This window comes from Capra hircus, chromosome 18, assembly GCF_001704415.2.
Source record: "Capra hircus breed San Clemente chromosome 18, ASM170441v1, whole genome shotgun sequence".
Classification (NCBI taxonomy): Eukaryota; Metazoa; Chordata; class Mammalia; order Artiodactyla; family Bovidae; genus Capra; species Capra hircus.
Genome location: NC_030825.1, coordinates 50,449,431 through 50,582,926, shown reverse-complemented (window position 1 = coordinate 50,582,926; position 133,496 = coordinate 50,449,431). Strand labels below are relative to the sequence as shown.

Sequence of the window (133,496 nt, the reverse complement as noted above, 5' to 3'; positions counted from 1 at the left end):
TCCTTGTCATTACAAGGAGTGCTGCTGTGGGGAAAGGTGGGTTTGGTTCAGGGGTGAATTGGAAGAACTCCAATGACACCACTTCAGTGCAAACACTGATGTTGGGTCAACAGCACATCCCAGTAAGGTTCTCCCGCAAAGTCTTGGCACTCTTCAGATGATTTACTTATACATGTATCACCCCATTCCAGAAAGGAATTAAGAGCAGTTAGGCTCGTCTAATTGGAGGCCACTGGAGGAAGGGGATCGGGATGTGAAGAGGTGATGCGGACCACCACCTAGGTGCCAGGAAGGACAAAGTATGTGCTTTGCTAAGTTAGTTAGGCTTAAGAGGTCTTTGCACATGTGGAGGCTGCCTGTTTATGCTGCTTCTGGGAACCCTGTAGCCATCCCTGTGGAGATGAGCCTGGGCTAGGCAGCTTCATAATGAGAGACGCGTGGCGTGGCCAAAAAACAAAGTAATTTTAGTATAGAACCCCAATATTTAAAACATGTTTAAAACAGAAAAGCAGTCATTTATTAGCATACATTTATCAGATTATTTTGCATTAATTCATGCAAACAACATAAAATTCAAAGGTACAAAAGGATGTATACAATAAGACTCTTGTGCCCAGTGGGCTGGCAAAAAGATTAAAGTCTCAAGTGTTGGGGAAGATGTGGGATAGTAGTAGTGCGTAGACTGCTGTTGGAATGTAAGTTGGCATCAGCATTTTGGAAAACAGTTTGATATGTTGTAGCGTAATTGAAGATGACATATTCGCCAATCTACCAGTTACCATTCTGGAGAAATTCACACATGCATCCAGGGCAAGTATCAGAATGTTCCTAAGATCACTGTTGTAGTAGCATAAACTTAGAAACCACCCAGATATGCATCAGCTGGAGAATGGGCAGATTGTAGCATATTCTAGTTACCTAATGCATAGTGGATCACCTCAAAACTTAGTGGCTTAAATCAGTAATCATTTCCTGTGGTTCTGGGGGGTTGACTGTGCTCAATTAGACTGTTGTTACTTGGGGCTCTCATGTGCTTGGTGTAAGATCTTGGCTGGGGCCAGTGTCCTCTTGAAATTCCTCAGTTGTCTGGTGGTTAGCCATTACTGGTACTGAGGGAAAATCTCAGCGTGGGCTGTCAGCCAGGATGCCTGCATGTGGCTCCTACATGTGACCTGGGCTTTGTTACAACATGGCAGCTGGATTCAAAGTGCACTCTTCTCAAGAGTCAGGGAAAAGTGTATTGCCTTTTCTAACCTAGCATTGGAAGTCACCTTGCTTCACTTCTGCCACAGTCACTAGCCTGCCCAGATTCAAGAGGGACCACAGGCTGTGGCTGTCAAGACAGGAAAGGCAGTGTCTCGTTGTAAGAAGAGGGATGAGCGATCATCTTGAAAAATTACACGTCAATCCTGGATGTACTATGTATTGAGTGTGGATATTATACTTCTATGAAAACTAAAGTTGTGCATATCAATATGAATAAAGCAAAACATTGAGTGGCGAAAGCAAACTACAGAAGAATATGTGTAGTTTAAAGATATGCGAAATAGGGAGTTCACTGGTGGCCTAGTGTAGGATTCTAGGCTCTCACTGCTGTGGCCTGGGTTCAGTCCCTGGTCAAGGAACTGAGATCCCACAAGCTGCACAGCCAACACCAACCAAAAAAGCAAAATAATGTGTATTGGTTACAGATACTTAAGAGTGTAGTAAATGTGGCCAATGCATGGGGATGATAAATTCCAAGTGAAGGACAGTAGACCCGTTCTGGGGTGGGATGGATTGTGATTGGAGGGGTGTGCGTAGGGTCCAGCAGTGTGGTAGTGGTTTTAAAGCTGTGGGCACCCAGGTGCCCATTGTGTTAATACCCTCTGGGTACCTGAGAGCAATTAAAAAATAACAATTCTCTCTCTTACTCTAGATCCCTTAGCCATCCAGTTTTCCTCTCCAGAAGCCATCAGTATTACTGGGGTCTTATGTGTCCTTCCAGAAACATTTCATTTACAAACATAACTATATTTTTTTCCCACTCAGATGGTAGCATATATGATAGTTTTATACTTTGCTTTTTTTTATTATTAATACTTTATATCCTGGAGACCATTGCAATCAGTACATAAAGAACTTAAAAAAACATTTTATTGAGATATAATTTACATATGAGACAATTCACCCATTTAAAGCGCATATTTCAGTGACTCTTGTTCATAGAACTGTGTGTCCATCACCATAATTTTGGGTTTCTCAGGTGACTCAGTGGTAAAGAATTCGCCTGCCAGTGCAGGAGATGTAGGAGGTGTGGGTTCCACCCCTGGGTCGGGAAGATCCCCTGGAGAAGGGAACAGCAACCCACTCTAGTATTCTTGCCTGGAGAATCCCATGGACAGAGAAGCCTGGGGGACTACAGTCATAGCGTCCCAAAGAATCAGATGCGACTGAGCACGCGCACACACACCATAATTTTAGAGTGTTTTCATTATCCTGAAAAGAAACACCCACACTCCTTAAGCATCAGTCCCCAAGTCCTACCATGCTTTGCCCCCTCCGCCGCCACTCCAAGCCCTTGGCAACTGCTAATTGGCTGCCCACAGAGACTTGCCGCTTGGGGGTACTTTATAGAAATGGGTTCATGCAATATGTGGCTTTTTGTGTCTGATTTCTCTCCCTTAGCATGTTTTCAGGGTTTATCCACGTTGCAGTACTTCGTTTCTTTTTACTGATGAAGATTATCACGTTGTATGGATGTAGCACATTTTGTTTGTCCGTTGATGGTTGTTTCTGCCTTTTGGCTATTACGAATGATGCTGCTGTGAGCATTTATGTACAAATTTTGTGTAGACGTATGTTTTCAATTCTTTTCGGTATATACCTAGGAGTAGAATTGTTGGATCATAAGTTAATTCTATTTTTAACCATTTTAGGAATTGCTGGACTGTTTAAAGTGGCTGTACCATTTTACTTTCCTACTAGTAGTGTATGAGAGTTCTAATTTCTCTGTATTCTTGCCAACACTTTATTATCTGTGTTCTCGATTATTGCCGTCCTGTGTGTGTGCGTGCTAAGTCGCCTCAGTCATGTCTGATTCTTTGCAACCCCATGGACTGTAGCCTGCCAGGCTCTTCTGTCCTTGGGATTCTCCAGGCAAGAATACTGGAGTGGGTTGCCATGCCCACCTCCAGGGGATCTTCTGACTCAGGGATCGAACTCATGTCTCCTGTGGCTCCTCATTGCCATCCTAGTGGGTATCAAATGATATCTTATTACTGTGGCTTTTGATTTGCACTTCCCTGATGGCTAATGATTTAAACATGTTTTAATGTCCTTACTGGAAAGAGGCTTCCTTTTAAACTAACTGCATAGCATCCCCTTGTGTGGATGAACCTTTGAAACCAATCCCTTATCATGAACGTTTGGGTGGTTTCCGAGTCTTTTTCTATGACAAACAGCACCTCTTATGCACACCACGGTTTGCTCATACGTGAACATATCCAGAACATAAATATCTAGGTGCTAAATTGCAAGGGCAAAGGGAATGCACCTATGTTTTATAAGTTTGAATTTATGCCATTTGTGTATTTAAAAGTAAATATTAAATATAATCAGACTTGTTTGAGGAACACTCTTAATTTCTCCTCCCGTGTTACCAGCTAACAGATTTAGGCACATCAGAAAAGCAGCCATTTTATTTCCCTATTTTACTTCAGCTAAACCTTGCATAATTCAAGGCTGACTTTTACATAGATTTGAATGTCAGGTTGAGGCAGAGGTCCATGACCACATAAACCTACGTTCGTTGTCCCAAGGTTTTCCCCTAGAGCTGCCTTTCCTGCTCCCTCATGTTTAATTCAGTGCTTGTTCCTGAATCCCCAGCATAGCATATCCTGGCAGTCGTTGGGCGGCCTTCTTGTTTGTTTTTTCACTTTTCAGCTACACTGAGGGGCATGTGGGATTTTAGTTCATCGAACAGCGGTTGAACCAGCACCCCCTGCATTGGAGGCCCAAAATCTTAACCACTGGACCACCAGGGAGGTCCCCTTGTTTGGCCTTCTTTATGGTCTGTTATGATTAGAGCTTGAGCTGTTTTGATTAACAGCAACTGTATGATCTTGGGCAAGTTACTCAACCTCTCTGAGCTCCAGTTTCCTCTTCACTAAGGTGAGAGTAATGGCAGCATCTAATTGTGAGGACCAAATGAGTCAGTTCTTGTGAAGGGCCCAGACAGTGCCTGGCACGGCGTGGTTTTCTCATCTGTCTCTGAAACTGATGATTTTCTGCATCAGCCTTAGCACCACCACCGAAAGAACCCCTTAATGACATTCTCATTGACCACAAAAAAGAGCTTTAGGAGTTACTCTTATTTTAATTATAAATTTATAACTAAGTAGCAGGAATAGAACAAGTACTTCCTATATTCTCTTCAGCCAGATTTGCCAACTGTTTGCTCCATTCTCTCTTCTCCCCGACACCACACACACACACACACACACACACACACACAGTGTGGTTTTGAACAATTTGAGAGTTCACTTGAACATCATGTCCCTTTACCTCACAATACTTCAGTGTGTATTTCCTAAGAACAAGAACATTTTCTTTCATAAGCACGGTACAACTATCGAAACCAGGAAATTTAACAAGGATACAGTGCTCTTCTTATCTGAACCCTAGTTCATATTCTAGTTTCATCAACCGTCCCTGTAATGTTCGTTATTGCCATGTTTTTTCCTTGGCTCAGAATCCAGTTCCAATCACGTGTTGCGTTTAGGTGTCATGTCAGAGTTTCCTTTCAAACAGTGAATGTTTCCATAACAGCCCGAAGGTCCAACTTTCTCCAGGAAGGCTTGAAGCCTGCCAGACAGCTGGGTTCCAGCGGGGATGGCCATCTCACGTGGTGCCATCTGGTGGCAGCAGCGTGAATAGCATTTCATAAATCATCCTGTTAGGCTGCTGTGAAATGAGTCCCTTCCTGACGACCTAAAAAGAAATCCAGTGATATTCACATCATCTTAATTTTTCTCAATAATATGGGAAACTATGTTTTAAATATTTATGTAACTCAAACCCACATACTTTAATTAGCATTGAAAATGAGGTTTCGCCATGTCTCAAATCTGGATCCGTGCATGTGAAATCCAATGCTACGGGTAAAAGCGTGGTCTTGGCCTGACATCTTTGGGAATGGATCTGGGCGCCACAGCATTCTGGTATGCGGTATTTTTCCCGAGGCTTTCCCTCTCTGGGCCTATGTTTACTTCTGCAAAATAGGCCTTACAGAGACTTCTACCCACAGGAACATATTCAGGTCATGGATATAGTTTCCAGCATGTGCCTGATATATGAGAATTCTTCCATAAAGGTTAATGGATTATTATCATCTGTTCAACTTTTTTTGTGTGTGTGAGCAGACAAGCTCAGACATGAAGTAAAATTCACCCCAGTACAGAGCTTTAACCTTCCTAATCAAAACCACATTCAGTCAACAAATATTTATTGATTCCCCAGGTCTCAACCGGTGTGTAGGCAATGTTCTAGACACTGGGAATACAGCCCAAGACAAAGGCTTTGCCCTCATGGGCAAGTTTATGTTCCAGTGTTGGGGGAAGAAAGTTACAAAATAAAAAAAATTTTCTTCTTTAGTGTTAAGCGCTAGGTAGAGAATTCAAATATGCTGAAAAGGAGGGACAGCATAGCTCTTTTGGATTCAGAGTGACCAGGGAAAGCCTCTCTAAAGAGGTGAGATTTGAACTGAGTTCTGAAAGACAGAAGTCAGTCCTGCAAAGATCAGGATCCGGGAGGGTGACCAGTCCAGGTAAAAGGAACAGCGAGTGCAAAGGCCCTGAGGTGGGAACATGCTTGTCTTTTTGGTGGGGCAGAGAAAAGGTTAGTGTGTCTAGGATGTGGTGGTAAAGGGCGAGAGAAGCTTGAGATCAAGTTAGGCAGACAGCCAGGGGTGCTCACACAGGTCTCTGAAGACAATGGTGAGGTCTTCAGCTTTTATTTCACAATATGAAAAGCCATGTGTGTGTCAGAGCAGACCAATAAGGTGTTCAGCCTTACTGAGAGTAGAGACAGTTTCATCCCAAGGTCTGCAGAAAAGCCCATTTAGCCTCACCTCAGACGTTTGGGAAATCTCTGATGTGTTAAAAAGTTGAGTGTCGGGACTTCCCTGGAGGTCCAGTGATTAAGACTCTGCACTTCCACTGCCGGGGACTGGGGTTTGATCCCTACTCGGGGAACTAAGATCCTACATACTGTGTGGTGCGGTCAAAACAACACAAAAGTTGAATGTGCATGGTTCATAGTATCTTTCATTAGAATTTTTGAAGATAAAACATTTTATAAAAAAGAAATTGGAACCAACATTTACAGAAGCCCTGAGGCTTATCTGTACTACTGCCAAAACACTTAAAATGACTCTAAAAAGATCTTTCCGACACAGTAGTGCCTAGGGTGGGGCTTAGTAACTTCTGGTTGGGGAGTCAAAGATATTATTTCAACATTTCTGTATAACATGGGAAAGTCTTTTAAATAAAAAACTTTTTTTTTTTTTAACAGTGCCAGACTTCTTTGAGAATCTGATCAATACTATGGACTTTCTCCTCTGAAAATGCTCTGCTTAGGATGAAGAAAGGGGGATATCTTAAGTCTTGCTGCTTGTATCCCCTGATTACTCATGTAGCAAGGAGGGTACATTTGCCAATGGCCATCTCCACCACTGCCAAGCATAGACCCCACCCCCCAGCTCTTATGGGGTGGAGTGGAAGTCACCCCATTTGGGGCTACCAGGAGGATCTTTTTTAAAAAGTATTTATTTGTTGGGCCGTGCACTGTATCATGCAGGGTCTGTGTTCCAATGCATGGTCTCTCTGGTTGTGCTGTGCAGGCTCAGTTGTTGCAGCATGCGGTGGGCTTCTTTACCCCATGGCATGTGGGATCTTAGTTCCTGGACCAGGGATCGAACCCACGCCCCCTACATCGGAAGGCAGATTCTTAACCACTGGCCACCAGGGAAGTCCCTACTAGGAGGTTTTTTATGGCTGGCCCAGGCAACCTGCCCTGTCACCATCAGAAGCCCAGTCTCTGAGAAGGGTTGAAATGGACTTGAGGGACTGAGTTCTGCTGTCTGGGGACAGGAGGGGATTTTGAGGAGATGCCTTCTTCATCCCTCAGGGCAAGATTCTTCATCATTTTTTCTGAATCAGTAGGCCTTTGAGCAGGCTTCAGATGAGACTCTCCAGGCCCTTCTCCCTAGAAGAGTTGCCTGTGCAGCCCATATTTATAGTCATAGGCAGGAAGTTTACAGAATAGATTAGAGGGTAGAGAACAATTTGGGGTTTTAGGAAATTTTCTCCTCAGTCACCCTTGATGTGGAAATTGAGGGACTGAGGCCCTCAAACAGTAATTAAGTGGTTTGTTAAAGCTACACAAGGGACAGAAGTAGGCCATTACTTTCCATTTTTCATGAGTTCAAAGCACAGACTGCCTGGGTTCAAATCCCACCTTCACCCCTAACTTGTGCTGGGACCCTGAGCAAGCCCATGGTACTTAACCTCCAAGACTGTGTTGACAGCAACAGGATAGCATTGGGGAGGACTGTGTCAAGAACATAACCTGGGGGATGTCCCTGGTGGTCCAGTGGCTAAGACTCTATGCTCCCAATGCAGGGAGCCCAGGTTCCATCCCTGGTCAGGGAACTAGATCCCCCATGCCACAACTAAGAGTTTGCATGCCCCAAGGAAGATGGAAGATCTGAGTGCTGCAGCAGACCCAGCACAGCTGAATGAATAAATTTAAAAAGACAACCCCTACCCCCAGCCCCCAGAGTCTAGCCTGTAACAACTGCCAAGTAAGTTCTATTGCTACTGTTTTGCATTGAGGAAAGGCAGTCTCAGAGAAGTGAAGGGATTCTGTCAAGGACGCAAGAGAGGCATGATTGGAACTAGGGCCTGTCTATATTTCCAAAGCCAGTGCGTATTGTTCACCCCCAGACTAGTTTGCTTCAAACTGCAAGGCACAAGCCAATAGTGGGCCAGAAAGTCAGTTCAGCAGGGTCTCAAATGGCACTGAAAACAAAAATTAAATACCAGAGTGCATCATAAGTGCATGCTTGCTCAGTCGTGTCCCACTCTTTGTGACCTCATGGACTGTGGCCCACCAGGGATTTTCCAAACAAGAATACTGAAGTGCGTTGCCATTTCCTCCTCCAGGGGATCTTCCCCCCCCCAGGGATTGAACCCGTGTTCCCTGTGTCTCCTGCACTGCAGGCAGATTGTTTGCTGCTTGAGCCACTGGGGAAGCCCTAGAGTGGATCATACATAAGGGTAAATAGGATTTGGTGACACTTTTGTTTCATGAGATTATAAGTATACACCTTTGTGTAAGAGGGTTTCTTTGGCTGTACCATGACTTGCAGGATCTTAGTTCCCCAAAAAGGGATTAAACTTGCACTTCAGTAGTCAAAGCACTGAATCCTAACCACTGGACCCCCAGGGAATTCCTACCAGCTATTAAAATAGTTGGGAAGGCATTACCCTTGACTACTGGGCATCCCAAGGGGCACTAGTGGTAAAGAACCAGCCTACCAGTGCAAGAGACGCAAGAGACTTGGGTTTGACCCCTGGGTTGGGAAGATCCCCTGGAGGAGGGCATGGCCATCTACTCTAGTATTCTTGCCTGAAGAATCTCAAGGAGAGAGAAGCCTGGCAGGGTATAGCCCATGGGGTCCCAAAGAGTTGGATGCCGCTGACCAGACACACACACACCCTTGACTACTAGTGCCCCAACAAGTTCAGACACAAGCAAATGGGAGCTTGCAGGGAGGTCTCTGTGCATTGTGATCCACCCTGTGTCCCAGGAGGGACGGGATTCAGGTTAATCCAGGAAGACATAGAGGTAGGGGAATGGGCTATGTGCTGTTCATCATGGAGAGGAGTAAAGAGGGTAGGCCACAGCAGCCTTGAGCCTAGAGTAGAGCAGAGAGCTACTTAAAAAAAAATTTTTTTTAAATGTATTAGCTTTTTCTTTTAAAAAGTATTTATGTGTTTATTTAGCCCTGTTGGGTCTTCCTTGTGGCATGTGGGATCTTGGACCTTCCCTTCCGACACTCAGGCTCTTCATTTTGGCCTGTGGGCTTCACTCTAGTTGTGGCACACGAGCTTAGTTGTTTCATGGCAGGTGGAATCTTAGTTCCCAGACCAGAGACTGAACCTGAGTCCCCTGCATTGGAAAGCAGATTCTTAACCACTTCCTGTCCAGGGAAATCCCAGGACTACTTCTTGAAACAAATACTCCTCAAGAGCCCATTCTGTGCCAGGCCCTTTGCTGGGCAGTGTTAGGTACACAGTGATGACTAAGTTAGTCCTAGACTTCTCCCTCCTGGGGCCTTCTGGGCAGTGGAGGAGACAGATCTGTTACCACACAGTGAGAGACTAAAATGGTCAGGGCTGTGGTGGGGGACACATTGGTCAGGGTGTGATGGGGAAGGCCAGGGATGAGGGGGAGCACAGAGCAGCAAGTTCAAAGCTGGAGACCCATTAGCAAGGGCTGGTTCCAGCATTCGGTTTACCTCTGGGGAAGTTGGGGCTTCCCAGAAGGTGTGGAGACGAAGAATCCACCTGCCAATGCAGGAGGCCCAGAAGACACAGGTTCCATTCCTGGAGAAGGGAAGGGCAATCCACTCCAGTATTCTTGCCTAGGAAATCCCATGGACAGAGGAGCCTGGTGAGCTACAGTCCATGGGGTCACAAAGAGTCAGACACAACTGAACACACACACAGGGTCACAAAGAGACATGACTGAATACACACACACACACACACACACACACACACACACACTCTTGAGCAGACTTAGGTAGAATCCCTGAAACACTCTTGCAGACTTAGGTAGACCCAGGATTTTTCAACTCCCAGCCAGACTTGTAGAAGTATGCACTAATTAATGCATACTTGTGAAGCTATGTGGCATTCAGTTCAGTTCAGTTCAGTCGCTCAGTCATGTCCAACTCTTTGCGACCCCATGAATCACAGCACGCCAGGCCTCCCTGTCCATCACCAACTCCCAGAGTTCACTCAGACTCACATCCATCGAGTCGGTGATACCATCCAGCCATCTCATCCTCTGTCATCCCCTTTTCCTCCTGCCCCCAATCCCTCCCAGCATCAGAGTCTTTTCCAATGAGTCAGCTCTTCGTATGAAGTGGCCAAAGTACTGGAGCTTCAGCTTTAGCATCATTCCCTCCAAAGAACACCCAGGGCTGATTTCCTTCAGAATGGACTGGTTGGATCTCCTTGCAGACCAAGGGACTCTCAGGAGTCTTCTCCAACACCACAGCTCAAAAGCATCAATTCTTCGTCGCTCAGCTTTCTTCATAGTCCAACCCTCACATCCATACATGACCACTGGCATTCAGTTCAGTTCAGTTCAGTCGCTCAGTCGTGTCCGACTCTTTGCGACCCCATGAATCACAGCACGCCAGGCCTCCCTGTCCATCACCAACTCCTGGAGTTCACTCAGACTCACGTCCATCGAGTCAGTGATAGCATCCAGCCATCTCATCCTCTGTCGTCCCCTTCTCCTGCCCCCAATCCCTCCCAGCATGAGTCTTTTCCAATGAGTCAACTCTTCGCACGAGGTGGCCAAAGTACTGGAATTTCAGCTTTAGCATTATTCCTTCCAAAGAAATCCCAGGTTTGATCTCCTTCAGAATGGATTGGTTGGATCTCCTTGCAGTCCAAGGGACTCTCAAGAGTCTTTTCCAACACCACAGTTCAAAAGCATCAATTCTTCGGCGCTCTGCCTTCTTCACAGTCCAACTGACATCCATACATGACCAGAGGAAAAACCATAGCCTAAGGACCAGACGGACCTTAGTCGGCGAAGTAATGTCTCTGCTTTTGAATATACTATCTAGTTTGGTCATAACTTTTCTGGAACCCAAATTCAGAAGGTAGGAAGCCCCACCCAGCCTATGAGAGAGCAGGGACCGGGGTGCCAGATGTGTCACGGCTGTCTACTACTCTAGTTAATAAAAGGGCCAGGATCTGTGCAGTTTTATTTTTACAGGGCGATTTCCTTTGGAGGCCCAAGTTACCCCGTAAAAAAGTTACATTCCCATATTTCATTGGATGTATATGATGGGCAGACAGGAATAATATTTTGGAGTCATAGCATGTATTAACTTATATAAACCATTCTGTTTACGTAAAACAGTCCAGTAGCCCAGTGACGCAACTATGATTGTTTCCATTTTGCATCTGTGGCTACTGAGGCACAGAGAACGGTCAAGCCTTCTGCCCACAGCCACCAGCAAGGAAATGCAAAGCTGGGCTTGTGCCGCTTCAGAGCCTGTGCTCAACCATGAGGAGAGGTACTGAACAGGAAACCCTGCCTAACGTCCGCTCCCGGGCTCTTTAAGAGCTTAGGAACCTGGACTACAGACGAGGAAGGAGTAAAGCCAGATCAAAGCGTATGTAAATAAGGACCAGGGGATGCCGGGCAATATCACAGCCGCCTGCCAGCCTCTAGGGACAGCAGTCGTCAGAGGCCTACTGAGCCTGCGCAATTCTTTTTTTAATTTTTCCCCTCTGGCGCCTGCGCGAGGCACATCTCAGGCCCACGCCGACTCAAGCTTGCCGACTGTACGCAGGCGCCTTTCTCTTGAGCCGCCACCTCCGCCACCTTGCGCTTGCGCCCTAGCGCTCCTTGGGGGTCCCTCGCTCCCTGCCTTACGTCAGTTCCTGTTTGTGGCGGGAGAAGGCGGTATTTCCGTCCAGAGGGTGGGAGGGGGCGGTAAGCGGGGGCTGGGGGGAGGGGGCGGGGGGGCCGCGCCGCGCGAGCCGTTGGGCCTGGCTCCGCGAAGGCGTTGCCACCGCTGCTGCCGCCGCCGCCGCCGCCGCCTCCAGGAAACGTAAGGAGGGGGATCAAGCGCAGCGTGGCGATGGGCAGGAGGAGAACCCCGCCTGCGAGGCTGGGCGGCCGGCGGTGACAGGTGAGTGCGCCAGCGCGTGTCCCCGAGCGCGCCCCCCCTCCGCGATGGTCGCGTCCGGACCCCCCACCACCCCCCGCAAAGCCGCCCTGGGCCGTACCACCGGCGTCCGCCGGGCGGGGACCGTGGTCCTTGAGCCCCCCCTTTGCGGGACGGAGTGGGGGTGGCCGCGCGGGGGCGGTGGGACTGGCCCTGCGGGGGCGGGGGCGGCGGGTTGTACCACTGAGGCGGCAGGGGGCGCACATCAAAGACCGGGGACCGACCGTCTGGAGGGCTGGGGGCCGCAGACCCCCGGCGTGTGCGGGCTGGGCGTTGAGCTAGTGGGCCGGGAGGGACGGCGCGCTGGGCGAGCGGGTGCGGAGCCTTGGAGGGGGCGCGCCTCACCCGGTAGAGGGGGCTGTACCTATTCGGGGCTGTGGGAAGGGTTCCTAGAGCGTGTTTGGAGAGGTGGGGGCTTTGGGGAGGGGGGCTGTACCAAGTGTGGCTGGGGTAGCGCCCCGTGGGTTGTACCACTGAGGTCCTGGAGCGGGGTGGGGGGGGCATCCTTAGAAGTAGAGCCGCGCCGTATCAGAGGAGGAGAGCTGGGATGTTTGTGATCTTAAGGGACCGCGCGGGGCGGGGAGCCGGGCCCGAGGGGTGTTTTAGGGGAGCGCTGTGGGAGCCCGGTAATGCCGAGCGATGAGGAAGGGGTTCTGCCTTCTGTGTTTGGTGGGTGGAGCTTGGGGTTTACACTGAGTTGGAGGGGGCATCACTTTAATTGAACTTCTTGTTGACTTTCGGGGGAACTGGATGGTCAGTGGGGCTGCTCTCTACCCTAGAACCTTTGCATATTATTAAACTATATTTTAAGGTTTGCGGGACACCTGTGGCAGATTCTTGCCGTGGTTTTAGCTGGGGTGTGGGGTGGTGGGGGGGGAGACGTCTTAGACGGCACTTGTTTTCTGAGCTTTCGGCTCCATATTAGGGAGGGGAGGGGTTATGAAGTTTGGATTTGAGGACCTGTGCTCCCGGACCTGCTTAAGACTTGGAAGGAAGGAGTGTTTTGAGGGCCACCTCTCCCCGAAGGCAGGGTGGCTGGGGACGTCTTTATCCTTGGGATTCGGAGCACCTTTTTCCTTGCATTTGGAAGCCACTTGGGCTCAGCAAGCGTCCTAGGCGTCATTAGGCCCTCCATGTCTGCCTTTGAACCTTGTTTACTCTCCTCAGAGAAAACATCCATCAGGACCTCTGGGTTGATAGTGGTTGGTGGTGGGTGCTGGTGTCCAGCCCCCTCCATCCTGGCCAGAAGGCCAGACACATGGTTGTGTCTTCTTGGTTAGCAGTCCTGCCGCCCATCATGTTTACGCTCTCCACCAGGCGATTAACAGTTGGCTTCACCATTAGCGGCAGCGAGGCTGAGCGCTGTTTTCCCAGCTGTTCCTCTCTCCATAGGCCAAGGGGACTCGGGTGGGGATGCCCCAGCCCACACTGACCCAGGGAGGAAGGCTGCTCTGAAGGACTGGGGGCAGCTACCCCACGAATCTGGTTTCTCACTGTGATTGCTGGGTGGGAGCTTGGAGCAGCTCGCCCCAGTCATGAGGCCACAGCCCCTGCTCCTCAGGCCAGCCTGTGACCTTGGCTTGCTCCGTAACCTTTGCCCTAGGTCTGGAGTTCCCAGAGGGCTGGCCATAATCCCTCATTGACCCAGCTAATGTGAGCTGGTGATGTGGTGGAAGCGGGCAGACAGTTGCTCTTGTCCACACCGTCAGCCTCCAAGCTGACTGGCTTCCATGGGTTGTGGTTGCTGGAGAGAATGGTCCCTGAGCTTCTGTGAGGCCATGGTGACTGCTATGTAGAATTTCTCTGCACTGGGGGTTTCTTCCTTTGATCTGCTAATGTTTAGAGGGTTTGCCTGATAGGATTAACATCAGTAGTCAAAACAATAATTGTGAGGTCAGTGCCTGTTGAGTGCATTCTGTGTGCCACACGCTGTTTAGAATGTGTCTCAAGGGTTAACTTGCAGGATACTCACATCCTAGAACTTTGTGTTCTGTTGTCATGATCTCCATTTTAGAAGGGGAAACTGAGGCACAGAGTAGCAAATCAGTTCCAGAGCTCATGAATTTTATTGAACTCTCAACCTGTCAGGCACATGACAGGCTGTTTACACACATGAACTCATTCAAACCTCCAAACACACCCATGGGGTAGATACAGTTCTTCCCGTTTTATACACTCCTATGAGCTAGGCAGCAGCGTGATACCCATTTTACAGGTGAGGAAACTGAGACCCTTGCTACAAAGTAAAATGATTTGCTTGACATCTCAAAGGTGGAAGTGGTAGAGCTGGGAAGTGCACCCTGGGCCTGGTTTGGCCTCAGAGTGAACCTCTTGCCTGTGTGTAACTGGAACAGTGGTTTTGTTGAACCCAGGGGTGGATGTGGTGTTTCTGTCCATTTTTCAGAGTCAGAAAATTGGGGCTCGGAGGAGGAATTGCTTTCTCTCAGGTCTGTCAGACGCTTGGGGGCCAGACTGGGGTTTGAACGAATTCTTCGGTCACTAGGTCCCCAAGCTTGTGGCGGGGTGGGGTGGTGGGTGGGGAGGGGGGTGGGGCTCAGTCACCTCAGGCTTCCAGCCAGCTGCACCCTTGGGTGTTTTCTTCCCTTCAGCCTTGGGGCCTAGGGCTGCCTCGAGCACCTCTGCCAGCAGCCAGCCCAGCAATTTTGGGGCTTGCAGATAAAACTTGGTTCCTCCTCTGAGTTGAGCCAGGGCATCTTCTAACTGGGGGCAGACTGTCTGCTGGGAGCCGGGAGGGAACAAGCAGGAGAGACACAAGACAGTTACCAGGGCACCCGTGTGTGAGGTCCCTGCACAAGGATGGCGTGGTGGGCTCACGTGCACGTTCTAATGCTTTCACGTTCTGGTTGTGTGACCTTGGGCCACAGTGTTCACCTCCATGCAATGGGCTTAGAGCAGCATCCGCCTCAGGCTTTTGTGAGGACCACATCAATTAATCCAAGAGAAGCTTCTTGAACCGTGCCTGGCACTGCATAAATGCTCTGGTGGCAGTCTGAGGGCATCTGTCCTTCCCCACCTCGCCACCCTCAACCCTTTCAGGCATTGTCCTGGAATTCAGTCCCCCGGCCTGGCCTAGCCAGAATCCGGGAGTCTGGTGTCCTGGTTTGTAATCTCTGTGAAGAGCTGCATTGAAGTGCTTCAGAGCACCGGGTTCAAGTCCAGCCCTACCCCTTGGTGCCTGTATGACTGGGAGCAAGTCCTCCATCTTCCTGAGCTCATTTCATCACTTGTGTCATGGGATGAGTCCCTCCTCATAGGTTGCTGTGAAGGTTAAACAGGTTAATTTGTGGAAGGCACTTGTAACCGTGCAGGCATAGCAGTGAGCGTGCAGCAAACGTTTCCTGTTACCAGTACTTAAGAATAGTGCTGGACACACAGTGAACCCTCAGGACATCTCAACAGTTGTAATTCATATTTTTTCTGCTGGGATTTTGCAGGTCCTTCGCAGGTTACAGGGCCCTATCAGGTAACCCCAGGAGGAGGGCAGGGCTGAAATTAGCATCTCCATTTTCCAGATGAGGAGACTGAGGTTCTGGAGGATTAAGGGGTAGGGGACATACTGTGAGACTGGCACATGCATCCCCCGGGCCCCTCTTCTCTTCCACCGTTGCTGCCCAGAGCTCCACCGAGGCCGAAATTCTAGCTCCTCTCCAGATGTCAGGTTCTGCGGAAACCCTTTTGCTGTATGCGCTTTCATTGACTCTCCACCAGCATAGCTCCCAGGAGTGCTGGTAACTACCTCAACCCAGGTGAGAACAGCCCCTTTGAAGGCCGAGAGGCACAAAGGCAGTCTCCAACCCAGAGGGCAGCAGAAGTGCCTGTGGGAGTCAGGGGCCAGGCTGCCTTGTGGGCCGGGGCGGGAAGCGTGGCAGTGATCCTGAAGGCATTGCTGAGTGAAACGAGAGGTTTTTGTTGATCCACCAGCATTTATCGAACACCTGTTCTGTGCCCGGCATTTCTTCAGGTACCAGGGATACAGAGGGGCACTTGATGAAGGCTCTGCCTCTGTAGAGTTAAGGGAGGTAAACCCTGAGCTTGATGCATGAACAAGGGGCAGATTGAGGGGAGGGGCTCAGCAATTAAAATCAGGTGTGACAGGCTGCCAGGAAGGCCTCTGAGCGGATCCCAGATGGGCAAGGTGACCTGAGGAGAAGGAACATCCTGGGGGTGTGAGGAACCACAGCGCAGAAGTCGCAGGAAGGACAGGGCTTGGTGAGGCACAGGTAAGCTGCACAGAGGCCTGGGCGGAGTGCAGGGGGGTGGCTAGGCCAGGGGCTGAGGGCAGGCAGGGTCACTTGGAGCCTCATGAGACCGTCTTGAAGAGTGGCTTGGGCAGACTTAGGGTGTTAGAAGATGCCTTTTGCCATCTGAGAGGTTCTCAGGCTTCTCCCTGGGGCGGGGATAGACTTTGGAGCACTGCTTCCCACTTCCCTCTTGAGTAGAATCTCTGATAGAGAAAGAGCAAAGACCTTGATGGTCGCCGCCTCCTTTGTGGTTTTCACACCGTGTTCCCCAGGGCCCATGGCTGTTCCCTTTAAGGGACACATGGGGGAGGCTCAATGGGCTGATCTTCTGCTCACCCCTCCCCAACCCAGCAGCTGGGCTAATCTCAAACAACAGCACAGAACAACAGTAATGCCTGATAAAAACTATACCTGCGGGTTCTGCCTTCCACTCCCCGCTTATGTGCCTGAGGGCCTGCGGCATTGCTGGCGCTGCTCTAGAACTTGGATGGCGGGGCCTGCCTTCCAGTGGAGGCAGGTTCCCAGCAAGCAAGCCAGTGATAGGAATCAGATTGTGATTAATGTTTCAAATTGATCAGCTTCCCCAGAGCTCTCAGTGGAATGAATGGAGCTCAGGGGAAAGAGGGCATGGGGACCTAATGTTTTAGCTGGAATGACCTGAGAAGGCCTCCCAGGGGAGGTGCCGCAGTGAAGAGCCCATGGGAGGATGTGCATGAGTGAAGGTCCCTCAGACCGAGGAGGGGTTGGCTCTGGTCCCCACCTCCCTTGGACTTCCTTGGTGGCTCAGATGGCAAAGTGTCTGCCTACAATGCAGGAGACCCAGGTTCAGTCCCTGGGTCTGAAGATCTCCTGGAGAAGGAAATGGCAACCCACTCCAGTATTCTTGCCTGAAAAATCCCATGGACGGAGGAGCTGGTAGGCTATAGTCCGTGGGGTCGCAAAGAGTCAGACACGACTGAGTGACTTTACTTTCCCACCTCCCAGGAGTGAGAACTGAGGCCTGGAGAGCCCCAGTAACCCATGCTGGTTCCCCCAACACTGACCGGCTTTGTATTTGGGCAGAGTGGCTCCCAAGGCCCTCCTCCCCCCCAGCCCAGGAGGGTGCTTGATAACCAGGGGTGAGGGCGATCTCTAACCCCACACCTGAGCCTGGAATTCAAGGGTTAGTGTGGTAAGCAGGAGCCTGGCTCTTGATTTTCGCAGGCTCTGTCTGGAGTCTTCCTGAAAGGAGCAGAGCCCCTCAGAGCAGACATCCTTGGGCCTCCGGTTCCTTGGGAAGGGGGATTGGAAGGGAGCGTCTTTGGCAGTTGATCTCCAAGTCTCCAGGGATTCCAGGGACACCCACCCCTCCCTAGGCCTCTCTTCAACTTCCTAAGAGCTTTCAGTGGAAGACTGTCAGCCACCAGGCCTCTGGGCTGCACAGTGGGGTGGTTCCGTGGCAGGCTCCTCTGGACAACCAGCCAAGCAGCAAGAGGCCCAGCTTGGGGAGATGGCCCTGGGAGCAGGACCAGGAGGGAGGGAGTGAGGGAGCTGGGGTGGGAGCTCAGCCTGGCCCCGAGCTCGGCACCCCTCGGCGCCTGCCCACATCGAGGCCTGGCTGCCCTGGGTGCGGGAATGGGGGACAGTGAGCCAGGCTGGCCAAGGGGAGCCTGCATGTCACAGGTTCCCGCAGGAAGTTCCTCAGGCCCAGCTGTCCTGCCCAGGAAGCGCCTCTGCAGATGTTGTTTCTAAGGGTGAGGCCAGAAATCCGAGGCTGCCTTGCTTTGCCACCTTGTGGGCCCTTTTCCGAACAGGCTGGGGTGCCTGCCACTCCCTTGCCTCCCTTCCACCCCCACCCCCACCCCCGGCCTTTCTAGCCCAGTCTCAGGGTGTTCATCATCTGTGGGTTATTGTGTAGGAGTTCGGACTGGGGGCAGCCAACCTGGGTGTGAACCCTGCTCCTGGCTCCTCTCTCGGTTGCCTTGTAGCCCTGGGGCCTCATTTCATCTCTCTGAAAGGGGGCTGTTCCTGCCGAGAGGCCCTGGAGGGGCCCATGGAGCTAGCGTGTCCAGAGAACGTGCTCGGCAGATCTGAGCTGCTATTGCTGGAGATTGTCAGGCTGAGTACCTGTGAGTGGAGAAGGGGCTCTGGATGCTGCCAGCCTGGGCCTCGGGGTTGGCAGGGAAGGGGTGGCAGGCCAGTCACCGGACAGGAATATTCACCACACCCGTCACCCAGCAGAGGCTCTGAGCACTCTGCATGTGCTCCCTCAGACACAGCAGCCTGTGAGGCAGGCAGCAGTCCCCCCATTTTGTGGGTGGGAAATTGAAGTGCACAGTGCTGCATAGGAGGCCGTGTGGTTGTTGAGAACTGGCAGAGCGGGCTCTCTCTGCCAGGCACTGCTCCCCAGCAGATCCTGGGAGCTTGAGGTGGCTCTTCTCCCCAGACGAAGGCTTGGAAGGGCTTACCCAAAGTTAAAAGTTTTAGTAGGTGACAGATGTGAAATCTGAACCCAGCTCTATCTGGGATCAAGTCCGCCTTTTTGAGACTGGCTCTTCTGCTTGTGACCAACGCCATGGCCACTGTTTCTGGGATTGTTCCTGTTGGTCTAAAGATCTTTTCTTTGCTTTATCTCCTTCTAGACAGCTGACACAAAGCAAGCCTCAGTTGTCCTGGAAATGACTGAGTTAGATCCATGCGATGTCTGCTTGGGAGACGGCATGCGGCTTCCTGTCTCTATCCGCTAAGGCCCATGGAGCCTTGACCTTGGCCAGCCCCATCCTCCCCTTGACAGAGGCCAGGGGGAAGGGGTGAGGGGTCCCCTATCCCTGCCTTGGAGTGTGATTGCTGAGTGGCTGTGGAGCCAGCCCGTGGCTGTGTCTGGTTGGTTGTGTGCCCCTTCTCTCGCTGGGTGTCTCGCTTTGTGGCCTGTGCAGCTCTGGCCACCAGGGAGCAGCGCCTGGTCTAGAGGCGGACACAGAGAGGGAGTGCGCCCTGTGAGCGCCCCGGGGGAGGGGGCAGAGACCCGGCTGGAAGGGCTGGGAAGGGCCTGGCGGGAAGGGCCTTGGGGCGACCTCCTGAGGCGAGGCATCCAGGCCGGCAGGGTAGAGTGTGGGAAAGGCCCTGAGGTGGGAGAGCCGTGATGCGGTGACCCTGAGAGGAGGCCGCGGTGCTGGAGCTGCGGGAGGAGGAGAGGAGGGTGGCAGACCCGGGTCATTTGGGCAGGCCTGGGGTTCCCTAGGGTCGTGCTTCTCAAACTGGCGTCCAAAGACCTAGTGGGGGGGTGTGCCGGTGAGGGGTGCTGAGCTCGGGTTTTGGGGTGGTGTCTGCAGGTTGTCTGCTGTTTTCAGCTGTGTGTTTTCATGTAGCTGGTACTTTTGAAAAGTTAATATGGGCATGTCATGAATCATCTGGGTGAGTCCTTTTAACCTGCTAGTAATAGTATTAACATAGCTGCCACTTCCACCATAGCTCTGGCTAACTGAGGCTCAGGCTGGCCTTGGCTTAGAAGAGTTCGCTGTGGTGTGACTGCTGCTTGTCTTCCAGAGCACTGGCCTCACTGTCAACTGTGCTTGCAGCAAGTCTTGTGGGGTCCCCACGACAACCCTGGGTTGTCAAAAATGGCATCTTTTGAAATAACAAAATAAATGCTAGGTCAGGTTGGTGTCAGGATCCAGTTTTGTAGACAAGAATGCTGACGTTCAGAGAAGCGTCCCTTGCAGCCTGGAAGTGGTGGTCGGGATTTGAATCAAACAGGAGCAGGTGTGGGTGTGGGTCTCACCCTGGGGTGAGTGGGTCAGGGTCAGGGCCGGGGAGGGACGGTGTAGCGTGGAGTGGCTCCTCGGCAGGCTGGGATGATCGAGCCCCGGGCTGCTGAGCACCCATGGTGCTCACCCCGACCCGCACCCCTGCCTTCAGGCTCCTGGTGCTGCACCTCCACTGTGCTGGCCACTGGCCACGAGGGGCTATTTAAATTTTAAGTAATTACAATTAAAGGGAGAATTTAGTTCTTCAGTTGGGCTAGCCCTAGTAGCCACGCTTGCATCATTACAGAAAATTCTCTTGTCTGCATCTGCCTGCCGTTACAGTCTTGGGCACACAGTTTATTCTCGCTGGATCTGTTTCTTCTTCAGAAGAACGGGTAGTCAGAGCATCTACCTCGCCGGGTCACAGGCAGGATTGTCACACGCATCCAGGCCTGGCCTGCTGTGAGCACTCAGCACCTGTGCCCGCTGGCCCTGCTCAGGACCATGTGTCTTTGCTCCAAGGTGCCCTTAGGGATAGGGTGGGGACTTACACCACCAGCAGCCCCCTCAGCTCGTGGCTGGGGCGGCAGGTGGAAGATGGCGATGTGGAGCAGTGTCTGTGAAGGAGGAGCCCCTCAGCCAGACTCTCGGGGCTGTGTGTGCGCGCGCACAGATGTGCTTGTGTGTGTCAGGGGCGGCCCAGTTCCGCAGGGCATCCAGGGCGGTAAGGGAGGGCTGGCTGGGGTCGGTGGGGCTTGGTTTCCTGGGAGCGAGGGAAGAGGGAGGTGCAGAGGCTCGGGCTGGGGTGCTGTGAGCCCACCCGTCAGCTGTGGCCTCCTGTGCAGCCTCCTGTCCTCAGTTCCCCATCTGTGAGGTGTGGGTCCTTTGGTCCCCAAGGGAAGCAGGCGGCAGGAGAGTCAGGCCAGCGTGCAGTGCTTCTCCTGGGGACGGCTCCGGCCTCGCTGGGGCCGGGGCTCCATACACTGCTCCCTCTTCATGCTGGCAGTTCCCGTCCCTCCCCAGGAAATAGCCACAGCCCACTGTGGGGTCTTTTTTTGTTTCTTTTTTTGGCCATGCCTCGTGGTACCTGAGATCTTAGTTCTCCGACCAGGGATTGAACCCGGGCCCCTGCAGTGAGAGCACCGAGTCCTAACCACAGTCCTGCTGGAGAATTCCTAGCCACAGCCCGTGTAGTGGCCTGCCAGGCCCTGCCCAGCCAGGTCCCCGGCTTTCTCTGTAGCCATGTGGTGCCTTGCTCCCCCCTGACCGCTTCCTGGCTGTGTCTCATACAGTCCACACCTTCGTGCTGTTCTTCCCTCGGCCTGGACCGCCCTCCGCTGGGTCTCCATGAAGCTGCCGCCTCTCTTTCAGATTTCTGCTCAGATTGCACCGCGTCAGTGAGCCCTGCTCACCACCGTTTACAAAATCGGAAACTTGCCCTGTTCCCACACACCTAGTCCTCTGTATGCCTTTCTCCACAGTGTTTGTCAAATCCTGCTGTACTGTGTAGCTCACCTGTTTGTTTAACTTGTTTGTGTTTTAATGCCCGTCCGCTCTCCTCCCCCGTCCCCCCTCCCTCCTGTAAATTCCCCTGGGGCAGGGAGTGCTGTTTTGGTCTCTGCCGCCTCCCGGGGACCAGAACAGTGCTGACCCAGCACGGACGCCATATTTGTGGAATGAGTGGAGGCAGGATTTTTTGTTTCACCTTTACTTGGCAGAACTCGGAGCTCCAAGGCTGTGGTTCTGTTTGCCACGCCATCCTGAATTAATGAAAGCTCTGGGCCTGGCCCTGGCTAGGTGGGGCTGGGGATACGGTGTGGATCAGGGCCAACCCTGTCCCTGTCTTACAAGGCCCCTAGTCTTGGGGGAGGCACTGTTCATGGAGACTTATAGGAGTGCCTGAGCACAGTAGAGGTGAGCGCTGTGAGCAGACAGGACAGCTGCGCTCAGGAGGCCTGTGGCTCGTGGGCCGGGGGCAGTCAGGACAGACTTCCCTGAGAATACAAGGGTTTAGCACGTGAAGATGGGCCAGCACTGTGTTCAGCCAGAGAACTAGCATGTGCAAAGGCCCTGGGATGGATGTGGGGAGAGAGCAAGGAGTAAAGGGGGAAGTTGGTGGGGGGAGTATACTGACCAGTGAGGCTGGAGAGCAGGCAGGGACTTCCTCAGGTGGGCCCTTGTGGCCTTCATAAGGGTCTGTGATGTGATCCCAGAGCTGTGCTGAGTTTCAGGGTTCCTCTGGCTGCAGATAGTGACTGCAGCCGTGAAATTAAAAGACGCTCACTCCTTGGAAGAAAAACTATGACCAACCTAGACAGCATATTAAAAAGCAGAGATATTATTTTGCCAACAAAGGTCTGTCTAGTCAAAGCTATGGTTTTTCCAGTAGTCATGTATGGATGTGAGGGTTGGACTATAAAGAAAGCTGAGCGCCGAAGAATTGTTGGTTTTGAACTGTGTTGGAGAAGACTCTTGAGAGTCCCTTGGACTGCAAGGAGACCCAACCAGTCCATCCTAAAGGAAATCAGTCCTGAATATTCATTGGAAGGACTGATGTTGAAGCTGAAACTCCATTACTTTGGCCATCTGATGTGAAGAGCTGACTCATCTGAAAAGACCCTGATGCTAAGCAAGATTGAAGGCGGGAGGAGAAGGGGACGACAGAGGATGAGATGGTTGGGTGGCATCACCGACTCACTGGACGTGAGTTTGAGTGAACTCCGGGAGTCTGGGGGGTCGCAAAGAGTCGGACACGCCTGAGTGACTGAGCTGAACTGGCTGCAGCGTGGTGCTCTCAGCGTGTTTCGGGTCTGTGGCCAGGCAGACTCAAACATTTGGCATGGTTTCTGTGGGTGCTCTAAGGCCCAGGTTGGCAGGGGACAGAAGGAAGCCTGCTCTGGTGCCTATTCTTGTCCCAGTGTTACGTGCAGCCCACCCATATCTTCAGCCTGTCTTCAGTCCTGCCTGCTCCAAGTAGACAGATGGGGCGGCTATGGGGAGCATGTGGAGATCAAGAGAGAAAGGTGCCTTCAGCGTCGCCTGCTTACCACGAGGCGGTGTAGGTAGAGGTTCACGGCGCAGAAGCGTGTCGTGTGCCCGCGTCTCCGCTTTCAGGGGAAGGGATGACAGGAGACAGGTGCTGTGCGGTCGCTGTCCCGGGCACTGGTTGAAGGACCTCACGGGGATGAACTCATTCAATCCTCACAGCAACCCTGGGGCTTTGTTGTCTAACCTCAAATGACGAAACTGGTGGAGCTAGGGGAGCACCTGCCCAAGGTCACGTGGCAGGTGGAGGAGCCGAGGTTGAGGTGCATTTGGTTCCCAAGGCCACCGTCACTCCTGCTCCCATTGTTCTGCCCCTGTTGGCTCTTTGGCACAGTTCCTTCTCTGAACGTGACGTTTACCGTGGACCTCCTACCCTCCTGTGAAAGACTATTCCCCGTAAGATCTGTTGTTGATCGTATAACTGCTTTTCTGCCAAGAATGCTGCAAATGAAGTTATGCGTGGATCGTGTGATGCCCATCGATCTCAGTAACGTCAGCTCGTGAAAAGAGAAGCAGGTCCGAGTTGAGGTGATGTGGTGGGGGCACGTTTGTGCTGCAGAAAGGGATCAGGTGCAGGAGCGCGCTGAATGCTGGCAGGCAGTGTCCGCCCCTCACGTCGAGGTTGGGTCTCGCATGTGGGACACCTGGTTGTGTTCTGTTGGGGCGGACCCTCGTGGAGGATGGGGTGCTGTGCTGGGCCCTTCCCACACAGGAGCCTGTAATGGAGGCACTGCTGTCCTCACTGCACAGAGAATGGAGCTGAGACTTGGGGAGGCTAGAAGCTGAGGTGCAGGGACCTGAATCCAGGCCTCCCAACGCCACCAGCCTGAACATTGATTGAAAGGGCTGAAGCTGAAGCTCCAGTGCTTTGATCACCTGATGTGAAGAGCGGACTGTTTGGAAAAGACTGATGCTGGAAAAGCTTGAGGGCAAGCGAAGAAGAGGGCGACAGGTTGAGATGGTTGGATGGCATCACTGACTCAGTGGACCCGAGTTTGAGCAAGCTCCGGGAGATGGTGAAGGACCGGGAAGCCTGGCGTGCTGTAGTGCATGGGGTCGCAAAGAGTCGGAAGCAACTGAGCGACTGAACAGCAATGACTCCACCAGCCACGTGGTGCTGTGTGGGCCCAGCCCAGCTCCATACTTCCTGATCAGGTGCTGGGGCAAGTCATTTCACTCTGAGTGGAGAGGATAAGTGGGCTGTGGGTATTCCCTGGAGGTCTAGTGGTTAGTACGTTGCTCTTTCACTGCAGAGCCGGGGTTCAGTTCCTGGTTGGGAAACTAAGATCCTGTAAGCCATGCGGGGTGGCCAAAAAACAAAACAATTTCAATGTAATTATACAAGAAAATAAAAAAAAAGCCCTCAGCTAAAGAGTACCTGCCACATAGGGTTTCTGTGAGAGTTGAATTGGCATGTACAAAACACTTAGGTGTGCCTGACGTGTGCCAAGTGCTGTGTAGGCGTTGACGCTTCTTAGTACTGGCATAATGTCAGCCGTTGGGATGATACCAGACCCTTGTTGTGGGCATTTAGACTGCTCCCTGGGTTTCACTATTCCAGCAACAATATCCTCAGAACAGCATTCTCACCTTTTGGCTTGGCCCCCAAGGGACACTGGGTCATATCTGAAGACGTATTTGATGGTCAGAACTCTTGGGGAGGTCATGCTGCTGGTTTTTTAGCAAGCAGAGACCAGGATGCTGCAAACCCCCTCCAGTTCTCAGGACAGCCCCAAGACAAGAATTATCTAAATGTCCCTGGTGCTGAGGTTGAGAAGCTCCACCTGAGAACCTCTGTGCACCCACATAAGCGATCTGTGTGAGAGGAATTGCTCTGAGGACATGTGCGTTTTCTGCTTTATCACAGAACATGGCGCCGGTTCCCGGAGCTGCAGGTGGTGAGTGAGGGAGTTGTTTTGCCTTCCCAGATTCCCACCGGCAGAAGCTGCCTGTCGAACGATGGGTGCCTATTGAATTTCCCTCCCGAGCAACTCCTCCTGGGAGTAGGTAAGGCGCAGGTTGCAGGGTGGGTGACAGGCTCCCGGGGGATCAGGGTGTCAGGAAGGCGCCCCCTCCTCACTGTCTGCAGCTCCAGGGGATGCAGCGCCTCTGCCTCCCTCTCGTCCCATCTGTGCTGTCTGGTGTAGAAAGCAGGTCAGGGAGAGGAGATGAGAGAAAAAGACGAGTGGCAGGGAAAGGAATTTAACTGATTCTGAGCATGTTCTGGGCACAGGGCTCCCCTCTTCCACACATTCATTCCACAGATAGTTACTGAGTGCCCACTGTGGACCCAGCGCTGTGGGAGATGCTGAGGACCCAGCAGTGCCCGAGCAGGCTGGAGCCCTGTCCTCGCCGTGCTGACGTCACAGTGGAGTGAGGTCGACAGTAAACTTGTGAACAGGTGAACGTGTGCAGTAGTGTCAGTGGCGATAAGTGCTTCACTTCTGTGAAGGTAGCAGGTACACTCTTGACCGTGGGGGACAGAGTGACTTCGCACAGGAGGAGACACGTGAGCAGAGGCTGAAGAAGCCAGGCGGGGCCCCCAGGGACTTGGAGACCGTGCTCACTGAAGGGGTAGCGTGTGCAAGGGTCCTGAGGTCGGGGCCGGGAGCGCAGGTTGGGGGAGCCTCTGGTGTGTCGGAGGCACCAGTGCTGTGGCGTGTTCAGAAGAGTGAAGAGGAGGTGATGCAGAATAGGGTTCTGGGGCTCCTGGAAGGACTTTGGCTTCTTTCAGTCTAGGTGAGGTGGGGACATGGCAGGGTTTGGGGGAGAGCAGTTTCCTCTGACCCAGTGGTCAAGCATCCTGGAGTGTAAGAGAGGGAGGACAGAAGCACTGAGCTCACCTAGGCCACACAGTCCCCCTAGTGGCAGGAACCACAGCGACGCTGATTTTACATTTGAGGAAGGAGGTCTGGAAGGAACCTTTCCAGGGCCCAACCCTTTCTGATGGCTGCCAGGTAGGACGCGACAGCCTCTCTCCCCCGCCTTGTTATCCGCCACCCTGCGTCATCCTGTAAATCGCCTCTAACGGACATGACACCAGCAGGGTGAGCTGAAACTCGGAGGCAGTTTGGAAACCATTGAGAAATAAGACCTACGAGGCAGACAGGCAGAAATAAGGCCTGAAATTAAAAAAAGAATGGAGGAGAGCGTTTGAGACATACTGTGGAATGCGTCAGTGATATTTACCAGGTATTTAGCAGGTATTTGACTTAAAAATCAAGCCCTGCTAGTGCAGTCAGAGTCCCTTCAGGGACCTGTCTCCAGTCACCTCTCTCTTTCCTGCTGAGAGCTGACCGCAGCAGGGGGTGATTTTCATTCCCGTTCAGCTTTCTTCTGTGTTAAAAAGACTCACCCAAACTCGAGCCCTACCCTTCAGGGTGCAGGTCCTTCCTCTGGCTGGATCATTGTGCAGGTGGGAGCACTAAGGCTCAGAAGGGCCAAGGAGCAGCAGAGCCTGGGGTTGAAATCCAGACCCTAGAGTCCTCTTCCTTATTCATCAGCGACTGGCCTTGCGGTGAAACTCCAGGCGAGCTAGCCTGGGGTGAGAGGGGGCCCCGGAGGCTAGGAGGCCTGAGTTTAACTTCCTGTTACCGTCCAGGCTCCCAAACCCAGGTTCTTTTTTTGTTGTTGTTATTTCGTCATAAAATACAGAAAGATATCTTCAACATGTTTTAAACCATACAGTATGACAAATAACTGTAAAAGTAATGCTCTCTAATCACAACAACATTGTCAGCTCCCAGAAACCCCCCTCCTCTGTCACTCCCGAAGGTAACAGCGCTCCTGACCTGTGGATATTTGCTTCCTGGATCTTCTGCACAGTTTCACTGGTGAGAAACAAGTCGTGTCCTGTTGCCTGTTTCGAGCTTGCAGTCTGTGGGCTCGTCCTCGGTGGGTCGTTCCGCATCTGGCTTCTTTCACTCCAGGTGAAGTTCTCACGCTTCATCCTGTTGTAGGCTTCAGGAGTCGGGTCCTCTTTCTTGCTGAGTGGCCTTGAGCTCTATGAATTTACCTTAGTTTGTTTATCCATTCTCCTGTGGGTGGACACCTGGTCTGTTTCCAGTCTTGAGGTTACTGAGAATGTTGCTGCTGTGGACAATCTAGTACACGTCGTTTAGTAAACAAATACACCCATTTCTGTTGGAGGGCCGTGGAATTGCTGGGTCATGGGGTAGGGATATGTTGAGCTTTAATTCTTACTGCCAAACAGTTTTCCATAGTGGTGGAACTGTTTTATACTCCCACCAGTAGCAATTCCTTTACATTCTGTTAACAGTTTTTACTTATTGATTAAAAAAAAAATCTGTTTATTTGGCTGTGTCGGGTCTTAGTTGCATCATGCGTGATCTTTCATTTTGGTGCACAGGCTCAATTGCCCCTTGGCACGTGGGATCTTAGTTCCTTGACCGGGGGTTGAACTCACATCCCCCATATTGGAAGGCTGATCCTTAAGCACTGGACCACCAAGGAAGTCCCCCTTGAAGACATTCTTTTATTTTTTTTTAATTGTATTAACTTATTCATTTATTTATCTTTGGCAGTGTTGAGTCTTCATTGCTGTACAGGCTTTCCTCTGTTGCGGCGAGCAGGGGCTAATCGTCACTGAGGTGCACGGGCTTCTTGTTCCAGTGGCTTCTCTTGTCGTGGAGCACGGGCTCTAGGGCGCTCAGTAGTTGTGGTGCACAGGCTTAGTTGCTCCGCAGCATGTGGGGTCTTTCAGTACCAGGAATTGAACCCATGTCTCCTGCGTTGGCAGGTGGATTCTTTACCTCTGAGCCACCAGGGAACCCCCTAGCCCCCAAGCCCTCTTACATTCTTGACCACATTCTTGGTGGTGTCAGTTTTTGAATTTTTAGCCATCCAGGTGGATGGTTTCGATGTGCATTTCCCTGGAACTAAGGATATTGCACACAGTCCTCCGTTGTGTGTGTGTTCCCTCCTGTGAGGTGCCCGTGCTCTTTTCACCTTGCGTCCCAGGTGGCTTGCCTCTAATCCACAGCTCCAGCTCCTACCCAGACCCTCAGCCGAGTGAAGCCCAGACACCCCAGGCGGCAGTGAGTGGAGTTGGGGGCCCGCAGGCCACGGCCCAGCAGGCCCTTGCGTGCTGGGTGTCAGCTCCCCAGGGAGCAGGCCATCTTCTTGGCTGCGGTGCTGGTGTTTCATCACCACGGGACTGCGTCAGACACCTCAGCAGAGGCGCCACCCTCCGTGGGAGGACGGGCAGGATCCAGGCAGGATGCAGGGGCTCTCCAGGTCCTCCCCCTGCCCTGGCTGCTGCTGGCTGCTTAGTTGCTGAAGTGAGAACGTAACAAGTGGCTCTAGTGTGCCGAGCAGCAGCCAGCTGGGAGACCCAAGGTAAAGCCTCCCTTGTGTCAGCGTCTGCTGTCCCTGGGCACGGGCATGGCCCTCTGGGGTTATGGGGGGCGGGAGCGATCAGGGGAGACTGGAGGCGCGCCCTCGGGCTCAAGGCCACCCGGCTGGCACGAGCTCTTGGATTCTGCAATTTCGGCCACACCTGGCCGCCTTCATGTCTGTCTGTCTGTCTGATTGAGGCAGCCACGTGTTTGCGTTTTCACTGGGGTCCAGGCAGTGGGCCGAGCCTCTGTGCACAGGGGTGCTGCTCACAGCGGCTCTGAGAGGGGAAGTTGCTGGTCTAGGGAGGGTGTGGGGAGGGGAGATGCGGGGAGGGCTGCGAGTGGACGTGGGGTTTCTGTCTTTGCTTGTACATCCGCTCTTCCTTTGGCCCCTGGGTTCTCCATCCCAGCCCAGATTGGGAACCCAGCCCTATTCTGAACAGAGGTCACACCTGGAGAAAGTATGGTGTTGGCCCCTGTGTTGGAGGAGGAATTCCGAACTCCCCGGCACACCTGCCTCCAGGCCCTGAGTGTTCTCCTTGTCTCAGCTCCTCACTGGGCCAGCCTCTGGGCGCTTCCCCGCGCTCCCGGAGCTCCTTCCCAGTCCTCAGGGCTTTGCACTTGCTGTTCCCCTGCCTGGAATCGGTTCCTTAATGTGTCACCCCCGCCCCGGTTAACTCAGGGGTTGGCTCGCGTGTCTCCCATACCGTGTGGCTAGCGCAGCCCCCGTCCCTGTCCTCCTTTCTCCTGTTCGTGTTTCTTTGCCACCATCAGACCTTGTGTCTTGTGTATCGTCTGCCTCCCACTGGAATGCGATCTTCCTGAAGGCAGGAGCTGTGTCTTAGTGATGCACCAGGATAGAGTCTGAAGCTTAGAACATACTCAGAGGAAGACTGGTGGTGTGAACAGACTCTGGAATTGTTTCTGTGGCTGTGTTTGGTCCTGGGCTGGGGATCTCTTGGGGAGATTGTTTCTCTTTGTTCGCTTGACAGGCAGACCTTTACTTTCTCCCAGGTCTCAGGGCTGAGAAGCCCACGCTCGGGGCATCCACAGGACTGGTCCCTGGTGGGTGCTGACTTCCTGGCCACCGATGGCTGCCATCTTGGCGTGTCCTCATGTGGCAGAGGAAAAGAGCGAACTCTTGTGGTGTCTCTTATTTACTTATTTATTTTGAATCGGAGGATGATTACTTTATAATGTTGTGTTGATTTCTGCCATAATTAGCATGAATCCGCCATAGGTATACACATGTCCCCTCCCGAGACTTGGGTTTATTCATTGTGCCTTCAGTGGACAGCCAGATGCTGGGCTGGTGTGCTGAATTAGCGCCTGTAGGTGTGGGGAGAGTTGATGACGGGGCACGCAGCACCCAGTGCAGCCTCTGGGGTCAGGAAGGCTTCCTGGAGGAGGCGTTGGTTCAGCTGAGACCTTAGAGAACAGGGAGAACCCCAGTACAAAAAAGGTATTGAGGGTGGAGGCCTGAGCAGCAGAAGTCTGGCAGAGGGTGGGCGTCGGGGAGGAGGACCTGGGGAGGTGGGTGGTGGCTGATGTGTGATCGTCCTTGTGGTTATTAGCCTTTCTTGAGGGCTTTCTAGGTGCCTCTTGACTTACGTGGGGCCTTCTCTGGTGGAAAAGACTTTGTTCTTTTTTGTGTGTTCTGTGCACTCTGGGGAGCCGCGGAAGAGCTGTGAGTAGAGAGGGACGCAGTCAGATTCAGGTGGAGCGTAGGGTGGGCAGCGGAGGCTGGGACCCAGGAAGAAAGCCTGGGTGGGAGGGGCGGTGGGGCGGGAGAGGTGATCTGGAAGCTGGTGGATGGGTGGTGGGGACCGCGAGGCTGAGCCGGGGTGGTGGGCAGCAGAGGCCAGGGCCTGAAGGCACTGGAATCCCAATCTGGGGGGCCTGGGTCTTTCCCGAGGCCCGTGGGAAAGCACAGGTCAGATTTGAGGGTCCTTGGGCTGCTGAACGGGAAACAGATTGGAGGATGGGAGGCCCAGAAGGAGGTGGGGTGAGTCCTCGTGGGAGGGGATGGCTCTGGGCCTGAGCCACCTGGTCAGGAGGCTGGGGTGGAGACCCTGGTCACATTAGGATCGAAGCACAGACTGGGGCACATTTCGGAGTGAGGGTCCGGTGGTCCTGGGTGTGTTCAGTCCGTGGGTGTGAGCCCCTGGGGTGCCGCCATACTTGCTAGGGGAGGGAGCCCCTTCTGGGCCCTGTCTTTGCAGCCCCGAGTCCAGGACATGGTTCCTCACCCGCTGTTTACTTCCCTGTCACTGTCCATCTTGTCTTCCTCCGGCTTCCTCCCGCTCACCTCCCTTCCCTCTGCCCGGGGCCTGGGCAGCCTGCCACCGTCACATGCCAGGCAGTAGTGTGTCCGGCCCACCAGCTCCCCTGGGGCACGAGAGAAAGCTGATGCCCGCGGTGTCCCCAGGGCCAGCTGCCGCTTCTCTGGGGGCCACCGTAGCTCCTGACCTGCTGTCCGCAAATAACCCCAGGCCAGGAAAGGCGAAAGGCGCCTTGGGCTCCATGGCCCCCGGCCAGGCCTGTGGCTCCAGGTAGGGGCCCAGCTGGTGGCTGCCTCCCCCGCTTCTCCCCTCCGCCCCGGGAACCTGAGACGAAGCAGCGGCCTCGGCGTCCGTCAGTCTGTCGGCTGCCGGCCCGTGAGGACAGAAGCAGAGGTCTCAGGGAAGGACCAGGGCCTTGTTTCAAGCCCCCAGGACTTTCTCCCGGGCCCCAGATAAGTGCGTACGCAGTTGGTTCGTTTCTTGTTGAAGATCCGGAGCACCGAGACCTTCCTTTCCTTTGTCAGCTGGTGGGGACCAGGAGGCTGAGGGAGTGACATGAGGTGGCCTGGTGCTGGGTAGGAGGGTGGTACTCAGTTTGCTAAAGGTGGCAGGTTGGTGGCACCTGGTTTGGAAAAGAGAGAGTGTGAGCGTGTGTGTGTGTGTGTGTGTGTGTGTGTGTGAGCGAGCGTGTGTGTGTGTGTGTGTGTGTGTGTGTGTGTGGCAGGCAGATCCTGGTGGCTTTGAGCACGCCCTCAGGTGCCCGGGGCTGTCTGATTCATCCCAGGTGACCTCAGCGCTGGGCCTGGAGTGACGCAGGGGCGGAGCCTCCCACCCAGTCAGGAGTGGCAGTGGTGGGGCTGCCCTACTGGGCAAGGGGTCCTGAGCACGGGGCAAGGGCACAGCTGGGGCCCTCTGCTCCTTCCAGAGGAGGGCTCTGAGGGCAAGGTCGTGTCCTTTCCTCCCCAAGACTGGGTCCCTGGGGACCAGACCGCCTCTCACTGGCCCCGTCCACCAGCCTGGGCCCCAAGGGCTGGTCTCTCCCCACCCTCCCTGGCTCCACCCTCGCAGAGCTGCCAGAGGGGCTTCAGGTGGGGTGTCCCGAGGGGAGGGGTCACCGCCAAATCCCCCTGCCTCTCTGACTGATGGGCTCCTCTCCTGTCTTGCAGACTGTGCTCTGTCCAGCGCACCTCCTGCATGTCCTGCTGCCCTGAGCTGTCCCGAGCGAGGTGACAGCGTGTCACGCTGCCACCATGAACGAGGTGTCTGTCATCAAAGAAGGCTGGCTCCATAAGCGCGGTAAGGGGCTACGTTTACTCACAGGATTGCACGTCTCCCCCTTTCGCCCCAGCTCTCTTGGCAGCTGTGCCCTGCGAGGCAGAGGTACAGGGTCTTTACCACCTGAGGAGCCAGCATTCTGAGCCCTGCCTGCCCGTCCCTGCCAGTGGCTTCTTTCTAGCCCACGTCATGGACTCTTTGAAAGTAGTCTGGACGGAGGAGCTGTGGCTGCGCCTGGGCCTGAGTCTCCAGGCCTTGCTGACCCCCTGCATGAACCCCCCAGGCCAGGCCTCAAACTCTGCCTCTGCATAAGTGTTCCTGCTCATGGTCCCATTTCATAGATGAAGAAACTGAGGCCTAGAGTGAGTAAGTCACTTAGCTAAAGTAACACAGAGAGGCAATATCCAGCATTTATTCATCCGGCAAATACTCATAGAGTGCATAGTGTGCCACGCTGGCTATCCCAGGCTCCAGGGGCACTGTGGTGTCCTCATGGAGTCTGCGATCCATTGGGGGGCAGGGAATAAACAGGAAACTGACAGGCACGGTGTCAGGTGACGATAAGTGCCCCTGTGAAGAGTAGGGGCTCTGAGGGGAGCGCTGGAGAAAGAAGGGGCTCATGCAGGTGGCTCTGAGGAGGGACCAGTATATGGAGGCCAGGAGCAGGTGAGGGAGCAGGCTACGCAGATAGTCAGCCAGGGGGTCCCAGGGAGTGGGGCAGGAGGAATGGGGGCCGTGTGCCTGGAAATAGAGTGGGCCAGGGTGGCCAGAGCAGAGCGAGTGAGCGAGCGCGAGCCGCAGGAGGCGGGCAGAGCCGTGACACAGCACCAGACCACCAGCGCCGGATACCTTGGAGGGGCTGGAACTCGTCTGGCATTCGGAAGCCCAGGATGTTGTGAGCGAGCTCGGGACCAGGTCTGGTTGTACTGGTGGGCGACTAAGAGATGAAGTCACTTACAGGGGAGACACAGAGAGACTCGACTCTGGGACCCCAGGCCTCTGCCCCAGCACTGCCGCACTGAACGGGCTCACTGCTGTTCGAGGCAGCTGGGAAGAAGCATGTGCTGAGAGCCAGCTTGTCCAGGCACCCAGGAGCGAAGGAAACCGGCTGTCCTAGCTTCCTCGGACCTTCCCCTGCAGAGTGGGGACCGTCCCCTTGGGGGGCCGCCACTTTGCACGCTCTCATTCACTCGGCAGACATGCATCAAGTAGCTGCCGTGTTTTAGGCACATTCTGGGCACTGGGGATACAGCAGTGAACCAGGTGGGCCCACAGTTCCCATCCTGTGTTGATGTCATACATTAAGTGGGCGAGACCAGGGCACCTGAGTAGAGGAGTGGGTCCAGTGGGGCTAGTGCCTTGGAGAGAAACCCAACAGTGTGAGGAGAGGGGTGAGGGAGCTATCAGAGAGGGGCTGGCCAGGGAGGGCCTCACTAAGAAGGGGGTGTTTGAATAAAATCTGAAGGAGGCAAGGGAGTGAGCCCCACAGTTAACGGGGGTATGGGTGAAGGGGACCGAGTTCCTGGAGGGGGTGGGCTGGGCATGCTTGAGGTGTGCCGGGAAGCTGGTGGGCTATCCCTGCTGAAACTGGAGAAGTGCCTGCGCACTCTGCATGCTGCCCAGCCCGCCCAGCTAGAGCGGTGCCGAGGGTCTCACCGCAACTCCCCCCGCCTCCCCGGCATGAGCAGGAGAGGAGCCTTCCCGATCCCCTTCCCAGGCAGGGTGGCATCCAGGGCCTCTTGGCCTACCTGCCTGGATTGGGCCCTGAGTTTGGGGCTGTTGATGGAGCTCTCTGCACCTTGGCAGGTGTCAAAGTTGTAACCCCAGCTCTGCCACTTCCTCTCAGTGTGACTGTGTCATCTCTCTGAGCCTTGGTTTCCCCTCTGTAAAATGGGTCAACAGCCCAGGCCTCTGGGAGTGTCAGCTTCATGAGAGCAGGGGTTTTATCTGGCTTGTTCACTGGGATAGTGCCAGTGCCCTAGAAAAGTGCTTGGCGTGCAGTAGGCACTTAATAACTGTTGGATGGGTGCTTGGGATCATGTGTGTGGATGGTATGTGTAATAGGGTGTGCCAGGTCTCAGGCTCCTGAGTTTTCTGAGGCCCGTGGCTCTCTAGGCTGGGGTGGGGCCTTCTCCGGAGGTGGCTAGAGAACTATGGCTGGGCAGTGGCTCCCGAGGCTGCAGGTGGCATTGAGTGAATCTCAGCCCCTCCCAGGCCTTCAGTGTCTCCGTTCGTCTGCGGGGGCCCAGACAAGCTGCTGAGATGACCTGTCTTGGTTTTGTACCGTACCCACACGCACTTGTGCAGCCTCTCCTGGGTCTCCCAGTGCCTGTTGTTCCAAGCAGCAGCCAGAAGTGGTGGGCAGGGCAAGGTGGGCCCTGCCACCATTCAGACACGTGCGCCTTCCCGCCCTACTCCTGGTGGTTGAAATAACAGCAGCCCAGCTTACTGTGTGCCCACTCGGTGCCGGGCCTGGGGCTGTGTTCGCAGGAGGCCCAGTTTTGTTGAGTTTCTGTTACTGCCCCGTGAGGTGGGCACCGTCTTGCAGACCGGAAGCTTCAGCTCAGCAGAAAGACTGAGTTGCCAAGTCCTGAGCCAGCGCCTGGCTCACATGCTGCCTCTGGCTCGGCAAGGCCCACTCAAGGATCGGGTCCTTCATGCCATGTGCGGGTCCCCTTTCTGACACAGCCTCAGCACACTCTGCCAGGCCCCGCCGGGCCAGGCCACGTCTGCCAATTTACAGGTAGACACTGTCAATGACTATGGGCAGAGCGAACCCAGGTTCTAGTCCTAGCTCTCCCAGTTAACAGCCATGAGGCAAGTACTGGAACCTCTTTGTGCCTCAGTTTCCCTATCTGTAAAATGGGATTGTTGTGAGGATGTTTTCCCTTCCAGTTTTTTTGTAGCTTGTTACCGACATATAAAACCCCACAGGTAAGTGCCCAGATCATAAACTCACTCCAAAACCTATGTCCAGGTCAGGAAATAGAGTAAGTCAATCCCCAGAAGGCTGTCTGCCTCTTGCAAGCAGTAACCACTCTCCTAACCTCCAATATCATGGGTGAATTTGTCTAGTTTTGTTTTTGTTTCTCAAATTGAAGTAAAATTTACACAACACAGAATTAAGTGTTTTAAAGTGGACAGTTCAGTGGCCTTGAGCACTTTCCCATTGTTGTGTAACCGCTAGCTCTGTCTGGCTCCAGAACATCTTCATCTGCCTGAAAGGCCGCCCTCCGCACCGTGAGTAGTCAGCTCAGTCTCCCTCCTCCCAGCCCCCGGCAGCCGCCAGCTTGTTGTTTGTCGTTATGGATGTACTTACTTTGGACATTTCACATACATGAATCATACAATATGCGGCTACTGAAGTCTGGTTTTTCACTGAGCATGGCGTTTTTAAGGTTCATCTACGCTGTAGCGTGTATCAGACAGTACTTCCTTCCTTTTTGTAGACAAACAATGCTCCATTGTATCAAGATATCACATTTTCTTTATCCATATGTCCATTGATGGACATCTGAGTTATTCCTACCTTTTGGCTGTTGTGAATAGTGCTGCTATGAATATCTGTATACAGTGTTTGAGTACTTGTTTTCAGTTTTGGGGGGTACACACCCAGGAGTGGAATTGCTGGGACACACATATCTATTGTTGTTTAGTCACTCGGTCGTGTCCGACTCTTTGTGACCCCGTGGACTGTAGCCCACCAGTCTCCACTGTCCATGGGAATCTCCAGGCCAGAATACTGGAGTGTTGCCGTCTCCTTCTTCAGGGGTCTTCCCAGCTCAGGGATTGAACCTGCGTCTTCTGCACTGGCAGGTGGGTTCTTTGCCACTGAGCTGCCAGGGAAGCCCCAGTAGGCATCTATTAGTTTATATTGCTAATAATCAAATGTATTCTATGTAGTTAGATAATATAGAGAAAACTATGAAATATCTGGATTGCACCTTCTGTGCACGTGACCCACAGTGTATTCTGTCTGGCTCTCTGAGGGAGCACCTGAGTTGCGCAGGGCTGCACCATTTTACGCTCCCACCAGCAGTGGCTCCAGATCCTCACCCACACCTGCTAGTTTTCTTTGAGTTTTTGTTGTTTGTTTTTAATGAAAGCCATCCTGGTGGGTGTTAAGTGGTGTTTCAGCATGGTTTTGATTGACATTTCCCTAGTGACTGATGGTGTTAAGCGTCTTTTTATATGTTTGCTGGTCCTTGTTTATTTTTGGAGAAACACCTTTGTAGTCATTCGGGTATAGCGTTCAGACACTGCGTGTGTGCGTGCTCAGTTGTGTCTGACTCCTTGCGACCCCTTGGACTGTAGCCCCCCAGGCTTCTCTGTCCATGGGATTGTCCAGGGAAGAATACTGGAGTGGGTTGCCATTTCCTCCTCCAAGGAATCTTCCCAACCCAGGATGGAGCCCGTATCTCCTGTATCTTCTATGTTGGCAGGTGGATTCTTAACCACTGAGCCACCTGGGAAGTCCTTCACCCATTTTTTAAATTTTTTTTTTTTTTTTCGGTTGTTGCTGAGTTGTAGAGTTCATTATGTATTCTGGATACTAGACTCTTATGAGACATATGATATGCAGATGTTTTCATCCATTCTATTGGTTGGTTGTCTTTTTATTTTTGTGATAACATCTTTTGCATAAAATTTTTTATTTCAATGAGTCCACTGTATTTTTTTTTTCCTTTGTTGTCATATATAAGAATCTGTTGCCAAGTTCAGGGTTTCAGAGATTGACCTGTGTATTCTTCTAACAGTTTTATAGCTTTAGCTCTTATTTTTAGGTAGATGCACTTTGAGTTAATTTTTTAAACATGGTGTAGAGCTCCATCTCTGTTCTTCTGCATGTGGGTATCCAGTTGTCCCAGCACAATTTGTTGCAGAGACTGGTCTTCCCCAGTGGAATGGTCTTGGTACTGTTGTTGAAAATTAGTTGCCCATAGTTGTGTAGATTTATTTTTTGACTCTCAGTTCTACTCTTTTGGTCTGTATGGCTATCCTGTACCACACTGATTTGATTATTGTAGCTTTGTAGTAAGTTTTGAAATCAGGAAGTAAGAGTCCTTTCCCTTTGTTCTTTTTCAACATTGCTTTGGCTGTTTGGAACCCCTTGCCACATGAATTTGAATTCTGTGTAAATTTGAGGGTTGGTTCTTCCTCAACAGCAAAAAAGGGCTATTGGAATTTTGATAGGGAATGTGTTAAATCTGTATGTAAATGGCTTTGGGTAGTATTGCAGTCTTACTGTCAAGTCTCAATCCTTGACACAGGATTCTTTAAGTTTTTAGTTTCTTTCAGCAGTGTTTTTTTAAAATAATTTTTATGTATTTACTTCTGGCTGTGCTGGGTCTACGTGGCAGTGAGCAGGGGCTACTCTAGTTGTGGTACACAGGCTTTTTATTGCAGTGGTTTCTCTTGTTGCAGAGCACAGACTCGAGGGCACGCAGGCATCAGTAGCTGTGGAAATGGGCTCTGTAGTTGTGGCTCCTGGGCCCTGGAGCACAGGCTCAGTAGTTGTGGAGCGCCGGCTCATTAGTTGTGGAGCGCCGGCTTAGCTGCTCTGAGGCATTTGGGTCTTGCTGGACCAGGGATTGAACTTGGGTCTCCTGCCTTGGCAGGCAGATTCTTTACTGGTGAGCAGCAGGGAAGCCCCTGTTTTGTAGTTTTTAATGTATGAATCTTTGCCTAGTCGTGCTGTTGTAAATGGATTTGTTTTCTTTAATTTCTAATTTCTTTTTTGGATTATTCATTGCTAGTGTGTAGAAACAGTTTTTGTGTGTTGATCTTGCTGAATTTGTTAGCTCTAGTAATTGTTTTGTGGATTTTTGTGCTTTTCTGTATATAGGATCCTGTTATCTGCAAATAAAGGTAGTTTTACATACTCCTTTTCAAATTGGATACTTTCTGTCTTTTTCTCTGGCTAGAACTTACACCACAGTGTGTCGGAGCAGTGGTGAGAGTGGAAATCTTTGTCTTGCTCCTGATCTTAGCCAAGGGGAAGCGTTCATTCTTTCATCCTTGAGTGTGATGTTGACGTGTGGGTTTTTCATAGATGCCCTCTTGTGAAGGAGAGTTCCCCTTCTCAGCTTACTGAGTATTTTTATCATGAAATAGTGCTGGATTTTGTCAAACGCTTTTTCTGTGTCAATCTGGATGACCTTGTGTTTTTTTTTCCCCACTTCATTCTGTTGAGGCATACGACGCTGATTGCTTTTTGTAGTTTTGAACTACCCTTGCAGTCCTGGGATAAAGCCCACTGGGTCATGGTATATGGTCATGGTGCTGTCAGGTTTGTGGTTTTGCTAGTTTTTGAACTTTACATACATCGAATCATTTAGTATTGACATTCGAAAGAATTCAACAAGTTAAAGCCTCTGAGAAGCTTAGGATGGTGCCTGGCAGGCACGTAGTACCCTATAGTATTTCTGATCATCACCGTTGCTTACTGGGTGTCCTTCTCGTGAGAGGAGACAAAGACTTAGAGAAATCCACCCTGGCTTCTGGTGGCGACTTAGGGAGCCCACCCTCCGCCCCAGTTACCGTGTGTACACGCTTCGCTTGCCCGGTGGGCTGATGAGGAAGAGCTGTTGTTGATTTATTGGTGTGCTGGTCCCTGGTGAGGCTGGGTGCTTTGTGTTTGCTTTGTATTTGCCATCTCTCTCTCTCTCTCTTTTTAAAGCAGCTTGAGACACGGTTCACATACCATGTAGTTCAGCCACTTGGGGCCTTGAGTGTGTTTAGAGCTGTGCCTCCATCACCACAGTCAGCTTTGGAACATTCTCACTACCCTGAAAAAGGACCCTCCAGTCCCCGCCCAGACTCGCCCCCCTCCTCAGCCCTAGGCCCAGTAATCAAGTTTTCATCTTGAGAAGTTTCCCTGTTCTGGACATTTTATATAGATGAAATCATATAATCTGTGGTCCTTTGTGACAAGCTTTTTTCAGTTACCCTTGTTATGGTTCATCCACCTTGTAGTGTGTAAGTTATGGTTCATCCAGCTTGTAGCGTGTAAGTTATGGTTCATCCAGCTTGTAGCGTGTATTAATACTTCATGTATCAATACTTTTTTTGGCCGCATTGCATTGCATGTTGGATTTTAGTTCCCTGACAAGGGGTCGAACCCTCCCCCTCTGCATTGGAAGTGCAGAGCCCTAACCACTGGACCGGCAGGGAATTCCCAGTACTTCATTCCTCTTAATGACCAAGCGATACTGATACTCCATCCTGCCGACGTGCCGCGTTTCGTCTGTCCATCTGTTAGCGGATGCACTTCGGAGTTTCTCCTCTTTACTGCTATGAATAATGTTGCTGTGGGTATTTATATGTATGTAAGGTTTTGTGTGGATGTGTGCTTCTCCATTTCATTTTAGTCCTTAGCCACCCCTCTGAGGAGTGTGTGTGCATACATACGTGCGTACACGGAGTGCTTGGATATTCGTGGTTACAAGTGGAGGGAGTCGAGGAGCACATGGAGGGCACAGCAGCAGTAATACCGGCCTGGCACGGTGTTTTGACATTTGATCCCCCCGCACAGCTGTAGAGTGAATACCCGCCCATGGGATTTGGCCCTCTAGGGCCACAGGGCATGTATGTTAGAGGCCTGGGCCTCCCCTGGGACTGGGCCATGCGCTGGCAAGGACGGCTCACTGCTGGCCACACTGTGAGGCAGCTGGTGCCCCGCGGCGGCGCGGCGCCTTCCTGCCAGGCGTGACCTCTGGATCACTGGGCCCAGCCCAGCGCCCAGCCTGCGTCAGCTGGGGCCGCCTGGAGGGTTTCTCTGGGAGAAGCACACTCTTCACCCTCTTGTCCATCTTCCTCTCAGTGTGGGGCCCCTTGCCAGGCACTGCCCTGGGCCTGGCTGCCCTGACCTCTCTCCCTCCCGCCCTGCCTGTTCAGGTGAATATATCAAGACCTGGCGGCCCCGGTACTTCCTGCTGAAGAGCGACGGCTCCTTCATTGGCTATAAGGAGCGGCCTGAGGCCCCCGACCAGACCCTGCCCCCCTTAAACAACTTCTCTGTCGCAGGTGCGTCTTGGGAGCACATGGGGTGTGTTTGTTCTAGACTGTAGGCCTGTCTGGGGTCTGTTTGCCCCCCTCTCCTGCTCCGCCTCTCTTTCCTGGGCCTGGGAGCTGTGTTGATCGCCAGTGGAGAGCTGGAGGAAGAAAGGAGCTGGGGCACTTCTCAGCCTTCTGGGCCCTCTGTGGCACCTGAGGCGGAGCCTTCTAGCCAGAAGCTGACCGGTGGAAGCCTGGCCTGTGCAGAGCCCCTGCCTGGGCCTCACAGAACCTGCCCTCCCCCCGCCACCACCTTCCTTCCCCGCTGACCCGATGAGTCACCATGTTCTTGTCACACCCCCTAAGAACGTTTCAAAGTCACTCATCTCTACTGCCACTAGGTAGCCCAGACATGGTCCTCGCCCCACCAACTCTCTGCTCTAGCCTCGTCCCCAGCCTTGCCCCTCGAGCAGCCCACCTGCTCTTTCTGGAATCCAGCCCCACTCCCCTCTCCATCCTGCCTAAAGCCCTGCCTTGGTGGCTTTCCCGTGTGCTGGTGACCCCGACACAGCCGTCCCGAACTCCCCGCCTGGCCTGAGCTGCTTTTCTGCACACCTCTCCTTGAGTATTCCCGCCATGAGATCCCCTCCGTGAGCCACACCATCCTTTGAGTCCTCTCTCCCTCCCTGAACCTCCCCCCAACCCCACCCCGGCTTCTCCAGGGAGGGCCTTATTGCCTCTCATCCTCAGGCCAGGGCAGTGACCCAGATGCTTCTATGTACCCCACTGTGGCCCTGTGGTCTGCCTGCCTTCCCTCCCCTCCCCTCCCCTCCTCTGGATGGCCCCATGCCCTCCCTGGGCTTCCAGCCTCCCCTCTCTCTCCTCTACCCAGCAACCAGAGGGGGCTGTTTAAGTCTGTTCTCGGCTCTTCCTGCTCCTTCAGGACACAGTCCAGGTTCGTCGCCATGCCCCCGAGCCTGCAGGCTGGCCCCCGCTCACCTCTCCAGCCTGTCTCTCCCTTCTCTCCTCCTCACTCAGAATTTGCTCTTTCCTAAGTGCACCGGGCCCTCTCTCCTCTCTAGGCTTCTGTGCCCAATGCCCTCTTCTGCCTTCAGAGCTCAGTACAGGGATGCCCTTCCTCTGGGAAAGCCTTCCGAGCCCCTGGACGGGGTTGGCTGCCTCTTTGGATGCCCCTCCACCCCCCATCGCAGCCCTGACCACTGAGCCATCGCTGTTGGGTGGCCTGTCCCTCTTAAACACACACACATTGGACCTGTAGGGACAGGCTGTCTTGGTCAGTAGTGTCACGGGGCTGGCACACGGGGGGTGACTTGGGGAACGCGGGCTGCGCTCACACTCTGCTCACATCCCTCTTCTGCAGAATGCCAGCTGATGAAGACCGAGAGACCTCGGCCCAATACCTTCGTCATTCGCTGTCTGCAGTGGACCACAGTCATCGAGAGGACCTTCCATGTCGACTCCCCGGACGAGAGGCAAGTCGGGGCCTCAACGTGGCCATCCTTTGGGAGGGGCCAGGCTCAGTTTGAGGTGAGGGGTGCAGAGGGACAGATTCCCCTGAGCCCCTCCCTAGGAGTTTCCCATCTCAGCCCTTGTGCAAGCTAAGAGGAGCAGGGGTTCTCCCCGTTCTGTGTCCTCAGATGGGAGGGTGTGCTGGAATCACGACAGTTTGTTAGCAGTGAGGTGCTCTGGGCCTCTTCAGGGCCTCTGCTTATCCAGAGACCTGCAAAGGGTCAACGAGCTGCCTTTTTAATGAGCATCTCTATTGATACAGAGGCAGGTGGTCCAGAGATTCCGGTTTTTAAAAGATCATCTTATTAATCAGAAGAGATAGCAGTTCCACCTAGTTCACAAACGCAGAACAGCATGAGAAGGTGTGTAGCGAAAGCTTCACTCTCACTTCAGCCCTGCGCGCCATATCCCCCACCGCCAGGCTGACTGCTGTTGTTGCGTGTCCTGCAGGAGCTGCTTCTCAATGAGTGTGGACAAGCTCGTTCAGACATCACTTCTGTGCCCTGCTCCTCTTGTTCTTTCTTTTTATACAAAAGGTGGCACCGTGCCCACACTGTTGTTTTATTTCATGTGTCTTGGGGACGCGCTCTGCTTCTGTGTAGAGAGAGATGTGCTGTACTTTTCAACAGGTGCGCATCTGTGCCGCTGAGTTGAGCAGTTCTTTATTAATGGTGATTGGGGTTATTTCAACCTTTCGGGCTTATTAGAAGCAGTGCCACAGTCTACGAGCCATGCCACCCTGAACACGCCTGGTCTCGTCTAATCTCGAGCTAAGCGGGGTTGGGCCTGGTTAGTACCTGGATGGGAAAAGCAATGGCACAGTGAAACAACTTGTGGTTACCTTGTTTGACATACTTGCAGGTAAATCTGTAAGGTGGATTCTTAGATATGGAATTGCTGGGTCACAGGGAATATGCATTGGTAATTTTTACGACCAGTTCTGTTGGTATTAGGCATAATAGAATTCTAATTCTAAGAGGGTTATGCCTGTGTCTGAGGGTTATCACAGCCTGTGTTTTCAAACATTCAACTTTTTACCAAACGTTTGGTGAGTGTGTGTCCTTAGGTGTCGTGTGGTCAAGGGCCATGTGAGTTTCTGTTTCTGAATTGTCTGTTTATGTCCTTTGTCTGTTTTTCTTTGGGGTACTTGGTCTTTTGCTTATTTATTTTTGAAAGCTCTTTATATATTAGAGAGCTTAGCCCTTTGTAACGAGTGGCAAATATTTTTCCCTCATGTCGTTGGCCTTCACTTTGATAGATTTTTTTTTTCCTTTTTTTTTGGCTGTGCCGTGTAGCATGTGGGATCTTCATTCCCTGACCAGGGTTCGAACCTGTGTGGCCTTCATTTCGAGAAACATTTTTTTTAGCTTGTCTTTGGGGTGAGGATTCAGCTGATCCTCTGGAGTACCCTAAATCGGTGCTGTCCAAGAGAAGCTTCTGCCGTGGTAGAAACGCAGTGTCCAGCAGGGTAGCCGCTAGTCACGTGTGCCACTGAGCCACTGCCTAGTAGCCACTCGGTGCTAGTAGCCACCGAGCACGTGAAACGTGGCTCGTGAAGCTGAGAGACGGAATTTTGTATTTTATTTAACTAATTCAAATTTAAATAGCCACCTAGGGCTAGTGGCTGCCCTTGTGGGCAGTGCATTTCTAGAGCGAAAAGACTTGCTACTATAATCTAAACTGTGTCATTGCAAAGCTTCCCAAGGGTGAAAATATACTTGCCCCACTATGGGGAACAGAATGGTCATCTCAGGCCCCCTGAGATATTACTCAGATGAAAACTGGGCACAGGAAAAACATGGCCTGCCAGTAGAAAGCCAGCTGGGATCAGAAGGTGCATAGGGTCTAGGCGTTGGGCTGAGTTTTGAGGAATGGGGGAGGAGTCAGCCGCGGAGATAGGAAGAAGAAGGTGGCTTTGGGAAAAGGGACCAGCCTATGAAAAAGCCTGGATGCGAGGCAGCTTGTCATCCCAGGGACTGCAGAGGGTTCTGCATGACTAAAGAATCAAGAGCTAAGGGTCTTGGAAGAGGGGAAGCGGAGGCCTTGAAGCTGGCGAGCTCAGCTGGCGCCTGGGCTCCAGATGGAGGTCCCCACAGGGCTTGGCAAGCAGTGAATCAATTGGGGTTTGTCACAGGGTTGCTGAAAGATTCAGGGGGATGATAAACAGGAAGCCCTGGACTCAGCAGTACCTGGCACACACTTTGCAAGCCTGGAGCAGCCTTGGGGAGCCGGCAGAGTTTTAGTAGCAAGAGGCCTGCTCTAGTTTCCATTTTCGTAATGCCATGCTCTTTGGCGTGGGGAAGAGTCCCTTTACTGAGACTATAGGGACTGGAGAGCCCCCACTTTCCTCCTTTTCTTAGTACCTGCTGCTGTCACTGGAGAGGAATCTGATGGGATTGCTCTGAGACCAGACCCCAGATTCCTGACCTTAACTCTAGGGAAGGCACGAGTCCGAAACCCAGGAGAGGGAGGCTGCTCTGCTCGTGACTGTCCTCGCTGCCCTGCCAGGCCTGAGCCTGGGGATCGGGGGTGGGGCGGGGGCCAACGGGGCCACTCCGGTGACCGGTCGCCGCTGCAGCAGCCTGCTTGCTTCCTCCCCCAGCGGGCTCTCCCCAGGGCACCTGGAGCAATTCCCCTACTCCCTGCCATGACTTGTTGTTTCAGGCGGACGGAACAGTTGAAAGACCATTGTCGTAAATGAACAGCTAGATACCCTGCACTTAGGTTCAGCAGTTGAGCATGTGCCGTGTTGGCCTCATCCGGCTGTATTTTATGCTGAATCTTGAACTTCTGTTCATACTTTGTGACACTTTCCTCCGTAATACATCAGCAGGCATCTCCTAAGAATAAGGAGCTGCTTCTACAGAATCTTGGTGCCCTTATCACACCAGAGATGATTATTTGTAATATTCATACTTTACTAACGTCCTCCCCAGATCTGAGCCATAGTTAAATTTACCCAGTTGTCCTCAAAATGTTGTTTTTCAGACCAGGATTTGATAAACCAAGGTACATGCTGTCTGTGTCCTGTTTTAGTCTAGTTTAACCTTTGTCTCTTCCCCCGCCACAACACTGATGTTTTTCTCTTTTTTGACAAGCCAGACTGGTGGTCTTGCAGGATGCCCCATACCCTGGACGTGTCGTGTTATTGTCTTTTGGCACTGTTTTCTTTGTTCTTCTGTGCCTGTATTTCCTGTAAACTGAAAATTAGGTCTGAAGTAAGGTTGGCAAACTGTGGCCCAGCCTCCTAGTTTTATAAATAAAGTTTTATTGGAACACCACGCCTATTCACTTACCAATTATCTGTGACTGCTCTTTGCTGTCCTGTGGCAGAATTGAGCAGTGACCGAGTTGTAACAGAGACTGTGTGACCTGCAAGGCCTAAAATATTTACTCTTCGGCTCTTTCCAGGAGAAGTTGGCAGACCCCTGGTCTTGGCAGGAATGTTTAACAGAGCATCACATTAGTGTGATCTTTTTTAATGGAAATCTTACCGTGCAGTTTCTGTTTGAAATTCTGAGGCTCTTAGTCTCACTTGGAGTAAACTCCAAAGCCAATGCCCTGTTCTACAAAGACCTGCATGATCTGGCCTCAGAGTACTTTCCTGCCACCAGTTCCCGCACTTTAGCCACCATGGCCTCCATGCTCTTCCTTAAACATGCCAGGCACACTTCCTACCTCAGGACCTTTGCACTTGCTATTTCCTTTGCTTGGAATCCTCTTCCCCCAGATGTCATTATATTTCTGCTTTTAACTTTGTGGGGTCTCTGCTCAGATGCCGCCTTCTCGGAGGGTCCTGCCTGCCTTCCACGACTGTTACCCTTAGCCTGCTTTATTTGTCCTCATAGCATCTGTCCTGCCTGGTGTGACATTTTCTGTTTGTTTATTTGTGCCAGGAATATAACTAGGTGTTCAGTAAATATTTGTCAAATGAATAAAAGAACAATTAGGACTAATGCTCTGTTGAGCCAGACCCTGTTCTAAGGTCTTCACATGTGTCAATTCACTTATCCTCGCTACACTTCTAGACAGGAGTTCCTCACCTGCTAAACAGACATGATGGTGGTGAGACCGAAGCCCAGAGAGGTACGGAATAAAAGAAGAAGAAGATCTGAAGGGCCTGTGTTTTCCCTGCCAAGCAGGGCTGGGCCCGAATCCGCCAGGGCAGCCCATCTGAGAGTGTCTGAGCAGAGGGGGACCCCAGATGGCTCCAGCTCTGAACGCCCCTCTGATTCTGAGGGGGACCCTGGTTAGGGGAGAGGGCCCCATCTGGCGTCAAGACCAGCAGTCAGTTGTTCTTCCCGAGGCTGTGACGAGGACAGCCCTGTCACCTCCAGGCCACTGGCCTTCCCTCCAGGGTGCAGTTCATTCTGCTCAGCCGGGTGGCCCAGGATCTAGAGTCAGACCAGCCACTGTGCCGCTGTCCCGGTGGGGCTCAGTGGCTGTGAGGAACCAGGAGGATGTGGAAGCGTCTTGGCTTGGGGCCCCTGGAGAGTCACGCCACCTTTTCTCGCCTCCGAATTGTCTGCCACCATCTCCTCTTGCCGTGGGACTAGTGGTGTGCTTCCTCTTGAGACTCTCAGCCTATACTCCACACAGCAGCTGTTGACTTAGAGCAGAAAAGTCAGGCCCTGTCAGCCCCGATAGACCCTTCCAGGACTTCTGTGACGTGAAGGATCCAGACTTACCTCCTTCACGCCATGGCCTCCCTCCTGCTCTCATCCCTTCCATTCCTCTCTCTCTGTTGGCTCCAGCCAGGCTGGCACCTGCTGGGCCTTCCACAGACGCCCCAGGCTCCCTGCTCGGGGCCTTCGCCATGCTGGTTGCTCTGCCTGGATTCTTTTCCCTCCTGGCACTTCACAGGGCTGCCTCCTCCCCTCTGTTTCACTTATTTCACAGCCAAGTGCCCGTTCTTGGCCCTGGGGAGCCCCACGTTCCGGGGAGGTCCTCCAGGTCCTGACTTAGGTGCCACCTCCTTGGAGAGGCCTTTCCAGACTACTCTCTGAGCAGGGGCTTCCTCTCTGGCCCCTGCCTTGGAGCCTTGACACAGGTGTCTTGCATGTTAGGCCTGGAGCTCCAATGGGGCTGGTTCCCTGCTGCACCCCTAGCGCCCGGAAGAAGGCCTGGCACGCAGAAGCCACTCAGGAGGGACTGGCTGGGTGACTCCTCACAACCCTTTGAGGTGTTTGCTCTCTCCTGAGCACTTGATGCTGGTGTCTCATTCCTTCCTTGGACAGCCCTTGGAAAGTCAGGTGGCCTGCCTGTGGTTGCCTCAGGAAGGGGCAGAGCCCGGAGTCCCTCCAGGCCTTCCAGCTTCCGAGTTTGTACTCTCAGCCATGGTGTTGGGCCCAGGGAACGTGGGGGGCAGACGGAGGTCCTAGAAGTGAGGCCGCCCAGCGTTCCACGGCCATTCGGCAGTGGGGTGAGGTCAGGCCCAGCTCTCCCTGCCTGACGCCGCCCTGTGGAGCCTGGCTGGGTTTGTGACCCTGGGCCTCTGCTTGCTGACTGCCACTGGGTAACTGTCAGCCCCTCTGTGCCTCCTAAGAAGAGGTGAATAATAGTACCTTCTTCAGAGGGATGCAGGGAGGACTCAAAAAGTTACTTCACATGAAGCATTTCAGCAGCTCTGGGAGCAAGCAAGTGGAGGGCTCTTGTGTTGTTTAGTGAGGGAGGTCCTCTCAGAAGTTGGGCTAGAAACACGGCAGGGTCAGGGCTCCTGAGAGGCAGCTTGCCTTTGCCGCGCCCTTGGGCTCTGTGGCTGCAGCGTGGTGTCCCTGAGCCCACTCGTGAGCGCCCCCAGCGCCATTCCCCTGGGCTGGAGGGCCTGGAGGAGTGCCGAGTGTGGGTCTCAGCGCCACGGCCCCTGACTGGAATGCCCACAGGAGACCCCGCCTCCGTGCGCCTCCCTACCTCCCCTACCTCTTCCCGTCGGGAGCACGGCTGCTCCCTCTACAGCCCTCTTAAGGAGCATGGAATGAGGTGGTGTGTCTGGAACCAGTATTTTCCTCAGCGTTTCCCTGGGAGCTTTCCTTTGAGGGGTGGAAGGCCCATCAGCCCTAGCCTGGGGAGGAAGCTCCCCTCTGCCCCAGACACCATGTTGCAAAACCTTGAGGAGTATCCTGGACAGAGGCCCTTGCCTTTTCTCTGAAATTCTGAGTGCTGCAACCTTGCCACCTCGGTCCAGTTGGAACCAGATCTGGGGCGTGTCAGGCGGCAGAGAGTCACCCCCGACCGGCCTCCGTGGGCACCCCCGTTGGTTCCAGCTCCAGGTGGGATGGGTCCAGGCCCCTCCAGTGGAATCTTTAGCCCCTTTCTTGAGGCGAGAACTTTCTCTGGGTGCAGGTTTTGTACATGGCAGCTCCCCAGCGTCTCAGTGCTGCCTGGGTGCTGAGGAGGGGGCGAGCGGGGTTGGGGGGGCCTCGCCCAGTGCCAGGGTTGCTGTCTGAGCCCCAGCTCAGCTGTCCCCTGGTTCTGGGGCCCCTCCTGTAGTGCAGAGGCTCCATCTCTTGTCCATTTGAGCTCCTGAGGATGGACCGTCTCTTACAGACAGACGACAGTACACGCACATCTTGGCCTGCAGATTGCTTTCCCATGTGGCAGTCCCTCACAGCCTCTACATGTGAGGTATATGCCTTTTTTTTTAGTATATTCAAACTATTTTACAAGATGGGTGATTTTTTTTTTTTCTTCAAACCATGGCCATATACCCAAAGTCAGCATTTTCAGATTTTTAAGAGGACAGTTCTGATCTGATAGAGCATGTCGCTGGGTATGCTCCCCTCCCCCCCAGTTTTTGGAAATAGGAATATTAATGTAGGGCCAGGGATTTGTCCCATTACTTGTTCCAAGGAGGGCTTGGGTGAAACCTGTTGAGAAATGCCAGCCTAAGGTATTGGGTCGGGAAGGGGAGAGGCTCGCGCCGCTTGGCCTGGGTGTGCAGCAGGCTTAGGGCCACCCAGGGCTTTGGCCGCCTTGCTCAGCCGTTCCTCACATGTCTCCCGAGTACCCGCCAGGGCCCGGGTCACAACCAGCCCCAAATCCCCGCCCTCGTGGGGCGGACACGCATGGCGTCCGGGGCCCCCAGACTCTGCTCGGGCTTGAGGAGGGCCTCTGTGCCAGCCCCTGATAATCGTGCTCCCAGAACTCTCGTGACTGTCTTAGGAAGCAATGTCTTCTTGAGTGAGAGAGGCAGAGCTTCTAGGTGTGAACTGGGATCCTGGGACTTGGGTGCTGCTTTTGCTCAGCAAACCGTGGAACTCAGCCAGAGCTGGTCACATGGCTTTTATATACATGATCAGAATCCGTAAGGGGCTCAACAAATGTTGAGCTAAACCCCTAAAACTGTGTGGTGGGTCCAAACTAGAGGGACGAAACTAGTGGGTCCAAACAGTTTAGTATCATTCAACCACATCCTTTTTTCATTCTGGTGTGTGGTCTTTTTTACTTGGGCTTCCCAGGGGGCTCAGTGGTAATGAATCTGCCTGCCAATGTAGGAGACGCCGGAGATGGGGGTTCGTTCCCTGCATTGGGAAGATTCCCTGGAGAAGGAAATGGCAACCCAGTCTAGTATTCTTGCCTGGAAAATCCCATGGACAGAGTAGTCTTGGTGGGCTACAGTCCGTGGGATCACAAACAGTCAGACACGACTGAGCACAGCAGACATTTTTTAACTTATTTCTCCTAGGTGTATTTTTTCCCCTCTCTACAGACCAGTCTGTTGCGAGTATCAAAAGAAAATTCTTTCCCAGCGAGTTTAAATCATGAGTGACAGAACTAGTTTATTGTTCTTAAACCTGCCTCCCTTCTGCTGGGACCTGCTTCCCTGTTTGCCAGCGTCCCCCGCCCCCCACCACTCCCCCCCTCCCCCGCCCCAGTCCCAGCAGGATGGCCCCTGAGCCACCCACCCCCAGACAGGCACCTCCAGGGGGTCCTGTTGGTCAGCTCTTGCCTTGTAAGATCTCCACCTTCTTTGGCGAATGAACGCTTCCTTCTGTTCGTGGTTTTCTTTTACAAAACACTGGTCCCTTGTATGCATGAGCTGGTCATTTGTTCCCAGGGCCTCAGAGGAGCACCGTCTCGCTGGTTCAAGGCTCAGGAAGGCAGCTTATGTTCCAGAGCCTGTGAGGAAAGGCGGTCTCCCCTCTGGGCGTGGGCCTCAGGCCAGGCTCGTGCTGGACACACAGACAGTCTCTGTTCTTGCTCTAATCTCGCCCTCCCTGATCTGCCGCGGCCAGAAGCTCCCCTCGGCCAGGCCCAGGCGTATCTGCCCCGAGTGCTGGAAGGTGTTTAGTCATTGGCTCGTGGGGCTCGGCCCCTCCTGCCCTGAGGCCCAGGCGCCCCAGGACTCATGGCTCCCCGGCCGCATCCTCACACAGGGAGGAGTGGATGCGGGCCATCCAGATGGTTGCCAACAGCCTCAAGCAGCGGGGCCCAGGGGCGGACCCCATGGACTACAAGTGTGGCTCCCCCAGCGACTGTTCTGCGGCCGAGGAGATGGAGGTGGCGGTTAGCAAGGCGCGGGCCAAGGTGGTAAGTGCCGGGGCGGGGAGGAGGGGGCCTGCCAGTCTGTGAGCACCGCGCTCGCTCTCAGCCCTGCCCCACTGGAATTCCACACCGGGCGCGAGAGCGCAGGGCCCCGGCCAGGACAGCCCCTGACTGCCCTGTGCGTGTGGTGATTTCAGGCGGTAGATGGCGCAGTACTGCCCTGGGCCCACGGGATGCGGGACAGCCTCATCCTGAGTGGTGGTGAAGACCCCTGTGCCCCCACCTCAGATCCCTAGCCCAGCCCCCCAGGGCCCCGTGCCTGGGAAAGCCGATGGTGGGAGAGCCTCAGTCTGAAGGCCCCTTCAGAACAAACAGTTGCTGCCTGGGGCCTCCTTGCTCCTGCCTGGGCATTTTGGCAACAGTGTCCTTTGAATTTTCTCTTCTCTTTGTTAAAATTTCTTCCCATGGGCCACATGCCAAGTTCTGACTGCCTGACTCTTTCCCCATCCCGGGCAGACCATGAATGACTTTGACTATCTCAAACTCCTGGGCAAGGGCACCTTTGGCAAGGTCATCCTGGTGCGGGAGAAGGCCACTGGCCGCTACTATGCCATGAAGATCCTGCGGAAGGAAGTGATCATCGCCAAGGTAGGCACCCCCCAGGCTGCTGTGGGCCAGCCACCGTTGGCCCATCCCGGAGCGTGCCTGTGGTCGGGAGCACGCACCAGGCGGGACACCTCCTGCGTCTGCTGCCATGTCCCCCCACACCCAGACCCACTGCTTAGTCCTGTGGGGCCCTGCCTGTTGAGTCCCCCACCCTCTGGACACCAGGGAGGAAGGAGGAGAGAGTCTGACAGGGGCCTCACCCAGCAGGGCCTGGGGGGCCCACTAGGGCGCTAGCTTGGCTCAGGGTGTCTCAGGAGGAGGCTGGGCTGGAAATGGAATTCTGTTCCTTTTCTCTTACTTAGAGTTTTTAAACTAGGAAATTCTTAAAATACGTTAAAACTTTTAAAGAAAAATACAGTGGATTGCCCCATCCAGTCGCCTAGCTTCAGCGGTGCCGTTTGGCTGGTCTTATGTCCTTAGCACTGCCCTCGTCTCTTTCTGTTCTGAAGCACCTTAGAGCGCGTTCTAGGCGCCAGAGATTCCCAGCCGTCCATGCTTAGATGTGTATCTTTAACAGGTGATGGTGTTAAAGACTGTGGTCATGTCCAGCAAAAATTAACAAGGCCCAGATGTCATTGGTGCAGGGCAGGGCTTCTCGGCCTCAGCTGTGACATTTGAGACCAGACCGTCCTCTGCCAGGGGGGCTGTGATGTGCCCCCACATCCCTGGCCCTTACCAGGGCAGCCCTCCACCCCTGAGCTGTGAGTCAGAAACGTCTTAGACATTGTTACCGGTGTTATCACAGCATCCCTGGAGACAGACTTGCCCTGTGGAGGGAGAGCAGGTGTCTGGGCACCCCAGCTCTCTAGGTACACTCAGATACCAAATCCGAGCCCCTGTTAGAGTCCGGGGGTGCCCTGTGACACTGCTGCTGGGCCTGCACCCTGAGTTTCTGATTCATGGGTCCAAGGAGGCCTGATAATTTGTGTTTTCCCAAATTCCCAGGCGACACCGATGCTGCCAGCGTAGGGACCACATACCGGGAATCATTGCTCACAGCCTAGAGTCCTGACTAGGTCTGGGTCCTTCAAGAATGTGTATAGGGTCGCCGCCATTTATAGGAACACCACGGCCTGTGGCGTCACCTCAGGGCCCTCAGTGTCTGCTCCCCCTCCTGCAGAGTCAGACCTGGCCCGTGGGTGCAGGTGGTGACAGCGGGGTCCTCCCTTGTCAGAAGTCTCCATCAGCTTTTCACCGGGTGGTTTTGATCGCGAGTCACTGCGTGGCCTTGTCTGGCCCGGCATTTCATTAGGGCTCGTGAGTGATCATTCACGTTCTCTGCGTTGGTTAGGAACGCAGAGGAGTTCACCAGCCCGCTCCTCCATCTTCTCAGGCTGGAGGCGGGTGTGAGGCCGGCGTGGTGCTGCCCTCCAGCCCCTCACCTGCCTCTGTCTGCAGGATGAAGTCGCCCACACGGTCACCGAGAGCCGCGTCCTGCAGAACACCAGGCACCCGTTCCTCACTGTGAGTAGCGCTCCGCTGCGAGCAGGGCGCGCACATGGGGCCCGCAGGCCGCCCTTAGGATAGAGCTCGGAGGAGCCATGCCCCGGCCCTGTGGAGCGTGGGTTGGTGTTGGCTTGGTGGCGGGGGTGCCGCTGTACGGGCTCCCCAGGTGGCCTGCACTGAGACGCCAGGGTGGAACCTTCTCTATAGACGGTGGCTTCGTGTCAACCCCTCGGCCGTCTGGTGATACCAGATTATGAAATGGCCCCAGGAGAGCATGGCTTCTCTCTGTACTGGTTAGAGGTGCTTAGTCCAGCGGACTGACTTTTAGGAAGTAATCCTAGAAGCAGATGCACCATCACTGTCCACCTAGGCTCAGCAGACAGACGCCTCTTGGGCAGCAGTCTCCATCGAGGCTGGCAGACGTCAGTCGGATGGACTAGGTGGAAAGTGGTTTAAGGGTCATTGCTGTAGCTCACTCGCTGTTCAGGTGTCCTGCTGAACCAAAGCACTTGTTTAAATGAGACCTTGCGAGGCTCTTCAGTGTAGCAGACAGGCAGCAGTAGAGTCTCTTGAGCAGGGGTCACCTAAGGGTCCTCTGAGGAACTCTGTCGGGCTCCTTAGAGCACTGTTTGAGAACAACTTGTTTGTTGGAGAATCACTTGTCCAGGCTATCTGGGGAGTTGGCTCCCAAGCCACTGCCAACCCCCAGCCAGCAAACCTCGCGTGTGTGTGTAAGTTTAACATTCCTCTGTCCATGGGATTCTCCAAGCAAGAATACTGGAGTAGGTTGCCATTCTCTTCTCCAGGGGATCTTCCCCACCCAGGCATTGAACCTGGGTCTCCTATGTTGCAGGCAGATTCTTTACCGCTGACCCGCTAGGGAAGCCCCTAAGTTTAACACACTGGACTGTAAAATGGGAGGAAGAGAGACGTGAAACAGCCGTGGTTGCTCAGAACATAGTTTGTGCCCTGGCTGTGTCTCTTGGAGGCTTAATTAGAGGCAGAGGACAGGATCGTTGAGCCCTGTAACCCCTTCCCTGCCTTCAGAGCCGGGAGCTCCCTCACTACCCACAAAAGGTGAAGATGCGATTTGAACCCTAGTCAGATTATTCTCATGACCCTGGCCGGGGCTGCGGAGGAGAGGGCGGGGAGGGAATCAGCAGCGCCCGTGTCCGCTGGGACCCAGCAGAGAGCCCGCCATCTTCCCACCTCCCATGCCGCCACCTTCTTTCCCACAGGCGCTGAAGTACGCCTTCCAGACCCACGACCGCCTGTGCTTCGTGATGGAGTACGCCAACGGTGGCGAGGTCTGCCCCCAACCCCCGGCCTGCCCTTCTGAATCCTTCTGTTCCTGGGTGTGGGGGGCAGAGGGAGGCTTACTGGAGTGTCTTTTTCCTTTCGCTCCCTCCCCCTGAGGCAGGTGGGGAGACAGGCTCAGAGACATTAAGTGGCTCGTCCGAGTTCACACGTTTAGTGAGTTGAGGGGGATACAGACTGAGGTCGAGGGCTGTGGGGTGGTGGCCGGCGGTGCTGCAAGGACGTTCTTAAAGGCTGCAGAGAAAGGGTCTGCAGGTCAGGACCCCCGTCCTCTACTTTCAGCAGGGTCTCCTGATGAGAGACATCCGCCATTCACCGTGCCCACCTGGCGCCCACTCCTCGCCCCACACCCTCTCTCGCCGCCACTCACCGTGCCCACCTGGCGCCCACTCCTCACCCCACACCCTCTCTCGCCGCCACTCACCGTGCCCACCTGGCGCCCACTCCTCGCCCCACACCCTCTCTCGCCGCCACTCACCGTGCCCACCTGGTGCCCACTCCTCGCCCCACACCCTCTCTTTCCGCCACTCACCTTGCCCACCTGCCGCCCACTCCTCGCCCCACACCCTTTCTGTCCGCCACTCACCGTGTCCACCTGGTGCCCACTCCTCGCCCCACACCCTTTCCACCACTCACCGTGCCCACCTGGCGCCCACTCCTCGCCCCTACACCCTCTCTCGCCGCCACTCACCGTGCCCACCTGGCGCCCACTCCTCGCCCCACACCCTCTCTCGCCGCCACTCACTGTGCCCACCTGGCGCCCACTCCTTGCCCCACACCCTCTCTTTCCACCACTCACCTTGCCCACCTGCCGCCCACTCCTCGCCCCACACCCTTTCCGTCCGCCACTCACCGTGCCCACCTGGCGCCCACTCCTTGCCCCACACGCTCTCTCTCCGCCTGGTGTGACTCACTGGCTTCATCCCCCATGTGGTCTCGTCTCACAGCTTGTTGCCGCTTGCTCATGAGTCGTGCTCCTCTGCCTCCTTGCTGTCACTCCCTTGTTCGTCCGCCCCCTCCTGCATCCGCCCCCTCCTGCATCCGCCCCCCCAGCTCTCCGCTTGGCCCCTGTTGTCTGGCCTTCTCTCTACCCCTTGCTCACTTTTTCTTTCTTTGTCACTCACGTGAGTTTGCTCTGCTCACCGCCCCTCGCTTGGTCCTCACCATCACTTGCCGTTCGCGGGGCAGGTGTCACCGTGTCACCGGGCTGGGTGCCATCCTCCCCTCCTCTGGGCCAGGGGGTCTCACCTTCCCTGCCTCCCTCCACCGGCAGCTGTTCTTCCACTTGTCGCGGGAGCGTGTCTTCACAGAGGAGCGGGCCCGCTTTTATGGCGCAGAGATCGTCTCAGCCCTGGAGTACCTGCACTCGCGGGACGTAGTGTACCGCGACATAAAGGTGAGCAGGCCACGCCTGGGCCATGCACCCGTCTGCAGAGCTTCCCCTCCTTGGTGGGTCTGTCTTGTCCTTCTTGGAGCTGAGCCTCCCACCCAGGCCCAAGGTGGTGGTCTTGGGCAGGTGGCCTGCGTGGGGCCCTCCCAGGCCTCCTGGGAGCAACGGCAAGAGGGCGAGTTGGTCCAGGCTCTTCCGAAGACGGCCCGGCAGAGCCCACCAGAGCCCAGCACACATGTCCACTGTGACCCGCCACTCTGCCCTGGGAGCACGCGCCAGAACAGGCGCCTGTGTGTGTGTCTGCGTGGACACACACGCTCCAGCAGCTCTGTGCACACTAGCCCCAGATGGAAGCTGCCTAAGTGCCCGCTGTTGGAGAGGGGATAGAAGAGATTGTGGTGGGTCCACACCATCCGTACAGCAGTTCAGGAGGACAGGCTCTAGCCTCACGGGCTGAGGCTGAGGGGCCGCCCGAACAGCCGGGATGGGTCTGTGTCACTCACAGTGTACGCATAGGTGGGAAACACTGAAGAAAAGCAGAAATGAAGTCCCTTTTCTGTTGGAGAAGGTGGTGGCTAATAATGCAGCGGAGCACCTAGGGCTGGTGGGGTTGTTTCTTGACTTGGTGGAGGTTATACAGAGGCCCACTGAAGTGCCCGTTTGTGTTACGTTCAGGAAAAAATAGAGAGATAGTGTTCAGTGTTCCTCACGCCTGAAGTGTGACCACCACCGCCCACAGTAGGAGAAGCCGCTCGGGCAGGACCTGGCTCCCATCGCCCCCTGCCCTGTCTTGCCAGCCTCCCTGGGAGGTGTGACCAGCGGGCAGAGGGCCTGTGGGGGGAGGTGCTCTCTGACCCCTCCCCCCAGCACCCTGGCCCTGCCAACCCCCAGGCCACGACCCCCACCCCAGGGAAGGGCAGGGGCGTGTGGGGTTTCGGGGGTGGCAGGAAACCCTGAGATAAATGCTGTGTCCCTGACACGCTGACTTTTCCTGCAGCTGGAAAACCTCATGCTGGACAAGGACGGCCACATCAAGATCACCGACTTCGGCCTGTGCAAGGAGGGCATCAGCGACGGGGCCACCATGAAGACTTTCTGTGGGACACCTGAGTACCTGGCGCCCGAGGTGTCTGGGGCTGGAAGGCCAGGGGAGGCGGGGCCCCTCAGCCCGGGCCCGTGAGGGCCGGCCGCGGTTCCTTCGGCGGCCCCTCATTGCGCCTTCCTGCTCAGGTGCTGGAGGACAACGACTACGGCCGGGCGGTGGACTGGTGGGGGCTGGGCGTGGTCATGTACGAGATGATGTGTGGCCGCCTGCCCTTCTACAACCAGGATCACGAGCGCCTCTTCGAGCTCATCCTCATGGAAGAGATCCGCTTCCCGCGCACGCTCAGCCCCGAGGCCAAGTCCCTGCTTGCTGGGCTGCTTAAGAAGGACCCTAAGCAGAGGTGAGGGCTGGCCTCTACCCCGCGCAGCCCAGCCCAGCGCCGCCACTTCCCTCGGCCTGCAGGGGACAGCGTCCACAGGTGCACGCACCTGTGGAATGCTTGGTGTGTGCTGATTGACCGGCCCCATGGCTGGTACTTAGGGGCGCTCCCTTGGCCAAGCCTGTCCTTAGGCTCTGCCTGCCCTCCCTTGCTTCCCGGGGACGCTGAGGAACAGGGTGGCCGTGCCTGGCCTAGGGTGACAGAGCCAGGATGTGAGCGGCTGTCTGAGGAGCCCACCCTCTCAGCTTGCATCCCCGTCCCTGGGGCCAGGTTGGAATCTCCAGGTTCTGACCCTGGGCACAAGGACTCCCTCCCTGACCCCAGATCCCTCCTCTGTGAGGTGGTGGAGTGTCCCGGGATGTTAAAGGTGGAGTCGTTAGAGGTTATCAGGGCTCACACCGAAAGCCCGTCTCCCAGGACCCGGCTGCCCCGGGAAGTGGGTGCTCATGGCCGTCTCTGCCCAGGCTCGGCGGAGGGCCCAGCGACGCCAAGGAGGTCATGGAGCACAGGTTCTTCCTCAGTATCAACTGGCAGGACGTGGTCCAGAAGAAGGTGAGCCCCACTGCCTGCCTGCTCCCCACAGGAGCCCAGCCTCTCCCTGGTGACCTTGGCCGAGGCCTCCGCTCCTCAGGAACCTGAGGCTGGACTCTTCTTCTCCACAGCTCCTGCCACCCTTCAAGCCTCAGGTCACATCTGAGGTTGACACAAGGTACTTTGACGACGAGTTCACCGCCCAGTCCATCACAGTCACGCCCCCGGACCGCTGTGAGTGTCTGAGGCACCCCCTCCTGTGGGCCTGGCTTGGAAGCGGGGCTCGGGGGTTCTGCGCTTGACCCAGTTCTCCAGGAGGAAGTTCACAGGGCCCCCCTCCGTGTCTGGGCAGTTTACCCTGCAGTGAGCTCGCCAGGGCTCTCACTGTCAGCCCGCCTGTGGACCCAGTGAGGGCCACCAGGAGCCAGTGGCTGCAGCGCTCAGAGGGGGGAGTCTGGGCAGGAGACCCAGAGGAGTGGCCAGTGCCTGTCGTCGTCTCCTGCACCGCTCAGGGCTTTGGGGCTGCATGGATGGCTCCAATGATTCTGTAGCTGTTTTGAGTTCTTGCTGCCCCACCCCCCACCAGTGCTGGGCCGTGCTGGAGACACAGCAGTGATGAGACGGCCCTGGGCCCTGCCCTCAGGGAACTCAAACGTCCAGCTGGGGTGACACCCCACAGTGATCAGCTGATGGTGTTAGGAATACAGGTCTGGAGGAGCTCGGGGCAAGTGCCTGCCTCCTGGAGAAGGAGACAGGGCAGCTGAGTTCTTAGCAAAATGAATGGCACGCAGGACTCCAGAAACGGAAGCATTGCAGAGGTCAGAATAGAGCAGGGAAGGGTGAGCAGGAGAATCTTGGGGGCCACCTGGAAGAGTAAAGGGAGCCGGGAAAGGATTTGAGCAGAGGAGGAGAGGCCTTGGGAAGGTAACCCCGCCTTGGCTCCATGTGGAGGAAGGGTGGTTGAGGATGGGAGTGGTGCCCAGGGCAGGCGACAGGAGCACAGAGGTCTGGGCGAGACCCTGGTGTGACCGAGTCAGAGGAGCTGGGGGGATGCTCGGGAGGCTGGGTGAGCAGGCCGGGGTCCCGGCCCGGCGGTGGGGCTGTGCCTGAGAGGGAGGGAGGCCACTAAGCCTCGGTCCGCAGCTGCATGCTCAGTCTCTGGGGTTTACGCTGTGGCCTGGCTGCAGCCCTGCCAGGGGCTGGCCGGGGGGCCTGGGCCCTCTCCTGGTCAGCTCTCCCCCATCTACGTCCACCGACCCCCACAGATGACAGCCTGGGCTCACTGGAGCTGGACCAGCGGACGCACTTCCCCCAGTTCTCCTATTCGGCCAGCATCCGAGAGTGAGCAGCCGCCCGCCGCCGCCATGGGACGCACGCAGGCTGCTGCCATCACCGCCGGGGGCTTTTTCTTTTCTTTTTTTTTTCAACTTTTTATTTTGCCTTTTTTGTTTGTGTCCCCATCCCTCACCTGCTCCCCCTCATTTCCAGTTTTCCCCTCAGCCCTCCTCACCTCAGCGGTCCTCGCGGCCCTGCCTCCAGGATCCCGTCCTGCCCTCACCTTTGTTACAGACCAGGACTCGGGAGCCTCTCCTCTGCCTGCCCAGGACCAGGCCTTTGGGCAGTGGGAGAGATTCCGGTTTTTAATCGACATAAAGCCCCCGTGAGGGGTGAAGCATGGAGCCGCGGGGCCCGCGGGCAGCCCGCCTCCGCGCAGCTGCCCCTGTCAGAGGCTGCCTTCCTGGCCCTGTCGTCAGGCTCCGAGTGGCCTGGCGGGGGCAGTCCGGCCCCCTCCTCCCGTGGGGGTGAAAAAGCAATAATGTCCAGGGACCGGGGGTAGGGGAGTAGCACGGGCCTGTGGAGGCTGTGTGCAGGATCGGGGTCCGGGCGCCCTCGCATGGACGGCCCGCTCTCCCCTCGGGGAACCCGCAGCGGGCGCGGCCGCCTGGCCGTCTCCCCTGCCCCCTCAGCTGCTCTCCTGACCCTGTGGATGAGGCAGGAGGAACACGAGGGGGCTAGCCTCCCCAGCCACCAGCCCCGTGCCTTACCAGGGCTTCCTTCCGGCCGGCCTTACCTCCCGCTGGAGCCCAGGCCCGGCCCCAGCCCCTTCCGAGGATGGGGGCCGGGGTCTCCCCCTTCTCTCTGCTTGGAGCGGAGGGGCACCAGCCTCGGCTGTTACACATCTTGCACCGAGACAGTATTGGGCCCGCCCGGCGGACTTGGGTTCGGGGGGGGTGGGCTGGGGGTCTGGAACGTGCCGAGGGAGGGCCCCCTGGCGCTCTTCCGCTCTCTGGGCCTCACGTTCTGCAGCCTTAAGGTGAACGCGTCAGTGCTGTGGGCACTCGCGTGTGTGCCTCAGACTGTGTCTGTCTGTGGGCGTCCCTGTGCATCTGGGGTGCAGATGCACGTGGCGTGTGTGTGTGGGTGTGTGCGTGTGTGTGGTGTGAGTGGGCTCGGGCCCCACCCCTGGCTCAAGCACTTCATCCCGAGGGGGAGGGGCGCTGGCCTAGCAGGGGAGCCTCGCCTGGGGCCCACTTGTTGCCCTGCCCCCCTGCCTCCCAGCATCTCTGGGTGTTTGGACTTTAGTTTTTGTGGTTTTGCTCTCCCCACCCCACCTCCTGTAGGTAGTTCACAGAGAGACCTTCTGGGGTGGGGCGGGGGTGGGTTTGGGTGGGTGGGGTTCTTTTTTCCCGTGTGTGTATGTCGTTAATCTGACAATTCTTCCTTCTCCCCACTGGCCTGTCCCCATCTCCTCATATTTGTACGGTACAAGCAATAAAGACCCTCATTTCAGACTGGGGCCCACCACCCCGGCCTTTCCTTGCTTCCCGAGTCCAGCCCCTGGCACCGGCTGCCTCCTGCTCCCATTGCTCTGGTCACAGGGCCTGTGGAGCCACAAGGTGGGGAAGCTGGTAGAGGAGGTACCTGGGGTGCTTAAGCGCAGGTTGGAGGGTGGAGGTTACTTCAGCGGGAAGCTGGTGAAGAGTCTGTGGAAGGTGCCTGGACTGGGGGTACAGTGGACAGAGACCATTCTGGTCCCCCAGGAACTGCTTAGGCAAAAAGAGGCGGAGTGGAGAGATGGGTGAAGTGCTGGGCCCTGGGAGCGAGTGTGGGAGGGAGTGGACTCATTTCCTAGAGGGGGGCACTGCCTGCACACACCTTCTCATTTATGGCCCCCAGTTCCGATAAAAGTGAAGTCACTCAGTCTTGTCCGACTCCCTGTGGCCCCATGGACTGTAGCCCACCAGGTTCTCCATCCGTGGGATTTTCCAGGCAGCAGTGCTGGAGTGGGTTGCTATTTTCTTCTCCAGGGGCTCTTACTGAGCCAGGAATCGAACCCACGTCTCCCACATTGTAGGCAGACCTTTACCGTCTGAGCCACCAGGGAAGTCATTTTTCCAATACAAAGCCGTTAGAGGATCAGTGGGATGTGTGGTGGCTGTCAGCCGGGGCCACCTCGGATGGGTTCATAACCCTCAGGGCTCTGCGCCCCTCTTGACGCCTGGCCTTTTAATCCTGGGGCTCCCATGCTTGAATCGTTCCTCACAGGCCCTGGGCCAGGGCTGCCCCGGCTGAGCCCTGGCACGGGTGAGTTTAATGTCAGATTTTCCCAGACGGTGTTGGCCTTCACACACCTGGAGTCTCTGAGGTTGTAAATGAGGGTAGAGAAAAAAATCAGATCCTACAACAAAAGCTCAGAGATTCTGTTTTCTAATTTTATATGAATGTTATTGAACTATAAAAGTGTGTCCATACGAGAAATGGCAGAGAGGCTTACAAAGAGAAGTCTTTTGATAGCAACTACACTCTGATAAAAAGGATATTTTTTTTTAATAAGGCCTTCTGGTGCAGCCGCTGGAGATGACCAGTGCTGGGTCTTGTCACACTGTCTACCTCAGCCGGTTAGCACTTGTCTGGTGTCCATGGACGGGCTCCCAGAGGCTGCTCAGCTGCCGCCCTCCGTTGAACAAATCCCCTTAGACGTAATGGTGGTGCTTATTTCACTGGCAGGACTTTTCCCAAAGCGTTTTAGAGGGAAGAGTTGTAATAAGATTTCATCAGTTATGAAAATTAATTTTTGAATAGGTTGATCTTTTGTCACGTGCGTATAGACCGTTTCACGAGTTCTGGGAAAGGAGGAGGAAAATCCGAACCACCCCTGGCCTTGAGCACTTGAGCAGTCATTCTGGCCCTCACGTCACCCCTGTGTCTGTGACGTCAAGCCGCTGGGTTCCATCCTGCCAGTGTACCAGCACCCGCAGGCCACGCCGGGTCACTGGTGGAAACGAGATCCTTTCTCAGCTCCTGTTTTGCATCTGAGGGACTCCTTGTGGGCAGTGCTGTCACTCCTCCAGCCGCTTCACAAACTCTTCTCCAGGTGGAGGCGCCTCAGCTGGCTCGGCTGCCTCCCGATGACAAACACTTGGTCTCCAGTTTGCTTGCTGCTGTCAGCAGTAATGTAATAAACCTCAGTGTAACAAGCCATCTTACTGCGCTTGTGCTTTTTAAATTTTTGAGGCCTAAATTCTAGAGTTGCTGTACTTTAATACATGTCAGATAGCTTTTCCCCAAAGCGTAGCAGTTCAAGTATTTTAAACTTTAATTTTGAAGTAACTGCAGGTCCTTTGAAGACTTTTGAAACTTTCAAAATTACCACAGTGATTCTACGACTGGAGTAGGAGATGTTCAAGATTAATTCAGAGCATCTTGTGCTGGAACGTAAGGACCTGCTGAAACCAAAACCTCACTGATGGGGCATGTGAAGGGGCACGGGAGCCAAGGGGGAAGATCCCCCAGTGGCCACAACTGAAAGCAATTTGAGCAACAATAAATTGCATAATACTGGGTTACACCCAAGGGGTAAAATAAATGAGTTTGTGCTGATGGAAATGGTGGGAAGAGACATACCTGCACAGACTTACAGATAATTTCTGTAAACACTCTGCCTTCAAGGAGGGGAAACATGATACCGCCCCCTCCCCCACCCCGCCCCCGAATTCCTCTGATGTGGGCTGCAAAGACACTCCACAAAGTACAGTGTGAAAAGTGAGGGAAGGCAACTTTTCAGTGGAGAAAGTGAAGCTATGTCAGCCAGGTGATCAAGGTCAACACAGTGGTGGATCATGTGGGCTGTGTGTGCCTTTGGTAGGCGATTAGAATGTTACTTTACCCCTGGGCTCTTCCTCCCTAAAACGCATACTCTCGATCTAATAGAAAATAGCCACCAGAAAAATTCCAATTGAGGGATGTTCTGCAAAAGACCTGACTATGGGTTCTTAGCTGTCAAGTTTCCAAAAAAGAAAGCCTAAGAAGCTGTCAACCAAAAGAAGCCAGTGGGGTCCTAGGACAGTGAAGACACTAGGTAAAAATTCAGGAAGTCTGAAGAGTGTGTGGGTTTGATAATACTGTATCCATATTGGCTTACTAAATTGTGATAAACAGACCACACTAGAGTATTCATAGGGGAAAGTGGGTATGGGGTATATGGGAACTCTGTCCTCTTTACAACTTTCCATGAATCTCCAAAGTTTTATTTTTTTAAAAACTTATATGTCTGTCCCCATACCAGAACATTCTCTTAACCACAGTCCAGTTACCAAAGTTCAGAAGTTAACAATGAGATGCTTTTCTCTTGGACCTTAATCAGATTTTCATTAATGATCACATTAGGGTCCCTGAATACAAAAAAAAGGAAGTCCCAGCTAACGACTCAATCCACACGTAACATGCCGCATTTCCATCCTCTGATGCTTACACGACGGTTATTTTGCAGCGTGGCCGTGCTCAGGCGCAGTCGCGGCTGACTCTGCGGCCCCGTGGACTGTGGCCCGCCAGCCTCCTCTGTCCATGGGATCCCCCAGGCAAGAATACTGGAGTGTGGTTGCCATGCCCTCCTCCAGGGGATCTTCCCCACCCAGGGATAGAACCTGTCTCCTGCATTACAGGCAAATGCTTTATCCACTGAGCCACCTGGGAAGCCCGGTTATTTTGCAGAATGCTTTTTGATCAGGGTTTTTTGCCTGGTGTTTCTTTGTGGTTATATGTAAGCTGTTTTTGAAAGAACTTCCTTGAAATGAGGTGCCCTTCTGGGTGTATCCTATCAGGAGGTACACAGGCAGTCTGTTCTGTTTCTGATGACCGGACTCCTCAGTTACGATGTCTGTCAGATTTCGCCCCTGTAAAGCTGCTACTTTCCCCTTGTAGTAATTTTGTTACAGCATTTTATTGTGCTTCACAGAGACTGCATTTTTTTTTAAACAAATCGAAGGTTTGTGGCAACCCTGTTTTCAGATGATAGCATTTTTTTAAATAAAGTATTTTAAAATTAAGGTATGCACATTTTTTCTTTAGATATAATACTGTTGCACACAACAGACTGCAATAGTGTACACAACTTTTACATACACTGGGAAACCAAAATTTGTGTGACTCACTTTATTGCAGTATTTGCTTTACTGAGGTGGTCTGGAACCAAACCTGCACTACCTCTGAGGTCTGCCTCCCACTGCGTAGAGGTCCTCTGAGCATATACATATCCAGGTTCTCATCTGGTTCAGGTAGAGGAATGGCAAGTGCAAAGGTCCTGAGGCAGGCAGGTGTCTGATGTGTTTGGGGAACATAAAGACAGTGTCTCAAGGAGTGAAGACCTAGAAAAAGTAGAAGAAAATGAGGTTAAACAGGTAACAATGGGCCAGAAAGACCTTGGGCCCATGGTAAGATGTTTGAGTTTCAAGTATGACAGGAAGCCACTGGTCCAGCATCTCACACTGCTCACTTTTCCCACCTCAACGACCTCTCAGTGCCTGAAAATAAGCAAGCTCTCCTGCCTCAGGGTCTTTGCTCATGCCTCCCCCGAAACCAACCCCCCTCCCCCCGGCAACGACACACACACCTGGAACATTCTCTCCTCTATCTGCATTTCTGGCTGCTCTGACAGGTGTCAGTTTCAACATAACCTCAGAGAGGGCCTCCTGTCCACTCATTCATTCAGCAAATATTTACGTGCTGACACTGGCAAGCCTCCTGGAGGCACTGAGAATACAGCAATGAGAAAACTAGAGAGGCCCTGCCTTCATGGGGTTCACAGTCCAGCCAGGAGGCAGACAATAAATAAGGCAGTAAGTGCTAAGGTAAGAGGACGTGCATAGAATGGGAGCAGGAAGTGCTCAGGATGTCAATTTTTCATGGAGAAGGAAGTATCTGAGGAAACTGCAGGAAGTGAAGGATCTCTGAGGGAGGAGGTTCCAGGCAGGGAACAGCCAGTGCAAAGGCCCTGAGGTAGAACTGTGCCTGGTGTGGGTGAGGCTGAGCCAGGAAGCCAGTGTGATGGGAGAGGAGTGAGTGAGGGGGATAGGAGATGGGCTCAAAGGTATGTTTGGGGGTGGGAAGATAATAGGGCCTCTTGGACTTTGAACTTGAGGGCTATGGGAGCCCACAATGTTTTGAACAGAGGCAGAGCATGATCTGATGTATTAGGGGTCACAGCGTCATTTCCAGCTGCACAGTGGGTGGTGATTGTGGAGGGCAGCTACAGGAAGAGCAGTGAAGAGGCCGCTGCACTAACCGAGCCAGATCGCCGGTGACTCGTGAGGATCAGCTACCCTGGAAGCTGTTTGGTAAAGGCAGCGACCACGGGCTCATCCCTGAATACCCACCACAGGGGACAGAGGCCTTCTATCAATACTTGTTACATGATTTTATAGCTCCCTTGCCTTGAGCCTTTAAGGTTTTGATCCCTGTGCTGGACATTTAACAATCTTACAAATTCCTCAGGACCACTGTGTTGGATAAGTTTTGAAATCCCTGCTGTATCGCTGAGGAGAGTGAGGCTCACAGGGCCTGCTTCTGACCATAGTAAGTAGCAGAAAGAAGGTTTGAGCCATCTGCCTGACCTAGAGAGTTTGGATGGGGCAGAGACAGCCTGTGTAGCATTTTGTCTTTGCCTCTGCACCTGCCCAGGTGAACCGTGCTCAGCACGCATGCGCCCACGCGCATTTAAAGCACCTGTCGCGGGTCCTCCGTTCCAGCAGGAAGAGGCGAGCGCTCAGCTTGACCCTTGACGCCAGCCCGAAGGATGCTGGTGAGATACAGGAGCCAGGTTCCCGCCTCTCGGCTTGGGCCTCTCTCCAGGCTTTTGACCCCAGCCCCTCTCCCTTGCAGAGTCCAAACGCCTGCCTCGACCCAGAGCCTCAGAGCACCTCAATTCCTGACAGCGTCCTGGCGGGCAGGAGCGTCTCCCCAGGACGCCTGGAGAGGCCCCCGGGGCCTTGCGCGCCGCCGGGGCTGGAGGAGGCTCTGAGTGCGCTGGGGCTGGAGGGAGAACGTGAGTACGCCAGGGACATCTTCGCCGAAGTCATGGTGAGTGGGGTTGGGGTGGGGTGGGGGGACATCCGTGGGCCAGCGGGCTTTGGGCAACTCTAACGCTTCCCACATCCCTGGAGGGCAGCAGAGGTGGACGTTCGGGTTGGAGGAAGCCAAAGCTGACTCTCTCACCCAACATCCACTCAACAAGTCTTTCCTAACTCCCACCTCACGAGCCTCTCACGTCACTTCCCGCTGACTTCGCAGCCTTTACACTGCTGCCGCCCACCACTTGGCCTTTCTCTCGTGCACTGTACCTGTGTGGAATGCCCTTCCCAGCCTCCCCAGCTGTCTGCAGCCCCTCCCTTGGTACTGCATAGTCTCTCACGTTGGAGAAGGCAATGGCACCCCACTCCAGTGCTCTTGCCTGGAAAACCCCATGGGCAGAGGAGCCTAGAAGGCTGCAGTCCATGAGGTCGCTACGAGTTGGACACGACTGAGCGACTTCACTTTTTTCACTTTCATGCATTGGAGGAGGAAATGGCAACCCACTCCAGTGTTCTTGCCTGGAGAATCCCAGGGATGGGGGAGCCTGGTGGGCTGCCGTCTTGGGGTCGCACAGAGTCGGACATGACTGAAGCGACTGAGCAGCAGCAGTCTCTCACACTGACCCACTTATCAATTATTTGGTGAGTCATTAGCAAATGTTTCTGAGCATGTTCTAGGGACTGGGGATGCCGTGATGGACACCACGAGACAGTCTGCCTCAATGAGCAGAGACAAACAAGCAAATGTAGGCAATAATTTCAGAAGGGCCACAAAAACCAAAACACAGACTATGGTTGTCCACAGATACTGTCTGAGACAGGCATTGCCAGAAGAAATACTGAAGGGATGCGTTTATTTCACATCTTGTGAGCATTTCTCCCATGCCAGGGTCTCTGTTAGGAACCAAGATACAGATGTGATCTGGACAGAAATCCCTGCCCTGCTGACAGTCTAGTGGGGCAAAAAGGCAAGACTTTGAAGTAAACACCAGATATCTCCAGGCTGAAAATACCATGAGGAAAATAAAGCAATGAGATAGAGATGATAGGGTGCACGGAAAAGTATAGAAAAAGTTGGGGAAATTTTAGCTGAGACTGGAAGGACTGAGAAGTCAGAAACGCAAGGAGTGGGGAATGACCATTTCAGCTGGCACATAGATGCCGAGGGCCTGAGGTAGGAACGAGGTTGGGATAGTCCAGGACCAAAAGAAGTGCAGGTTTTGGCAGCAGAGAGGGGATAGGTGATGCTGGAGCAGGGCCGGAGTCTGAGGGCAATTAGGATTTTCTCTTAAGGGTACTGAAAGCCACGGAAGGGGTTGTAAGCTGGGGAGTTCCTTGGTCAGATTTATACTTTAGAAAGACCCTCTGGGTGCTCTGAGGAGGATGGGTTGAGGGTTGGTGACTAAGACTGGAGTCTGGGAACCCAGGATAAGATGCTCAGTAATGAAGTCCTGTGGCCTTGGGGCTAAACTGGAGAGCTGGAAAGTGAGGCGTCCAGAACAAAGTCCAGGGTTCTAGATGGGGACACCCAAGAGGAGCGTATTCGGAAGAGATGTTGGAGGCCAGTTTGTATGTGGCACTCGTGACGTCAAACTGATGCGAGGAGACTGAGGCACCCAGGGCTGGACTCCGGGAGGGAAGCCAGGCACAGGTGTGGAGACTGAAGCCGTCCTTGCCCGACCGCAGGTGTGCCGCGCGCTGCCCCGGAGGGCCCTGCCCCGCACCGTGACCCCAGAGATGCGCGCGCTAGTGGTGGACTGGCTGGTTCAGGTGCACGTACGTAACTGGGAGGGGCCAAGGAGGGGCCTGCGTAGCAGTCTTGAACCTTGGTGCTCACTCGCTCCCCTCCCCAGGAGTACCTGGGTCTGGCGGGGGACACGCTCTACCTGGCCGTGCACCTGCTTGATTCCTACTTGCGCGCGAGCCGAGTGCGCCTACACCGCCTGCAGCTGCTGGGCATGGCCTGCCTGTTCTTGGCGTGCAAAGTGGAAGAGTGCGTGCTTCCCGAGGTACTTCCGGGGCGGGGCTTGGGAGGGTGGAGCCATTCCTGCCCGCCTCACAGATTAAATGTCTAGTGTGTGCCAAGCAAGCGCTTTACCTAGTCTTGGAATCCCAGCATGTCTCTATGTGGTAGAGGCTACCAATGTGTCCTTTTAACAGAAGAAGAGACTGAGGCCCAGAGAGAGGAAGACATTTGCCAGAAGACAAGCACTTGGGACTTGGACTCAGTCTTGAGTAGTTATAGTCGCTGTAGTCCTTCTTGAGTATAGTTAACGTGCATGAACGCAGTGCCTTACCAGGACTGCCTGGTGAAGTAGGAAGTCATATCTCCGTTTTATGTGAAGACACTGAATCTCAGAGAGCTTCACTGGATGTCCATGTCAGACAGTGAGTAAACGGTAGGGTTTGAGGTCAGGAACTATCTGGCTGTGAAGCCTCTGCTTTCCGTGACTTCCAGACAGCAAATCAATGGCCCCATTTTACAGACCAGGAAACTGAGGCCCAGAAAGGGGATTGAAACGATCCCAGGCGCTCAAGTCCAGGGAGTAACGAGCTAGGGTCGAAGATTTCCCCACCTCTTTTCCCCCAATTCCCAGCCCTCCTCCCTCTGTCTCCTGGGCGCTGGCTCCTTCTCGCGGGCCGAGCTTCTGCGCGCGGAGCGCCGCATCTTGAGCCGCTTGGATTTCCGGCTGCACCACCCGGGCCCGCTACTTTGCCTCGGGTTGCTTGCTGCTCTGGCCCGGAGCGGCCCCCAGGTGCAAGGGGCAGGAGCGCGGCGCGGCCTCTTGGGTCGGGGCATGGCTTGTGCGGGTGGGCGTGGCCTCGCGGGTAGGGGTGTGGCCTGTGCGGGCGTGGCGCGGCCTCGCGAGTAGGGGCGTGCCCTGACACGCTACCCGCGGAAACGGCAGGTGTTGCTTCTCGCCACTTACTTCTTGGAGCTGTCTCTGCTAGAGGCCGAAGCCGCAGGGTGGGAGCCGGGTCGCCGTGCAGCTGCGGCGCTGAGCCTGGCTCACCGAGTGCTCGAGGGAGCAGGTTCCGGGCCTGAGCCGGCGCTTTACAGGTATGGCCTCTGTGAAGGGTCTCTGTGGCTGCAGGGCCTACCTTCTTTGTCGCCGTCTTTACCGTCTCAGAGAATATGAGTCAATTATGTGGGGGCGGGGCTAGACTTGTTTCCTGAGTGCGAGAGAGAATGGGGTGACTGCCTAGTCTGGGTGGGGTCCCATTTGCTTTTCTCTGGAGGTGTCTCAGAGAATGGGGTGTTTGTACAGATTTGGGGACCCTTAACTTTGTCCTAGGGTGAAAAATAGGATTTCCTCAGGCCCAGAAGATGCTCTAACTGCATTCCAGAGTTGCGAATGAGGGGTCTGCAAACCTCGAGTTCCCCATCTCCTGGCCGCGAATGCGATGACCCTTTAGCTGCTCGAACCACCTCATCTTGTTAACTGTGCCACCGCGGGGCAGAGTGATCATCTTTTCCTCCAGTCTGTGCCCCTAGGGTAGAGCTGGATGTCTGTCTGTCCACCCTCAGCCCCTACTCCTTCCCTCTCCGCGGGTGCTGACTCTCCCATAGCCGCGCCCTGAGGGCAGAACAGAGGGTCCGCCCCTCGGCGCCCTCCAGTCGCTCTGGAGGATGGGTGGCGTGTCTGACCCCGAGAGAGCGCCTGAGCAGCCCCGGGGACCCAAGTCAGCTTGTCTTCTCAGCCTCAAAATCCGAGGACAGGTGGTGTCCTGTCCCCCGCTATTCTTGCCCCACCTCCGTTTCTCCTTCTCTCCGCCGCAGCCGAGCGGAGCTGGGCCCGCTCGAGCCGTGCATGGTCCGCGCTGCGCTCCGAGGCCCCGCGCCCGGCCGCGCCGCCGTCTTCCTCAAGTACGCGCGGCCCCAGCGCCAGGGCACCAGCCTCGCCGCCGCCTGCCTGCTCCGCCACTCCCCACCGGGGCCTCCCTGAGCCCGGAGACCCCAGCAAAAAAGACTCTTCTTGTGCGTCGGTTTCCCACTTCAATAAAAAAGTTTTTATTCCGAGCGCTCTCTATCCTCAGTGGTCAAATTCTGGCCCTGCTCTAATTTTTGATTGGCCACTTCCGGGCCTCCCACTCACCTGATTGGATGTTCTCACGCTGGAGACAAGATGAGAATTCTGGATTACGCCGCCAGGGGGCACTGGCGGGCTTCCACAAGCACCGCTGAGCTGGGGAAAAACTCGGATCTCAAACGCAAATACTTGGGGAAATTAGAGACGCTGAGAGGAAAATAGCAACGCGGGCTAATGAACCTTGGTCTCCCGGTTGGGGAGAAACTAGGAAGGACGACTGTGAGGAACTGAGAATGCCTTTCCTAGTCATGAAGAATGTCACCTTCATGGTGCCAGGTTTTCAGATTTCGTTCGTAAGGGAAGTTGAAAATCTGCGATTCCATAAATATCTCTGCTTTTATATGTTGGCAACTAATTCAGTATTTTTAACGGTTGCATAAATCCAACACATCACATATACTGGCTTGCGAGGGTCATCAGTTTGTGATCGTATGGGCCTTGGATAGCAAGAGTTTGTTAAATGCGGTCTGGTTTATTTAACATCTGAAGTGCCACAGTGTCAGTGGTATAATTATAGTACCGACCTCATGGTGGTGTGATGAGGACGTGAGTTAACATAAACATGAAGCTTTAGGACCGTGCCTGACACCTCGTAGGTACTGTGGAAGTGCTAGCACTGCATCTTAGCAGAACTGTGAGCTAGTACCGTTGTCCCCTCTTTCTACTGAGCCTGTAGCACTCAGACATTAGTAGGTTTGCTCAGAAAATAGTTGCTATGAATCAGTGGGTTTCCACATTTTCAATTAAAAACATGTCTGAGGTGCAGAAAGGTGACTGATGCTGTTCTGGAATATAGTCCCGGGAATGTTAGACTCTTAACTAAGCCTAGGTTTGGAGGTGCTGAGAGGAAGTTTTCACCACTGGGGTGTTCACGTTTGGAGGATCAGGGAGCGACTCAGACAATAAAATATAGAAATGCAGTTGGAATGAGAGGTGTCATGTTCAGGTGTGGGTCTGTTGGGTGGGAACTGCCGTGGGAGGGGGAGGGGACAGTGGAAATGCAGGGTTGATGCTTGGGAATGAGACCCAGGCTAGGGTCTTGGTGGGGGTGGTAATGGTGCTATACATAGTTACTCATTCATTCATTTATTCCACAACTATTCATGAATGTGCCAGGAGTTCCATGGTGCTCCAGTGGTTAAGAATCCACCTTACATTGCAGGCAATGCCAAGTCGACCCCTGGTCGGGGAACTAAGATCCCTCATGCCTAAAAGCAACTATACCCACACACTGCAACTAGAGAGTCCATGCACCGTAAGGAAACATCCTGCATGCTGCAACTAAGACCCAATGGAGCCAAATAAAATAAGTGAAACTAGTTTATGTGGACGATGACTCCGAGTCAGGCACTTACAATCATATATCTCACAGTCTCAAGAATGATAAGGAACACTGGCTGCTATTTGGTCATTACTGTACCACATGCTTTACCTACATAACACGATTCAGCTCCTGCAGCTGCTTGGGAGGTAAGCTCACTTGCTACCCCCATGTTACACACAAGGAAGGTGGAGGAAGACCGAGGAGCTTACTCAAGGTCTCAGCACTAAGCGGCTAAGGAGGGTTGCAGGACAATCATTCACTCTTTTTCTCTTGAAAATCTCTCGTGTGTTTCTTGCTCTGTGCATTTTTTATTACTGTGACCCTCATGCTGCGCTGTCACTTGACTGCTTTCTTGCTGTCTCGTTCTACCCAGACAGTGAGCTAGCTGAGGGAAAGAAGCAGATCTCTCTGTTCATCGAGTTCTCCCCTCCTTCAGGAAGTCTTCACTCACCATCTCAGCCCATGCCGGGTGTGCCTCCTGTGGATCTGCAGAGCTTGTTGTGTTTCCCCCATTGCAGCCTGGCCCCTCTGCCTCTACCTCTCAGGTTAGCCCACTCTGGACTGCCACTGTCTGATCACTGGTCTGTCTCCCCACTTGCCAAGGAACCCAGTGAGGGTAGACTCTGAGGTGCTCTCAGTCCCTCCTATGTCCCAGCATCACCCAGTCCCAGAATTGGGCACAGAAAGATATCAGTCAATATTTGTTTGTTGCATAGATAAACGAGTGTGTTCCACATTTGGTATCATAGCCCTGTGTCATGGATGAGGATACAGAATCACAGGTAATTTGGGTGATTTGTCCAAGTCAACAACTAGTGAGAAAATAAGCAGGAATTTGGGCAGCTTGAATCCATGGCCTGTGTTCTTATCCAACTATGCCAGATGCCTACCGGTCTGAAAACCAGCTTTCCATGAGGTTATCTTCCTGCTCTTTCCCCCAGACTTGTTCCTTCCTCCTAGAAAGGTTCGGGAGCTCTGGGCATAGGGGAGGAGAGCAAGCAGCAGGGTGGGGAAGGTAAGAGGAGTGGGAAGAAGGGTTTTGAAGAGAGTGGGGTTTTGAGGGGTTTCTCTAGACCCATAGGGGGCAGCCGGAGTCGGCTGTCGGAGGTGCGGGGGCGGAGAAAGGGTGGGGACCAGCCCCGCGGGGGGCGATGCGGTAGCTGCAGCGGCGGCCGCAGGAGTTTCCCACAATGCAGCGCGGCGCGCTGTCCCCGGTGCTGATGCTCAGCGCTGCCCCGGAGCCTCCGCCGCGCCCGCCTCCCGCCCTTTCCCCGCCGGGCCCCAGCCCCCGCCATGGATCGGCCCGGTCCAGTCCTACCCCAGAAGCGTCGGGAGCCCTGGGTGCGGCGCTCGACAGCAGCCTGCGGGCCGCCGTGGCGTTTAAGGCGGAGGGTCAGCGCTGCTACCGGGAGAAGAAGTTCCGGGAAGCCATCGGCAAGTATCATCGAGCGCTACTGCAGCTGAAGGCGGCGCAGGGAGCCCGCCCTGGAGGCCTGCCCGCCCCCACCCCCGGGCCCGCCACCAGCCCCGGGCCAGCCCGCCTCAGCGAGGAGCAGCGGCGCCTGGTGGAGAACACAGAGGTGGAATGTTACGACTCTCTCACGGGTACGGCCGTCGGGGAGCGCAGAGGGTGCCTATGTGAGAGGGGCGGGACGTGAGAGGTACTCCTCAAGCCTTGGGGTTGGGGCTGGAGGCTTGAAGGCGTTAGGGCTGGGGTCTGTGAGATGGGGGAAGAACTAAAAACTTGATTAGGGAGAGGTGTTGGGAGTCTAGGGATGGAAGGAGCTGGGATGCAGGAAATGGGCTTTGGGCTGCCACCTGCGAATCTCAGGTGAGAAAAACTTACCCTGGAGGAGTCATTCAAGGGCCCATCCCTCACCATCTCTGAGATCGCCCTTAGTACTCTCCCTAACAGACACCTCTCAGCTAAGGAAGCTCCGAGAGCCCCGCTGTGTGTTTTTCGCGCCCTCTAGCGGCGGCGCAGATTGATTCTGTCTTGATTGGTCAGAAGCTTGGCGTTTCCTGGTGGCCGGAGCAAGCCTGTAGGCTGGGCTCCGCCGTCTGAAACGGAAGGGATTGATTCTCTGGAGCCTGAAGGCCAGGCTCCTCGCGATCAGCCGAGGCCTCAGTGTCGACAGGCTGTGAGAGCACCGGTTGCGGTGCTCCCGCAGCCTGCCTCCTGCAGTCGGAGCTGGTGAACTATGAGCGGGTGCGCGAGTACTGCCTCAAGGTGCTGGAGAAGCAGCAGGGCAACTTCAAGGCTACCTACCGCGCCGGCATTGCCTTCTACCACCTGGGCGACTATGCACGCGCCTTGCGCTACCTGCAGGAGGCCCGCAGCCGGGAGCCCACAGGTGGGTGGGAGCGGGTGGGAGCAAGTGAGGGTGGGAGAGAGGAGGAAACACGGGAAGGAGCATGAGGGCAGAGCGGCTTCAGCGAGTGCTGTGCCCCCTACCCCACGCCCACTCTTTACCCATCTACTCCTCACACATACACTCATCCACTCACCTGCCAGTGATTCATGTCCACTCACCTGTCGTCCCTGGCATTCCCTCAACCACCTCTCAGCTCTTTGGCCATTAACCCACACTGATACCTTCTGTTCACCTATTTAGTCACTTTCCTGGCCACTCACAACCTCTGCCCCCGGCCCCTCCACCGCGCGCCTCCATCTCCATTTACCTATCCCCCCTCAAACCCATTCACCTACTCACTAACCCATTCACACACTCACCTATTCATTCACCTTTCCTGGCAATGCCAGAAAATTAGCAGGGGGAGGGGTTGGCAGACATGGAGGCTTGTTCCTTGCCCAATGGGAGATCATAGGGTGTGTGTGTGGGTGGAGGAGGCAGAAGACTCAGTTCTGTGTTAATAACCAGTGAAGTAGGAGCACAACAGGTGCATGGCCCAGGGTGTGAGGAGAGTTTTCCTCTAAGGGCTTTGGAGAGAACACACTTCCTCCAGTGTTGCTGGAGGGTGAGAAGTGCGACAGGAGTCTCTGAGCGCAGGCGTGCCTGGCTGAAGGCATGGCAGATACAAAAGTATGGAGGTGTGACACGTCCTGCTCTGCCTGCTTGGCTGGGCTTTGTGAGAAGGGCTCTGGCGACACAGGCTGTGTGGGGGAGCCAGTGGAGGATGGGGACCATGACGTATGAGTCAAGGTGGTGCGGATGTCACCTGCTGCCCCAGGACACACAGATAATGCCTTGCCCACCTCTCCTGCAGACACCAACGTCCTGCGCTACATCCAGCTGACTCAGCTCAAGATGAACCGCTGCAGCCTCCAGCGGGAAGACAGTGGGGCCGGGCCTGGGACTCGGGACGTCGTTGGCTGAGGCCAACCTGGGGGAGTGTCCCTACTCCCCCCTTCCCCATCCCACCTCACCTGACCGTGTAATTTCCCCTGACTCATTCATACCGAGTTCTCTGGTAAAGCACTCATCACTGGTGACCATAACTTCTTTGTGTGGTATTCTTGTGGGGCCTAGGCTACACCCCCTGGACTCAGAAATCCAGAGAGGCCCGGGACGGAGCATGGGGGGTGCTGGGCCACTGGGGATGATCTAGGACCTGGGCCAGGGAAAGACACACAGCCAAACGCGGTAGGGGGCAGGGGTTACCTTTAATGCTGCATTTTGTGCCGAATCCCCTATGACGCCCTGTCCCTGAGTACCCCTGCCCACCCTCCCCCCTACAGCAGGGCAGGCACAGGGCCCCACCCCTGGGGTACAAAGGAATAAATTAAGTGCCCTCCCTCCCCCCTTCCCCAATAAATAGTGAGTATCCTGCCCAGGGCCTCCCCTGCCGCGGGGCACGGTGGGCTGGGGCGGGGCCTGGGGCGCTACATTCAGGGCCGCCCAGGTGGGCGGCTGCGGGTAGGCCTCAGCGGGAGCCGTGGGCCCCGCACAGGGGCACTGTGCTGTCCTGGCTTTGCCCCTCCATGTCCATGTCGAGCAGCGTGGGCTGCATGCTGGGGAGCCTCGGGCTCTCCGGAGTGTCCGGCCTGCTGGGAGGCGAGATGCTGAGGGTCTGGCCGAAGGAGACCAGTTTCCAGGGGTCCAGGCGGGGACGGCTGGCGGCTGGCCGGGGCCTTGGGGCGAAGGTCAGGGTGGTGGGGCGACCCGGAAACTCAGGGGGCCGACGGCGGGTGGGGAACAGGGCCTGGGGGTCGGGCAGGCGGGGGAAGTCCAGGGGATCTCGAGGGCCTGGTAAGAGAGGATCGGAGGAGGTGAGTGGGGTGGGCCAGAGGGTGGTGTTTAAAAGGCAGGAGCATTTACATGAAGATTGGAATTGGGCTTCTCTTGACAAAAAAATCTGATTTTGTTGGGCCCGCTGTCCAACCGGGTTTGGACCTTTACCTTGCCACCCCCACCCGCCCCCACTCCGAACTGCTCACTCGTCTGGGGGCGACTCTGGGCAGCCCTTTCTCTCTCAGAGCCCGTCTCCTTGCTAGTACTCCCTCCTGCCTCTCCAACCCTGGGCAGGCTCACCAAGACCCAGAGACACCTTAGGCATGTTGCTGTCTGTGAATGGGGATTTCAGCGCCTCGCCACACAGGCCAGGATTAAACACAGTAATGGAAGAACAAGCAGCGCAGTGCCTTAGTTCCTTTCTGTTCTAATCATCTTTGTCCTGTTGATAAAACTATAGAGCGCGGGTACCTAACAGGTGTTAGCGCTAGTAATCGTTCCCATTAATGTCACCTGCCTGGCCCCTGTAGGCATTAGAGTTGCCACCCCTGCTTCCTCCTGCGTCTCAGTTACCCAGGGATCCACAAAGCCTCTTGAAGCAGTGGGGACCATGGGGACACTGACTCTCCTCACGCTAAGCAAGAGGACTCCGCGTCCAGCGGGTCCCTGCTGGGCTGGGACATAGAGCTTTGGCGGGGGCAAGGGAGATGGGCCCTTTTCTGAGCGCGTGGAGCCTTACTCACCAGGGCCGGGGCCCGTGGGCTCCAGCGCCCCCCGCTGGCCCAGCGCCCCATCCGACGGCGTCCGCCGGTGCCCGCGGCTCACAGCGCGCGCAGCCGTGACGTGGGTGGGCGTGAGCGACTGCCGGGGGTCCTTCTTGAAGCTCTCCAGCTCCAGGTCCACCAGGGGGTTGGTGCTGGGCTGGGGCGGGGGTGGGGAGGGTGGCGGGGAGGGCGCGGCCGGCGCAGCCTCGTCGCTGTCGGAGCGCAGCAGCGAACGCGTGGAGTTGCAGTCGGACACCGACGACAGTGACACAAGGGTGGCGGAGGGCGCCAGGCCCGGGCCGGGGGCCGCGTCGTCGCGGCGGCCGGGAGAGCGCCCGGTCGGGCTCAGGCCCCGCGGGAAGCGGCCGCCGCGGGGGAAGAAAAGGCCGTCGAGCCAGCGCCGCTGCTCCTCGCCTTCCGCCGCGCGCGCCTCGGCCACGTCGGCGCCCAGGCCCACGGCGCCCAGCAGCGTGGCACAGCCCAGCAGCGCGAGCTCGCAGCGCCGCCGGGAGCCGTGCCCGAGCCGCGCGGGCGGCGCGGGCGGACTCGGCTCCCATGGCGCCCGCGCCCCCGGGGAGGGCTGGGCGGGCAGCGGCACCGTGAGGTAGGACGGGGTGGTGTAGGGGGACGGGGGCACGCTGTTGCCTTCGTCTGCCTCTGCAAACTCCTCTGCAACCGGAGAGGGCCGTCACTGGCCTCTGACTCACTTAACTCTGGGCCCGGGGCCCTTCGGCCCATCCCCCCACCCCGGGACTTGGGGGCAAGGGGTTGCCCCCAGTGACCCCACCAAGATCAGCAAGTCCCACTAAGCCTGGTTCTTGAGCATTTCTCCCCCCAACCCCCCTCCCCTTGGGAATGACCCCCACCACCCAGGGACCAGCTATCTCCCATTCCAGGAATTCGTCCTACCCTCTGGCCAGTGAAATCCGGCTCCCTCCGTGCAACCCTGGGGAATGGTCACCCCTTGGTCTTGGGTTATGTTCCCCTTTGCCAGGGAATGTCCCTCTCCCTCCCTTTTAAAGGCACCCTCACCCTCTTACCCATTTCATTGAGGCTGGCAAAGCCTGGGGCGATGGGTGTGTGTTTGGGGGATTTGCCCAGGTTGGGGGCACTTGATGACCACTGTTTGCTTCCTTCTCCCAGGGCTTTCAGCCTGCAGGGGGCACCAAAGATTAGGGGGGGGACAGTCATAGGCCTCCTGGCTGCCAAGGGCCTAGGAGAGAGGCACAGGGCGGGGGGCGGGGGGTTGCTCCATGCAGCCAGTACCTCTCCTCTCCACCAGCCCGTTCCTTCTGCAGCGTGGAGCTGGGCCCCCAGGTCCGGCCCTTCTTCTTGCCCCCGACCAGCTCTTCCTTCTTCGGGGGGGCGCTGCTGCGGCCCCACGTCCCACCGCCACCACTGCTGCTGCAGCTGCTGCTACAGCCACCACCATCCACGGGGGTCACTGGCCCAGAGAAGCCACTTGGTCACTGGGTCTCAACCTGTCCCAGTTGATCTCCAGCCTTACTCTTCCCACCTTGGTCTCACCCTCCACCTGGAAGCCCAAGGGAGCTGGGATTCTGACTCCAATCATGATCCTTCCCTGCTAGCCATCCTCACATAGCTCCCCCCAGCTGTCGGGATGATGTCCTGGCTTCCTCGGTGTCATCACCTGTCACCCCTCACCGGTTAACTCTTCAACCATCCCTTAATTCCCAAATGTTCACTAGCACCGTCTACGTGCCAAGCCCTGTGGGAGATGCTGAGAAGACAGCAGTGGTATGAGCAGACCAGACACCCTGCCCTGGCCCTGGAAGAGTTTACATTTTAGGGGCCGAGGACAGATGATCAACAGGAGTCACCCTAGGTTGCCACCTGAGTCGGGGGCTAGAAGGTGGTCAGCAGTGTGGGGCATGGAAAGCTGGTAGGGGGCTTGGGGAGTTAGGGATGGTCTGGCGTGTGAGAAGGAGAGATCTGAGCAGAGACTTGAAGGAGGTGAGGGAGGGAGTCAGGGGGACACAAGGCAGAGGGAGGAGCAGATGCCAAGTCCCTGTGGAGTGTTCCGGAACAGCCTGTCCCCTGCAGAGTCGACTGCTCTCTCTCCTCTGTTCCCATCACACGTTGAACATCCTGACCACCATGGTTCGGTCATTATTTGTCTCTGTGTCTGCCCAAGAGAATGACCTCTGGGTACAAAGCAGGTGCCCAAACAGCAGTGTGTGTCAGGGGTGGTGTGTGGGGCGAGGCCAGGGGTGAATGATGGAGCAGAATGGAGTGGGGAAGCTGACCGGGAATCCTTCACCTCCTCAGTGAACCCTGTACCTCTGCCATGCAGCTGACAGGCCACCTGCCCCATTCAAGGTCCCTGCCCTGGCCCAGCACCCTCGTCTCACCTGTCTCCCATCTTGACTCCTGCCCGCCTACAATCCCTACTCCTCTCGGCAGTCAGAGGGAAAAGGTCAAGTTTCCTCCATCACTGCCTTGCTCACAGCCCTCCAGAGGCTCCCCCTCAGATTTTAGATAAAATCCAGATTCCTTATCCCCGCTCTTAAGGCCCAGGGCAATCCTCTCCTGCTGAACCCTTGACCATAAACTCACTGCTCTCCCTCCCATTCTTGCTACCTCATCCAAGTTGGCCTTCCCAGCTCATAATCAGCATACTTGTTCCTGCCTCTGGGCTTCTGCCTTTGCTGTTCCCTCTGCCAGGGACACTGTTCCTTCAGATCTCTGCATATGTTACTCCTCCTGACCATGCAGGTCCCTACTTAAACCTCAGCTTCTCTGACGGGCTTTCTTTGTGATTTAAAAATAGCAGCTCTTCTGTTTTAGTCCCTCCCCTGACTTCCTTGAGGGTGCGTATCACTACAGGAAATTATCCTGTTCACCGGTCTGTTTACTTGTTGTCTGTTTCCCCCAGTGAGAACGAGGGAGGGGGGTCCTACCTGCCTGCCACCCTGATGTTGCTCTGGCTTGGTGCCAGGTATGTGCTCAGGGAAATCTGTTCACTGACTGGTCAAGGCCTTGGGAGATACTCACGGCGAATGGCCCTCAGCCGGGGAATGATGCTGGGGCTTGCGGGTGGGCTGGCCCCATCTGAGCCTTTCCGCTTGTCCAGGGTTGGAGAGGCCTGGACTGTGATCTTATGTTCAAAGCCTGCAAAAAGAAAGAGACTTTCCTAAGCACAGGGTTCCATGAGTAGCCAAAGAGAAGTTTCCTTTGAAGGAAGATAGAAGGAATGCCACCATTTCACATTCCTTAATGGGGTGGTTCTCAAAGTGTGTTCCCAGACCAGCAGCATCGGCGTCAAGTGGAAACCTCTTGGAAATGCAGATTCTCGCTGCCCTCCCTGAATCAGGAACTGTGGGGGTGAGGTGCAGCAATCCAACTGCTGTGTAACAGTACCCAAGCTACCTCTGCTGCTCACTCAGGTTTGAGAGCCGCTGCCCCCGAGGATCTAGGCTTGAGTGTCCAATATGGCAGCCATTAGCCACACATGGAAAAGCGCTTGAAATGTGGCTTGTGCAACCGAGGAACTGGAGAGTGTTACCTTTAGTTATTTAGTTGTAAGTAATTTAAATTTCCTTTTAAAAACAGATACTCAGTTCAGTCATTGGAAACATTTAAGTATGTTTGGAACAACTTTGGTATGTGAATCTGCTCTTTCAACTGTACATTTTATGAAACCTAAATATAGGTCAAGAAATTCTGAGGAAAATTTAGAGCCCAGATTGAGATGCACAAGAATATAAAATGAACTCAGGCATAAGAATGCCTGAGTGAAGTCGCTTCAGTCGTGTCTGACTCTGAGACCCCATGGACTGTAGCCTGCCAGGCTCCTCTGTTCATAGGGATTCTCCAGGCAAGAATACTGGAGTGGGTTGCCATGCCCTCCTCCAGGGGATCTTCCCAACCCAGGGATCGAACCTGAAACTCTTACATCTGCTGCACTGGCAGGCAAGTGAGTTCTTCATAACTAGTGCCACCTGGCTTCCCTGGTGGCTGAGCTGGTGAAGAATCCGCCTGCAATGTGGGAGACCTGGGTTTGATCCCTGGGTTGGGAAGATCCCCTGGAGAAGAGAAAGGCTACCCACTGCAGTATTCTGGCCTGGAGAATTCTATGGACTGTATAGTCCATGGGGTCGCAAAGAGTTGGACACGACTGAGCAACTTTCACTTTCGGTGCCACCTGGGAAGCCTGTAAGATGCACGCTGGATTTCAAAGATTTAGTGTGGGGAAAAAAAGGTAAAATATCTTATTTTAAAATTTTCTTGTAATGACTACATGTGAATATTGGGCTAAACAAAATACACTATTAAAGTTAATTTCACCTGTTTCGCCCCGCCTTTTTTCCATATGGCTACTAAAAAATGTAAAATGACACATGCAGCCTGCCTTATTTCTGTTGGCTGGTGTTATTCTAGGCACTGCTATAGGGCTTGTAACTCTTGTAAGAGAGAGAATATCAGCATGAAGTGCCTTCTGACGTTACCTAGGAAGCAATCTCCCCCCCAAAAAAATCAAACCTGAAATTAAAACTGATTAAGTCTTGAGATCCAACTCTTAGGTTGAGCCATGTGAAACTTCTGTTTCTGTAGGTCAAAAATGGCTGAACACCAGCAATTTCACATGGTTTAACCTAATACCAATTAATAGGAAATTCAGGGGACAGAGGGACATGTTAAGAGATACCAGGGAGCTGCAAGCAGCAAAATCCAGACTATGGGAAATGCTCTGGGATAAATGAGGCAAGGAGGATAAAGAAGATTTTAAAAGATATTAAACAAATAGCTGGGAGACAAAACTATGAGGAAAAGTAAGGAATTGACGGCCCTGAACGTCAAGGCAGGCGTTTACTCTTAGGGAATGGCAGGGGGATTGTTTGGAGGGGGCATGTGCAGGCATCTGGGGTGGCTGTAGGGTCTCTCTGCTCTCCTGGGAGATTCTATTAATGCATTAAGCTATATAGTTGTTTGGGGGTCATTTTCTGTAGTTGTGATATATTTAGTAATAATAATAATAAAAAGGCTTGAAAAGTAAAGAAATAAAAGGAAGAGATGACCCCTGGGTTAGCGCTGCTCCCAGCGGCCTCTCGGGGCTGCTGAAGGGGCGTGGCCGGGTACCGGAGGGCAGGCTGATGTGGCTGCCGCCTTCCCGCAGCTTGAGCAGGCGGCTGCGCTTGAAGTTGCCCTTGCGTTTGCGGACCCGGGGCTTCTCCTGGCTCAGCTGGCACATGAGCAGGTGCAGCTCCCGCTCCACGATGTCCATCTCGCGCTCGGCCAGCTCCTGCTCGCGCCGCCGCAGCTGCTCCTCCTGGAAGCGCTGCTCCTGAGCCGCCCGCAACAGCTCCTCTTCGCGGCTCCGGAGCTCCTGGGGAGGAGATGGGCGGCTTGGGCGGAGGGCTGGAGCTACCCTGCCCCCGGGGATGGTCCCGGGGCTGCTGGGCTTGGTTGGTGTCCTGCACAGGCCATCCTGCTGTGGGGCAAATTGGGGGCACAATCCAACTTACTCTTCACTGACCAGGTTGGGGGCCAGGGTAGGATCTGGACCATCCATCCAACTTTGACAGTTACTTTACAAATCTTTTTTCACGCATCACCTTCCTGCTCCTCTCTCCCTCTCACTTTTGCTGTGGGGTTTTAAAGCCAATTTCTAGACCTCATGCAGTGTCACCTGTAAGTACTTCAGGGTAGGGTGTCTTTTTCTTATCAATCTGCCAACAGGAGGCTGTCTTTCCTTAACATGTGAAAAAGGCTCCCTTACCCTGCATGGGACCTAAAGACCCCGGGGCTCAGGGGAAGGGACTCTGCCCCATCCATGGTATCAGAACTTGGGGATCTTGCTCCATCCCTCCCACCTCAACCCTGCCTTCACCTTCTCCTTGGTCCGCAGGTCATCGAACATGTGCTGAATCTCCAGCTTCCAGTCTTCCTGCAGCGAGTGAAAAGACTCCAACGGCATCTGGAACAGGGCTGACTGTTCGATGACTTCAAGTTGCTTCAAGATGCTGCCAAAATCTGGCCGCCCGTGGGGGTCTGGGTCCCAGCATTCTGGGGTTGGGGCGGGGAGGACAGCAGTGGGAGTGGAGATGTCAGTGGCCATGCTCTGGGGCATCAGCCTGCTCAGTGGAGGCAGGACTTTAAGGGACTGTGGACAAATAGCTCCCATGGAGCCCGGGGGAAGGAATTCAAAGCCACGTTCTTGGCAGCGTTTCACTTGGTGAAACTCTGGGGAGAGAAACTCAGGGACCTGTTCCCTGACTGGTGGTAGGATCAAGGGTCAGGGAGGAATCCCAGGGCCAGTGAATCCTAATAGACTGCCCTCAAGCACTGTGGGCTTGCCTGGCCAGAACAAAGGTCTGGAGGCCATGGAGGTCTGGAGACTGATCATGGTCCCATGGTTCCAGCCCCTTCTCCCTCACTCCTGGGCCCAATGGAATGGATGGGTGTGAAGGGGTGGATGGGTGTCTGGGCCTGAGGGCTCCTTGCCACCCCAAGCTGAGCCTACCCTCTCCACGGGGCCCTGGCTCACCCTCCAGTAGGCGGGCAAAGGGCTCGGGGCATGTGGAGGGAATGGGCAGAGTCAGCTTGTTCATAGCCACGCCATATGCCACGGCCAAGGCGTCGATTTCACGGTAGGGGACCTCACCCGTCAGCAGCTCCCAGAGCAGTACCCCGAAGCTGCAGGTGGGGGAGAGGGAGGGGTGATGCCAGAGCCCACCCTCATCCTCACCCACACCCCAGCCCTGCCTCCAGTCCCGTGGTGAGCCTCCCTCCCCCCAGCATCCAGCCCCAGCCAGTGAGGCCACAACTGACTTTGACCTCCACAGCCTGATCTCAAACAGATGTGGTGGGGTTGGTCCTCTGGTGTCTTCTTTGCTCTGTCCCTCTTTCCTCTCCCCTGCCTGAAAACCTTCGGTGGGTTCCTTGTGCCCACTGGGCAAATCCACCCTGATCTTGCTGACCCTGCAGCTTCCCCCTCTAAATACTCGGCCCCTGTACCAACCCCGGCTGCATCTCGCAGCCATGCTAAATAGTTGAACAAATCCTGTTTTTCCTAATCTCTGGCCTTTGCACACGTTGTTCCCTTGGCTGAGAACACCCTTCCCCTTTGCCTAACTGTCCTTTAAGTCACAACTCAGGTGCCCTCTCTAACCAGGAAGGCTTCCTTGATTCCACAGCCTCCACATCTGGGTCGGAGGCCCCTTCACTACATTTCCATTGAAGCCTCTGCACTTACCTCTAAATACAAGTTAACACTATTTAACATTTACAGAACACTCACTCCAGGCCACCATTAGAGTCCTGTAAGGCAGAAGGCACTCGGTATGACCCCTATTTTATCCAGTGAGTGGGTGCAGGCTCAGAGAGGTTAAGTTGTTTGCCTAAGGTCACACAGCTTGTAAGTGGTGGAGCCACACTGCACTCGGGCCCACCTGAAGCCCATAGCAGCTGCCTTGGCGGCTACACGTTCCAGAGCACGCGTCACTATTACTGTCACCTGCAAGTTCCTCTTCTCCAGTAAACCGTGCTCCTTCTGGCTCCTCATCGGTGTTTTATGTAATGCCTAACACGGAGTGGATCTCCATGCTCCCCCATATCCAGGCATGCGTTCATCATCATACACTTATTAAACGTCTGCTATGTGCTAGGCACTGTTCCGGGTACTGGAATAAGATAGACACAGCCCCTGCCCTCATGCAGCTCACAGCCTCTCCTTTCTCAGTGACAACTCTGGGAAATTTGAGCTGGAGGAATGCTGCCTGAAATAATTTTCCATCCTCCTTTGCATCAAAGTATGCCCATATGGCAAGGGTTCTGGCCAGTGGGATATGGAAGTGTGTAGTGTGCAACTCGGAGAAGGCAATGGCACCCCACTCCAGTACTCTTGCCTGGAAAATCTCATGGCCGGAGGAGCCTGGTAGACTGCAGTCCATGGGGTCTCGAAGAGTCAGACACGCCTGAGCGACTTCACTTTGACTTTTCACTTTCATGCATTGGAGAAAGAAATGGCAACCCACTCCAGTGTTATTGCCTGGAGAATCCCAGGGATGGGGGAGCCTGGTGGGCTGCCGTCTATGGGGTCGCACAGAGTCAGACATGACTGAAGTGACTTAGCAGTAGCAGCAGTGTGCAACTAATTTCCAAAAAGTCTCCTTAAAGGGATGAGGTCCCCTTTCCTCTTTTCTCCTTCCTACTGGTTGGAATACAGACAATAAAAACTGGAGCCCAAGCAGCCATCCTGGACCATGAAGTAGCCTTGGGAATGGAGGCCATACAAGGTGGAGGAAGATAACAGTGGATTGTAAGTGCAGGTGGCCGGACCCCAACCCCTCTACCTCTTCTACATCTCTGGAAACCTGTGGGGATGTTTTGATTGCCCAATGTGAATGACACCCCTATTAAAAACCCTAAAATAGGACTCTGAATTCCTAATAGTATATCAGTCCTGGGCTTTTACATGAGAGCAAAAGCATCCATATTATTTTTATTTTGGGTTTTCTGCTCTTTGTCACTGAAATATGGCTTCTATAAATGTTTGGGATCATAAATGAATGCCTTATGTGAAGCAAGACTAAACTTCCCCCCAAGGGCTGCGCTGCTCTAGTTGAGACTTGCTGTCTGATCTGTCTGCCCCAGGACCATGACTTTGCTGCTTGCTCCATCTGGAGCCTCAGCTGGGGACTGACCTGAGTTTGGCTTCCTCCCAAGAGAAGGCTGAGTTTCTGCTGTCACCAGGTCCTGCAGGTGACAAACAGCCACCTCACTGGCCTCCTGCCCCCTCTCCTGTCCCCTGAAGTCCATCAGCCGAGGGAGCCTTTGTGATGCTCCATCAGATCATGTCATTCACAAATGCCTCCAATGGTTTTCCAATGCATTTGGAATAAACCTAGAGTCCGCTCCCTTCTCTGCGGAGCCCTCGGCTCTCTCTTTCCTCCGTCATTTCCCACGAATTTCCTCCCGGCCTGCTCTGCTCCAGCTATGTGTCCTTTTCTGGAACAGGTCATGCCTGTTCTCACCTCAGTATTTCCTTTGTGGCAGCTGCTCCCCCTGCCTGGGAAGCTTCTTTCCCTGAACTCTGCATGACTGGCTCCTGCTCGTCATCCAGAACCAGGCTCGAGTGCCATTTCTCATAAAAACCTTCCCCAAAGTCATCACCAGACCGCAGAGTGTTTTTCAGTTAGCTTCTTAGCTCGTAATACTGTCTAATCCTTTATCTGGTGGGTTAACTTATTATTTATTAAAAATTATTTTACAATTTTCTTAAAAACAGCCTTTTCAGCTCCACATGTATGTATGTGAAAGTGAAGTGAAAGCTGCTCAGTCGTGTCTGACTCTTTGTGACCCTTTGGACTGCAGCCAGCCAGACTCCTCAGTCCATGGGATTCTCCAGGCAAGAATACTGGAATGGGTTGCCATGCCCTCCTCCAGGGGCTCTTCCCGACCCAGGGATTGAACCCATGTCTTCTGTGTCTCCTGCACTGCAAGGGATTCTTTTCCCACTGAACCATTACGGAAGCCTGTGTATGTATGTATTATTCCTGTGGGCAGGAACTGGGTCTGTTTTTATATGCTGCTGTATCCCCTGAGCCCAGGGCAGCTGGATGAATGAATGAATGAATGGTTACCTATAAAGGTCTCAGTTTCCTGTCTGAGGAGTGGGGGCCATGTCATGGATGGCGTTTTGAGGGTCTTTGGTGCTGACAGCTATCTTTATACCACTTCTGCTAGCAGAGCAGGCACCTGCTTTGGTGCTCATCTGCTGGTCTGACCTTGCTGGCGGCCCCTGGACCCAGATCCCAGCTCCCAGCGGCTGTGGCAGCCAGTCCCTCCCACTCTGCCCTTCTCCCCCTTCCTCCCTCCTCCACTCCCAGGAGGCCTCCCCTCCCCCTCCCCCACCCCACCGTCAGCACCTCCAGACGTCACTGCTTTTGGAGAAGAGGGAGAGACGGATAACCTCCGGGGCCATCCAGGCGTACGTCCCCGCAGCGCTCATTTTAGTGGTCTTGTGCCACTCGCGGGCGAGGCCAAAGTCCGTGATCTTGAGCACCGTGTCTGCGAGGTTGTGGTTCTCTATGGCCTCCAGGATGAGGACTGCAGGGTGGAAAGAAAGGGGGGTCATCCTGGGTCTGCTTGGCTGCAGACCTGTGTCCTACCCCCACCTCACCTGGAATCTCCTGTTTGTTCTCTCCCTGTCACCGTGGGTCGCCCCCTTCTGAGTAGCTCCTTCCCAGGTCAGAAGCCCATGAACCCTTTCCCCCGGGTCTAATCGCTGCCTTAGCCTCCCATCAAGGGCTGGGGGGCTTCTCCTGAGTTCACTGGCCTCCCGAGTCTAACCTGGGCTCCCAGGAGCTCAGTGAAAGGTTGACAGCCATGGCCTTGGTTCTCCTTGGTCTATGTCTCAGACTCCCAACCACCCCAGAAGTGGCAACTGCAGACGTGAGCAGGAGGGGATGGTTTTCCTTCCCCTTTTGTCACCTGCTGTGGGGCCTTCGTGGCCCCAGTTCTACTCTTTTGTTCGTCACACTCTTTGCCATGTGACTTTGAAGTTCTTTCCACTACAGAGGCAGCATGTATCTCCCCATCCTTTACTTTGGGTTGGCTGTATGACTCAACTGGTCTGATGAAATGAGGCAAAAGAGACAGAGTGCCAGTTCCAAGCCCCGGCCTCTCATATCTGCTTGCCCTCTTGCCCTTCTGCCATCACCACGACAACATGCCCTGGCTAGCCTGCTGGTCCAAGGAAGATGAGCCCCAGCTAAATCAGTTTACCTCCAGCAGGCCTGCAAATGTATGAGCAGTAACGAAGGACACTGAGTTTTAAGACACCAAGTTTGCCGGGTGTGTGTGGGGGGTGGTTTGTTACACAGCAGTATTATAACAAAATCTGACTGACTGATCTATCCCCCAAGCATATTGAATGGTTCCAACTTACTTGCTGCCTAGAGTGATTACTAACAACAGTAACAATCATGGCCAGTGTTTATCAGGAGCCTATTAAATGGCAGGTACAGGGCTAAACCCTTTAAACAAATTAACTAGCAAGCAACCCATTTTATTGACAAGCAAACTGAGGCTCTGGCATGTGACTCTACCTTCTAGAAGTCTTCCCTTCTCAAGTCACCAACTCCTGCTTGTGGTGTGACCCTGTGACACAGGGAACACTCCATGGTCTTACACTTTATTTCTCCCATGCTGGGCCTAATTCAATTCACTTACATATATATATACTATACACACTATATATATATATATATATATATACACTATAGTATAATATATAGTTAATATATATAATATATTATAATTTATAATATACTATATTAATACAATATACTATAAATATATATTATATACTATACTAATATATAATATAGTATAGCTTTATATATTTTTTTATATATATATATAAAATATATATATAACATACGTATATGCTATACAGCCCATGGAATTCTCCAGGTCAGAATACTGGAATGGGTAGCCATTTCTTTCTCCAGGGGATCTTCCCAACCCAGGGACCGAACCCAGGTTTCCCACATTGCAGGTGGATTCTTTACCAGCTGAGCCACAAGGGAAGCCCATGCTATATATACGTTATATATATATAACATAATATATGTAACATATATAACATATGTATATATAATTATGTTACCCCTGCTTAAGACCCTCTAATGGCTTCTACTATATTGAATAAAATATCCAAAGTCTTCACCATAGCCCCTCAAGATTGACGTGATCTGGCCCTTCTGCTTTTACAACCTCATCTCCTTCTGCCTGACTCCTGCTCTTCCAGGCACCTTAGGACATTTGCCCTACCCAGGTCTTCATAAAGCTGGGTCCTACGGGTTCAGGTCTCTGCTCAAATGTTGCCTTCCTGGACCATCTGATCTAAAGAGCTCCCTCTGCCCCATTCTTAATCTGCTTTATTTCCTTCAGAGCCCTTGATACTCTGAAATTTTGTTATCTATCTCTTTAAACATCAACCATCTATTTCTGCCCACTAGAATATAACTTCCATAAGTGAGTGTGTGGGGTAATCTTATCTTGTTCACTTCTGTAATCCCCAGAGCCCAGGACAGTGCCTACACTTAATTCTGCTTCAGAATTATTAGTTGAATGAACCAACGAATGAATGACATCAGATGAGGAGTTCCTCAGGGGAGGCTAAACGGGGGAAGCTGTGCTGTGGAGGCCCTGTTTCCTCTGTCTCATGCGTGCGTCAGTCCCAGTGCCCAATCAGGAAGCCAGGCTAAGGGCCCTACTGACCCCTTGTCCAAGCGGCATTGGCTACAGAGAAATTTGGGGCCATGGGAGCATGTCCTTACACCCCACCTGCAGGCTGTGAATCAGCAGGGCAGCGGGGGGGAGGGACTGAGAAAGGATCCCGGGCTTCAAGAGGAGCGTGTTGGCAGTCCTGCCTCCATTTACCCAGAATTTCAGCATTAGAGCGTGAGCGTCAAAGAGGACGGGGGCCGTCTGTCTGTCTTGCTCAATTCCCCGGCCCTGGCGCAGGACTGGTCACACCCTGGGCACATGGTAGCTGTCTGTTGAGTGAATGCCAGACCTGGAAAGTGAGGAAGACCCCATCCCTCTACTCCAGGGGCTCACAGAAAAATAGTGAGGTGGAGTCAAACGTTTCAAGATGAAGAACTGACATGAATCAGAAACAGATGAGACGTGAGGGTTGAGGGCAAAGAGAAAACCCTCTCATATTATGTGAGGGCAGGGAACATGTTGGCCTCACTCACAATGGACCTCTCTTTCTTAGTATACGATCTGATCCAGTAAATACCAAACGGCAGAATAAACAAATCAATGCAGACAAGAAAGGAAGTGACATGGGGCAGAGGAAGGATGGGAGAGCCAGAAAGGTAGGATTTTTCTTTCCCTGCTGTGTCCTAACAGTCAGGACAGGGTCTGGTACCCAACAGGTGCTCAAGAAATATCCAGAAAATATCCAGGAAATGAATGAAACCCCTAGATGGTGAGTGCCATAAGGGAAGAAACCATGGCTGTTTTGGTCCCTGTTGGGCTTCAACGTAATAGCTACTCAGTTAATATTAACTGACATCATGAGAAGCTGGTTGATCTAGATGTAAGTTCTGGGGAACCTTGCCTTCCATCTGGCCCCAGTTCTCTGTCAACCAACCAATCAACTTTTGAGAGTCTTATGATAGGTCAGGCAGCCTGGAAGCTTTTACATAAGCCACATCCCTTTTCTTCCTCCTCCTCTTTCCCAGTTTGTCTTGGCTAGCTGGGACAGAGGCCCAGGAGGACACCAGGAAGTGGTTCTCAACTGAGGGCTATTTTGCCCTACAGAGGACATTTGGTAATGTCTGAAAACATTTTTGGTTCTCCTAACTGGGGGGTGGGGAATGCTAATAGCATCCAGTGGGTAGAGGCCAAGGATGCTACTCCATAACTTAAAGCACCCAGGTCAGCCCCTCTGCAACCCTCCGGTGCCAAATGTCCATAGCACTGAGGCTGAGAAACCCTGACTCTGGGCCAGGCTCTTTCTGCCTCTGCCTGGTGGACTATGGTAGCACTGGACTGTAAGGGCCATGAGGGCAGGCCCTGTACCTGTCCTGTTCTCATCAGGGAACACAGGGCCTGTCACAGTGTTCATGGACACATGTTTATAGAGCTACTGTGACTGTAGTCTTCAACATTTCTGGGCTTCCTTTTCCTCCCTTAATGGGACAAGGACTGTCTCACCCAGCCCTGAAGGTATATTGCTGCCCCCTCTTGCCCCAGCCAAGATTTTCTGGTGTCCCCCTCCCGCCACCAAGGCTTGGCCTCACAAGGTTCAGTGGAAGCAAGTTTTTGGAGGAGGACACCACTTACTGTTGATGGACTTGAGGTCCCGGTGGATGATGGGCACAGGGGCATCATTGTGTAGGTAGTTCATGCCCCGGGCCACCTGCACAGCCCAGTTGACCAGCACGTGAGGGGGCACCCGGCGCCCTGCCAGCACCCTGCTCAGGGCACCCCCTCTGGCATACTCCATCACCAGGCAGAGGTGTGGGGGGCTGAGGCAGGCGCCCCTGAGGGCAATGATGTTGGGGTGCTGTAGGGCTCCGAAGAGTCGGGCCTCCTGGCGCACCTGCTCTGCTGTCACTGCCGGGTCCCGTTCAGGGTCCAGCCGGGCGGCCTTGACCGCCACCTCCTCGCCTCGCCACAGGGCCCGATAGACCTTGCCAAAGCCCCCGACGCCGATGATCTCCTCTAGCTGCAGCTCGTGGAAGGGGATCTCCTGGGGCAGCTGGAGGCCGGCGGGGGCGGCGGGGGTGCCGAGAGCCACGTAGTTGCTGGGGAAGACGCCCACACGACCGCTGGGTAGCTGCCCGGTCCACCAGCCCTCGTCGCCCGACACGGCACAGTCCTGGGAAAGCACCTGGACGCGGTCGCCCCTCCGCAGGGTCAGCTCCTCGTCGCCCGCCGCCTCGTAGTCGAACACTGCGGTCCAGACGGGCCCCGCGGGGGTCGTGCCCCACTCCTTGGCCGCCCCCCACTCCTCCTCCTCCATGGGGGAGGGGCCGGGGGCTGCGGGAGGCCGCTTCACACAGGCTGCCCGCGGGATGCAGAGGGCGGGCCCCGGCGGCCAGGATGGGGGGCAGTCCCTGCGGATTCTAGGGGACTCCTGGGGGCCATGGCTGGGGGGCCCTCCATAGGAGCAAGAAAAAGCCTCTTTAAAAGGGCAGGGTCGTGCCCCCTGATTCAGCTGTCCAGGCAGGGTGGGGTGGGGGAAGGGCAGCGGGTTCACCTGTCCCCCCTAAACGTCAGGGCGCTAAGAAGGCCTGGCCGCGCAGCTGCCGAATTCCTGCCGGGGTCCGCCGGTGGGGGACGAGGGTGAGGGAAGCAGGCAGCCCCCTTCCCCGCGCCTCTCACCCCGCGCAGCTCCACCGGCGGCCCCCGGCTCCGCATCCCGGGCCACAACCTCCGGGCGGGGCGGGGCTGGCGGGGCTCCGGGGGCGCCCGCCCCAGGACGGGGTGGCGCGCCCCTCAGCCTCCTCACGCGCGGGGCGGCCGGGCGGCCCTCATCCTCAGCACCGGCCTCCCGGTTGGCCCCAGCCCCTGCCCCCGCCCGCGCCGCTTCCCGGGGCCGCCGGCGGTGCCTGAGTGACGTGCTCGCTGCCGCCGCGCCGCGGTGCCGCCTGGGAGTTGTAGTCTCCGGCAGCGCGGCTTCGAAGTCCGTCCCCGTCCCTCAGTCTCCACAGCCTGACTGCCGGCCTCGGGCCGAAGTGGGGACTACGCGGGGCCGAAGGAATCCTCCCGGGTAGATAAGCCTGGCCTCGGACCCTCCCTGGGACGCGGTGGGCCGGACGCCTGGAGGAGGAGAGGAGGAAAGGGCCGAGCGCTCCTCACAGTCCCTTCGAGAGCCGCGGCCCAAGGTGCGGTTGACGGTGACTGACGCGCTTCGCAAAGGGAAAAGTAGGAGCTGGGTGAATGGTGGTTACTGCCCCAAGCCTCTAACGCGGCCGGGACGAGGTCCCCACGGCTGGACTGCCCCTCGGGGGCCCGACCCGAGGTGCACGCCGGGAAGTGTCCGTTCGGACCGGCGCTGTGGGGAGGCAGCCCCCCGGAGAGCTCCCACAAGCTCGCGGGTCGGGCTGACAGTGAGGCCTCTGCTGGGAAGACGGGGCTGGGAGGATGTGTGGAGTGTCCCTGAGGAAATCACCGCCACATCTGCTTTCCCCAGCAGCCCGGGGTTCCTCTGCCTCCACAGTCACAACTCGAGAATCCCCGCCTTTCATAATGGGAACTTCAATTTACTGAGGCTTAATATGTATCTTATTACTAAGTGCCTGCACACACGGTAGTACTAAATGCTCTCAAAGCCCCGTTCTACAGATGACACCTAGGGAAGTAAAGTGTCTTGTCCAAGGTCACAAATGTAAATGGCAAAGCAACAATTAAAGGCAGATTTTTAAATGGAAACCCACCACGACCGCAACGACAGTAATGATTAAAAAAAAAAAAAAAAAAGCACCATGCCTTCCCATTTAAAGAGTGGGTAAACAGTCCTGCAGAGGTTCGGCGAATTGCTCAAGATCCGAAAGCTTGTAAGCAGCAAAATTCTGGACCTCTTCACTAAGCCTCTCCTGACTGGTGTGGGGATCTGGCGGGAGGAGAGAAGAGGACTATGACGGGCTCTGGTGCCTGAACCCTAGAGAACTGCCCCACAGTCTCCTGGGCAATTGTTCCCCGCTCAGAGGGAAAAGGGTACCTGCTGTCCTGGCTACCTGTGAGGGAAGCTCAGGAATTCTCAAGAATTCCTTGCTTGTTACAAGAGAGGCCCCAGCTTCTTGAGGACAGGTCTTGCTGCTATAACTTGATACATGCTTTCCTGAAAAACCTGTAGTTATGCAAAACAGTGCATGTTAAAAATAAAAAGGCTTTATGGGGAAAAACAGAATTAGGGACAGCTTGCTGAAAACAACTATATGCAACTGTATAATGAGTTATACAAAACCAGTAACGCGTTCCAATAAAAATGTGCTCAGCCATCCCATTCTTTTTGACCCCATGGACTGTAGCCCACCAGGCTCCTCTGTTCAGGGGATTTCCCAGGCAAGAATACTGGGAGTGGGTTGTCATTTCCTCCTCCAGGGGATCTTCCCAACCCAGGGATGGTGCCCACATCTCCTGCCTTGGCAGGCAGATTCTTTCATCACTGAGCCACCTGGGAAACCCTAATAAAAATACAATCACAGTTAAATCTCCATAGGGCATATGCACTTAGTAATACTTCCTGTTCCTTCCTTGCAGTTTTAAAGGCTGGGGTTTGTAACTCCTTCACAGAGGTGCCCATCTGGGGATGCTTTCTCATGGAGATCATTTTCATCAAAAGTGAGAATCTGGAGAATTCCCTGATGGTTTAGTTAGGATTCCGCTTCCACTGCTGTGGGCACGGGTTTGATCCCAGTCAGGGAACTAAGATCCCTGCAAGCTGCCCAGAGCTTCCAAAAAAAAAGAAAAAAGAAAATCTGATCCAAGGTGTAGTCTTCATTAATCTGTTATTTTAACGTGGGAAAATATTGTTGCAGTTTCTTCACCTGCTTTCACAGCTTTGCCACATACTATCTCATTGGAAAAGACCCTGGGAAAGATTGAGGGCAAGAGGAGAAGGGGGCAACAGAGGATGAGACAGTTGAATAGCATCACCAACTCAATGGACATTAGTTTGAGTAACTCTGGGGAATAGTGAAGGACAGGGAAACCTGGCTTGCAGCAATCCATGGGATCCCAAAGAGCTAGACAGCACTTTGTGACTGAACAATATCATTGTAGTAAATGTTATGGTTTTTGAAATCACTAAACCATCCATTGTGGATCTAAAGGAAGACATTTCGGTAGAGTTGCAGCTTTTCCCTTTAATATCTTCTTTTTTAAAAATATCTTCTTCTATTACTAAGTCTTCCCCTTTAATTATGAGAAAATTTACCTCTGATTAAAAACATTAGCCTCCTAGAGAAAATTGCCTATTAACCAATATGATGGTGATATGCTACCATCTTATTTTGTTTACCAATTGTTTATGGGTGATTCAAGTCAAAGAAGGTGAGCAGCAGAACAGGTGGTCTCCAAGCAGATGCCTAGACTTTGGTGAGGAGGACTTGGCTTGGTTCTAAACCTGGGGGACTCTGCGATGGGAATGGGGAATGGGGTGGCATTTGTGAAATCCATAAAAAAATCCTTCGGATTTTGGTTGGGAATGTAATGAATAATTATTAATTTGGGGAGAATCTATTACTTTGTAATACTGAGTCTTCCGTTCTTGGATGTAAATATAATTTTTTCCTGGGATATCTTGTATGTGCTTTTTGTTTCACTGGCTAGACTTGACTGTTTTTACTTTTTTACTAATGGCTGGGAATTTTTTTTTCCCCTTATCAGTTACTGCTGTCTTTAATGCTGAGCTTGGATTTGGCTACCTTGTTGAACTCACTCTTATTCATTCTAGAATAGCTTGACAGATAATTCTCCATACTATTCTAGCTAGATGGCCCTGGTGTCTGGGGGGGAAATAAAAGCTTAATTTTTCCAATCTTTATAACTCATTTCTCACCCCTCCCTCTTTGGTTCAGAGTTCCAATACAGTGTTGAATGACAGTCATGATAATGGACAATCCTTGTCTTGTTCTAGACTTTTTAAAAGAATGCCCCTAAGGTTTCATCAAGTATGATGTTTTCAGTACATTTTAAAAATTTATTCCTAATTGCTATGAAGTTTTTCTTTAGTAGGTATTGACTCTTATTAAATGCTTTCTATACATTTATTGATATAATCAGATGACTTTTATATTGTTAATGTAGTATCATCCTCCTCTCTTTCACTATTGCTGGATTTGATTTAATACCATTTTATTTAGAGTTGCTGTGCATTTGTTTTCATGAGTGGAATTGACTGACTCATGGTTTTCTTTCTTGTGCTGTCCTTGCCCAGTCATGACGTAAGGGAAGCTAGTGCTGCTCTATTCTTTGAGGGAGGGAGCCGCCTACCTTTTCTTACACTCTGGAATGGTTTGTGATATATTAGAGGTATCTGTCCCTTGGACATTTGAGTGTCAGATCATTCATGTTGGGTGCCTTTTTAGTAGGTCTTTGACTACAATTTCAACCTGTTCTGTGGATATTGGTTTATTCAGATTTATTACTTTCTCCCAGAATACATTTTTGTAATTTATATATACCTAGAACAGTATTTTATCTGGGATTTCAGATTCATTGGCATGATTTTATGTTTATTATTTCTGATGAATCATATGGATCTGAAGTTATATTTCTTTTGGCTTTCCTGATGTTTTTATTTATTCCTTATCTTTCTGGATCAGATTTGAAAAAAAATTTACAGTTTTATTGGTCTTCAAAAAGCTTTCAGCTTTTTGTTTGCTGAAAATAAGTAGAAGATAGTCCCTTTTACTAATTTTTTGGAGGGATATTTTATTTCATTAATTTCTGCCTATTGACTCATTTTTTTTCCATATTAGCATTTATTTTATTATTATGTATACCCCAGGTTTTGATATGTAGTGCTTTCATCATCATTCAGTTCCAAAAAAAAGTAATTTCAATTCTTCTTAACCCCCAAATTATTTAGAAATGGGTTTTTAATGTCTAGGTAATGGATTTTTCCTTGATTTTCTTTTTGTAGTTGATTTCTAATTTTAATGAATGTATTTTGAATGACATAGATTCTTAGGAATTTATTGAGATTTCATTGACCTAGTACGCAGCAATTTTTGGTTTTGTTTTGGAAGTGTTCTTTTTTTTTTTAAAATTTAAATGGCTTTATTTAAGTCAATTGTAGAGATCCTGGATGTTGCTTTTTGAACACAAACATGAAATTAACAAAACAAGCATTCATATTTCTAGTTTTAAACACTTTAGTTCTACATGTGGAATGCGGATATTTGAAAGAGATTTTCAACAGTCAACACAATGCATGAGACAATACACACTGAATTAGGCTAGTCTTCACCTCCATCTTCATGTTTATGATCCTAAGTTGGCTGGAGGTTTGTGTGTGTGGAGGGGGTGCTTTTTTGCTTTTTCATTTCACAAATGATTGCTCAATACAGAATGAAATACACCAAAAGAAGAAAATAGTCTTTTTATACCTAGAGAAGAAGCTATTACTCTTAAAATGATCACTTCAAGGTAACAGACATCCAAATTGACGTGGTTTTCTTTGAAACTTCGGAAAATCATTTCTTACACAGTAGGTTTGGCATTAACCCTGAATTTAGGATAGTTAGTGTTATGGAGGGCTGGCTGCTGTATACCCACATCAGTATCAAGTTCATTGTCAGGAATTAGAGACTGTCCCAGATACCAAGCAGGACAACACTGGCCAAAAAACACAAAAAGTGAACTGCAGATAGGTCAAAACAAGCTACATTTACTCTTAGAAAAATATCATAAAATGTTATTGGATATGTTGTTTTAAACGCTAACTTATAATAAAACACAATGGAATCTTCTATTTTTAACATCTTACGCTCAAATGGTCTTTATATAGGTTGTGTTTTAATAAAACACATTAGACAACATACACACCCAGAGAACAAACATTAAAAACTTGCCATTTGGTGAAGGTTATTCTTCTACTTACTATGAAGCTCACATTTCTCTATTTATCAGATCAGCAGACAGGTTGGACTGTCATCACATTAAAAATATACAAAATTGTTTGCTCTATTAGACGATTTTCAAAGAAATATGTTTTCTTTAGTTTCAACAGGTTTTTGACAATAAGAATCTTATTCAAAGAAGTTTTGCTCCTGTGTTATTATTAGTCCAAGTGCTCAGAACACTCCCCCTTTAAAGGCTTCCACAAACTTAGTGTTTTTCAAGCTGTAAATTTCAATAGTGATGGTAGAAACCACACCTCAGAGGGAAAGGCAGTGCCCTTTAGAGTTATATTTCAAACAAACGAAAGAGCTCTACCAATTTGTCACTCATCCAATTTTACAGAAATTCCATTCACATAACTCATGAAAATCAACCACAGTTTTACCATATCAAACAACCCAAAGAACACCACGGGTATCCAGGGGAGATGGTTCACCAGTGCATCTTTCAGTTCAGTTCAGTTCAGTTCAGTTCAGTTCAGTCGCTCAGTCATGTCCTACTCCCAGCGACGCCATGAATCCCAGCACGCCAGGCCTCCCTGTCCATCACCAACTCCTGGAGTTCACTCAGACTCAAGTCCATCAAGTCAGCGATGCCATCCAGCCATCTCATCCTCTGTCGTCCCCTTTTCCTCCTGCCCTCAATCTCTTCCAGCATCAGAGTCTTTTCCAATGAGTCAACTCTTCGCATGAGGTGGCCAAAGTACTGGAGTTTCAGCTTCAGCATCATTCCTTCCAAAGAACACCCAGGGCTGATCTTGAGAATGGACTGGTTGGATCTCCTTGCAGTCCAAGGGACTCTCAAGAGTCTTCTCCAACACCACAGTTCAAAGCATCAATTCTTTGGCGCTCAGCTTTCTTCACAGTCCAACTCTCACATCCATACATGACTACTGGAAAAACCATAGTCTTGACTAAGCGGAGCTTTGTTGGCAAAGTAAAGTCTCTGCTTTTGATACGCTATCTAGGTTGGTCATAACTTTTCTTCCAAGGAGTAAGCGTCTTTTAATTTCATGGCTGCAATCACCATCTGCAGTGATTTTGGAGCCCCAAAAAATAAAGTCTGACACTGTTTCCACGGTTTCCCCATCTGTTTCCCATGAAGTGATGGGACCAGATGCCATGATCTTCGTTTTCTGAATGCTGAGCTTCAAGCCAACTTTTTCACTCCCCTCCTTCACTTTCATCAAGAGGCTTTTTAGTTCCTTTTCACTTTCTGCCATAAGGGTGGTGTCATCTGCATATCTGAGGTTATTGATATTTCTCCCAGCAGTCTTGATTCCAGCTTGTGCTTCCTCCAGCCCAGCGTTTCTCATGATGTACTCTGCATAGAAGTTAAATAAGCAGGGTGACAATATACAGCCTTGACATACTCCTTTTCCTATTTGGAACCACTCTGTTGTTCCATGTCCAGTTCTAACTGTTGCTTCCTGACCTGCATACAGATTTCTCAAGAGGCAGGTCAGGTGGTCTGATATTCCCATCTCTTGAAGAATTGTCCACAGTTTATTGTGATCCACACAGTCAAAGTCTTTGGCATAGTCAATAAAGCAGAAATAGATGTTTTTCTGGAACTCTCTTGCTTTTTCGATGATCCAGCGGATGTTGGCAATTTGATCTCTGGTTCCTCTGCCTTTTCTAAAACCAGCTTGAACATCAGGGAGTTCACGGTTCACGTATTGCTGAAGCCTGGTTTGGAGAATTCTGAGCATTACTTTACTAGCGTGTGAGATGAGTGCATCTTTAGCTAGATTTTAAAGTCAATCTTAGAGACGGTGTGGGTGCCGCAGTTCTCAAAGACAAACTGCCTATCCATTGGCTAAGGATTTTTCAAGTTAATGAACATTTCATTTTCCACACTTTTGGTACCAAGAGATTTAACCAGGAAAAAGCTCAAACCTCAGGGTTCAAACTATAGCATGGAAAAATAAAGTATACAGCAAGCACCATCTACCTCCTTTGCTCTCTCAAAGATGTCAATACTCTATTCTAGTCATGGGGTGGGGTGAAGAGGCTGAAGCCTGGAAGGAAACTTCACCCAGAGGGGGAAAATTCTGTTTGGTGGCTATTTCAAAACAAGTTCCCAAACTGCAGAAGGGACTCCAGCCCCTTTGACTTGCAGGAACCACACATAAATAAAGGACAGAAAATACTACAAGGCAGGCTTATTTTAATCACCCAGAGGTTTCCAGTGCAAAGCAGGACAACTTAAATGCATATTCTAAATTCTTGCTCCAAAGCCGTCTTCTTTGTGCACATTGTTTGAGCTCTCATTGACCCCAGGTCCGGATTAGGCAGCGGCTGATTCCTGCTTTACAGCCCTGCCGGCCTAATGAGGTGACCAGGCACAAAGCGTCCTCGGAGCCCGGGTGACAGTGGGTTTATGGCCGCCAAGGGCCCTGAGGGTGAGAGGTCAAAGGGTCAGCGGGCTGAGAGAATTGACCCTAGGAAATAAGGTCTTCTCCCTCCGGCCCCAGCTTCGACCGGTCCTCGCAAGAACTTGGTGTGTGCATAGGGACCCCGGGTGCCCTGAGGACGGGCCCGAGGACCCGGAGCAGGAGCCCTGAGCTGGCCTCGGCCTGAGGCTGAGCCCGACTGTGTTCTGTCTTTAAATGATCTGCATTCCAGTTGTTGCGATAAGAGGTCTGACCATACAAGTTTATTAATGATCTAATTCTTAACTATTATGTCTGTCCTTTTTCCTCCCTTTGATCTATTGGCTTCTGGAAGGTGTAATAAAGTCTCCCATTATGAGTTAGGCTATGTTCATTTCTCCTTTTAACTGTATCAGTGTTTGCTTCGTATATTTTGAAGTTACATTGTTAGGAGCATAAGGTTTTATGATATTAATATGACATAAGTGAATTATTTCTTTTATCAATATGAAATAGCTTTTGTTGTCTTTCCTAATGATTTTTGCTTTTAATGCAACTCTTTTCTTAACATTTCCTTGGTACTTCTTTTTTCATTCTTTAATTATTCTTTTTTTTTTCTTTTCTTTTTCTGAGAGTTGATTTTACCATGCTGTTTCATTTCTGATACACTATAACAATAGTTTGTATGAAGTTATTCTTTTATTTTTTCCTCCATATTCCCATTCCAATTTTCCTTTCTTCCTCCTCCTCAAAAACACACTTTCTAATGTGTTTGTGGTTCTTGGATATGTCTTTATTTCTTTTTTAAATATAATAGTACTTTTATGTCTATATTTCTAAAAGATGTATAGTGCTTTGTATATGTATATGGTTTTAATTTATAAAATTGAACCAACTACATTGTGTTTTTACATTTTTTGCTCAATATTGTTTTGAGAGCATCCCATATTGTTTGTGTATCTAGGTACTTGCTCTGTTTGCTGCATAACACTCTAATTTATTAGTTCACTATCCTTAATTATTCATCTACCAATGAAGAAGACCTACATTGCCTTGAATTCTTTGCTACTACAAACAGCACTTCAATTAAGAGTCTTGTACTTATATCCTTTGGGATGTGAGTGAGAGTTTCTCTGGATTATACACCAAGATTGTGGTTGCTGGATCATACGATATGCATACTGAATTATGCTAACCAAAGTGCATGATAGTTCCAAATCCTACATGTCTTCACTAATACTAGTCCCTCACTGACCTTTTAATTTTGACCAGTCTGATAGGTTTAAAATGTCATGTTGTAACTGGCCATACCGCAATACAAAATAAAAAGTTAAAAAAGTTATAATTTTCTAACTGATTATGAAGGAAGTTGAGCATCTCTTCAGACTTGTTAACCAGTTAGATTTCCTTATATGTTAATTGCCTATTCATATCTTAAAAAAATTGTTTATCTGGCTACACTGGGTATTCATTTCTGCGCGTGGGCTTTCTCTAGTTGTGGCGAGCAGGCTCCTCTCTAGTTGCGCTGCATGGGCTTCTCACTGCAGTGACTCCTCTTGTTGCACAGCATGGGCTCTAGGGCACCCGGGCTGCAGCATTTGCAGCATGTGGGCTCAGGAGTTGCATCTCCGTGCTCTAGTGTGCAGGCTCAACAGTTGGGGCATGGGCTTAGATATCCTGGGGCATGTGGGATCTTCTCGGACCAGGGACATGCATTATCAGACAGATTCTCCTTTTTTTTTTTTTTAATGACATAGTTTTCATTTATTCAAAAAGAAAAAGTAGAAAGAAGGTATACCAACAACTTTACCCTTGATTCCAGGTATACCTTGGGCAAGCAAGTTGACGACTCTGAACCTCAGTTTTCTGAGCTGTAAAATGGGGAGTTATGATAGCTTAAAACCTCTCGGGGTTCTGATGTTGTGTAATTCTGATTCCCATTATTCAAGGCACGAACTGTTCTATTGGCATCATGTCATCTCTGTTTTTGATTACAATTTAATTCCTCACTCAGATTTTTAATAAAAATGTGAAAACAAATATGTTGAAAGAAGTTCTAATATGTACTTTCAGCAGTTTTCCACATTGCAAACCTGCAGGTTAAGTGTGGATTAATCTACTCTGATAAGTGTTTCTTTTTCCGTGGGTGGAGAAAACCATGGATATAGCAATTTCTGATAATTCTGTGCTTGGCTCAACTTTCAGATTAGTTTTGTCTTTAAATTAAATAAACTCTGAAATTTCTGGATTATTCAGATCGATCAGAGACAGACAGATTTCCCTCTTCAAATTTCCAACTGGAGTAATGACCATGACTGAGACAAAATTTTTCAGGGAGTGAGATGGTGGGCATGCCTGTGCTTAATCCCTGCCTCTATCTTTTTCCAGATGTGCCAAGATTTTCCTTTGGGGAGTTCTGGTAGGATTATGTTGTGGTTTGTCATATAACACTCAGTTCAACAAGATATACATTTACTTTTATATCCCAGAAAGAAGACGATTCATGGTTGACTTGTCTCCATAGTGTTAGGGACTCAGACTCCACCATGAGTTTCCTCCATCCCCAAATCACTATGTAGTCAAAAATGACTAATTTGTCTCCAGCCATCCTGTCCACATTCTGGACATAGGAAAGGAAGAAAGGACAGATAATCATGATATATCCGTTTGAGGACATTTGCTGGAAGTGATCTCATCACTTCCACTTGTATTCAGTGGATCTGAACACTGTTGCCTGGCTTTTTAGCTTCAAGAGATTCTTTAAAATGTAATCTTGATTCTGGATGGCTATATTCCTGGCTAATACATGAATGTTTTGTTACCCAGAAAGAACTTTGTCAGGCAGATTCTTAACCACTGGACTACCAGGGAAATAGGCCTATTCATATCTTTTGCCCATTTTTATATTGGGGTTCCTGACTGAACCATTGATCATGCATGCATACATTCTTAAATATTTGCAGGATTTTGTTGTATAGTCTGGATTTTTAATCAAATTTTTTTTGAAGCTAGAAATATGTTCTCCTGGTTTGTCATTTATTAAACTTTTTCAATCATGTCTTTGTTTGCAGGAAAATTTTAATCTTAATATGGTCAAATCCATCTCATTATATGGTTTCTGTTTTCTTGGTTTAAACATCTTTATTCACTCCAAAGTCATAAAAATATTCTGCATTTTTCTACTAGCTGTTCTGGGTTGAATTATGTCTCTTAAAAACAGATATGCTGAAATCCTTACCCCGAGTAGTCCAGAATGTGCTTTTATTTGGAAACAGAGTGGTTGCAGATGTAATGAATTAAATTAAGATGAGGTCATACTGGAGCAGGGCGGGGCCCTAGCCCAATAGGACTGATGTCCTTATGAGAAGACAGCCACTTGGAGACAGACACCCAAAGGGAAAAGTGCCCTGTGATGAGAAAGGCTGAGACTGGAGTTCCGCAGTGCAGCTGCAAGCCGAGGAACTGCAAAGATTGCCAGCAAATCACCCAAAGCTAAGACAAAGCAAGGAAGGATTCCCCTACAGATTCCAGAGGGAGCTTGGCCCCTTCACACCTCGATTTTAGACTTCTAGCCTCCAGAACTGGGAGACAGTACATTTCTGTTGTGTTAAGCCACCCAGTTTGTGGTACCTTGTCCTTGCAGCCTTGTGAAAGGAATATGCTAGCTTTATAGACTTATTATCTTTCATGTTTAGGTCTCTAATCCATTTGTTTGACCTTTGTATTGTGGTGAAAAGTAGGGAACCAACTTTTCTTTTCTCCTTATAAAGAATCAGGTTTCACGATGTTATCCTTTAACAGTCCATCTCTTCACTTCTGATTAGGATGCTTATTCTGAGATATCTCAAGGTCTTTCATATTCACGTGTCTCTTTCCTGTCCCTTTGATCAGTTTGTCTGATCATGTGCTGTTCCACCTTTGTTTTCTTTCTTTACTCTGGCTTTTTGGTATATCTTTTCGATAAACTATTTTTATTTACTTATTTGTTTGGCTATGGCAGGTCTTTGTTGCAGCATGTGGTTGAACCCGGGCCCCCTGCTTTGGGGGCATGAAGTCTTAGCTACTGGATCACCTGGATCACCAGGAAGTCTGTTTGGCATATCTTACTTGATACAGATCCTCTTATCTATCTGTGAGTCTTGATTCTTCCACATGCATTTTTTAATCCATTTATTTTGTTTCTTAAAAAAATCTTTCTGGAATTTGGGCTTGCGTTGAATTTATAGCTTGATTTAGATAGAAGAAACATCTTAATAGTATTAAATTGTTGCATTCATGAACATGGTGCATCTCCCCTTGTTAGATTTCTTCTGTTTCCTTTAATAACATTATTATTATTTTCTTTTTTGGCCATGCCACATGACTTCTGGGATCTTAATTCCCAGACCAGGGACTGAATCCAAATACTTGGCAGTGACTATGGTATAATAAAGAGAGTCTAGAACACGCTGCTTCAGAAGACATTTATTTTACAAAATGTCCCAGAGTAGGTGGGTGGCCCTGCCCCAAGAGGTCATCAGGTCCCAGCTATCTTACTGCTTTGCTTGAGCCATCATCCTGGCTCATATGTGTGAAGCCATCTTAGGGTCACTAAATCTGTTCCCCTGTATCAGAAGACAGAAGGCAGAAGTATGGAATAATTAGCTTCATTTTAAAGACATGACCCAGAAGTTACCTACCTTACATCTGCTTTTATTCCTCTGGCCAAAATTTGGTCATATACCGACAGGAGACAATATTAACTAGGGTTTGGTCAGAAAAACAGAAACTGTACCAGTTATTTTAACAGAGAGAATTTAATATAAGGAATTGGTTGAGCTGGTGAAATAGAAGTTGAGATGACCAAATGGGGATGTTGTATTAATCAGAGATAACAGATGCAGGCATTCACCCCCTGGGACTGAGAACAAAGGGAATAGGTTTCTAGTTGTTTATTGTTGTTGTTGCTTAGTCCCTAAGTTGCATCCAGCCCTTTTTCAACCCCGTGGACTACAGCCAGCCAGACTCCTCTGTCCATAGCATTCTCCAAGCAAGAATCCTGGAGCGGGTTGCCATTCCCTTCTCCAGGGGATTTTCCCAACCCAAGGATCAAACCCGCATCTCCTGCATTGTCAGGCAGATTCTTTACCACTGAGCCACCAAGAAAGCCCTGTTTACTATGATGTGAACATCATAGAGTTATTATAATCATAATAAGGTTATTAGAATCCAGAAGGTTGAAGGAATATTCCTGTAGAGCCAGAACCCAGTCCTCTGACGAGGGGACAGCTGTTTTCGGTGTTTCAGAGAGAGAGAAATGAGACCGAGAGTGTGGAAAAGACAGGAGTCAGCTGCTGCCATCAGGGAGAACTACTGCTGGAGTGATGCTGCCAGGAACAGCAGGCGAAACAGGAGGGAACATGTGCTTTCTCCTTCCAGCCTTTTGTCTTTCTTGTGCTCCCTCTCAGCAGAATCAAATAGGCAGCTGGCAGCCTCAGAGCCAGAAAGTGGAGTGTGAAAGGGTGGGTTTGGGCTAAGAAACAATTAGTCATGAAGGCAGTTCACCCACCCCTTTGACTACTCAGCATCCATACATATGGTTGTTTTTTTTTTTTTGGCTATGCCACGCAGCAGATGAATCTTAGTTCCCTGACCAGGGATCAAACCCACGCCCCCCACTTTGGAAGCATGGAGGCTTAGCCACTGGACCACCAGGGAAGTCCCATATGTATCTTTCTACATATATTCAGGCTTCCATTTAACAACTATAAACATCATGTTTCACCTGATCTTGCACAAAGATGCTCTCATCTATTCTCCAAAGAGGGGAGATACGGAATTCCTCCTGTCATATTACCCATTTCTCTTTTGCCTTTCCTATTATTCTCCTTCCAGCATTCATTTGGATTGAGTCTGCTCCCAGCATTTCCGTTTTCCCCTCTATGCTATATTGAAAGTTTTACACTTACTGTCTGTTCTTTTAGTGCTTACTCTAAAAATATCATCATGTGCATTCTACAAAATCTTCTCCATTTATAAGTTGTTCAAGATTTTAGTTCCTTTTTAAACATTAAAATTTGACATTGTTACTGTACTTTTGGTAGAGTTTTGATATTTTTGGTATGTTTACCTCATGCTTTTATTTACTTTTTCTTTTCTTATTCTTTCTTGTGTTTCAGAACTTCATTCTAGGATTAGTTTTCTTCCTCCCGATGTATATCTCTTAGAAATTCTTTTGAAAAGGGTATCTTGGGAATTAATTCCTACTTTTTAGTTTGTCTAAACAATCATTTTCTTTTTGTTCTTGAAAGATATTTTGCTGGGCATACAGTTCTAGTGTGACAGTTATTGTATTTTAGCCCTTTGAGGATCTCATTCCACTATCTTCTGGATTATTGCTATTGAAAAATAAAAAGTAATGCTTGGGCTATTCTAATGATATTCTCTTTAGTGGGCTAAGGTTTACTAATTACCTAGTGTGGATATTTTTAAAAAAATATTCTGCTTGGGATTCATTGGGTTTCCTGAATTTGAGGAAGAATCTTTCTTATCAGTTTTGAAAGTTTTCCAGACATTATCAAATGTGCTTCTCTCCCTTCTATTATCTTTTTATTTGTTTTGGCTCTGCTGGGTCTTCATTGCTGCCCGGGCTTTTCTCTAGTTGCAGCAGGCAGGGGCTACTCTCTTGTGGTGCACAGGATTCTCATCGCAGTGGCTTCTCTTGTTGAGAGGCACACGCTCTAGGGTGTATGGTCTTCAGTAGCTGTGGCTCCCAGATTTTAGAGCACAGGCTCAGTGGTTGTGGCACAGTATGTGGGATCTTCCCCTACCAGGAATTGAACCCATGTCTCCCACATTGGCAGGCAGACTCTTTACTACCAGGGAACCACCAGAGAAGCCCCTATCTTTTTTAAAACAAACAAACAAACCACAAATTAGATGTATGTTGGACCTTCCCACTCTGTTCCATATTTCTTAACCCATTGTTCATGATATCCATCATTTTTTCTCCCTATGCTGCACCCTGGGTAATTTCTTCAAATATATATGTGTTCTAGTTTCTTCTCCTTTCAACGGTGATATAATTTATTTCACTTGTCCACTGAGTCTTTAAATGTTCGCATATGTAATTTCTAGTTTCCCTTGTTCAAATCTTCCTTGCCAGTCTTGATAGTCTATTTTTTCCTTCAGTATTTTCAAAATACCATCTTCAATTTCTTAAAACATTTATTTATTTTGTATTCAGTACCTTATAATTTAATATTCATACCAGCTCTGAGCCTGACTCTGAGGTTTGTCACTTCTGCTTGTTAGGTTTGTGGAACTCATGTTCCTTGGGATTTTATCTGTGGAAATTCTTTAAAGCCTGGGTTTGAAATGCATTTCCCTGGGTAGAGTTAGTGTCTACTTCTGCCATGTAGCTGTGGGGTGTTATTCAACCCCTCAGTCGCGTTGACTCTTTGAGACTGCATGGACTTCAGCACGTCAGGCTTCCCTACCCTTCACCATCTCCCGGAGTTTGCTCAAACCCATGTCCACTGAGTCAGTGATGCCACCCAGCCATCTCTATCATCCCCTTCTCCTCCCATCTTCAGTCTTTCCCAGTGTTAGGTAGGTAGAATAAGGAAAAGGAGTCCAAAATGGCGGTGGCTAAAAGGCAAGGAAGGGAAAAGCCCGCGAAAATAAAACAAAGGAAGGTCCGAGGACCAGAGTGAGGACCTCAGGTAAAACAAACAACACTCCTGGCTGGCCCAATTTACATAGGACAGGCCCAGGGAGAGAAAAACATATAAAAAGAGGAGCCAAAGCTAGCTTTCTCTCTCTCTCTCCCGCATGCTGGGGTGCTCTTCTCTTTGTGTCTTTGGATCAACGTGCCCTCACGCCTTGAAGATGGATTTTCCTGCTATCTTCTAAATAAAATAGAGCTGTAACACTGGGCTGTAACACTGATTTGTCTAAGAGCTGTAACATGGTCTGTTTGAGACCTGAGAGGTATAACACGGTCTGTCCAAGACCCAAGAGCTGTGACAGGCCGAGGGGGCTTTAATGTCCGTCACTCCAAATCTTTGTTGTGACGAGACAGAACCGAGGAGCATACACTCGTGTGACACCAGCATCAGGGCCTTTTCCAGTGAACTGGCTCTTCCCATCAGGTGGCTAAAGTACTGGAGCTTCGGCTTCAGCATCAGTTCTTCCAGTGAATAGTCAGGGTTGACATAGCCAACTTGGGACCACTGTAAAATTTTGTCTGGAGGTCTTTCAGGCTACATAGATAGTACAAATTTAGACTGTAAACACACAGGAATATGGACTTACTGTTATGAATTCTCAGGGGAAGTTTTTCTCTTGCTTTACTCATCATAAAGGCAGAGACAAATGTATATTCCCATCGTGTTTTTCAGAGGGAGGGATTTTAAAAACGTACCAACCAAGGGTTTGCTCTCAGGTTCTAGAATTTTATATCAAGAACTGTGGTCTTTCCTTTCACTCTGATTAAGTCCCAGGATTTTTCTTCTCTGAAAATAGCCCTTTAACATCCTAGCTTTATGCTGATAACCCCAGAAAAAGCACCGAGTCTAGAGCTATCTTTACTTCTCTAGATTCATGCTTTCTTGTTTCTGGGGCTGTAAGGATATACTTTGGAGAAGGCAATGGCACCCCACTCCAGTACTCTTGCCTGGAAAATCCCTTGGACGGAGGAGCCTGGTAGGCTGCAGTCCATGGGGTCGCTAAGAGTCGAACACGACTGAGCAGCTTCAATTTCATGCATTGGAGAAGGAAATGGCAACTCACTCCAGTTTTCTTGCCTGGAGAATCCCAGGGATGGGGGAGCCTGGTGGGCTGCCGTCAATGGGGTCACACAGAGTCGGACACGACTGAAGCGACTTAGCAGCAGCAGCAAGGATATACTTAAGGCACACTCTCTCTCCTTCAAGACTGGCCCAATCAAGAGGAAATGTCTCCCCCGCTCTCATTGAATTAGAGTGCTAGTTTACATACAATTAATTGTACCTATTCATTTTAAAATTAATTATACCCTGTCGCTAGCATTCACAGACAGCAAATTCAATTACTCATTAATCTAATCATTACTACTTTTATTCAGAGAACACTGAAGGTCTGTTTTTTAAAATTAGTTTATTTTTGGTTGCACTGGGTCTTCCTTGCTGCATTCAGGCTTTCTCTAATTGTGGCAAGAGGGGGCTACTCTTTGTTGTGATGGGGGCTCCTCACGCCTGGGGCTCAGCAATTGCAGCATGTGGGCTCAGTAGCTGTGGTTCTCAGGCTCTAGAGCTCGAACTCAGTAGTTGTGGGGCACGGGCTCCACAGTTGCCTTGTGGCACGTGGAATCTTCCTGGACCAGGGATCAAACCCAGATTCCCTGCATCGGCAGGTGATTCTTAACCACTGGGCCAACTGGAAAGTCCTTGAAGGACTGTTAATATCCTAAAACCAAGGAATATCTCTTATGGGCTGAACTGTCTCCCTCCCATCCCCACCCCAAATCATGTGTTGAAGCCCTAATCCTCAATACCTTGAAATGACTTTATTTGGACATAGGACCTTTAAAGAGGTGATTAGGTGAAAATGAGCCATTAGATGGGTCCTAATTCAATCATGATTGGTGTCCTTACATGAAGAGGAAATTTGAACATACAAAGTATTTGCCTTCCAATGAATATTCAAGATTAATTTCCTCTAGGGTTGATTGGTTTGATCCAAGTGTCCACAGAGGAAAGAAGGCAGTCATCCACAAGCCAAGGAGAGAGGCTCAGAAGAAGCCACACCTGCCCTCACCCTGATCTTGGGCATTTGTCTCTGGAACAATGAGAAGTGAATTTCTATTGTTTAAGCCACCCAGCCTGTGGTACTTTGTTATGGCTGTCCCAGAAGGCTAGTCCTAGCGTCTCTGATGCTATGACTTCAGGCATCATATTGGCCTCGAGGGAAGAAACTATGATTTGACACAGGGGCCTTGTCAGGCTATTCCAAAAAACAAACAACAACAACAAACAAAAAAAGGAAAGAAAAAGCAAAAGCTAACCAAATAAATAAACAAAACCCCAAAACACCAAGCTGTTCCCATCACACCCATTGTGCGGCCTGGTTTGGCAGACAGACTTCTTCCCAGGCCTGGGATATGTCTCACTCATGCATCGTGTTTCTTTTTCCAGGGCCCTTCTGCTCAGGAATGAAGCTGAGGACGGGCAGCATCTCGGGGATGCTTCAGCCTCTGCAGATGACTTGGCTTAGAGGACCTGTGGGATGTGCAGAGAAGGAGAACTGGGGGAGAGGTGAGAACAGCAGGAGCTAGGGAGGGGGACGAGGGACGGGAACACTCTCTCAGGCTTGAAACCAGATTCTTTGAATAAGTGTGGGTGAGGAAGGCATTTTCTGAGGTCTAAAAACATAGGGGGAAATGCAGGAAGGGACTGATGTCCAATGAGCTCAGGACTAAGGGAATCAGAGGTGGTGCAAGTGTCCCAGCCCTCCTCTGCCTCTCTTGATTATCTTGGGAAGCTGATTCAGTCATATATAATCGCATCTAGTCACCTTTACTATTTCCCTTCCCCTGACTTCATGTACAACAAATTCATTCTCTCACTGGAAAAATATTTCCTGAGCATGGTCGATGTGTTGGGCACGTGGCAGTCTCTGCCTTCATCCAGCTCCAGATCTGGGAGAGCAAGTGCTCACAGAGTGTTTCACCAAATGGCTTAAAAACTTAAACCTAAGATGTGACACCATAGAGCTCCTAGAAGAAAGTATATGCAAAATGTTCTCTGACATATTGTTGTTGCTGTTCAGTTGCTCAGTCGTGTCTGACTCTGCAACCCCATGGACTGCAGCACGCCAGGCTTCCCTGTCCTTCACCATCTCCCAGAGTTTGCTCAAGCTCATGTCCATTGAGTCGGTCATGCCATCCAACCACCTCATCCTCTGTCGTCCCCTTCTCATCTTGTCTTCAGTCTTTACCAGCATCAGGGTCTTTTCCAATGAGTCGGCTCTTTGCATCAGGTGGCCAAAGTATATGCCTTCCAATGAATATTCAGGATTAATTTCCTCTAGGGTTGACTGGTTTGATCTCCTTGCAGTCCAAGGGACTCTCGAGAGTCTTCTCAGTTGGAAAGCATCAATTCTTTATCACTTAGCCTTCTTTATGGTCCAAATAAAAACAAACAAGTGAGACCTAATCAAACTTACAAACTTTTGCACAGCAAAGGAAATTGTAAATAAACAAGCAAGCAAAACCCGGAAAAGACAACTTATGGAATGGGAACGTAAGGCTTGCAGTAATATGGGGTTTACATGGGATTGCAAAGAGTCAGACATGACTTAGCAACTGAGCAAAACAAACAACAAAGATTTTAGACTCTTCCTGAAGGACATGGGAATCTACAGAAGGATTAGGCTGGGGAGCAACAGTTAGGTCATGAATGAACTGTAGAGCAAGATCTGAAAGGTTGCTGTTGTGTTCAACAACATCTTATGGAAAAACTTGAATGAACTTTTAGGGCAACTCAGTAGTACAGGTGAGAGATGATGGTGATTTGGAAGAGGGTAGATTCAGTGGGGAATGAGAGAACTGACAGATTTTGAACCTCTGGAACATTCTAAAGAGTCTGATATGGAATGAGGGAGTGGGAGGAGCTAAGTGTGACTCGGATTTCTAGGGAGACTAAGGAGTCAGAAGAGAAGAGAGAAGAGGATCTAGCTGTTACTCTAGGAGGTCTGTCAAGGGGAAGAAAGAACTTTTTTTAAGAGCGTGGAGAAGGAGGGGCTTCCCTGATATCCAGTGGTTAAGAATCCATCTGGCAATGCAGGGGACATGGGCCTGATCCCTGGTCTGGGAAGCTCCCACGTGCTACAGGGCGACTAAGCCTGTGCTCCATAACTCCTGAGCCTGCACGCTCTACAGCACATGTACTGCAGCAAGGGAAGCCACTGCAACGAGAAGCCTGCCCACCTCAGCTAAAGAGTAGCCCCCGTTCACCACAACTAGAGAAAGCGTGAAGAGCAACACATACCCAGCATAGCCAAAAGCAAACAAATAAATAAAATTATTTTAAAAAGGAGTAGCCCCTGCTTGCCACAACTAGAGAAAACCTATGCACAATGACGAAGACCCAGCACAGCCAAAAATAAATAGATTTTTAAAAAACCTGGATGAACCTAGACAGCATATTAAAAAGCAGAGGCATTACTTTGCCAACAAAGGTCCATATAGTCAAAGCTATGGTTTTTCCAGTAGTCATGTATGGATGTGAGAGCTGGAAAGACTGATGCTGAAGCTTCAATACTTTGGGTACCTGAGGCGAAGGGCCGACTCATTGAAAAAGACCCTGATGCTGGGAAAGATTGAAGGCAGGAAGAGAAGGGGATGACAGAGGACAAGATGGTTGGATGGCATCACTGACTCAGTGGACATGAGTTTGAGCAACCTCCGGGAGATGATGAAGGACAGGGAAGCCTGGCAAGCTGCAGTCCACGCGGTCACAAAGAGTCGGACATGACTTAGCTAATGAACAACAACAACAAGATTTAAAACAAGAGTGTGGGGAAAGATTGATAATATCTGGAAACAGCATTGAGTTGCTAAGGGATAGCAGAGTCTAAAGACATTTGATATCAAGCTTGGCCACATGACCTGCTTTAGCCAATGAAATAACACATCGATGTATATCTCTTTTGAGCTGAAACTCCAAGAGCCAGCTCATGGCCGTTCACATCTTTTTTCCCTCAGCCAGGAGATTGGTGGTGTTTTAGACACTGCTCCATCAGTCTGGGTGAAGGAAGGAGCATGTGGAGAACTTGGGCCACCCAAGTTGGACATGGCGCATGAGGGAGTCTCTACCTTTATGCGAGTCACTTGGATTTGGGTTCATTTGTTTCCGTAGCATATCCTGATTACTCCCCTCTCCTCCTCCAGACCTTGAAGTGTTTGGCGAGTGGGTGGATGAAGCGCCTTCAGTAAAGATTGTGGGCATAATCTCTGGAGAAGGATCTGGTGTTAGTTAAGGTAAGAGTGTGAGGGAACATTGAGTGAAAGGCTTACAGGGGTTGCAGTGGCAGAATTTGGGAAGGATGGAGGGAGGCAGGAGCGGGTAGAGCAGAGGACAGCACAGAGAATGATGGAGATGAGAGAACCTGAGAGGACAAGAGGAGCTTGTGTTGGGGGAATTACCAAGGGAAAGAAAAGATAGGGAACATGATGAATTTGGTTATGACACTCTTCGGAGGGCAGTGGGCTTTCAAGTTCAGAACCACATATTGCTTCAGAAAGTCTCCTCCCCATCCTGTCCACTTCCTCTCACCTCTCTCTTCCTCTCACCTCTCATCATCACTTTCCTCATAGTGGGCTGACTTCTCAGTTGCTGGTGTCCTTCTGGTAGAATGTGACTTCCATGCTCCAAGAGCCTGGCCTGAGTTGTTCATCACTCTACCCTGAATGCTGAACACAGGGACCCAGCTACCTGTGAGATGAATGAAGGAAACTTATGGATCCATCCTGTTCGTCATAGTCTCTCGCATCAGTAAAGGGTGGTTCTCAGCAATATGTAAGCCTAAATTTAGCTCTTGGCTTATGTTTTTCTGTCTTAGTCATTGTGGGCAAATTACTCAACCTCTCAGACTTTGTTTCCTTATGTTTAAAATGGGATGCTAGGGACTTCCTTGGTAGTCCAGTGGCTAAGACTTCACCATCCCAGTGCAGGGGGTCTGGGTTAGATCAACTAAAACAGATCCTACATATCGCAATGAAAACTGGAGATCCCAAATGCCACAACTAAGACCCGGCATAGCAAAATAAATATCAATATTTTGTAAAAATGTTTTATTAAAAAATGAGATACTGATAGTTATCTAAATCATAGGGTTGTTTTCAGAGTTAAATGAGATGATTTATCTCATTTAAAGGACTTAGCATGTTGAACAACTATCCAGTTTTTGGGTACTTGTCCTAATTATAGAAAGACATCTGACGTCTTTCCATCTATGCTGATGGCCATTGCAGACAAATATGCCAGTCCTCAGGCTTCCCAGGTGGCTCAGCAGTAAAAAATCCTGCAATGTAGGAAATGCAGGAACCTTGGGTTTGATTCCTGGGTTGAGAAGATCCCCTGGCGAAGGAAATGGCAACCCACTCCAGTATTCCTGCCTGGAAAATTTCATGGACAGAGGAGCCTGGGAATCGCAGAGAGTCGGACACGACTGAGCGACTGAGCATGTGCACGCCAGTCCTCTTTACCAGAACTCCACATAGTTTCCCCAATCTCCTTGCTTATCAACTTTAGTACAGAGGAAAGGTTTGAATAGACCCTCTGGGGCTATTGAAGACCCAGCCAGAACTTGCCCTACTGCACCTTAGAAGGAAGTGGCTCTCTCAGCTAATGAGGAATGTGACTCAAAGAAATACCAGAAAAAAGAAAGGAAAGCAGGAAGAAGGAAAGAAATATCCGGCAGGCATGGGAGTTTCCTACAGCTCCTGTAACAATTTATCACTGTCTCACTTCTCACACGGTGTGCTGAACCCAGGGTAGGCCAGGCATGAGAGAGGAAGCTGGAAGAAAACTTGAGGAGACGTAGAAACTGCAGACATGTTTATTCTCGCCGGGCAACAGCCATAACATAACCTTCTCTCCTAGCTTATGCAGCAGCCGTAACAGCAACCATAACATAAAGGCACATACCTGCAAGGGCTTTCCAGGTGGGGCTTATATAGCCCCACAGACCAAAAGTAGCCCTTGGTCAAGTGAGTACCTTGTGATACACATGTGCAGTGCTTTAAATAATCTCAGCTGTGACATGATCATTATTTACAAAATGTGGGGCAAGAGCAAGAGGCCGAGGGGCAAGAGAGCCTTACTATGTCATCTTGGCTAATTTGCTCTTTCCCTACAGTCACAGACTTAGTGGCCTCTAACAACACAACTTTACTGTTTTACAATTCTGGAGGTTGGAAGCCTAAAATCACTCTCACTGGGATAATATCAAAGTGTCACAGGGCTGCATTCCTTTTGTGTGTGTGTGTGTGAGTAATTCTTTCTTTTTTTTTTTTTATTTTTGGAGTATAGTTTCTTTATAATGTTGTGGTAGTTTCTACTCTACAGCAAACCCATGTCTTTTGCATCACCTGCATTGGCAGGTAGATTCTTTAGCTCTGAGCCCCCTGGAAAGCCCCATTTTATACTTCAGCACATCTCAATTCAGACTAGCCATGTTTTAAGTGCTTCATATTGAGAATATTTTATTGGACAGTGCAGGTCTAGATCCTAAACTCTGCAACAGCCCCAGGGCCTAGAACAATCCCTGGTCAATGGGCATTCAGATTTGGTGGACATAGGAATTTATGGACTGCTCTGTTCCGGTTTAGACTCTTTTTCAAAAGCCTTGGACCACTGACCCAAAGAAAGAAGCCTAACTGGGGTATGGGTGTGTGTGTGCGCTGTCATTTGCATCTAATTTGCATGCTCCCTCCCAGGTGTGCTTGCTCTCCAGTCAGCTCCTCTTTAGTGATTCCCATTGGGTCTGCTCTTACCTGGGCAACTTTTTTTTCTTCTGGCCAAGCTGTGCTATGCAACTTTCGGGATCTCTGTTTCCCCAGCCAGAGAGATTGAACCTGGGCCATAGCAGTGAAAGCCTGGGATCCTAACCACTATGCTAGCAAGGAATTAGGATTCCAGGCGACCTTGAAAACTGCACTGTTGAGCTGTGCTTAGTCCTGCCTGAAAGGTAAAGGACAGAAAGGGGACTCTGCATGGAGCCAATTCCCCGGGGACCTTCATAGGTAGGTGGGTCAAGAAGAAACTCCCAAACAGGCCTCCCAAGGCCCTCTGTGATCTGGTTCTGCTCCCTGCTCACCTCCAGCCTTAGCACATTGTTCTGGATTGAAACATGCCCTCCCCTCTTCAAATCCGTACACTGAAGCCCTGATGCCCAAGTATGACTGAGTTTAGAGAAAACTGAGCTTAAATGAAGTTGAAAGCCTAGAGCCCTAACCCCATAGGACTGGTGTCCTTGTTAGAAGAGGAAACGACACCAAGGGCATGTACACCCAGAGAAAAAGTCATGTGAGAACACAGGGAGAAGGCGGCCGTCTGCAAGCCGAGGAGAGAGGCCTTGAGAGAAACCAGCCCTCCTGGCACCTTCATGCTGGACTTACAGAACTGTGAGAAAATCAGTTTCAGTTGTTTAAGCCATTGGTCTGTGGTACTCTGTTATGGTAGCCCTGGCAAGCTAGCACCTACCTTGGCTCTCACCAGTCCTCAATGCTGCCCTTGAACTCCACTCTGTTAGCTTTCCTGGCATAAGCCAGCAGTTCTTCTTTTGGAGAATAACATTTTTTTTTCCTGGGTGATAAACAAGAAGTAGCAGAGCTAGCTGCTCATCTGGGTGCATTGAAAGGAGACAAAACTGCCTCAGAACAAGTGAAAGAGACAAGCAGGAGTGCTCCCTCTATGCAGATTGCTGTCAACCACTGAATACATCACTCCTTTTAGTTCTTAAAACACAACACTATGGGGCTTTCCTGGTGGCTCAGTGATAAAGAATCTGCCTGCCAATGCAGGGGACATGGGTTTGATGCCTTGTCCAGGAAGGTCCCACGTGCCTCAGAGCAACTATTGAGTCTGTGCTCTAGAGCCCAGGAGATACAACTACTGAAGCCCGTGTGCCCTGGAGCCCATGCATGCATGCTAAGTCACTTCAGTTGTGCCTGTAGCCCACCAGGCTTCTCTGTCCATGGGATTCTCCAGGCAAGAATAACAACTCTGGAGTGGGTTATTATGCCCTCCTCCAGGGGATCTTCCTGACCCAGCAATCGAACCCACCTCTCTTTCTTCTCCTGCTTTGGCAGATGAGTTCTTTACCACTAGCATGCCTGGGAAGCCCCTTGGAGCCCATGCTCCGAAACAAGAGAGTAGCTCCTGTTCTCCCCAACTAGAGAAAAACCCAAGCAGCAACGAAGACCCAGCACAGCCAATCAATCAATAAATTAAAATTATTAAAGAAAACACCATGAAGTGAGTACCATAGACAGTATGTCCATAACTCCAACAGCGAACATTTACACTCTGTCTAAAGTCTCAAGCACTGTGCTCTGAAGGAAACACGCATCACCTCATTTAATCCTCACTGGGACAGAGAAGGTAGGAACCATCATCACCATCCATATTCTGTACATAAGGCTGGCAGGCCCTGGGCAGTTCAATCATTTGTCCAAGTCTGCAGAACTGGGCAACTGCCAAACTGAGCAATCTGATTCCAGAGCGCTCACTCCTGCCCACTGAACTCTGTGAGTCAGCAGAGAGCCAGGCAACCATAAACTTGCCCAAGGTTAGGGACTTCCCTGATGGCCCAGTGGTTGAGACTCCGCCCTTCCACTGCAGGAGGCACAGGTTAGATCCCTGGTTAGGACGTGAAGATCCTGCATCCAGGTCAGTGGTGCGGCCTAAAATTAAAAAAAAAGAAAAAAACTTGCCTGAAGTTAAATAATCATCATTGGGGCTGTATTGGAATTTGGTTTTTTATCAAAAGTGCTGTCACACTCACTCAGTGGTCATTTGATGGTTGTCCACACTAGGAAAGATACTGTGCCCAAAATGTGGAGTCTGAAGACCAACACCCACAGTTACGGCCTAAAAGGAGGATCCGAATAGTGGAAAGATGGTCGTGCAAAGAGTTGTAATCCAATTCCCTCATTGTTGTTGTTGTTCAGTTGCTAAGTTGTGTCTGACTGTTCGACCCCAGAGACTGCAGCACTCCAGGTTCTTCTGTCCTCCACTGTCTCCCAGAGTTTGCTCAAATTCATGTCCATTGAATCACTGATGCCATCTAACTATCTCGTTCTCTGCTGTCCCCTTCTCCTGCCTTCCATATTTCCCAGCATCCGGGTCTTTTCCAGTGGGTCAGCTCTTTGCATCAGGTGGCCAAAATATTGGAGCTTCAGCTTCAGCATCAGTCCTTCCAATGAATATTCAGAGTTGATTTCCTTTAGGATTGACTGGTTTGATATCCTTGCTGTCCAAGGGACTCTCTAGAATCTTCTCCAGCACCACAATTTGAAAGCATCAGTTCTTCAGTGCTCAGCCTTCTTTATGGTCCAAATTTCACATCCTTACATGACTACTGGAAAAACCATAGCTTTGACTATACGGACTTTTGTTGGTAAAGTGGTGTCTCTGCTTTTTAATATGCTGTCTAGGTTTGTTATAGCTTTCCTTCCAAGGAGCAAACATCTTTTAAATTCATGGCTGTAGTCATCATCCCCAGTGCCTGGAGAATTCCATGGACAGAGGAGCCTGGCAGGCTACAGTCCATGAGGTCACAGAGTCAGACATGACTTTCTGACTAACTTCCTGGAGGAAGTTACTGAATCCAGCAGAATCCTATAAAAAGCCCAGAGTTTGCCTTGGAAGTCTTTCTTCACAGGGGAATTTATGCTGGAGAAAAACCAAATAAGACTGGTCATAAATCACTTGATTAAAAAAAATAATAATTGCAGTAGAAAGTGAGGGGGAAAAAAACAAACTCACTCTCAACCACATAACCACATAAGGATCTTAATAACTTTCAAATTTAAGAACAAGCTTAGAAAATTATTACCAAATTTTTTAATTGTCTGATATGACTGTATAAACCATCTCTAACTTTTAAAGTAACCATTGCTTTTCATTTATGGATTTCATCTAAAAATATATCAGACCTTAAGAAGAATTCAAGTATAAATATCTTTAACAGGAAAGAAAAACTAACAAGTTTCATTAGCACTGGGAGTGTTCTTATCTTTTTTCTCCCTGGGTGTTAAAAGCTGGAGAACAGTAAATACTGTGGAATTCAAGAACACATTTGCCTCGACATCGTTTTTTTCCTTCAAATAACACATTATGGATCAAAACTAACTTCCATTCTTAAAGGGGAGGCACGTATTCTGATCTTCTGTTTTTCTCTAAAAAAGAGATTTACGTGCTTTTCAGCAGATGAAAGTGTTAGTCACTCAGTCGTATCCGACTCTTTGCGACCCCTTGGACTATAGCCCGCCAGTCTCCTCTGTCCATGGTATTCTCTAGGCAAGAATACTGGAGTGGGTAGTCATTCCCTTTTCCAGGCGATTGAACCTGGGTCGCCTGCCTTGCAGGCAGATTCTTTCCATCTGAGCCACAGAGCTTTTCAATAGAAAAGGCAATAGTATGTTCAAAGCATAGCAACTTGAGAACATGATTTGCTTTAGGAAACTCAAAGATTTCTATATTTCTGGAACATAAAGTTCAGGAAAGAGATGAGACGCAGGCTGTAACTGAAGTTAACTTTGAAGAGCCCTTTATGCTATAATAAAAAGTAGGAATTTTACCCCTATTGGCTGGTAGGCAGTGAAAAGGAACAGACTCCTTTTCTTCGTCTACTCACCACTCAGCTTTCCGTACTGGTCACCTTTCCCACACCAAGAAATTCTCCAATCGGGGACTTCCAGTGGTTCAGTCCCTTCCAGTGCAAGGGACTCGGGTTTGATCCCTTGTCAGGGAACTAAGATCCCATATGCCGTGGGGCTACTGATCCTGCACACCACAACTAAGACCTGACGAAGCCAAATAAATGTATTTTAAATAAGTTCTCCACTTCTCCGGTGGAGAAGGAAATGGCAGCCCACTCCAGTATTCTTGCCTGGAGAATCCAAGGGACAGAGGAGCCTGGTGGGTTGCCACCTATGGGGTCGCACAGAGTCGGACACGACTGAAGCAACTTAGCAGCAGCAGCAGCAGCCGCTTCTCTGGGGACACCAACTGGATGTCTTAGAATTCAATTCAGTTCTGATACCATCTACCTGAAGTTCGCCTGAGATCCCGCGGTTTAAGGACTCTGTCCCACGAGTCTAACCCCTAACTCTCAGATACCTATTGCAACTAGTGGGTCTTCATGTTACCTGCAACCTCAGTACAAGTTGGCTACAAATTGGGGGTTCCCACGATACCCCCTCCGCAGGTTCAATGATTTGCTAAAACAGCTCACAGAATTCAGGAAAACAGATACTTACTAGATTGTTGGTTTATTATAAAAAGATCCAACTCCAGAGTGATTGAATGGAGGAGATGGACAGGGCAAGATATGGGAGAAGGATGCAGAGCAGACATGCCCTCTGCAGCTGTGCCGCACACAACCCGCCTCCCCCCCGTGCCTGCAGAAAGCTCTCAGGATCTCTCAGAGTTTTTCATGGAGGCTTCGTTACACAGCCACAGTTGGTTAAATCACTGGCCTTTGGTGATCAATGTCCAGCCTCTCTTCCTTCCCTGGAGGTAACGGGTGGGGTGGGGGTTGGAAGGCTGAGTTCCAACCCTCTAATCACAGGATTGGTTTCCTAGCAACCAGCCCTCCTCCTCAGCTTTCCCGCAGCCACTTCATCACCATGAACTCAGGTGTGGTTGAAAGGGGCTTGTTATGAAGAATAAAAGACACTCACTTAAAAAAAGATTTATTTGTGTTTTTCTGCGCTGGATCTTCACTGCTGCACACGGGCTTTCTCTAGTTGTGGCGAGCATGGGATCCTCTTTGTGGTGCGGGGGCTTCTCCTCTGGCTTCTCTTGGGGCAGAGCACAGCCTGGAGGCCCACGGGCTTCAGTAGTTGTGGTGCGCTGGCTCAGAAATTGTGGCGCATGGGCTTAGTTGCCGTGTGGCATGTGGGATCTTTCTGGACCAGGGATTGATGTATATCTCCAGCATTGAAAGTGGATTCTCAACCACTGGACCACCGGGGAAGCCCCCTTTCACTTTTATTGCTCTTATCACTTATCCAAGGGTTTCAGAGACTCTGAGTCAGGAAAGGGGATGAAGACCAGATATATATCTTTCTTAATATCACAACATCATAGGCAGCTATTGAAAACATATTGGCAAGAGTCTGAAATGATCAGTCATACCTATTTATAAAGTTTCTCTTGATAGCAACCCTGAGGATAGATTGTAAAAGACCGGGAAGATCATGAAGAGTCAATATCAATTATGAAGTTATTGTCTCCGAACTCCCAGCCCGCCCTCCTATGCCCTGCTTTGTGATGCTGAGCTGGGAAACCACATTTCATTTATTCAGAATTTATTTTATTTTTGGCCACCCTTGGTCTTCGTTGCTTCAAGCAGGCTTTCCCTAGTTGCAGCGAGCGGAGCTACTCTCTCGTTGCAACTGGAAAGCCCTAGAGTGCAGGCTCGGTAGCTGCGATACATGGGCTTAGTTGGCCCACTGCAGGTGGAATCTTCCTGGACCAGGGATCAAACCAGTGTCACTTGCATTGGCAAGCAGATTCCTAACCACTGGACCACAAGGGAAGTCTAGGGAAACCACATTTCTGTTTTGTCAGATGGTTCTATGTTAGACCCTGGTAATGGGGTTTGCTAGGAGACTACAGAAGTAAGGTGATTAAGTCGTCCTGGTTTGCTCTGGGTGTCCCTAGTTTTAGCAATGAAAGTTATGCTTCCTGGAAACCTCTTTCTGTGGGTGGTTGGTCACCTTATGCAGAAGGGACTTGCCTGCTGTTCTTGTAAGTGACACCTCAGCAACACTTCTTCACTCTGGTGCCGGTGGGGCGGCAGCAACCGCATTGCCTGAATCCAATTTGTTGTTTTCTAACACTTGCAAAGGGCTCCCCTGGTGCCTCCGTGGTAAGGAATCCTCCTGCCAATGCAGGAGACCCAGATTGGATCCCTGGGTCAGAAAGATCCCCTGGAGAAGGAAATGGCAACCCACTCAGGTATTCTTGCCTGGCCAGTGCCATGGACAGAGGAGCCTGGTGGGTTACAGTCCATAGAGTTGCAAAGAGTGGATACGACTGAGCGACTAAACAATAACAGCAACACTTGAAAAACTAGTTTCATCAGAAACATCAGTGCCGGTCGGCGGGTGCCCTTTCTTCGCATCTCTGTTCCCCCAGCTTTAGGTGTGGTCCCTGCTTCCTGAAGTTGCTACTTCTATGCTGTCTTAGAGTTGTGGTCCTCAGAGTGCGGTCCCCAGAGCAGCAGCATCAGTATCTGCTGGGAACTTGTTAGAAACAAATCATTCTGGCCCCATACCAGATCCATCAGACTCTGGTGGTTGTCCTCTGCAGTCTGCCTTTTAACAAGTCCTCCGGACAGTTTGGCTAAGGTTTAAGAACCACTGACTTAGGGATCTCTTTTTACCCTTGCAGTTTTCTAGATAACAACTCTGTGCCAAGTTGGCAATTCCTTATATTACAGTCCATATGTTCAATTCTCCCTGTTCAAGTAACTGGTGTGGCTTCACTATCCTTACTGGACCCTGACTTGTTATGAAGAATAAAAGACACTTCTTTCACTTTTATCACCCTTATCAGGAAGACTTCTTCAGCGATCAATGCAAAGAAATAGAGGAAAAGAACAGAATGGGAAAGATTAGAGATCTCTTCAAGAAAATTAAAGATACCAAGGGAATATTTCATGCAAAGATTGGCTCGATAAAGGACAGAAATGGTATGGACCTAACAGAAGCAGAAGATATTAAGAAGAGGTGGCAAGAATACACAGAAGAACTGTACAAAAAAGATCTTCATGACCCAGATAATCACGATGGTGTGATCACTCATCTAGAGCCAGACATCCTGGAATGTGAAGTCAAGTGGGCTTTACAAAGGATCATTACGAACAAAGCTAGAGGAGTGATGGAATTCCAGTTGAGATGTTTCAAATCCTGAAAGATGATGCTGTGAAAGTGCTGCACTCAATATGCCAGCAAATTTGGAAAACTCAGCAGTGGCCACAGGATTGGAAAATGTCAGTTTTCATTCCAATCCCAAAGAAAGGCAATGCCAAAGAATGCTCAAACTACCGCACAATTGCACTCATCTCACATGCTAGTAAAGTAATGCTCAAAATTCTCCAAGCCTGGCTTCAGCAATACGTGAACTGTGAACTTCCTGATGTTCAAGCTGGTTTTAGAAAAGGCAGAGGAACCAGAGATCAAATTGCCAACATCCGCTGGATCATCGAGAAAGCAAGAGAGTTCCAGAAAAACATCTATTTCTGCTTTGTTGACTATGCCAAAGACTTTGACTGTGTGGATCACAATAAACTGTGGACAATTCTTCAAGAGATGGGAATACCAGACCACCTGACCTGCCTCTTGAGAAATCTGTATGCAGGTCAGGAAGCAACAGTTAGAACTGGACATGGAACAACAGACTGGTTTCAAATAGGAAAAGGAGTACGTCAAGGCTGTATATTGTCACCCTGCTTATTTAACTTCTATGCAGAGTACATCATGAGAAACGCTGGGCTGGAAGAAGCACAAGCTGGAATCAAGATTGCCGGGAGAAATATCAATAACCTCAGATATGCAGATGACACCACCCTTATGGCAGAAAGTGAGGAGGAACTAAAAAGCCTCTTGATGAAAGTGAAGGAGGGGAGTGAAAAAGTTGGCTTAAAGCTCAACATTCAGAAAACAAAGATCATGGCATCTGGTCCCATCACTTCATGGCAAATAGATGGGGAAACAGTGGAAACAGTGTCAGACTTTATATTTTTGGGCTCCAAAATCACTGCAGATGGTGACTGAAGCCATGAAATTAAAAGACGCTTACTCCTTGGAAGAAAAGTTATGACCAACCTAGATAGCATATTCAAAAGCAGAGACATTACTTTGCCGACTAAGGTCCGTCTAGTCAAGGCTATGGTTTTTCCTGTGGTCATGTATGGATGTGAGAGTTGGACTGTGAAGAAGGCTGAGCGCCCAAGAATTGATGCTTTTGAACTGTGGTGTTGGAGAAGACTCTTTAAGAGTCCCTTGGACTGGAAGGAGATCCAACCAGTCCATTCTGAAGGAGATCAGCCCTGGGATTTCTTTGGAAGGACTGATGCTAAAGCTGAAACTCCAGTACTTTGGCCACCTCATGCGAAGAGTTGACTCATTGGAAAAGACTCTGATGCTGAGAGGGATTGGGACAGGAGGAGAAGGGGACGACCGAGGATGAGATGGCTGGATGGCATCACTGACTCGATGGACGTGAGTCTGAATGAACTCTGGGAGTTGGTGATGGACAGGGAGGCCTGGTGTGCTGCGATTCATGGGGTTGCAGAGAGTCAGACACGACTGAGCAACTGAACTGAACTGAACCCTTTGTGATTCTAGTTGTAAATATTTCTTTTTCCATTTTTTCATCTGTAGTTAATTTGCCCATGGTGGGTTTATGTTTTGAACCTGTGAAAGGTTTTCATTTTTGCTTGGTCATTTAACAAAATGCTCTTTCATCACCTCTGAATTTTGATGAACCGTTTGGCAAATATACCCCACTCTCACACTCTCAGGTCATTAGGAGACTCACTAGTGTTTTATTATTTATGAGATTGTATTTTTCCACTTAGGTCATTGATACACTTTGAATTTAAGCTGGTATCCTGTGTGAGGAACGGACTCAGGCTTTTGTTTGCTTGTTCATCTAGTTGATCCAATAGCACTAAATTAAAAACGTCCCTAAAGTTTCTTCCTGAATTAAAAAAGTAGTACATGCATGTATAAGTTTCCATAAGCAATTGTTTCTATTTCTGGATTGATCTGTGGATGTAACTGATGCATCCACAACACATTGTTTTATATTGTTTTTAATATCTGTTTTTAGTCCCCTTCTTCTTTTTAATTCCCCCCCCCATATTTGCCTGCTGTACTTCCAAATGAACCTTATAATCAAGTTGCCTAGCTGTAGAAAAGAAAAACCTGATGACATCTTTATTAGGCTTGGAATAAATGTATAGATGAACTCAGAGCCCTGATCTCTTTATAATGTTGGCAGCAGTTGTTTTTTTTTTTTTTTTTGCCTTTCATCCTTGGTATCCATGTGCCACCTGGTGGCCACCGTTCACAACAGCAATTGTTTTCTCTAAAGCTGCTCAAAATAATAAACGTTGGTCATCTCACACACTTTCTGTGAGTCAGGTATTAGAGGGATGGCTTATCTGGATGATCCTTGCTTGAAGCCCTGGCTCATCCTCACTGTGAAGGCCTCACTCTTCAGAAAGCTTGAAGGGGGCTGGGGGAATCCCCTCAGCCTCTTGGCCAGAGGTGTCAGCTCCTCCCAGGTGGCTCAATAGTAAAGTATCCACCTGCAATGTAGGAGACACAGGTTCAGTCCCTGGGTTGGGAAGATCCCCTGGACAGAGGATCCTGGCAGGCTACAGTCCATGGGGTTGCAAAGAGTTGGGCACGATTGAGCACAGCACACACACCTCAGTTCCTCACTGTACGGCCCTCACCATAGTTCCCTTAGGACCTGCATCTGGATTTCCCTCAGGGCAAGTGGACCTGAGGTAGGAGATAGATGGGCCTCCTGTCAGCTGGTGTTTGTCAAGTGGAGTAAAATCTTTGTTCTCACACAGACATCCAAGGACAAAGCTAGTGACAGAAGCTGAGCTCTGCTGAAATAAAGAGATAAGATGACCACTCCTGAGGTCAAGGAAAACTTCCCTTTCTGCACACGCGCAGGAAGACTCCTTGGGGGTTAAAAAGGAATGGGACCCCACCCCATAATAAGTGTAGGCATGTATCCGCAGGTCTCTTCAGTGGGATCCATCTTAACAAAAAATTGTTAAGGGCATATTGGAGAGGGTTCTAGGACTAGTCGGGTGTGAAAAAAAGAAACAAGAAAATCGGCTGAATGTAAACAAAGACGTGGAAAGACTGTCCTATATAAGTGATTTAAATCACCTCTTTACTGCGCTTCTCATTCAGGACACCCTCACTTCTCTCCAGAGATCAGGCCCAGAGGGAGTGAGGTGGAAGCTGCTATACTAGGTCATTTTAGACTTAGAGGAAATTTGCTGCTAGTACAGAGAATTCCCTGTGTATCTCTCACCCTGCTTCCCCTGATATTAATACTACAGTAGAGTGATCAAACTCATTGTAGTATTAATATAGTATTATAGCAGAGGGCTTCCCTGATGGCTCAGCTGATAAAGAATCCGCTTGCTATGCAGGAGACACAGGTTCAATCCCTGGGTTGGGACTATCCCCTGGAGAAGGGACTAGCAATGCACTCCAGTATCCTTGCCTGGAAAATCCCATGGACAGAGGAGCCTGGTGGGTTATAGTCCATGGGGTTGCAAAGTGCTGGACACGCCTGAGCAACTAACACTTTCACTTTCAGAGTGATCAAACCCAGGACGTTAAAATGGCATCATATTATTAATTTAACTACCAGCCTGGCTTGACGTTTAACAGTTTTTCTGCTGATGTCTTTATGTTCCAGGAACAAATCCAGGATCCTACCCTGAGTTGTCAGATGCCCTTAGCCTCCAAGAGAAAGTGACCGTTCCTCTTCATTTCCTTGTCTTTCATGACCTTATTCATTTATTTGGCCACTCCAAGTGGGCCATGTGGGATCTTTTGCAGCATGTGGGATCTTTGATCTTCGTTGTGGCCTGTAGAATCTTTAGTTGCAGCAAGTGGAAATCTGCCTCCCTGATTAGGGATTGAACCTGGGCCCCCTGCACTGGGAGCATGGAGTCTCAGTCACTGGATCACCAGGGAAGTCCCAACCTTGACACTTTTGAGGAGAACCAATCAGTTCTTTTATTAAATGTCCTTCAGCTTGAGTTTGCCTGTTTTCCACGGTTGAAATGAATTATGCAACTTTCTTTTTTTTGGTCAGGTGATGCTGTGCAACATTTGTTCAGCATCTTTCTCAGTGCAACATATCAGACATGTCACTATGTCCTTGTGGGTGATATTGACCTGGGTCACTTGGTTAAGGCACAGTCTACTGCACATCTCTGCTGTAAAGTTCCTGTTTTTCCATTAGCAATTAAGAAGTATCTTGGGGAAGATACTTTGTGACTATACAAGTCTTGATTCTCCTCAGACTTGCACCTACGAATTTTAGCATGGATCTGGTCTGCAACAGCTGTACTGGGCATTTGCCTAATAGTGATTTTGGGTGTCCCTTTCTCCTTCTACATCTGTTAGTTGGAATTCTATTGAAAGAAAGAGCCATGCCTTTTCTCCATTACTTACATATTTGACTGTGTACTTAAATCAACATGGACTCATGAATTTTTGTTTCACTCTGTGGATTAAAACCTCATATGGAGAGACTTTGATGTTTTTGACAACTAGCGGGATATGAAACAGTATACTGTCATAGTTTTAATGAGAATGTTTCTGAATACTGAATTCTAATGAGATTGAGCATCTTTGACTTTTTTCTGTTTGTGAAGTCTAGGAAATGCTTATAGCAGTTTTTTTAAAATTTTTATGGTTTTTAAAATTAAAAAATTTTAATCAAAATATAGTTGACTTTTAATGTTTCAGGTATACAGCAAAGTGATATGTTAAATATGTTTAGTTTGTTTCCATTATAGGTTACTACAAGATATTGAATATAGTTCCTTGACCAGTCCTTGTTGTTTATTTATTTTACATATAGTAGTGAAAGTGAAAGTTGCTCAGTTGTGTCTGACTCTTTGCAACCCCATGGATTATATAGTCCGTGGAATTCTCTAGGCCAGAATAATGGAGTGGGTAGCCGTTCCCTTCTCCAGGGGATCTTCCCAACCCAGTGACTGAACCCAGGTCTGCTGCATTGCAGGTGGATTCTTTACCAGCTGAGCTACCAGGGTATGTATCTTTTAATCCCCAATTCTTAATTTATCCCTCCCCTTTTCCCTTTTGTTAACCATAAATTTGTTTTCTGTCAGTGTATCTGTTTTGTAAATAAGTTCATTTGTATCATTTAAAAAAATTCCACATGTAAGTGATACCATATGATATTTGTATTATTTATCTTTGACTTAATTCACTTAGTATGATAAGCTCTAGGTCCATTCATCTTGCTGCAAATGGATTATTTCATTCTTTTTTTTATGCCTGAATATATTAGTCATTGTATATATGTACCTCATCTCATTTATCCATTCATCTGTTGATGAACATTTAAGTTTCTTCTATGTCTTGGCAATTGTAAATAGTGCTTCTGGCAGCTATTTAAATTTTTTTTCTTCTCTCTCTAGGTCGGGATGTCAGGCTCACAGTATAGCTAGGAGTCTATATCTTGTGAAATAGGCCTAAAATACGTTAGGGCTTGTTTGTGTGTTAGATGCAACTTCTAGGTCTTATGTTCCATCCATATGCTGATGAATCCTGTTGCAATTTGACACTGAAGCTCGGCTTGAAGTGTTAGACATGTGTGGAAGGAAGAGGGAAGCACAAGGTTTGTGCAGTGCAGAACTTGAATTGTGATACAGGTACAACATTGACCTTGGTTGACCCCACAAGGGGCTCTGGAGTAGAGATAACCCATTAGAGAGGCTTCCCTGGTGGTCCAGTGGTTAAGAACTTGCCTTGCAATGCGGGGGACACCAGTTTGATCCCTGACTGGGAAATTAAGATCCCACATGCAACACAAGCTCATGTGTTGCAACTACGGAATCCATGCGCTGTAACAAAAGATCCCACCTGATGCAACTAAGACCTGGTACAGCCAAATTAATTAATTAAAATTTTAATAAAGATAGCCCATTAGAGCTTTTCCCTATTTGGCTCTAATTCCTGGGCCTTATGTTTCCCCTTTCACTTTCATTCTTCCACAAGGGCTTAGTGGAGTTTTCCAGAGGTTACGTGTGTGATGGTGTCATTACTCTGCCCGCTAATGGCATGTGTGCATAGATTTTTTTTTTTTGGTGTGTGTATTTATTTTCCATAATAGCTTTATTGTGATAGTGATATAATTCACACACCATAAAAATTGCCTATTTACAGTATTACCATCCAATTGTTGTTGGTATGTCCACAAAGTTATGCAACTATCACCACAATCAATTTAAGAAAATTTTCTTCTTTCCTCACCAAAGAAACCCCACCACCCATTATCAGTTACTCCCTATTCCCACCACCTCTAACCCCTGGCAGTGACGAATCTTTCTTCTCTATAGATTTGCTTATTCTGAACATTTAACATAATATGGAATCATTCAGTATGTGGACTTTTGTGCCCAACTTCTTTTACTCAGCATAATATTTTCAAGGTTTATCCACATCGTAGCCTGTATCAAAACCTTGCTCTTTTTTATTGCCAAATATTCCATTGTATGAACAGACCACATTACATTTATCTATTCATCAGCTGAGGGGAATTCAGATTGTTTCCACCTTTTAGCTATTCTGAATAATGCTGCTATGAACATTTGTGTACAAGTTTTTGCGTGGGTATGTGTTTTTATTTCTCTTGAATATATATATATATATGTATATCTATAAGCAGAATTGTTGGGTAATACTAACTCTATGTTTAACCCTTTGAAGAACTTCTAGACTGTTTTCCAAAGTGGCTGCACCATTGTACGTTCCCACTGGTGATGTATGATGATTTTGATTTCTCTACATTTTTGCTGATAACTATCTGTCTTTTTGGATTATAGCCATCCTAGTGGGTGTGAGGTGGTATCTCACTGTAGTTTTGAGTGGTATTTCTCTGGTGGCTAATGTTCAGTACCATTTTTGTATTTCAAATTTCTCAGTTTTAATTTCTGATATGGTAAATATTGAGAGATGAAACACAAACATGTGCATTAGGATCCTCAATAATTTTTAAGAGTGTAAAGATAACTTAAAATGTAGGCTATCTTAATACCATGAAGTTTGAGAACCATGGATTGGGGTTTGGATTTACCAAACCCACTTGGCTCCTTGGGTGCAAAAGACACTTGACAACAGTGTCATCAGTCAGATATTGACTCAATAATTCTGTTTAATCATCTACCCACAAACTTCAGCAGCTTCAGCACACAGCCTCCTGATCACCAGACGGAGGTCAACTGCAGTGTGTCTGGTATAGAGCAGACTTTGGTGGGTGACTCTGCACCAGCCTACATGTTAGCTGGTCTTGGCTCTGAGCCATTGGTGGGATTCAGGTTTATTCTGTATGTGTTCATTCTGCAGCCCAGGCTGAAGGAGACATACTTTTCTCAAGGGCCATCACTAGAGTATTTAAAGCCTTTGTGGGACTTCCCTGGTGGTCCAGTGACTAAGACTCTGCACTCCCAATGCAAGGGGCCTGGGCTTGATCCCTGGTCAAGGAATTCGATCCCACATGCTGCAATTAAGAGTTCACATGCCTCAACTAAAGACCCTGCATGCTGCAGTTGACTCAGCTCAGTCAAATGAATGCATAAATATTTTAACATAAAATAAAACCTTTGTGTGCCTTGGTGGCTGCTGACATATCTCCCTTGGCTAAAGCTATTCATGTGGCAAGGCCCACTATCAACTGGGATGGAAACTAAACTCCACCTACTGCAGAAATGGGAGGAGCCAGTGTTTGCTGATGCCAAACGCCAACCTCAAGGTAGAGGCTCTGCACTCCAGTGTCTGCTTGGCTGGTTTCCTTTTTCAGAGAAAGACCTGACTTCCCCTTACAGAGCATCACTCATGCAGGACAACTTCCTGTGCCTGGTTCCTGTCCTGATATAGCACATTTCTAGAGCTCACTGGTGAACACAATAGCTTGTGTGTGTGCGCTGCATGGGTGCATGCTCAGTTGTATCTGACTCTTTGCAACCCCATGGACTATAGCCTGCCAGGCTCCCCTGTCCATGGGATTTTCCCAGCAAGAATCCTGGGGTGGGTTGCCATTTCCTCCTCCGGGGACCCTATAAGTCATCTGCTGCTAAAGTTATAAACTGGGGACCTGCAGGCCCACACTCTGTTTTTCAGAACTTCACTTGGGTCTTCCCTGATAGTCCAGTGGCTGAGACTCTACACTCCCAGTGCAGGGGGGCCATATTCCATCCCTGGTCAGGGAACTAGATCCCACACGCTGCAGCTAAGAGCTCGCATGCCACAACTAAAGATCCTGAATGCCCCAATGAAGATCAAAGATCCTAAGTGCTGCAACTGAGACCTGGCTGGGCCAAATAAATAAATAATACTTTTTTTTTTTTTAAATTCACATACCCAGATTGGCTGTTTTCATATAAAATTCCTGTCTCTGTCTTATCTTGAAATTCTAAAATCTGGCCCATGTTCCCCTATGGTGACAATCGATTAAGCTGAGTTGTGATCACCAGCCTGACATTTTCATTTGCCCGAGCCCCCATCCCTCCTTATTGCCTCACACCTGTCTTTATTCATCCACTTACCTGTTCTCCCTGTTCTTCTTGAGCACATATGTTTTTAAAACTGTGGTAAAATACACATTACATAAAAGTTTACCAATTACCAGGGTAACCACTGTACAGTGTGCAACTCAGCGGCACTGGGTACCTTTATAGTGCTGTGCAGCCGTCACCACTGTCTAGTTCCTGAACCTATGCATCTCTCCAAATGGAAACCTGGCAACCCCCAATCTGCTTTCTGTCTCAATGGATTATGAATTATTATGAATTTTTAATCACTGCTCTAGATAAACCCTAACTAGTTTGAAAATCAACACACATAGCGTGATTTTATTTGGGTTATAATGTATTTGTATATGTGTCTGTAACACTCAGATGTGGTCTGTTGATGAGTAGGAAAAAAATGTCTGAAAAAAATATGCCACAAGTTCTAAGCAGAAATGACCTCTAGGGGTTGGGATCAGAAAATATTCACTTCTTGCTTTGCATAGTTAACAGATAAAGAGATGAGAGTGTGGTGAGCTTTTGCTTTATGTTTGTGTATTCCTCCCCCTCTCGCACCCTGTATAAGAAGGAAGAAGAACAGAAATACATCTGGGGCCATTTCAACTATAAATAGTGGAGCCTGCCCTACATATGGCCTGCTTACAAGTGAGGTAACCAAATAAATCCCTTTTATTTTAAACCACTTGATTCACGTTATTCCTGCTGTTAGCTCCCTAATTGATATCTTTATAATGACTCTAACAGGCAGGTGCTGTCATTGTTTTCTACAAATGGAGACTTGTCTCGAGAGATGGAAAGTCGCTGTTTAGAGACACCAGCTAGCAGATGCACAGTATCTTTTCTTGTCCCAAATTGTCTGCAGCTGCGAAAGGGTGAAGAAAAAAATGGCGGAGTCGCCTAGATGAAATCCTTCCATCCCTTGGGCTCTGGATCTAAGAGAGGGTAAAGCCCAAGTGTCAGGTTACTCATGAGAAGGGCTCACACTCAGGGCTGCTGACTTATAAAATGTGGCTCTGGGCTGCATGGTCTGGGAGAGAATCCACCTCCTTTTACAAGGCTGGAGCCTATACAGTGTTCTTACTGGTGCCATACTGGGACCAGCTCGTATCATCTAACTCAGTCCCAGGCTCTGGTAGGAACTGGGTGGCAATGAAGGGATGTCTGGTCTGGGTCTGGACCCCTCCCAGTGATGGGTGTCTGGAGACCACTTCCATCCCATTCGAGAGGGGAGGAAACTCTCATAGACAAGGGCATGGACGTGCCCAAGGTCGTTGAGGTAATTTCTTTGGAGCCAAGACTCGAATCTATATCTCCTGTTTTCAAGTCCTTGGGTTTTTAAAAATTTCTTTTTAAATATTTCATTTTATTTATTTGGCTTCAAGAGGTCTTGTTGCAGCACACAGGATCTTCAGTCTTTGCTGTGATGTGTGTGATCTAGTTCCCCAACCAGGGACTCAGGTTGAGCCCAATGCATCGGAAGTGTGGCGTCTTAGCCACTGGACCACAGGCATGTCCCTCAAGTCCTTGGTTTTTCACACTCAAGTGACTCTAAAGACAGAGAGCAAGTAGCTTGTTCTTTCTCTCCTCTCCTGAAGGGTTGTGGACGATGCATGGGAGGAAAGAGTGCAGAGGGAGAAACAATAATAATAGCACTGCTTAGATAGTGCTTACCTTTATAGGCACTGCTTTAAGCACCTTACTTTTTGTGTATTACCTAGTTTAACCCTCATGAAGTAGTAGTTATTACTGTCCTCAGCTCCACTTGACAGATGAGGAAACTGATGCACAGGGAGGTTATGTAACTTGCCCTATGCCGCAGAACTAGTCAGTGGTTGGGCCAGGATTTGAGCCCCGACGGTCTGATTTCAAATTCCATAAGTCAAATCCCAATAAGTATGCCCTGGCCCCACAGAGTTCTACTTCATATCTGCTCCAGTAAACCAGAGACCTGAAACTTCTGCCATCACCAGGGTACCATTTTTAGTAATGCTTGGTGCTACTGTTGCTCACTGAACTTCTGCTCTGTGATAGCTGCTCTAAGTATAGTCTATTTGTTTTTAGAAACACCTGAAAAGAAGGTATTTTATTCCCCCCTTGAAGTTGAGAAGACTGAGGATATTTGCTCTGATCAAACATTTAATTGGGGAAAGTGCTTCTTTTCTATTTTGGTGGACTTGGGATGCAAATGAGATTTCAAATAAAAGACAGGTAGACATCAGAGTGAGGCTTCCCTGGTGAATCAGTGCTAAAGAATCTGCCGGGAATGTAGGAGGCCCGGGTTTGATCCCTAGGCTGGAAAGATTCCCCTGGAGGAAGGCATGGCAACCCACTGCAGTATTCCTGCCTGGAGAATCCAGTGGACAGAGGAGCCTGGTGGGCTGCAGTCCACGGGACCCCAAAGAGTTGACTGAGCACATGCCCATATGTGCATCAGACTAGCAGAACTTCAGCTGATGGATAACATCAAGTCCTGCCAAGTGTGCGTGGGAGATGACGAGCTCATAAGCAATGTTGGTGGGAGTGTAAATTGCTACATGTTTTAGAGAGAAATCTCACGGTCACAGAATGCAGTTTTAAAACATATATATCCTGGGACTTCCCTGATGGACCAGTGGTTAAGACTCCTTGCTTTCACTGCAGGGCGCTCGGGTTCTATTCCTGGTTGGGGAACTATAATAAAATACCACATTCCTCACGGTGTGGCCCAAAAGGTAAAAAATAAATAAATAAAAACTCATAAATCCTACTGAATCACTTCGCTGTACAGAAGAAAATAACACAGCATTGTAAATCAACTATACTTCAATAAAAAATTTTAAGAAGCCATATATACCCTGTGACTTAGCCATTCCATGTATATAAATCAATTCCACAAAATATTTTGATTATATAAAGACATAGGCTCAAGGATCTTCAGAGCAGTTTATTTTCTAAATAGCGAAAACATTGGAAACAGCTTCAGTGCCTCTCAATATAGGACTGGCTAGGTAATTATCATCAAAAAATTTTAGAATACTATGGGGAAACAGTGGAATCAGTGTCAGACTGTATTTTTTTGGGCTCCAAAATCACTGCAGATGGTGACTGCAGCCATGAAATTAAAAGACGCTTACTCCTTGGAAGAAAAGTTATGACCAACCTAGATAGTATATTCAAAAGCAGAGACATTACTTTGCCGACTAAGGTCCGTTTAGTCAAGGCTATGGTTTTTCCTGTGGTCATGTATGGATGTGAGAGTTGGACTGTGAAGAAGGCTGAGCGCCCAAGAATTGATGCTTTTGAACTGTGGTGTTGGAGAAGACTCTTGAGAGTCCCTTGGACTGCAAGGAGATCCAACCAGTCCATTTGGAAGGAGATCAGCCCTGGGATTTCTTTGGAAGGAATGATGCTGAAGCTGAAGCTCCAGTACTTTGGCCACCTCATGTGAAGAGTTGACTCATTGGAAAAGACTCTGATGCTGGGGGGGATTGGGGGCAGGAGGAGAAGGGGACGACCGAGGATGAGATGGCTGGATGGCATCATGGACTCGATGGACGTGAGTCTGAGTGAACTCCAGGAGTTGGTGATGGACAGGGATGCCTGGGGTGCTGCGATTCATGGGGTCGCAAAGAGTCGGACATGACTGAGCGACTGAACTGAACTGAACTGAACTGATGTAGCTATTAAAAAGAACAAGGTTGAGTTGAACATGCAGATCTGGAAAGAAACCCACAACATATTGGGAAGCCAAAATTCAATATTCAGGATCTTCTCTGGTGGCCCCGTGGTTGAGAATCTGTCCTTCAGTGCAGGGGACTTGGGTTTAATCCCTGGTTGTGGTAGATCCCATAACAGCAACTAAGCCCATGAGGTGCAACCAAGACCCAGTGTAGCCAATAAATAAATATTTTAAAGAACAATATTCAGCTAAATTTTCTTGAAAGTGAAAGTGTTAGTCACTCAGTCATGTCCAACTCTTTGTGACCCCATGGACTGTAGCCCACCAGGCTCTTCTGTATATGGAATTCTGCAGGCAAGAATACTGGAGTGGGTTACCATTTCCTTCTCCACGGGATCTTCCTGATGCAGGGATTGAGCCTGGGTCTCTGGAATTGCAGGCAGACTCTTTACTGACTGAGCCACTAGGGAAGACAGAGTTTCTTAGCATGACCCGTGTATAATGATTAATAATGTGTGCGTATTGTTTTGTCTCTATATACATACCTCTATAGACATTATTCATAGAAGCAGTCAGAAGTAAGCACCAAATACCTAATAGTTATCATTCAATATTTCTTGGAGTTGGAAAGGGCAAACTTATGTAAATTTCTTTTTTGCATAAATGTTAAGTGATGGAATTGCGGGGGATTTATCCTTTCCTGTTTGTGTTTCTCTTTTTGCTATTAAATAATAC

At 50.7% G+C, this 133,496-nt stretch overlaps 4 protein-coding genes and 1 long non-coding RNA gene across 12 annotated transcripts; 4 read left to right on the top strand and 1 right to left on the bottom strand.

Annotated features, from left to right (window-relative positions):
* On the top strand, positions 11,808 to 61,291 carry AKT2 (AKT serine/threonine kinase 2). Of its 4 annotated transcripts, none has more exons than XM_018062407.1 (14): positions 11,808 to 11,986; positions 31,860 to 31,989; positions 39,865 to 39,993; positions 41,345 to 41,456; positions 49,869 to 50,022; positions 50,494 to 50,625; positions 52,042 to 52,107; positions 53,328 to 53,396; positions 54,680 to 54,802; positions 55,794 to 55,922; positions 56,027 to 56,241; positions 56,745 to 56,832; positions 56,943 to 57,045; positions 58,077 to 61,291. In XM_018062407.1, exons 2-14 carry the CDS (start codon positions 31,944 to 31,946, stop codon positions 58,154 to 58,156), a joined length of 1,446 nt encoding a protein of 481 aa, XP_017917896.1. In that variant the 5' UTR covers positions 11,808 to 11,986; positions 31,860 to 31,943; the 3' UTR covers positions 58,157 to 61,291. The 4 variants fall into 4 exon arrangements, with proteins under 4 accessions (XP_017917896.1, XP_017917899.1, XP_017917897.1 ...); XM_018062410.1 differs by lacking the exon at positions 11,808 to 11,986 and adding an exon at positions 24,654 to 25,061; XM_018062408.1 differs by lacking the exon at positions 11,808 to 11,986 and adding an exon at positions 28,315 to 28,412.
* CNTD2 (cyclin N-terminal domain containing 2) lies at positions 58,706 to 69,175 on the top strand. The gene is made up of 8 exons (XM_018063176.1): positions 58,706 to 59,125; positions 59,691 to 59,804; positions 64,969 to 65,166; positions 66,777 to 66,932; positions 67,010 to 67,165; positions 67,754 to 67,912; positions 68,066 to 68,217; positions 68,938 to 69,175. The coding sequence occupies exons 1-8, from the start codon at positions 58,706 to 58,708 to the stop codon at positions 69,101 to 69,103; spliced, it is 1,521 nt and encodes a 506-aa protein (XP_017918665.1). The 3' UTR covers positions 69,104 to 69,175.
* Positions 68,127 to 74,031, top strand: TTC9B (tetratricopeptide repeat domain 9B). 5 transcript variants are annotated; one of them, XM_013971107.2, is made up of 6 exons: positions 68,127 to 68,217; positions 70,945 to 71,116; positions 71,288 to 71,353; positions 71,768 to 72,176; positions 72,743 to 72,925; positions 73,800 to 74,031. In XM_013971107.2, exons 3-6 carry the CDS (start codon positions 71,330 to 71,332, stop codon positions 73,907 to 73,909), a joined length of 726 nt encoding a protein of 241 aa, XP_013826561.2. In that variant the 5' UTR covers positions 68,127 to 68,217; positions 70,945 to 71,116; positions 71,288 to 71,329; the 3' UTR covers positions 73,910 to 74,031. The 5 variants fall into 5 exon arrangements, with proteins under 5 accessions (XP_013826561.2, XP_017917902.1, XP_017917901.1 ...); XM_018062413.1 differs by having other exon boundaries at positions 71,454 to 72,176; XM_018062411.1 differs by having other exon boundaries at positions 68,129 to 68,217; positions 71,008 to 71,116.
* Positions 74,178 to 90,612, bottom strand: MAP3K10 (mitogen-activated protein kinase kinase kinase 10). The gene is made up of 10 exons (XM_018062406.1): positions 89,356 to 90,612; positions 85,419 to 85,599; positions 82,037 to 82,185; positions 81,380 to 81,555; positions 80,629 to 80,875; positions 78,544 to 78,660; positions 76,795 to 76,972; positions 76,569 to 76,681; positions 75,508 to 76,197; positions 74,178 to 74,779 (listed from the first exon to the last, which is right to left on the bottom strand). The coding sequence occupies exons 1-10, from the start codon at positions 90,035 to 90,037 to the stop codon at positions 74,457 to 74,459; spliced, it is 2,856 nt and encodes a 951-aa protein (XP_017917895.1). The 5' UTR covers positions 90,038 to 90,612; the 3' UTR covers positions 74,178 to 74,456.
* On the top strand, positions 90,681 to 111,818 carry LOC106503122. Its single transcript, XR_001919488.1, has 4 exons — positions 90,681 to 90,902; positions 108,175 to 108,294; positions 110,931 to 111,020; positions 111,357 to 111,818. It is a non-coding gene; the product is annotated as an uncharacterized LOC106503122 (long non-coding RNA).

Excerpts from the sequence above, each read along its gene's own strand:
- CNTD2 (XM_018063176.1), top strand. The coding sequence starts at position 58,706 with ATGGACGGCCCGCTCTCCCCTCGGGGAACCCGCAGCGGGCGCGGCCGC. Across the intron at positions 67,913-68,065 it reads TGGCCCGGAGCGGCCCCCAG|GTGTTGCTTCTCGCCACTTA; the intron begins GTGCAAGGGGCA and ends CGGAAACGGCAG. Across the intron at positions 68,218-68,937 it reads CCTGAGCCGGCGCTTTACAG|CCGAGCGGAGCTGGGCCCGC; the intron begins GTATGGCCTCTG and ends TCTCCGCCGCAG.
- TTC9B (XM_013971107.2), top strand. The coding sequence starts at position 71,330 with ATGGATGAGGATACAGAATCACAG. Across the intron at positions 71,354-71,767 it reads ATGAGGATACAGAATCACAG|CGCGGCGCGCTGTCCCCGGT; the intron begins GTAATTTGGGTG and ends CCCACAATGCAG. Across the intron at positions 72,177-72,742 it reads ATGTTACGACTCTCTCACGG|CCTGCCTCCTGCAGTCGGAG; the intron begins GTACGGCCGTCG and ends GTGCTCCCGCAG.
- MAP3K10 (XM_018062406.1), bottom strand. The coding sequence starts at position 90,037 with ATGGAGGAGGAGGAGTGGGGGGCGGCCAAGGAGTGGGGCACGACCCCC. Across the intron at positions 82,186-85,418 it reads AAAAGCAGTGACGTCTGGAG|CTTCGGGGTACTGCTCTGGG; the intron begins GTGCTGACGGTG and ends CCCCACCTGCAG. Across the intron at positions 76,682-76,794 it reads CGGGCTGGTGGAGAGGAGAG|GCTGAAAGCCCTGGGAGAAG; the intron begins GTACTGGCTGCA and ends TGCCCCCTGCAG.
- AKT2 (XM_018062407.1), top strand. The coding sequence starts at position 31,944 with ATGAACGAGGTGTCTGTCATCAAAGAAGGCTGGCTCCATAAGCGCG. Across the intron at positions 53,397-54,679 it reads AGTACGCCAACGGTGGCGAG|CTGTTCTTCCACTTGTCGCG; the intron begins GTCTGCCCCCAA and ends CTCCACCGGCAG. Across the intron at positions 56,242-56,744 it reads AAGAAGGACCCTAAGCAGAG|GCTCGGCGGAGGGCCCAGCG; the intron begins GTGAGGGCTGGC and ends GTCTCTGCCCAG.